This window comes from Poecilia reticulata, chromosome 3, assembly GCF_904066995.2.
Source record: "Poecilia reticulata chromosome 3, P_reticulata-male-v2, whole genome shotgun sequence".
NCBI classification, from domain to species: Eukaryota; Metazoa; Chordata; class Actinopteri; order Cyprinodontiformes; family Poeciliidae; genus Poecilia; species Poecilia reticulata.
Genome location: NC_088832.1, coordinates 860305 through 986349, shown reverse-complemented (window position 1 = coordinate 986349; position 126045 = coordinate 860305). Strand labels below are relative to the sequence as shown.

At 38.6% G+C, this 126045-nt stretch overlaps 6 protein-coding genes and 2 long non-coding RNA genes across 13 annotated transcripts; 2 read left to right on the top strand and 6 right to left on the bottom strand.

The window, feature by feature from the left end:
• Positions 1–5175: 5175 nt before the first annotated feature.
• On the bottom strand, positions 5176–11320 carry LOC108166173 (uncharacterized). The gene is made up of 3 exons (XR_001776439.2): positions 11140–11320; positions 10251–10339; positions 5176–9248 (listed from the first exon to the last, which is right to left on the bottom strand). It is a non-coding gene; the product is annotated as an uncharacterized LOC108166173 (long non-coding RNA).
• A 78-nt stretch (positions 11321–11398) lies between these two features.
• pkp3b (plakophilin 3b) lies at positions 11399–44792 on the top strand. The gene is made up of 13 exons (XM_008404935.3): positions 11399–11726; positions 27796–27884; positions 30298–30890; positions 31576–31699; positions 32129–32333; positions 32467–32626; positions 35300–35408; positions 38219–38383; positions 38565–38735; positions 39882–40035; positions 40146–40341; positions 40594–40681; positions 42347–44792. The coding sequence occupies exons 1-13, from the start codon at positions 11531–11533 to the stop codon at positions 42386–42388; spliced, it is 2292 nt and encodes a 763-aa protein (XP_008403157.2). The 5' UTR covers positions 11399–11530; the 3' UTR covers positions 42389–44792.
• Positions 44793–46006: 1214 nt separating this feature from the next.
• Positions 46007–68499, bottom strand: ano9b (anoctamin 9b). 4 transcript variants are annotated; one of them, XM_017303893.2, is made up of 24 exons: positions 68170–68499; positions 65921–65986; positions 64666–64785; positions 64437–64573; positions 61131–61180; positions 60911–60969; positions 60609–60688; positions 59391–59525; positions 59132–59225; positions 58060–58120; positions 57900–57982; positions 55165–55269; positions 53527–53691; positions 51334–51370; positions 51121–51232; positions 50799–50853; positions 50615–50712; positions 50335–50531; positions 49911–50063; positions 49588–49732; positions 49395–49505; positions 49219–49309; positions 49001–49113; positions 46007–46441 (listed from the first exon to the last, which is right to left on the bottom strand). In XM_017303893.2, exons 2-24 carry the CDS (start codon positions 65978–65980, stop codon positions 46402–46404), a joined length of 2301 nt encoding a protein of 766 aa, XP_017159382.2. In that variant the 5' UTR covers positions 65981–65986; positions 68170–68499; the 3' UTR covers positions 46007–46401. The 4 variants fall into 4 exon arrangements, with proteins under 4 accessions (XP_017159382.2, XP_008403158.2, XP_017159383.2 ...); XM_008404936.3 differs by having other exon boundaries at positions 68249–68499; XM_017303894.2 differs by lacking the exons at positions 64437–64573; positions 64666–64785.
• A 4556-nt stretch (positions 68500–73055) lies between these two features.
• On the bottom strand, positions 73056–75035 carry tssc4 (tumor suppressing subtransferable candidate 4). Its single transcript, XM_008404937.2, has 2 exons — positions 74882–75035; positions 73056–74262 (listed from the first exon to the last, which is right to left on the bottom strand). Exon 2 carries the CDS (start codon positions 74229–74231, stop codon positions 73389–73391), a length of 843 nt encoding a protein of 280 aa, XP_008403159.1. The 5' UTR covers positions 74232–74262; positions 74882–75035; the 3' UTR covers positions 73056–73388.
• Positions 75036–75184: 149 nt separating this feature from the next.
• Positions 75185–83181, top strand: shcbp1 (SHC SH2-domain binding protein 1). The gene is made up of 13 exons (XM_008404938.2): positions 75185–75477; positions 77053–77238; positions 77313–77428; positions 77516–77724; positions 77795–77890; positions 78363–78593; positions 78674–78851; positions 79865–79985; positions 80654–80785; positions 81197–81315; positions 81455–81541; positions 82315–82453; positions 82544–83181. Exons 1-13 carry the CDS (start codon positions 75333–75335, stop codon positions 82840–82842), a joined length of 2058 nt encoding a protein of 685 aa, XP_008403160.1. The 5' UTR covers positions 75185–75332; the 3' UTR covers positions 82843–83181.
• Positions 83182–83995: 814 nt separating this feature from the next.
• Positions 83996–109814, bottom strand: adamts17 (ADAM metallopeptidase with thrombospondin type 1 motif, 17). 2 transcript variants are annotated; one of them, XM_081604904.1, is made up of 24 exons: positions 109454–109814; positions 106618–106979; positions 104762–104933; positions 102259–102431; positions 101899–101982; positions 101456–101613; positions 100351–100394; positions 99642–99747; positions 94232–94372; positions 93927–94077; positions 93020–93121; positions 92747–92892; positions 92391–92560; positions 91924–92051; positions 91141–91261; positions 90598–90678; positions 90263–90420; positions 89595–89754; positions 88901–88966; positions 87976–88111; positions 86833–87037; positions 86329–86481; positions 85232–85376; positions 83996–85083 (listed from the first exon to the last, which is right to left on the bottom strand). In XM_081604904.1, exons 1-24 carry the CDS (start codon positions 109509–109511, stop codon positions 85064–85066), a joined length of 3240 nt encoding a protein of 1079 aa, XP_081461030.1. In that variant the 5' UTR covers positions 109512–109814; the 3' UTR covers positions 83996–85063. The 2 variants fall into 2 exon arrangements, with proteins under 2 accessions (XP_081461030.1, XP_008403161.2); XM_008404939.2 differs by lacking the exon at positions 88901–88966 and having other exon boundaries at positions 109454–109810.
• Positions 95701–99628, bottom strand: LOC145551032 (uncharacterized). The gene is made up of 4 exons (XR_014086788.1): positions 96523–99628; positions 96208–96315; positions 95995–96099; positions 95701–95902 (listed from the first exon to the last, which is right to left on the bottom strand). It is a non-coding gene; the product is annotated as an uncharacterized LOC145551032 (long non-coding RNA).
• An 812-nt stretch (positions 109815–110626) lies between the features above and the next one.
• On the bottom strand, positions 110627–124027 carry cers3a (ceramide synthase 3a). Of its 2 annotated transcripts, none has more exons than XM_008404946.2 (11): positions 123720–124027; positions 123382–123561; positions 121776–121893; positions 120865–120983; positions 119600–119657; positions 118909–118959; positions 118305–118397; positions 117877–118005; positions 116015–116121; positions 112699–112717; positions 110627–111721 (listed from the first exon to the last, which is right to left on the bottom strand). In XM_008404946.2, the coding sequence occupies exons 1-11, from the start codon at positions 123749–123751 to the stop codon at positions 111521–111523; spliced, it is 1107 nt and encodes a 368-aa protein (XP_008403168.1). In that variant the 5' UTR covers positions 123752–124027; the 3' UTR covers positions 110627–111520. The 2 variants fall into 2 exon arrangements, with proteins under 2 accessions (XP_008403168.1, XP_008403163.1); XM_008404941.2 differs by having other exon boundaries at positions 112699–112852; positions 123720–124018.
• Positions 124028–126045: the final 2018 nt, after the last annotated feature.

The following is a 126045-nucleotide window of genomic DNA, read 5'->3' as shown; positions in this document are numbered from 1 at the left end:
TGTAATACATCTTTAATGTATCCTAGTAGAGAAGGTTGTAGAGAACAATGTATGCCTTTTTTCTCTTTGTATCGCGATATCTTTGTCTGGTACATCAAACAAAGTCTGGTGAGGGGGAGAGAGGTGTTCAGTGGCGGGGTCAGCTTTTCCCCCAGATTATTAAAATTAACTAAAAAGAATAAAGTACAGCATTTATTTGGCTTTTAATGAGGACACACTGCGTTTCTCCAAGTTGATATACTTTCTATTTGACAAAGAATGCTCACTGCCAAAAGTCTGGCCCTCTTTTTGCCCTTGTGGACTTTGTTTTACCCGGATTTAAAGGGATTAAATGTATTTTCCAAGTAAGTCATTTACTGGTCTGGTCTTTGTTTCAAAGCATGCTGCACTGTGATATGGACAAGTCTTTATCAGTGAGTGATACATGAACCTGTAGATAGAATATAACTCTTCTGACAGAAAATAGAAATAATTATCAATTATGATCACAAATGTAAAGAGTTTTACTGAATTAATGCTTATTTTTTAACAAACTGTTTTAAAAACCCATGTGTGTCACCCAACTAGGCCCAGGATTATATTTAACATGACGGTGTTAGGGTATTTTTGATGCATTACATGACAGTATGTTATGAGACAGATAATCTGTGAAAAGATTGATCTCCTCCCTGAGCTACCATTACCATCTGAAGAAATGCAGCAAAACAACCAACCAGAACCAAGAGGAGGGTTTGACACTGTCAATCAACCTCATGTACTCGATGCTCAATGTGCTAATGGAAGAGAAGCAACTTACCGTTACAGGAAAACTGTTTATTCAGTCACCAGTAGTCATGCTAACAAGCATAAGTATTCAGGACAGGTTATGCTAGCTGCAGCATTGCAGAGAGAACAGGGGGCGTGCAGGAGAGGGGAGAGCAGCGCCACATAGATAGTGTTTGACAGCACTATGACCCTCCTCCTGGCTCTGATTGGTTTCTAGTTTCCTGATTTTTTTTTTTTTTTCAGAGATTTGTTTCATACCACACTCACAACATGGTGACAGTTTCAACAAATATGTTAAAAAAAAGAATAAAATTTACATACTGAAACTTTAAGAATCTTTTACTGTGTGGCCTATAATAAAACCTTTAGTTCTCCACCACGCCCGAGGTTTATTCAGTTTTTGAATAAATTTCAATTTAAAGTTTTCACTTTTCCTTGTTTTAATATTTGATCATTTTGTTATGTCCAGAGCCAGCGGCAGCAGCCTCTACATTCTCTGCTTTAACACACTTGAATCATTTCATTGGATCAGCAGGGTTCTGTGGAACTTGACCTGCTGAGGATGAAATCAGTCACTTGATTCAGGTGTGAACACAAACAGTTTCAAACATTGCCATTAGGGGGAGCAATATACAAAGAATTTATTTTTTACAGACGGCAGACAGCGTGTGTGAACACACAGCTTGTGAGTGCATGTTCTTCATTCTGTTTGGGTGCTTTCATCTGGGACAGCAGTCTGTGCTCCAGGTTACCATTTACAAAGAGTCAGATGAGTTTCTCAAAATGTGATCATAAAAACTCATACAGGGCTGTTAATTTGTTCTGAAGTGCAGAAATTAGCAACACAAAAAAATGACAGCATGAGTGTCTTTGTCTGGTTATTCACAATTTGGTCAACAGGAAATGCTAAGATTCCACAAACGGAGCCCTCCTACATTAAAACCTTCCTGCATGCCTTAGATGACCAGGAGCAGCAAGATGAGTGAGGGCAGCAGAAGAACAAGTCACAGTTCAGTGAAACACAGTTCAGCAAGAAAATCAGAAGAGGGGAAAAAGTGTTCCATCACAAGCAGAAAACTTTCCTATTAGTGTTTTGACCTACAGATCCATGATGAGTTTAGTGTTCAGCCGTATCAGTGACAGACAAGGAGACAGAGAGGAGAGTCTTCTCTGATTCATGTTGACCACATTTCGATTTTAGGTGACTTAAAGAAAAGGTCAACCCTTCCATCTCATGACTCTCCTCTACATTGTCCATCTAATTATCTAATATCACAGTCAGTACGTTGCTGTTTTACTGCAGCCCATCAGCAGTTGTAGTAAATATTTTTCTTTAAACAGATATATATTTCCCAGGTCTGAAATCTAATGACAACTGACAATACAATGTTAAGCGATTTTAGTTTGCACCTCAATCCAGCAGGACACAGATGTCAAACTCAAGGCCCACGGGCCAAATCTGGTCCACCATAGCTATTTCTGTGGCCCTCTAAGCCTCAAAGGGCCACAGAAATACAACTTCATTATAACTTAAATATTATTTTATCAGTCAAATTAAATTTACTTTTAATTTGTTTAGTCCTTTAGGACCAAAATACATCAAAATGAAAAGATGTTAAATATTATTAAGGAGTACAGATTGAATGCAGAGAACGCTATGATATTAACAATTTGTTAATGAACAGTTTTATTCATATATTCTGCCGTTTTGAGCACCTTCATGATCTTGATTTGGTCCAGAATGAAAACGAGTTTGAGACCCCTGCAGTAGGGGGACAGTTTGGGACATTTTAGGACAGGGTGAGACAGTTAAGACAGTTTTGGGACAGTTTAGGAGAGTTGGGGAAAGTTATTTTATGGAACATAAATGGCAAGGATTTGAAGATGATAAGGTTAAAATGCTTAGAATTATTCAAAAGGCAGTAAAGATTATGAAAAAACCTCTAGAAAATCGTAGAAGTTGCTTTTAAAGAGTCACAGAATGTCAGCCTGCTTGGAAAGAAAGTGTGGATTCCTGTTTTGAACAGAGTTGGAAATGCACAATGAGGACCTGTATGCTGCTTTTAGTCCACATCACACCACCAGAGCTCCAGCCTACGTCTCATACATAAACCCTTTTTTAAGTAAAGATCAAAACATTCTGTGGAGCTTCAGTGTTACATCCTGTGTCAGGAATGCCTTTGAAGCTGCACACCTTAAAAACACTTTGAGGTAGACATGTTACACACATAAACTCAAATCAGAGAAGAACCAGAAGACAAGCAAGCTTTCAATGTTGAAATTCCATTATTTTTTAAATTCATTTCATAAGAAGCATAAAAATGGGCAGAAAAACTTTTTTTCCCCCAATGTAGATTTCTTTATTGTAAGGATTCACACACTAGAAGATGCTCAGAAACAATCAGAAATATACTAAGTCAAATTAAAATGAAGAGATTGGCCATAATCTGTGGACGTTGTGACAGATATTGGTTCAGTTTCAAACAGGATCCTGTTGAGATGCTACCAATAAGATTTTAGTTTGCATCCCAATGAGCGCATTACACTTTCAAGTTTATGTAAACTTTATAAATATTGTGATATTAAAGGAGTAAAAAGTACTTCTGTCAAACTTTGTTCTGTTCTTATGTGAGTTTCTGAGTCAGATGTTTAACCTCGTTCTACCTGAGAACCAGATGATGGGCAATGTTGCATCATTTTATGCAACGTTTCTAAACCCCTAAATCCCAATGTGAAAACTGAAACAGCTTCGGAGATTCATACCACATTGTGAAACTCCACCAAAAACCGCAAGATAATGATTCCACCATGTGGGGATGAGCGTCTGCCATTACTGATAGAAACCAAAGTTCATTCTGCTGTTTTCAGCCATTTGACCCAACTCTGATAGAGTCAGCCCAAGACAGCGTAAACATCCTTTAGGTCATCAACTTTGGATTCACCAGCCAAAAGTTGAATTGTTTGGATTGCCTCAGCGCTCCTCTCTCTCTCTGTGTCTCTGCGCTGCTGCTTTATCTCGACACAGAGTTTCTTGCTGTCTGTTTGTGTGATTAACAGTCGACAGTATTGGACCCAGATGCTCTGAATTCCACTCCTCCTTCCTAATGAAAACCATCCCTGCTCACTCAGCAGTGAAAAGGACAAACACAATGCTGTGCTACATTTTAACTGGTCAATTTAGTTTTTCCCATGCAAATTATTGTTGATTGTTGAACCTGTGCAGTTGAAAAGATAATCTGTTATTAATAATCTCTAATACGTATGAATTATTAGAGTGTAGGATTGTCTGTGCTCGTCTCCCAAAGGATCTAATAATTCCACAGCTGTTTTCACACATGTACTTTACAATTTTCTACTTTATGAAACACAACAGAGGAATGCAGAGTCCGTAGAATGACCAGGAGACCATTGACAGCACAGCCAGTACCTGGCCAACCACCAAAATTGACAGCCAATCAGAGAGGCCGCTGAAAGATCTGCAGATGTCCAGAGCTCAGGTCGACAGGACAACTGTTCGGTTTGCACTACGTGTGTCTGACCTCTGTGGAGGAGACTCAAGAGGAAAGCTGCTGTTTGCAGTTTGTCGCAGCGTCGATGTAGTAAAATGAGAGCAAAGCAGAACTTTTTGGTCCTCATTTAGAAACGGGATCTGAAGCTTCACTTCATCTAACTAATCGTAAAAGACGTTCTGCCAAGTGCTTGTAATGCATCACACCACATGAACACTTCTTTTATAACCAGTAGTGCTAGTTGGAGACATGCCATCTAGCAAATCCAAGCATTTGTTTACCAGTCATTGGTGCAAATCCAGTCTTCATTTAAAATAAGAGGTCAGTTGCTCACTGGTCTGCTGCATCTGCTGTCACGTTGCTACAACATTTTGGTCTGCACTGTTATGTTGCCGTTTTTCCAAAAACTTTCCTCGTCTTCATTCCATTTGCCTCGCAATAAAAAGTCAAACCACACATCAAAATTTATTTGCAAGTATTGAACATAAATCAGAATGTCTTCATGTTCCTGTCATGAGATTTTCAGTGATCCTCTGTTGCTCAAAAAATGAATGCAAAAATACATTTTTAATAAAGCAGTTTTTATTTATTTATTTGCTTGTGTACAAACCTCCAATGAGTAAAATCATTTTTTGTTTTGTTTTGTTTTTAGTAACTAGATATGTTTTAGGAGGTTGGTGACCTCGGGGGGTTTTCTGGGTTTTTCCTCAGGTGTGAAAAGTATTTTCCCCCCCAACATATTTCTTCTGATTTTGCTTTCTTGTAAAAACTATTTTTAATTAAAGATAAATCAACCTTAGCTAATATAGAGCACAGCCTTTAAATGTTTTCATTTTGGGCTTGTGTAATATTGAATTGAATGAACATGTTAATAATGAATCATAAATAAACTGCACTGAACTGTGATTGACCTCATTTATTGAGTCAGTTTAACATGTCACACCCAGGGCTGATTATGGAGAGATCATCTTTAGAGTCAAGAAATGACTTAAGGTGAGCCTGGCTACATGAAGTAGGCTACTAATCTAAAAAAGCAAAACATCTGGCACAAAACCAACAGTATGTCAGAAAAAGATATAGATCAAATCAATTCAAGTTTATCTGTAGCACATTTCAGCAACAGGGCGATTCAAAGAGCTTTACACTATAAAAACAACACAGTAATCTATTATAAAATTAGCAAAAACAAATATATTTTGTAATATTCCATCATCAAAAATATCAAATATACACCAAATATATTTATCAATGTTCCACTTAATAGGAATCGAAGGTAAGTCTAAGTACCTGAGTTTTAATATTTTATTTAAAGGTACTCAGTATTTCAGCTGTTTTGCAGTTTTCTTGAAGTCTGTTTCAGAGTTTGTTTCTGTGCTGAATGTTGCTTCTACATATTTGGTTCTGGTTCTGGAACCAAACATGGAGAACCTTTCTCCAAACAGGAGCTCTGAATGGTTCTCCCCTCTCTGGTGGACGTTTACACCTCCTGCTGCCAAGCCCCTCACCAAGGACAGCACCACCCTGCTGCCCTCAGGGAGGCGGCATCAAAACAAAAACAGACTCAAAAACAGTTAACATCCTCAACACTCACATGAACTAATTATGGTTACATGTGTATGCATGTATATACATCTAGCTGATTATTATTGTAAATAATGTAAATATCGCTTGTCTTCTTTTGCTTTATATTGCACATATTTCAGACATTGTTTGTACTGTTAACCTCATTGTACATGAGACAAACAGTAAATTCAATTCAGAATATTGGTATCCGTATTGGAAGTGGAAGCAGTGGATCACTGCATCCTTAGGGCGATGTTGACAGTTTTCACATTGGACCAGATTGGTTCTGACAACTTTTCCCAATAAATGAAATAATTTTCATTTATTGGGAAAAGTTGTTTTAGTCTGATAGAAAACTGTGTTAAATATTCTGAAACATTTAAGTGTGACATAGAAAATAAAAACAAAGGGGGGTATGTGGGGATGTGTGTGTGCGGGGGAGGGGAGGTCCTGGAGTGCGGTCAGTGACTCTGCAGTGAGTGAACATACATGGTCAATCCTGTTTTGTGTCATTGTGCCTGTGATAGGTTGCTGACCTCTGGAGGGTGGAGTTATCAACTCTTTCTCAAAAACCCCTGCCCCTCCCTCCACCTCTCCCCCGCAGCCCTAAAGAGGATTAAAAGGACACATAAATTAGAGAGCAAGAGAAGAAAATTATACATATTCACTACTGAGTTTACAAGGAAGAAGAGGTTGTGACCTCTGTGAGGGAACAGGGCTGTAAATGAAACTCTCTCCTCATTACACCCAAACCCTGAGTGTGGGGTTTGTGTGTAAACCTCTTGGCTTTGGCTGCCGACTCAGAGACAGGCTGCAGAAATTCCTCCCAGAGGCCTCTGCTCCTGACATATTAGCTCTCCTCCAGCGCAGCTTCCCAGACCTCCCCTCCTCCTCTCATGTCAGCTTTGGGTGAAGTTATTTCCACATTCCTGGACCCTGAAACAATTGGTCAGCGAACAGGAAAAGTGTGCTGATTTCACAATCATCCTCCACTCTCATTCATCATTATCTGACATGTGAGTAACAAAAAGGAGGAAAAACAGTAGGATAAAGTTGAGACAATGGAGAACAGCATTCTAATGTGTCCTCATATTTACGGGAACATGAAAAAGTGCTTCAGAAACGTTCATTCATCTTTTTTCATCACTCTGAGGGTTTTAACCTGAAGTCAAGGACTTTTTTAACATGAGCAGAGCTGTGAGCTAAGCTGGTTTGCTAAACCCCTCCTGATTTGACACTCCACCCAGGCTTCCTCTCTTGGCTTCAAATGTTGTTTAGAATTGGCCAGGAATCTCTCTTTTTCTTAATTTTCCAACCACTTGCATCACATGCATTAGGGATCATAATGTTATGACTTACAGATGCATTGTGTAAACAGATAGAGCTAAAAATCAAGTGTGAAGCATTAATGCCATTCAGTCATCATTGAGATTAATTGTTGAAGTGTGAGATGTTTTCAAAACTACAGAAAACAGTTTTCCATGTAGGAGTCCAGCCTGGCCAAAACAAACCACGAGCTGGAACCACCATGCTGGTCTCCAAACGGGACGTTATTTATGGTTTACTAGTTAAGGAAAAGAAATGAGCTGTAACATGAAAACTGGACTTCCCACTACAGTGGGCCTGGAATGCAACATGATCTGAAGTGAATGTTGAGGGAGATTAAAATGGCGAGTCTGGGTTTTTTCTCCTCTGAATAAGCTGCACATGTTTCATAAGGTCACAAGATCACAATAAATCTGGCCCAGTTTTTGGGAGATCAGTGATCGGCTGATACTTACATGTGAAGCCAATCTTATCCATTGATATTATCCACTGATCTTATTTACCTACAAGGTCTAAAAATCACCCCCAGCCCTCTTCTGCTCTGCTGTGAGACAGTTTTGACTAAGAGGCCGACACCGCCAGGTCATGTCTGCATGTACCTTGTCAACCCACCGTTGCCAACTGAGCGATTTTCTTGCTGTATTTAGCAACATTTCAGACAAAAAGGTCAGCATTGGCTAACCTCGGAGTCGGCAGGTCAGGCTTCTTAAAGTTGATCGGCCAGACTTTTGCAATCTGTGCAAACTTCATTATTTATGTACAATTTGATTTCTTGCTTGTTTATCAGTGACATTGGACATTCAGATGCTTCCAGCCTCGCTTCTGGCCATGAGATATGGATCGTGATAAAAAGGAGTGAGATACAAGCTGCTGGAATCAGCCTTCTTGAGTCGAGGCGAGCGTTCCCATCACCTGACAGATCAGGGTCATTTCTGTCAGACTAAAAGTAACCTGAAAAAATGAACAACCTTTATGTTGTGTTGGACGTTGAAGTACATCCCAGAGTACAACCCAAGTACTCTGGGCAGAGGTGTCAAGTGGATTTGGAGGTTTAATAAAAATAAAGAGCAAAAAAAGAAAATCACAGGGAACGCAGGGAGCCAGAATAGAACAAAAAAAGGAGCCAGGAACAGAAAACCAGCAAAGATATCTAGGAACACAACGGGTGATCACAGGAGGAACCAGCAAAGAGTGACTGAGAATGAGTAACATGCATACTGGTGAGGTTGGTTATGAAACAAGGAACAGCTGATGATTAGAAACAAGTTTCAGGTGTGAGGAGGGAGAGACAGAGAATAATTAAGGAATATAATAAAACTAAAGTCACTAAAGGACTGGGCTAAGGTAAAACAGAGACAAAGATGATCTAATCAAAGTACAGAAACTAAGGTACACAGAAATAATGTGAAACTAGAATCAATAAATCAAACCCTCAAACAACTAACAACAACCTGGGACCTAACAAAGCAGGCATTAAACAAACTTTCCATTAAGGCTAAATTTTGGTTTTATTTATTTTTTACTACTGGCCTGATGTATTATTCTAATTTTAAATGTCATATTTTCATTAACTCTAAGTGGAAAATCATTGTAATTAAGAGAAATAAAGGCTTTCAGGCAGTGCAGAGACCACTATAGGGGCAGGTGCTCAAAAAAAAAAAATGGCCCATCTAACCGCATTCTAGGACAGAATATTAACAAAGCCACTCAGCTTTCAGAGTTTAATAAACAATGATAAATTACAAAATTGTGAGATATACAATCAAAGCTAAGGAAAAACTCTATAGAGCATATGACTATCCCTATGTAAGATATTTAGTCATTTCTTTCTGCAGGTCTATTTTGTTATAGGAAAGTATTGCAATATTCAAACCCGCAATTTAGCAAGATATGTAAATCAGAGCTGGACCACCAGACATATTTTGTCTTTACAGAATTACACTATTAAAAATATAAACAAGGGCACAATGCAACCTTTTAGTGGAGTGTAATCTATAAAACAGAGCTGCCTGTTTGCTGCACTTGCAGTGGAGATGAAGACGGTCCATTCAGGAAACCAGAGCTGCATCAAACTTTATTGTGGAACTGCAGAAAGAAGAAAAAAAAGAAAATATTGAATTGTTAATGCATGTCACCATGAGAAAAGCCTACTGAGTTTTGCTTAAAAAACTAAAACAAAAAAATTAAAATCACACATTTTTGTCTCATGAAGTGAAAAAATTATTTGCAAAACAAACTTATTTGCGCTTGTCAGAAATCTTTTCTTAATATTCTAAGTTTTTGTTTGTGACTCAAAGTTTTGCTTGTGATTCTCACATGACGTCTTGAGCAGGGCCCAAAATCACAATAAAAGATTTCTGATGTGTGCAAATAAAAGTTTATGTTTGGCAAATAATTTTTTAAGTTCACGAGACAAGAATGAGTTATTTAATTTAAAAAAAGTTTTTTAAACTAAACGTTTTTTTTTTGTTTTTTTTTTTAAAGGGAATCATTACAATTACAAAAGTTTTGATTACAATTTTATTGTATTTAACTGCATACTCTGCGAGCCAGACCCTAAACTTACTTAAAGTCTGGATTATAAATACGATGTACATTATGCAGCAAAGGAAATTAGAAGACATATATCCATGATGGAGGTGATCGGTTTTGGACGGGCGATGTGCCCCTATAGCAGGTGCCCAATACGTCGATCGCGATCGACCGGTTGATCGCGGAAAGGTTTTGAGTCGATCTCGGCAGCAGGTGACAAGCTGAACGCCGCCAGGACGCTGAGATCAGCACTTCCTCTTCTGATAGGCTTATCAAAATTATTCACTAAGATCCTAAACGTTTGTAGCTTCATTAAAAAAAGAATAATTATAAAAAGTCAAGAAAGCATGTTACAATTAATAATCTCAGTAATTATTGTTTCAACAAGGTGTTGCGCAATTCAGTGCGTTTCGGTTCCATTAACAAAACAAAAAAAAGCGACTCAAAGACCGACTGACGAGCAGAGCAGGAGTTTAAATTAGCTACTCAACCACCGCTGTGTTCAGAGAGGCTTATTATCTCAATCAGAAATAAATATCAAGCCTGGAAACCGACCTGATATTATAATGGAGAGGATGTTGTGTTTTTAATGTCATCTTTGCTTGACTTGCGGGGCGCAGGCGGTTGCCACGGCAACGGGTGTGCTTGAGAGAAAAAGAGAGAGAAAAGGTAGGAGTGGTTTTGAGTTGATGTCTTTTTACCTAGGATTGTTTTACCTTGTTTACCTTTGCTGTGGCTCATTACACCTGCTGTAGTTTCTGAACATCCAATAGACGGCAAACTTGGACTAATTACATCGTTCTTTGTGAGCATACGTCACAACATCAAATGGGACAAATATATTTCATTAAGTTTTAACAAATTCTACCTCGATAATTATGTGAAATTAAATTATATCCCGACTTCAGAAGATTTGCCTTTACCCTTAGTGGGCTCTTTGGTTCCTCCTATCAGTCTGTAGTTTCTCATATTGAGATCATCAAACCAAAGTTCAGATCCACCATGACTGACTGACACCTGCTGGCATCAGGTTTGCAACCAGCTTCTGACTGAGAAACCAGTAAGCTGCTCCCAGTGTCAGAATTTCACTGAGGAAGAAACTGGATTAAGTTTTCTGTCACTTTATTATTTCTGCTATAACTGATGTATATTCGCATATAAAATAAGTCAATAGAGTTTAATTTGCAATTTTTATGTCTTTGTGTCATGAGGTAGATCTCAGGCTGGTGAGAGAAAAAGTAGATCTTGCTCTCAAAAAGTTTGGGCACCCCCTGCCCTATAGCATAAGCGATACTGAAGAATGACTGCTATCATTAACGATACAGGGAAGAAGCTTTTTAGTTATCTAGCTTTACTAGCAAAGTTGTTAGCTAGCAGCTAGCTAATAGCACAACAACAGCATGATAAAAATACTGAATCGATAGATAGAACAGTTTTTCCTCACCTGTCTGTCTCCTCCCGCTCAGTAGTTCTTCAGAGAAAGACATCTTTCCTTCTACTCAATTTTCAAACGTATGGGGTTTAGTATTTTATTTGTTGTGAATAATGTATTTTACTGTTAAACAATAACACAAATCATCAGTCAACCATTCCAGTGTCGGGTTGTCCCTGACAGCAGGTGGGTTTGTCCCGGACCTCCTCCCCGCAGCTCCCGCCTCCAGATGTTCGGGCTGCTGACTGCTCTGCTCTCCTTTCGCAGCGGGCGGACTCTCCTTCAGACGCTGAGCCGCTGACGGGACTCGGGACCGTTGGAATATTTACTCCCCTGCTTTTCTCCCCTCTCTGCACGGGTGAAGTTGTTTAAGTCCCCGTTGTGAGTAAGTCTGGCTGCTGCGATGGCGGACGGCTGTTTTCTGACCGCGCTGCAACCGAACTCCTCCTGTACCGCCTACGTGCTGCCCTCGGACGGGCAGTCCGCCGACCCGCTGGCCAAAGTCCGGAGGGTCCAAGAGCAGGTCCGCATGCGACTGGCCGAGAGGAAATCCTCCTCGCTGCCCAGGCTGAGCAACTCACAGTTTGGGCCAGCAACAGGTGAGAGCAGGCGGCTGAAAAAGTTCCCGTCCCAGTGAGGGGAACCAGTCCGTTACTTGTGTAGAACTGAGGTTTGGTGTAACCTGGGTCCATCAGCCGCTCAGACACCCTGGAGTCCTTCTAGAACGGAATAGAAGAAATCACTTATTCAAATAATAAACATGAAAATAAAACTTAGCAAAATACAAGAACAAAACTGGAAAAGTATGGGAAATATAAAACCAAACTTTCTTTTTTTATTGGTTGAGTATAAGAGTTTTGATTTATTGTTGTTTCCATAAATGTCAGTTAATGTTCAAAAAAATACAACTGGTATCATCTCAAAAGTTACTTTTTCAATATTTTCTTCACTGTTCCCAGGTGAAAAAAAGTATACTTTAGTACACTAAATTTATACTTTTATCGATGTACTTAAACTGTACTATTTTGGAACAACTAATTTTGTGCTTAGTATTCTTTAGTAGTATTTAAATAGTATACTATATGTACTTTTTTGGAACAACTTCAAGTGTACTTAGAGTGTACTTAAAGAATACTTTTTAAATATAATATTTCAGAGCTTTATTATTATATTTTTATATAATTATTATATTTTGAGTGTAATAATTCTGTCTCAGGATTATATTAAAAATATTTATTTAATATACTTCAATATATTTTAAATATACTATTAATATATTAGTAATGTATTTAAATTACACTTGGCGAATGGCGAATTTGAACAGCGTCCGTTATCTTCCCTGCGTTCAAGGTTTTTTTTTTCTCTTTGTGGCGTTTTTAAATAAATGAAAGTGTGCAATACCGCCACCATCTGGTCTGGAGTATGAACTGGAGCTAATGCCGTTGATTATAAGGTTTTACGTCACACATCTGAAAATTGATTGGATACTTTATTTAAAAATTCCATCATGATTATCATTTTTTTATTGTATGCTATTTTAAGAAATAGTAAAAGATTATTAAGGCACTTAAAAATTCATACATATTCATTCATATTTTGTTCACTTAGTATACTTTTATTTAATATATTAAAGGTGTATTTTGGTACAATTATGTTTAAGTGTGTTTAAAGTTCTAATTTCGAAATTGGTACAAGTGTATTTTTAGTATACTTCGGATATACTCATAGGTAGTACACTTAATATTTAGTATACTTAAAGTGTACTTTCACAAATTTAAGTATGTTTGAAGTATACTAAAGTATACTTTTTTTCACCTGGGTTCCACAAGAACAATAAGTATCAATACATTTGAAAATATGATCCAGTATATTGTAACCGTGTGGAGTTTAGTGATATAAATCAGTAAGTCTGAGGCGCCTGAAGAAGTCTGTTTCAGATGGGAATGTTTGTCCAGAGCAGGATTTGAATGCTGTGACATACAGTCACAGTCAGACAGTTACATGAAAAAGACATAATAAAAGACATAATAAGTCATTTTTCCATCATCACTCTTGTTATCACAATAGTACCACAAAATATCTGGATGACATTCTAAGTCAACACCGCCCACTCCAGAATCCAGCTATGATACAGAAAGTTATATATATATATATATATATATATATATATATATATATATATATATATATATATATATATATATATATATATATATATCACAGCACTGGAACGGATCCAGTGCTGTGGTTGTGTTGGCCGCCGACCCATTGTGGTGGGCTACATCTTATCTATATATATACATATATAGATATAGATATATAGATATAGATATATAGATTATATAACTCTGATATATATATCAGAGTTATTCTCTGTTCTCTGGGGAACCGATCCAGTGCTGTGGTTGTGTTGGCCGCCGGCCCATTGTGGTGGGCTACATCTTATCTCCTGACACATTGCAAACTGTTGCTAATCTGCATTCAGCACACGCAGGCCAGCGGTAGCTAGGGAATTTTATTTGGTCTAAATTGAAAACAGATTCTATCCAAACGTTGTTGGGAAAAGTCCTGACTGAAACCTTTATAGGCTCCCACCCTTTGCTTTGTCGCTCTGCTCGTTTTTTTTCCTGCCACTTTGTGTATTCTGCAGTGACTGCTGATCCACACCACTTAAACCACTGAAATGTTCTTAAGCACAGCATGAACAAAATGTTAAGATGGAGACCCAGGAGAAAACAGAAAGCAAAACTGTGTGTCATTTATTTGTGTCTTGCAGGAAAAATAAAATATTCTGGTTTTCTTATTTTGGGAACAGTTTCAGCTGAACGCAAGGCAGAATTAGAACATTTCTTCATTTCTACAAAAGAGCCAAACAGGACAGGATTCAGGAGTTGTTGAGTTTTTACTTGAGAAAGTTTCTGCTCAGAGTTTCTCAAGGATCACTAAACACAAAGAAGAAAACCCAAAGCTGAACTTGTCACCTGGGTTACATGGACTTGGACTTGAAAACTTGGCTTTTATTGGATAATCTGTATACCAAGTAACAATACAGTCTTTGTGGAGTCAATCTGAGGCCCAGTAACATCTCAACAAAGAGACTACACAGTGTTGGCTGGAGATTTGATTCAACCAAGATCAGCCATTTTCATGAAACTGATGCAGATTTCTCTGTTCAGAGTTCAGAGAACACCACATGATGTTATATGTATTTGTTGACCTTTGGAACACCAGGGGTTTTATTTTCTGGTTTTTTCTTTCTTGTGGAAAGTCTAACAATGACTGCATAAACTTCCACTTTCCAATTTCTACTTTTTTCCCTAAATGTTAAAGTTGTTGTGTCCTTGATAGGACACCACTTCACCATTTCACCAGCTTTGCCTGTTGGTGCCTGATAGCCTCTCTCTTGTCTGTCAGTCTGTCCAGGGCAGCTGTGGCTACAATGTAGCTCACCGTCATCAGTGTGTGAGTGTGTGTGGGAGTGACTGGATGTAGGGGTCGTTTGGGGTCATCTGGACTTGATCAAGCGCTTCACAACTACAGGCCGTTTACCATTGAACCTCACAGGGGTCTTTTCTGAAGAAAACCAGAAATCAAGAAGGACAAAATGTCTCCACACTTTCCTGGGTCTGATAAAGCAGATGTTGACGGAACTGTGTGGCTGTTATTTACTAAAATTCCTTCCTCTGATCACCAACAGTGACATTTATACGACATGAACTCACATATCAAAGTGAAATGCAGTGCCAGGGGAAAGAAGAACTAATCCCAGGTGAATGTTGTGCTGTTCACTGGTATGATGTCCCCCATTACATCCTGTCCCCCTGTAACCTGTCTGTACTGTTTGACTCTAAGAAAATAACTTGAAGCCTTAAGGGCTTATTGGTTGCCATGGCATTAAAGCCAACAGAATAAAGAGCTTGGACGGCCGTAACCCACAGCTACAGTGTAATAAATAATGTAGTTGGAGGGAGAATCCTATTTCAGCATCAGCGCCCAGATCCCCACATGCAGCCGTACCAGGCTGCATGCTGGCTCTGCTGACGGCTGCTTTCCCAGTCCAGACTGGGAGGTTGGGAAGGAAAATGACCATCAAGTCCTGAACAAGTCTACAAACAGCAAAAAAACTGGGTCATATTTGTCAGTACAAATGTTTTATCTTAACTGTAAACAGAAAATACACACTGATTTTATCAGATGCGTGGTCTGGTTTTCCGGGTTCTGAAATTGTTCAAGCTAACTTCAAAAGCACAAGGTGACAGTGCTGCCAACTGCACCATTGTGCAGCCCTGCTATAGAGTATTTTGCATGAAACAAAAATGAAGTCAAAATGGAAAACAAAGTGGAGTTGATGAAAAATGTCAATAAGTATTTAAGGCTGTAAAATATTAAAGGGGTGTGCTTCATTCTGACTGTATTTTGATGCTTCATCTGTTTACCTTGCAACAATTTGGCAATAAGTTGTTTTGAGCAAGGCTGCTGAAGATTCCTTCAGCAGCCTGAAGGCATTGAGATATTCTAACCACTTTAGGTGACAGAATACAGGCTGTAGGTTAACTCCAATTCAAATTTCTGTGACTGATAAATAAAGAAATAAGCCAGGATTAAAATGTTGGCATTTCATTGTGTTTGAAACATCCATGTTCTTGTAGGCTAAAATGATTTGGCTGGTGAAGCAGCTTCCTTCTCCTTGGATATCTCCAGAGATCTAGTAGATTGACACTGTGATGTTATAGATCTCATTTGTAATAAATTCAGAGGGAGAAATCCCAGAGCAGCTGATAATGTCAGCTGAACTCACTGCTCAGGCTTCTACTGCACTTAAAAAAGCAAATATGATTATTTTGGAGTGATTTTTCAGCTGATAATATTGCTCCAGTCTTTACCAGTAATAGTGCATCCTGTTCAGGTTGCCATGGGAATAAACAGTTCTTTCCTGCTCAGAACAATGCTGTCCTAACGGTGATGTTTACAGACCAAAAGGCTGCTGAGACCCTTAAAGGGAGGCAGAAAGACCAATAAAATCCATATAGTTACTGTGGATTTTGGTGGAAGTTTTGTGTTTTAAACTTTTTTTATTTCCATACTTTGTGAAAAACACAAGCATAGAAAATGTTCAAGATGTGCAGCATCGTAAAATACACTTTATTCTTGTTTTTGCTCCTCTTTAGTTAACAAAATCTACGCTTTTTTAAAGTTCCATCTATTCTTAGCCGGGGTATGTAACTTAAAACATAACATTTCTTTTATATATTTGCTAAATCTATCACCATGTTGTGACTGTATAATATGAGTCTACAGATAACCTCCTGTAGCCCCTCCCTGAGGTACTAATGCCATCTGAAGAAATGCAAAAACAACCAATCAGAGCCAGAAGGCGGGTCTTAGTGCTGTCAGTGACTCTTGTGTGCTCGCTGTTCAATGCGCTGAGGGTGGAGACACAACTTACAGTTCCATGTAAACTGTTTATCTACCAAAAACAGTGGTTATGGTGACAGCATTTAGCTGTCAGGAAGAAGCTGAAGCAGAGCAGAGATCAGCAGGTGGAGGGGTGAGCAACATGTTCACAAGGAGGATTGACAGCACTAAAGCCCTCCTCCTGGCTTTGATGGATGTTTCTGACTGAGAGGTGTGTTTCTGTAGTCAGCACTGGGAGCACTGGGACAAGGCAGATTTGTTCACAGATTGATTTTTTTTTACAGATCTTCTGTCTCATGCTATACTGTCACAACATGGTGACAGTTTTAACAAAAATGTAAAAAACATATTTTAGGTTTGCATGTCTGCATGCTTCCATCAGTAATCAGAATATTTTATGGTCTGGTAAATTTAGTAGAGCATTTCCACCACCAGCTGGACTCTTATTGGACCAACCCCAATGCCTAATGTGGGATCACAGAAGTGTAGTGACAAATATGATGCTCATGCTTGTTGCTAGCAGTGATGCTTTCCTGAGTCCCAATCAGTGGACTGTGTTGTGTGACACAGTAGTTCCACCCTCAGTAGCTCCACCCTCAGTAGCTCCACCCTAACCGTTGTCTATAGAGATCTACAACTGAACAGGGCTCAGAAATGTTGCAGCACTGGTCAGTTTTCCAGGAGGGCTCCAATGCTGGAGAGCAAATAAAGAACCTTGACATTAAAACACAGGGCACTGAGGTCAGGCAGCTCCTTCACTGTGAATTCATCATAATTCACTGCTGACTAAAAGTCATTTTTTACTTATTTCTTAAAAATAAATAACCCACCAGTAACACCTGAGCATACAACATCAGTAATGCATTTTACTACATGTGTACTATATAAAAACATGAAAGCAGAGGAATAGACAAAGCTGAAGCTTATTCTGAAGTGAGAACGCCGCCCTGCCTGACCACCTTTGTTTGCTGAACATTCCTTTCCAATCTCCTCCAGACAATATGCTGTCAGGATCTATTTTAGACCTTCCTCTTGTTCCACCAGTAGTCTTCATTCATGCCTTGATTAGAATGGCAAAACATGACAGGAAGAGAGGGAGAATCTAAAATGTTATAGCAGTTATTTGAGTTTTCTTTTCTTCCAAAAGAAGCTGGTTTTACTTTATTGGTGCTTAAAAAGATTTAGATGTAAAACTCCAAGTTTCTTTAATTCTTAGGTATGAGAAATCCAAACTAATCGCACAGAACTACACCAATATGAAACATCTATTATAATAGAAACCAACACAGTTTATAAGCTGTGGTATTAGGAAAATCATGAGTGTCATTGGTTTTAAAAGTTCTGCTCTTGACACCATGATGCTGGTTGGAATAAGTAAAACAACATCACTTCTTCACACACAAGCAATATAAGTTAAATGATATTCTGCAATAATCTATATAGAAATCGATTTTCGGGCCGATTTTCATGAAAAAGTGCATGATCGGTGATCGGCGATCATTGGCTCTTGTTGCCGATACCGATCACCTGCATCTCATTTCACAGCCTGTCTGTGCAGCTGGTCTCCTCTTTCCTTCACACTGCGCAAACGCGCAGCAACAAATCCTAAGCGATGTGGAACTATAACGCACTGAGTGAATGGGGACGTTTGCGTGTTGCGGCGGAAAATTGAAGCACGTCAAAATGCATCAACACAACGAAGCTAATACGACATAAAAACAATGGCATACTTGATGGAGTTTGGCTACATCGAGGCTCACTGCAGTAAAAAAGACATATGGAGGATCAGATAGCAGGTAAAGCAGCGCACAGCTACAAACACTCACCCGGATTAACATGACAGTCAGAAAGCTAAACAAATAACCCGCAAAATTATTTAAGTCTTCGAGCTGCTATGTAAGACGCTGGTTCTGTTCTCGCTGTTGAACCGCTGCTACGCGCTACAGGTAGCAATATTTCACAGACGGAGCACCGCTTCTGCTCCACCTGGTAGTGACTCTCACACCAAACCTCTGCTTAAAGCTGCAACATCTAACCTAAAAAAATACATTTTACATACGTATTAAAACTTTCGCTGTCCTAACATGAGACAGATAATCTCTAAAAAAATAATCAATCTCCTCCCTGCTCTGCATAATTACTCCGCTCAGTCAGAAACAGCCACTCAGAACTAGCACTAATCACCTAGCCGCCATGCTATCAGGAAGTTTTCATTCAGTAACTCTGGATTGTTTATTGTAATGGAACCTGTATTTGCCTTTGAATGTTAAGTTTTATACTTGAAATTTTTTGGCAATGTTGAGAGGTTTTATTTTGGCTCTTTGCATTATTCAGCCTCTTCAGAGCCTTCATATGTTATCAGTCTGTTAAAGATAGTATTATTGATAGCAGCACAATTTGCACAATGCCTGTTTTCTTTAGTTTTCTTCTTGAAAAAAGTTATTAAAAACAAGTTTTGTCTAAATTAAGGTGAATTCATGGTTCCTTTTTCCACACAATGTAATCAGTAGTGTTTATGATAAAAAAAAAATAATAATAATTATGTGATCATTATCGGTGATCGGCCCTCATGGGTGATCAGTATCGGTATCGGCAGGAAAAAACCTGATCGGCACAGAAAGAGGTGATCTCAACATCTAAATTGCTTTAAAAGAAATGTTTAAATAAATTAAGAAACCACACACACTCAAATAATAAAATTGGGAATAAATGACCAGATAGTCATTACTGAGTAATTTAAAGGTTTGCCCTGCTTAACTCTCAGAGCTTCACTTTGTTGAGCTCCTGTCTGTTACAGTAAGAGTGAGATTAACTAAAAGTACCGCATGAGGCCTTCAGAACGTCTCGAGTCGGGTAAGGACTCAACAAAAGTTGAAATACTGTAAGTTTCCTACAAGTGAAACTATTTTAAAACAGCCGCCAACCTGCTCAGGTCTGGACGTTCAAGCTTATTCAGTTCTAGTGCAGAACACAAGATGCTAAAAGACATTTCTAAAACCTACTGCTGGTTCCTGCCTCTGCTGATGTCGAAGTTCATATCTGTACAATCACAAAGAGACAAGCACAAGTTTACATGTGAAAGCAGACCAGCGTTTGCCAGAGAGAAAAGCTGGACTTTGAAATAATGTTATTCAGACAGATGAGTGAAAAGTGGAATGATTTCTAGGCTGGAGCAGATGTTTGGCATAAACCAAAAAAGAATTCCAGTTTAAGATCTTTATACTGGTTGTGGCCGTGTGAACTCGCCATCATAAAATCCACCATGGATTCTACCGTGTGTCAGAGGGATCATACAAAACTGGAGCCTGAAACATGACAATGAGCCAGAACACACCAGGACTGGCTGAGAATGAGTAAATTAAAGACCTGGAATGGAGTCAGTTCCCTCAGACATCTCTCAGGTGAAATGGAGACATATGAGAAACCTTCCTTAGACCAACATAGACTGGAATCTTTGAAGTCATTACAACCAAAGGTGATAGCACAAGCTAATAGGCCAGGGTAACTTTTTCCTCAAGTAGAAAATACATTTATGTTTGCTGTCATTTTCTTAATAAATCAAACATGTTGAATCGTATGTATTTGCCTGTAAATAAATCCCTCTACATCCTAGATATAATTGATACAAAACATTAGACATTGATATAAGTGAGATGTTTATTTGGTTGTACTAATTTAGTGTGCATTCTGTGTGAATTCATACTAAACAGGCTGGACTTCCAGTCCGTCTGTCCAGGAGGTCCAGTTTGTTTGGAGAGCATAGAAGTGAAATCTGGTCTGGGTTTGGTTGAAGTGAACTGTGGTGCAGTTTGAATGCATGTGAATGCCAGGTGGACCGGAGAACGCACCAAAAGTAGGAAGCGAACTAAAACACAGTGCATTCTGGGTATATACAAACAAAACAAATTCGCATGTCTAGAGCTAGCTAGTGGGAGAAACGGTTTGTGATCTTTCACCAAAGACAAAAGAGAAATCCTACAGCCACTAAAATCTGATGCCAGATTTCTTCTTTACTTTTGATAAAGAAGGAAGTTGCCCTCAGTTTTTTCTTCAGAGGTTTTTGTGCTGTTTCCTTCTGTGGTTTTCGGTGCAGCGCCACCACAGGTGAGGCTAGGAACAGGTTGCTCAAAGTGTTAGTTTGGTTTGACAGAGTCTGGTGTGAAATCAAACTGCAGCAGCTGGAAATGCTGTAACTTTTCCAGCTGTTGCAGTTGCAGCAACTGAAACTGCCCATGCTGCAGTTTTGGGTCCCTTTGTCACATCGTTGCAGAAAAAATCCTGATAGATGGAAAAGAGGTGAAAGCTGTCCTTAAATGCTTAATAATGACTGATATACAAAAGTCACACTTCATTATCTACACATCACAAAGAGGACAACAAGCTAGAAGAAAGTTAGTTTGTATTCTTAAAAATATATCCCTAGTTTTCTTTCTCTTTATGTAAAATGATCTGACTGCACTCTCTTGTTGACTCCCTCAGAACCTGTGTGCGATTTGTGTCATTAACTTGTTTGTGTAGTTATTCATATTTCTGCTCATGCTGTATTTCTATGTTGGTGGTATCAGTTAGTTGTGATGTGGTGATGCTGATGTTCAGGCATGCAGCCCAGGGCCCCACCCAGCAGTATTTCCTCCCTCCTTCCTCCCATCCTGCAGTACTTGTATTCTGTGTGCGCATGTGTACATGTGCGCATGTGTATGTGTGCGTGTGTGTGTGTGTGTGTGCCTTGTGGTCTTTCCAGTCAACACTGTATTGTCCTTCATGTGGTTGCAGTGAGCTGTATGGAGAAGCGTCATGCTTTCTGTGTCCAGGGTGACATTAAAATGGGAGCTGGAATTGCTCCATGCACTTCTGTTTACATGATGTCATCTTCCACACACACCCACAACCTGGGTCACACTGAACATGCTGTCTGTGTGGCACAGTCGAAAACACTGACACGTTGAATCCTAAGAGCTTATAGTGGATGCTTCACCAATCCGAAGATGTTTTGTGTGTAAAGATGACTTACTCGGTTTGTTCTTCCATGGAGATTCCTGTAGGATTGTGAAGTTCAGGCGTGCTGCTGAGTGTCTATTTGTGAAGTCATGCTCTTATTCTCCCTCCTGTACCCAGTGGAGCTCTATGTTCATTATTCTTGAGTGAATTGCTCAGCTGGTGTCTGGCTGGGTTTATAGCCCAGTGGCTGGTTAGTGCTTCAGAACTAATCAGCCATTAACTCTGGATGGTTTTTTCCTTACACTGGAGCTGGGTGAAACTCTCAATCTGTAGGTGTTTGGACTTCTAGTTTTGTTTTCTTTTTTTTTCCAGATTTTGATTATTTCTTTATTGTTTACTTGCTTAGTGCAATTTTATTTTTTTCATCACGTTTGTTCATCAGTTGTGTCTCTCAGTGTTTCCTTCTTTTTAATTTGGCTCTCAGCTTTGTTTTTTCTCCTCTCTTTACCTGCCATTCTTTCTCCCAGCTGTTTTTTTCATTTCCTCATTTCCTTTGCCTCCTCTCCTCTGCTGTTCCCAGTCACCTGTAATTAGCTCTTCTGCTTCCTTTCTCACTTCCTCTCCTCAGTACTTAAACCCCTAGTTCAGTGGTTCTTAATCTTTTTTGAGGCACCGAACCCACCAGTTTCATATGCGCATTAAACGAACCCTTCTGTAGTGATAAATAAAATATGATCCCCCCCCGCCCTCCCCCTAAATTCAAGACATAGGGGTGACCCAACTAGAGTCTAGTGTGCGATTTGTGTCATTAACTTGTTTGTGTAGTTATTCCGGCAGGATATCTGATTACTGGTAAGGCATAGCTGTTTATTGCACGGATCTTGTTCTTGCCATTGAGCTGGCTTCTCAGGACTTGCCTTATTCGTTGGAGGTATTTGGCTGTGGCTCCTTTCCTTGTGACCTCATCGAGGTTGCCATTTGCTTGTGGTATTCCCAGGTACTTCTAGCTGTGCTCTATGTCTGCTATTGTTCCTTCTGGGAGTGAGACCCCTTCTGTGTGGGCGAGCTTCCCTCTCTTTGTAACCATCCGACCACACTTCTCTAGTCCGAATGACATCCCAATGTATATATATATATATATATATATATATATATATATATATATATATATATATATATATATATATATATATATATATATATATATATATATATATATATATATATGTATGTATGTATGTATGTATGTTTCGCGACAGCGGCAAGAGCAACTCTTCCTCTTGACAGTAAATTGCACTGTTGCACCCTGAGCCTGACTCACAGATACATTTTGTGTATCTGTGATGCCAATTGGGATGCCAATACATTGGGATGTCAATGTATTGGGATACATTGACATCCCAATGTATATATATATATATATATACATTGGGATGTCATTCGGACTAGAGAAGTGTGGCCCCGATGACCCGAGCTCAGAGGATGAAACAGACCACCCGCGGAGGGTGAGAAGGGAATTTTTTTTTTTAATATATATATATATATATATATATATATATATATATATATATATATATATATATATATATATATATATATATATATATATATATATATATATATATATATATATATATATATTTTTTTATATATATATATATATATATATATATATATATATATATATATATATATATATATATATATATATATATATATATATATATATATATATATATATATATATATATATATATTAAAAAAAAAAATTCCCTTCTCACCCTCCGCGGGTGGTCTGTTTCATCCTCTGAGCTCGGGTCCTCTATCAGAGGCCTGGGAGCTTGAGGGTTCTGCGCAGTATCTTGGCTGTGCCTAGAACTGCACATTTCTGGACTGAGATGTCTGATGTTGTTCCTGGGATCTGTTTGAGCCACTGCTCCAGTTTGGGGGTGACTGCCCCGAGGGCCCCGATGACTACAGGCACCACTGTGGTCTTCACCTTCCAGGTCTTTTCCAGTTCCTCCCTGAGGCCCTGGTATTTCTCCAATTTCTCATGCTCCTTTTTCCTGATGTTGTAGTCACTTGGTATTGCTACATCCACCACAACGGCTTTCCTCTGTTCTTTATCCACCACCACAATGTCCGGTTGGTTCGCCATTACCATCTTGTCTGTCTGGATCTGGAAGTCCCACAGGATCTTAGCTCGGTCATTCTCCACCATTTTTGGGGGCGTTCCCCACTTTGATCTTGGGGCTTCCAGTCCATATTCTGCACAGATGTTCCTGTACACTATGCCCGCCACTTGGTTATGTCGTTCCATGTATGCTTTCCCTGCCAGCATCTTGCACCCTGCTATTATGTGCTGGACTGTCTCAGGGGCCTCCTTGCACAACCTACACCTTGGGTCTTGTCTGGTGTGGTAGATCTGAGCCTCTATTGCTCTGGTGTTTATATATATATATATATATATATATATATATATATATATATATATATATATATATATATATATATATATATATATATATATATGTTTTTAAGCCGACGAGTTCTAGCTTCAGAGTGATTCAGAAGCTAAGATTGAGTCCAAAATCAGTGAGATTCATCCGTGGTGCAGTGAATCTGTCTCTCTTTAAAGATATCTCATTTCTTCCTCACATCGTGTCCTTATGAAACTTTCAAAACAAAAACGGAAAATTTGGGATGTATCTTACTAGTGAAAGAATTACATATAAATAATAGTCTTTACCACCTGGTAAATGTTATAACACATAATATAAGTTTTATAATATGTGTTACTGTCAGTCTCTTACCTTATTTGGAAATGGGAACATTGCACTCCGGAAGTGAAGGGGGCGCTATTTCCTATATTATCCGCGTTCTTCCGTTTAAATTTTCTTTTGAAATCTGTGATATAGCTTCATCTGTAGGAAGGAGTTTCACTCTCAGCATGTATTTTAAAATTTATCTTTTTTATTTACTTCAGCGCAGCTCACAGATTTTAACAAATTCCGTAGCTTTCGGTGTACTTCTAAATCTGCTTCTTAGTCGCATCTTTTCGGGCCTGCATTGCTACTGCCTCTAGTGGCATGGGGGTGGTAACACAACTAATATAATTATGTCACTAAACGAGAATACCACAAAATCTTTATTATTTACTATTAATTTCGCCATTACTGACAACGTGAAAGACAAATTATCTTCTAAAATATCATATTTTTCTTCAGGATGTAAAGCTAATTAGGTGACATAAACAACAGCTTTATACATTATAAATAATATCTATGTATCCCCATCACTTATAGGAGGAAGAAAAGAAATAAGACATGAAAAACAACATTATCAACAACAATAAAAATACCATATACAAAATATACATAAGAAATTTAATTGAGCAAAAGTCAATAACAAACAAATTAATTAGGTTCACAGACGAATAACCATGGTTGTTAAACAAGCAATAATCCACATTTTTGTTTTGTTGGTAGAGTCCTATACATAGGAAAAAATATTATAAAATTATTTAGTCTTCCAAGGTGGAAATTTTTCTTTGACTCTAAAACAATAAAATAAAACTAATTAATAGAATCATCATATCAACAATTTGTGCATGAAGTAAACACTTAGCATGCTACAGGTTAATGTTATTATTTAATTTGGCTAAGAATAATTATTGCACTGTCAATGAATGACATCTAATAGATGTTCTATATTTACCAGAGGATCACAGTAACGCCCTTCATGAGCTCAAACTGATAAAAAAAGAGGATGGATGCTCTATACAGTTTAGACAGAGTTGTTTTTGGTTTCACCGCTGTTTACCTACTATTTTTCCTGCTATTCCAAGTATTCTTAAAAGATTGTCTGTTAGTCTGCAGCTCATGTGACCAAACCAGCCGAGGAGATGAAAAGCTAAAGAACTCAACAGTTAAAACTTGAGATGACTTAAAACTTAAGTTAAATTTTTAAGTTTTAACATTTTATCTCATTGTTAGAATGTTAACATTACTTAACCTGGAGGTAACATTACTAATGTTACCTCCAGGGGTGAAAGTAGTTTTAAATTCTTGGGGGTACTATGACAAAAACAAATAGGACCAAAAAACATTTTATATATATATATATATATATATATATATATGTATTTTTGCAAAGTGATAAAAGCTGCGTACCTGTTGCTACAAAATAAAGCCGTATTTCCTTCAGCCCACTGGCTGCAATGTTGACACCTTGAGATGCCATGAGACCTAAATTCTGAACATTTAGCTTTTAAACTGGTTGTATTGATCATGTGTCCAGACAGAGGGATAATCAGTAGCCCGGCATCATGACTTGTTTGTTCTGAAGATCCTGCAGCTTCCACTTCTCTTCCTAACATGGCGCCTCCTCATCCTGACTCTCATACTGATAGGAGGAACCACAGAGCTCTGTTAGGTTAAAAGCTCATCTTCTGAAGTTGGGATATTTTTCCTCCAACAGGCTCCAGAGGAATCACCTCATACCAGATGTTGGACTGGATTTTATTTCAATGTCATTTGTGAATATTAAAGCCTCATTTTCAACAGTGGAGCTATAAAGGTTGAAAAAGGTCATTATTTTGGAGAAAGTCTCATCAACATCAATATTTCCACTAAAGACGCAAAAAAAATTTGTTTGATAAAGGAAAAGCCTCTCAGACTCTGAGCCCGACAGGACCAAACTATTTTTTTTATATTAGACAATTTAATTTCACATAATTATTATGGAAGGCATTTGTTTGTTAAATACTTAATGAAACATATTTACCATGTTTGATGTTTGTTGTAAATGACAAATTCTCACAAAGAACGAGGTAATTAGTCCAAATTTGTCGTTTTATTGAACGTTCAGAAACTACAGCAGCTGTGATGCGCCCAGTGGCTCAACTACACATTATGTAGGTGGATGCGAAAACATAAATCGGTGCTGATTGGCTAAGCTAGCGGTTCTCAACGTGGGTGGTACCGCCCCCCAGGGGGTGTTCAGAGGACGGCAGGGGGCGCTGGCGGACATTTTTACAAAAGGGGGGCGCTGGGATGCCTTTGGGGGGCGTTTAGTCGAAGGTAAACTTTACACCATAAATGCCCAAGAATGCCAGTTTAGACTTTGAGCAACTTGGTAAAACTGTATTGTGTAACATTAAACCATGCTTGGATGCAACTGTATCGATGGCAGCTCTCCTTCAATTCAGTGTATGTAACTTCTGTTAACTTCTTGGGGCAGCTCCGTTGTCCTGCTACTGGTAACTAAAATCAAGATACCCTCACTGTGTATCCCTCTGAAAAATGAACCAATGGGGTATATGCCACGGACTTCCGTTATAGCACTTCCGCATTTTTTTTTGCCACATAGAATGGTTCCGGTCCACAGGCAACAGTATGTTAACAGTGGCTCCTCAGTCGCTGCAGGACTATTAATGATGCCTATATAATTATTCAGACGTCCTGAAACGCTCCAACAACAAAGGAGAAAATAAAGAAATTCCTCCATGGGTGATACCATGATAGAGAGCGTTCATTTTATAGCGTTAACACCGGTGCTGTAAGTGGTCCGGTATGAAACTGGGGTGATAGAACAACACAGCACTTTTAAATTTCAATAATCAGAATGCAGAAATTGTTTCCGTTGTTTTAAAAGGTTTATGTCAGTCTGCCTTTTCCCCATCGATACGCCCTGCACCTTAGGGGGTAAAAAAAAAAGATTTTCACATTGTGCAAAACTCTGAAACAGGAGAAGCGTGACATAAAACGGAGCGAAAACTAGATGTGAATTATGGCATAAAAACAGAGAATCCGACGCTGAACAGTGAAAAGATCAACACATGATGTGAAAAACATCATGTGTTGATTAATAAAAAAAAGTCCCGACCCAAGTCCCGAGCCGGGTCCCAAGCTGAGTCCCGAACCGAGTCCCGAACTGGGTACCGAGTCCCGAGTCCCGACCAAAGTCCCGACCCGAGTCCCGACCCAAGTCCCGAACCGGGTCCCGAACCAAGTCCCGACCCAAGTTCCATTAATAATTATTTGGGGGCGCTCAAAGTGCATTGAAAAAAGTGCAAGTTCATCAGTCATTTAATTCAGAAATGTAGAAAAAAGAAGCAAACAATCAGCACCATTCTGTGGATGTGAGCAGATGGACTCATTTAAATACAGTTCAGTACCATCCTGCTTTTTGACGGAATTGGCTGATGGAATTGTTGTAAACAATGCCTCAGTTTTCCTAACGATCTATGATGTTATGTTTTAATGTGACATATTTAACATAAATAATATGTGTTTTGCTCTTTCCTTTCTGTAGACTGCATTCTCCCTGAAGTAAAAAGTTTTCCCCAGGCTCATGGCTTCAGTTCCAGGTCCATGATAAGCACACCCACTCGTCCCATGGCTGTGAGTACGAAGCTTCACATACCAACATGCCAAAAACATTAAGTCTATTTATTGTTAAAATTTATTAATAAAAATTCTAAATGATGCATTTAACATGCAACTATTTTAAAATATCTTGAAAGAAATCAAGGTATGACATTATGTCACACTGTGAATACAAACGTTAACAAATTCTTTTGGGATTTTATGTGACACTCCAGCACAAAGTCATGCATAACTGGGAGTAGTTTTTAAAATGCTCTTCATTATTCTGTTTGTTCACTAAAACTGAAACATTAGTTGTACCGACTTCACCAACCAACACAGAGGAAGGTCAAAGGTTAAGTTGTAGAGACGTTTCAATCAGGATTTGGTTGGAATAACAATACCAACGCTTTGAACATCTCAGAGAATTGTTTAATCCATCAATCCATAGTGGAAACTGGAACAACTGCAAACCCACCATGACATGGTTTTCTAACTAAACAGACAAGCTGGGAGAGAATTAACCAAAAATGTATAAAAAGGCTCCCGACCCCACTGAGGGACAAGGGTGTAAGAAAATGGATGGATGGATATATAAAAAGGCTTAAATAGTTAAATAAAAAATTTGTGTAACATTCTTTTATCCAAATAATCAATTACTAAGAACAAGGATCCAGTCATCTTGTGGTTTATTCAGATGCAACTTTGCAAAACTAATTTGTTTCCATTTTCAAGAGGCTTTTTTCTACCAGCCCTCCCAGACAAATCATACTTGTTCAGTGTTTTTCTAACAGACGCTCTGAGGTCTAACAGCTGACTGAGTGATGTAAAACAGTCAGCATAGTGATTAGGCTTAGGACTGATGTTCAGACTGGAGTTGAATCTGTCCTCACCGATGCAGACATGCGGTCATTCCAGTGCAGTGATGCTGACCAACACAAATCCCTGCAAACCATCAGAAGATAGTACTTTCCCTCAAGCCATAGAATCCCACAGAGTTTTATCTTAACTGTTTTCATTTTCTGCGCACACTTTTCCTCCCACACACTTTCAAAAAAAAGAACAATGAGCAGGTATTGCGTAGGAGTTTCCTGCAGTTTCCAACAGGGTCAGGAGAAGCATGGAAGCTGCACTCTGCACAGCTGGGAACAATGTAAAGACAAAGACTAAATCCAAACAGGATGCCTGACTCTGCCTTTAACTGACCTGTCTAACAATACAGACGCCACAGTCAGCTTCCTGCTGATCAGCAACCAGTCTGTAATGAAAACTAACCATGCTGGTTTGTAGTTCACTACTATAAAAACTTGTTGAGTTTTTATCAAAAATATCAATCAATCAAGTTGATTTGTGGAGCAGAGGCAGTTCAAAGTGCTTTACATCATGAAAACATACAAACAAGCATCATAAACACATCATGCAGTCAACAATTGTGCAATTAGTAACAGACGTTGCATTTTGTCAATTGTTTTAATTATCAATACTCATGAAGTATGTTGATGATCAATGCTCCATTAATTAATTAATTATGAAATGAAATGAATGAGACATACAGCGTTGTTCAACCCTCCAAGGGTTTTTTTTTTGTTTTTTACATGAAAAATGCTTCTATGGTTCAAAAACAAATAAACAGCTGGGTTTTTATCATCGGTTTAAAGGAACTCAGTGTTTCAGCAGTTTTGCAGTTTTCTGGAAGTTTGTTACAGTTTTGTGGAGAGTAGAAGCTGAATGCTGCTTCTCCATGTTTGGTTCTGGATGCAGAGCAGAACCAGAAGTCCTGAGAGATCTGAAAGGTTAATGCGACACAGCAGATCTATAATTTATTTTGGTTCTAAGCCGTTCAGCGATGTCTGTTCTCTCAGTGAAGGACTGTAGGACTGGGAGATGTTCTCTTTCTTCCTGGTTTTAGTCAGAACTCCAGCAGCAGTGTTCTGGATCAGCTGCAGATGGAGGATTGATGTTTTAGGCAGACCTGAGAAGACAAAGTTCCATGAATCAATGTGAATAAAGATAAACACATGGAGGAGTTTCTCTAGATCTTGCTGAGACATCAGTCCTTTAATCCTGGAAATGTTCAGGTGATAGAAGGCTGATTTTGTAACTGTATTTGTTTTTTCTTTGAAGGTTCAGGTCAGAGGTCATCACTACATCCAGGTTTCTGATCTTTAGTTTCCAACTGTAATAACTGAACCTGTGCATTCTAGAGGAACTAGATTGTTCCTCTTTAGGTTCAAAGATAAAAACTTCAGTTTTGTTTCTTTTCAGCTGGAGAAAGTTATGACACAGTCACACATTTATCTGTTCAGTGATTAGATGGTTCAGAGTCACCTGGTGACCTCGTAATATAGAACAGTGTACCATTTGTGTACTTTTGATAACAAATCTTATTTCCTGTTTCTGTGAGAAAAGTCTCTTAAGATCTGCTTTCCTCTGACCAACCACCTTGCAGGTATCTGCAGTGTCGTCTCAGGCCTCTGGGATGTCTGGCAGCTCTCAGGTCAGGCATACAGAAAGCGCCTCCATCCAGACCAGCTTCCACACCTCTCACATTCAAAGTCGAAGCCAACGCTCCAAGTCCCTGTGCCAGGACGACCACAGAGCGCTACCTCTAGCCCGTCCGCTCCACCCAGAGTCTTCCTCTGTGCCCTTCAGCGTTCCTCCACCTGGAAGCTTGAGGCGGTCCCTGAGCGGGGTCCTGGCCCAGGAGAGAGGGCCCTGGCAGGAGGAGGAGCTGCCCTACCAGTACACCTATAAAGGTCCATCCCATCGCATCATCAACAGAATCACCAACAGACAGCAGTACTACCAGCAGCACAACTCTGCGTTGGGGCCGGAGGGCTGGCTGGGGAACGGCCGGGGCTTCACCAGTGCAGGGGACAGCCTGACAGGGCAGTGGCAGCATCATGCCTCCAGGACCAACCAGGCCACGGCCCAGTACGCCCAGCTGCACCGGGCCGCCTCGCTGCGCTCTCTGAGGAGCGTCGGCAAGGGAGCAGACATCATGGATGCCGCCTCCATACACAGCAACGATCCTCTGGCAGAGTGAGAACACTTTATTCATTTTTTATCTGTCTGCTTCTGATCCACGGACAAATGTGTCTGTTTATAAAAACTTTCCGCACAAGATTGTCTGTCAGGTATCAGTCAGAAGAAGATCTCATACTGACCTGCCTGGTTCCTGCACAATAACTCTGTCAGACTGAAGTGGCTGAAAAAGGAAACAAAATAGCTCTAAAAGTCTTAAGAATTGGACATGTCCAACACGTCGTCATGACAGCATGTAAATACAAAGAAAAATAAATCATAAATGACCAACTTTAAGTTCAATCTTACATTCAGTCATGTAATTTTTCAACACTTTCCCAAGAAAGTTGTTTAGGTGATTATTTAGATGATTAAAACTGGTGATAATAATAAAGACTGAGTCTGTGAGGGACAGACAGGGACAGAGAACAGGTCTCCTGTTTACCTATGGATGTGGAAGAAAATCATTGACTGTAGAGGACAACTAGTACAAAGTGCAAAAATCACAGCCAAGTGAAATATTTACTGTCCCACATTTCTAACCAGATTAGGTCCGCAGAGATCCTCTCTAACTGTCTGAGCTGCCGCTGGCTTATTAAAACAGTTTCATATGAAATAAATCTGCATTAATATAGTCTTTCTTTTTCTCTTGTGTGTGTGTGCGTGTGCGTGTGCATGTGCGCGTGGGTGTGTGTGTGTGTAGGATGCAGAGCATTGACATGCCCACAGCTGTCAGATATCTTTCTGAATCAAATACTTCTCTGCAAGTTTTGGGAGCTGCTTATATACAACACCAATGTTACCATAGCAACGATGCCAAGAATCAGGTACTTTAAGTTTGATGGTTTGTGGTTATATTTGACTATATTTGTTGTGGACATGAACTGATAGATGTCTTTGTATTTTTCCCTAAAAGAGAGACACACACTCACACGCACGCACACCCCCACACACAAACGCATGCACACACACGCAAGCACACACGCACACACACCCACCCACTGTATGTTTTGTTTTCTTGTTATTCCAAAGTGTCCAGTTTTCCCAAAAACTGCTGCATGAACTTTAGATTACTCTGAGAATGTTATTGTTACTTTGTGGGTTTAATCAGAATTAGAACAGAAGGTAAAATATTTTTTTCTCATAGGTTTGTGTACAGGAGAATGGGGATGTCAGTCATTTCCAAACTCAAGCTTAGTTTTGATAGATTTGATAAAAACGCAAAGTGTGTAAGAGGTTCTCTGTGTGTGTCCGAGTTCCGTGCTTTGGGTGGTGTTCCGGCGCTGGTGCAGCTTTTCTCCAGTGACCATTTAGAGGTGCAGCGCTATGCTACAGCGGCTACACGAAATCTTATATATGAGAATGCTGACAACAAGGCGGCCCTGATAGAGGCAGGAGGTCTGACGGCTCTGGTCAACATCCTGAGCCAACACGACGAGGAGCTGTGGAAGACCATCACAGGTAGGAATGTAACATCCCAACATCGGAGGAAGCTTGTTATGTGAGCAAATATGCACCACAGTATAAGTCTGTGTGAAAAAAAGAAATGTATGTGTGTGTGTCACTAGTTATTCTGGTCTTTTCTGTGTGTTAGGTGTCCTTTGGAATCTGTCCTCCAGAGACAACCTGAAGGATAGGCTGGCTGTGGAAGCGCTGCCACTTCTGACTGAGAAAATTCTGGTTCCACTTTGCAAAAGCCTCCCTCTGAACCTGTCTGAGAGAGAGATCTTCAACAATACCACTGGCTGCCTCAGGTGAGAACCAGACCAAGATCCCCTGGATAAACTGGAGCGACATGACAGACAAACACAAAGTGACTGACAGGAAGCTGGTGATGTTGCAGATCCAACCAGACAGCAGGAGTCTGAGACACACAGTCTGCAGCCCAGTGTCAACAACAACACTGCTGATATTAGCAAACATTACTTCCAGAGCAAAACCTCCCTTCCTGTTAATCTCAGGAGATTAACAGGAAGCAAAGATCAAATGAAACTGTACAACAGATTAACCAAATTGATGATACAAAATAATCCACTACTTTATTATCTCTTTATTAGTGCCTTTGAGCTTTTTTAACATTTTTTTTTGTCTTTTTGACTTTAAGGTGCATATCTAAACCATGAGATCATCTGTTTCCCAGCAGCCAGCAGGGCGAGTGTCTAATTCCAACTACTGTAAAAATCCAAAATAATTATTCTCTGTGTGTGTTTTTTTTCCACACTGATTATTTTTAGAGTTGATGGATTTTTGTTGTTGTGTCGAATAAGAAAAGGAGTGGAAATACCTAAGCTACTCTTATGTAAGCTATTTTTTTACTCCTTCATTTACTTCTGCACACTCCCTGAAACAAGAAATAAATCCTTGTTTGTTAATTCTACTGGAAATTTTCACTACAAATCTTGCTTTGAAAATGATAAACCACAAAGATTTGTTGAGGGAGTTCTTTTACTGGAACAAAAAACATATGTTAAAAACAATTTTATTCAAATTTCAGTTAGCCAATCACATTTGTCACAGCAGAGGTCAGCAAGTCAAACATCATCTGCATAATACAAGCAAAAATTACAATTTGGAAGAAACCCTCCAGTGTTTAGTTTTTTTTCTCTAACAACCTAATTCATATTATATGAGTCATTATGGTCTGATTGAGATCTGATCAATACCAACAAAGCGCCAGGCCTCTTAGTAATCACTTAAATTCTTGAAATTCACCAAAGATATGTATTATGGGCTGAATAATTATATCCCATTTGTGGGGCCACGATAGGTACAGAAGGGATCCTTGTGATCCACTACCACCTGGTGACAAATGGAAACATTTAAGCTGCAGTGTGTAACTTTAATGAAAACTTTTTTTTTACATATTTGTTAAAACTGTTACTATGGTGTGACAGTTTGATGTGAGACAGATAATCTGTGAAAACATTGAGCTTCTTTGCCAATTAGAAATGACCAATTAGACAGGAGGTGGGCCTTAGCGCTGTTAATCACAATCGTGTATCACTGAACGTTCTCTTTCTCTGTCCCCTCCTTGCTTTCTGCTATGCTGCAGCTAGCATAGCATGTTGTGAATGCTAAGTCTAGTTAGCATCACCACAGATGATGTTGAATAAACAGTTTTCCTGTGACTGTAAGTTGTTTCTTCTGCCTTCAACACATTCAGCAGCATGTACATACGTTTGATTGGCACTAAACAGGATCTTGGATCAAGAGGATCCAAGATCCCAGGAGGTAGACCCTCCTCCGCTACCGATCGGCATTTCTCCAGATGGTAATGGTAGCTCAGGGAGGAGGTGGAGGAGAGCGACGTTTTCACAGATTATCTTCCTCATAACAAACTGTCAAAACATTTTAACAAATATATAAAAAACATATTCTTCATGAAAGTTACATACTGCAGCTTTAAGTGTCACATTTATATAATTTTAAATATTAATCCATGCATAGATGGAATTGCTCCCTGCCTGCATCCTCCGTTTTACTTTTACAAAGTGGTCACTGAGAGAGCGCCACCTTTCTGCAGACAGCTTCCGCAGTGGAGGAGTTTTTAGTCATTTGACCGTTTTTATAATTATTTAGTAACTAACCGAACAAATTCACATAATTCATCACTGCGTCAGATTCATGTCGCTTGCGGATACAAAAGGCAGGTTATGGAAGACGATTAGTTGAAGCAAAATATCAATATTACTGTCTGAGCGCAGTTCTGCATAAAACCCGCCCACAAACTTCTGCCCAACCACACTCTCCTCTCAGCTCCGTACCAAAGGGAACAGTACCTCAGCCAGGCTGCTGCCTTTTTACACATATTTGCTCAGGTCAATAATTTGATGGAATCTGCTGGGTTTCCTTAGACAGAAATTTTTTAACTACTTAGAATAACTAATTGCGTACACTTTACTGTTTGATAACTAAGATCAGTTAGAATGTATGGATGTGATTGAATTATAATGATTTTTTTGTAAAGATAGGACTCTTGTTGTGAAATGGCATCAAATAAATAAACTGAAATGAATTAAATGTAATATTTGCGGTATTCCCAAAGCGATCAATGTTCATTTTACAAAGCTTGCACACGGTGAAGCTCCTGTCAGGCTCGTTCTTCCCAGGTATCGATAAAAACCAAAATGAGTCCAAATGTTTGCTGTTTGAATCTCTCTTTGATTTTTGTAATTTCCTCTGATGTACGTCACCACATTCTGATGTCACTGCACATTTTAAATCGACAATAGATCATCTTATGTGAATTGATGTTTCTGTCCCACCTCTAGTGATTAGACATGCCTTTATGCTTAGAAAATTTAGACCAGAACTGAGATGAACCAGGTTGAATTTTATAATAATCAGATCAAAGTGACCTCTGCGGTGACATGTTTCCTGCCGGGTATGAATGTGTCTGTGTGTTTACCTCGTGTCTGTTTGTTTAGGAACTTGAGCTCAGTAAATGAGAGAACGAGACGGAAGATGAGAAGCATGCAGGGTCTGGTGGACTCTCTGGTGTGCTACATTCAGCTGGAAGAAAGAGGAGATGATAAGGTAACCCTGATCTCACTAACAAGCTGTAAATAATGCAGTAGTACATACAAAGAGGTCTGATTTCAGAACCATTGGACATCGTTACTGCAGACTGCCTAAAGTACCAGCAGCTTTGAGCATGTAAAAACCCAACAGACATAGAATGATGGCCTCTGATTAACAAAGATGGTGTCATTACATTGGCTCCTGGTGGCCATTATTTGAGATTTTACTGGTTTTCACTAACCCAGTGGTAGTAATTCTATGTGCTGCTGCCAGCCTTGGCCAGATTGTACTTGCATAAAAGATTTTTAATCTTAATGGAATATTTCTGGTGAAATTAAGGTTTATAATAACAATACTTTGGTTTATTAGAACCGGGCCACAAACCAGTGAACTTGGCCAGGTAAATTATTTCTTACAAGGTCTGTCAGTTACCATGGAACCAGGATGCATGGTTCCTAGCTCCAGAAATTTTGCATCCTATTAAGGAAATAGAATTAAAAAATGGAAGAGTTATTAAGATTTAACCTAATTTTAAAGGAAAAATTAATGAACCGCTGACAATTTATGTGTCTGTTTTTATCATGTGACTTCTAATGCACTTCTTTAGGCTCTCTGTGTCAAAAGTCAGAATTTTCTAAACATCTTTTCACCTGCATTTCACTGGGAGCGACTGGTTTGATGGGTTTTTCAGAATAGCACAACAGAAAACGTTTGATTGTATTGCACTTTTTTTTTACACTTGTTTCCCTTTGCAGGGCAAACATCCTCCAAGCTGTGTTTAGGCTCAGCTCCCACATGACTTTCCCACCTCATTACATTGTGCATTACATTGTGTTCCCCATACTCTGACTCATAACATACAAGGAATGCACTGGTCCTTGTATGCTCATGTGTGGGCTGATCATGACTTTTAATTGGTTCTGTAATGTCTGTGGGTGTTTTTTCTTCTTTTACTGTTAAATCTGACCCTTGGCTCAGTGGTTTTTCTCTAAATTGTGGGAAATTCTGTGCAACGACAATCTTGTCTTTAGCTTCTTTACTTCCACTCTTGTTTCACTCAAGCCCAATATATGAGGCACTGCAGGTTCAACTTAGTGACACAAAAAAATCACGCCATAAACACACACCTTCAAGTTATTTTTTCATTCATTTTCTGGTTGTAACTACGGCAGGCACAAAAGGACAATAAGCACAGGGAGCAGCCAATATAAAGCAGCATTTTTGAACCCTAATCCTGCCCTCCATGTTTTAGATTTTTCCCTGCTTCAAGCACACATGATTTCAATTTATTATGATTATCAGGCTCCAAAAACATGACTGTAAGGTTAATTGACCTCTCCAAATTGTCCCTAGGTGTGAGTGGGTGTGTGCATGGTTGTTTGTCTCTGTGTGTCTCTGTGTTGCCTTGTGACAGACTGGTGACCTGTCCAGGGTGTACCCTGCCTCTCGCCCGGAATGTTAGCTGGAGAGGCACCAGCACCTCCTGACCCCACTAAGGGACAAGGGTGTAAAAAAAATGGATGGATGGATGGATGGATATCAGGCTTTGTTGAACTGCAGTCACCTGAATCAGGCTCTTAAATCAGGAAACATCTGAAACATGCCTCAAGAATCAGGGCTCTATATGAGAACACTCATATAGAGCAACACAACACTCATCTGAAAGTGATTCAGAAAAATGGGAAAAAAATAGAGACTCACACATGATAATAATAATCCGCCTTTGACGCTGTTCTGCTCTGGAGGGTGAATGACAAAGATCTTGACAAAGAACATGTTGACATTTTTTCCTTATTTTTTTAGCAACATATTAGAGTTGAGTTCTTGTTTTACTTTGCAACTTTAAAGTTGATGTAGTGTTTTAAAATCTGTGTTAAGCATTTATTTCCTTAGAGCCAATAACATTTTTTGCTTTGCTTTCATCAAATCAGTGAATTTGACAATAAATGAAATATTTGTCTTGGTCTATGTCAGGGGTGTCAAACTCCAGTCCTCGAGGGCCGGTGTCCTGCAACTTTTAGAAGTGCCTCTGCTGCACCACACCTGAATAGAATAATTAGGTCATTAGCAAGGCTCTGGAGAACTGAGGAGGTAATTAAGCCATTTGATTCAGGTGTTTTGTACCTGTGGCACATCTAAAAACTGCTGGACAGCGGCCCTTCAGGACTGGAGTTTGACACCCCTGGTCTATGTGCATGTCTCATTGAAGACTTGCTTTTCTAATGGATCTGATGTGAAGGGGTCAGAAAAGGGAGTAAAGACATGTAGCAAAGGAACCGGGGACAGGAGCTGAACTCAGGGTGACAGTCTCTGGGTTCTAGCCTGTCTATAGCCACTGCATCATGTGACGACCCATACTATGTGTTAATTGTTAGTAAATTAGAAGTTATGTGTTGTTGTTGTGATTTTACTCCACAGTGATCCTGCTGTAATTTCTGGAGTTTTTCCTATTTTCTCATCCTTTTCAGAAACTAGTGGTTCCTGTTTATGGAAAAGCTCTCTGTCTTTCCAACACGACTCATGTCGGTGGTGTTTTATTTTCCTGCTTTCTAAATGTGGTTCCAAATATCAGCTGAAACATTTGATGCCACTTTAAATATCAACTACAATGTCACTTAGTATGTGTTTGTTGCTCTAGAGTCTAGAGCCTCCACATATAGATATTTTAGTCTCAAAAAGCCATGTGTTCCACAGCTTCAAATAAAAAGAAGTTGCACATAAAATTAATTATGCTTTCAAGTCAACGCATTATGTGAACCATTACTAAAAATTTAAAAAGCAGTCGTCTAGCCTGAAGTTGAATCTTGTGTTTTCTTCCTGCTTAGGGTTTGGAAAACTCCTTGTGTGTGATGAGGAATCTATCGTACCAGCTGTACGTGGAGCTTCCTCCGTCAGTCCGCCTCCACCTGGAGGGCCCATCCAGAGCTTCAGCCTCCAGAACTGATGAGATGATTGGCTGCTTCACTGTGCAGAGCAAAAAGAACAATGAGGTCTTTGTCACTGGATGCTAAGACTTCTAAGATTTTTACAGAGGGGAATGCCCCTCAAGAAATGTCTTGACCACTCAGGGTGTCAGGAACCAGGGCAGTGTGGTTCCAACAGGCCCACTGGCAATCATGTGCTCTGTGGATGAAGATTGTCCAAAGTGACTTAATGATGTTTTCTTTACAGCTTCAACATAGGAATATTCCAAGACTCTCACACCCCAAGGACTCTGAGTGGCTGTGGCACCCAAAGGGAGTGGCCCTCTACAAGCACGTCCTGCAGAACAGTGAAGGCAGCTCAGCTATAGTGGAAGCTGTTGTTGGAGCCCTGCAGAACATCACATCTGGAGAAGGACGGGTAGGCTTACAATGACAAACAACAATTCTATTCACTTTATGTCTGTAGCGCCAATACACAGCAAATGTCGTCTTTAGAAAAAAAAACGCCATTTCAGTTCAATTCCGATTGATGCTGGTTATCAAGCAGTACATTTGGCTCAGCTAATTATTTAAATTAGTTTAACAAGCTTTCTAACTAAGAAAACACAGCAGATTGCATAAAGTCATTAATCCCATTAGCTATAAAATTGCACAAATTGACATCACAAATATTCTGTAAATTCTCTTATAATAGAAACACCAATTTTGAAAAAATAAATTGCGATAGAATGAGGTGGTTTTTCAGCCATATCAAAACAAATGTATTTTACAAAACTCTATTGACAAAGCTTTCTTTGCATCACGAGTCACATGATCAACAGCCGAATGTTACTACTGGTTAAAATGATGAAGACGAGGACAGGAAGTAGAAGTAGGACAATTGTTTGTTTTTGTTTTTTCAGACAATGTCCAGCTGGCTCCACCAGAGCTCTCGGCATCACAGTTCATAAATAGTTGTTTTTCAACATGTTGAATCCATTACTCTTCCGTAAACTTACTGACTACATTTTCCCAAAATACCACATATGTAGCCGCCCCCAAGTAGGCGGGGCTTGTCGTGCCAACACCTGAAAAGAGACGCCAACGTCTCCTTTGATTGGCTGATAAGTTCAAGTACCATGACTGTTTACATCTGTTGTTGCCATGATTTATAATGTCTTATTGCGGGGAAAAGTTCAGTCATGTGGTTTTAATTTATTTTTTACTTAGTGGAAACTCTGCAGTTGTAAAATTGTGTTTTTTGACATCAGCTGAATATAGACAAAGATTTACACATTTGTAATGGAAACAACTTCTGACTTGCACCATTCGCTCCTCCTGGACGCAGCGGCAGCAGACAAGTCGTTGACTTTACAGCAGTCCCTCATACCAAGTATCCAAATAAAGAACAAGTGAACATTTATATACCAAAATAATCTCACTTAAATATTTACTTCTTGAACTGGTTTGATTCTTTTCATATAAAATGTCTTTGGAGGAGAAATGAAGCGTAAATGAAGCAGGTTGGAGGAGTGAAGTGTTGTGTGTGTGTGTGCGTGTGTGTGTGTGTGTGTGTGTGTGTCAGTGGCCAGCGGTGCTGAGCGGCGTGGTGAGTGAGCAGGAGAGGATGGTCCCCATGCTGCTGGATCTGCTGGACAGCAGCAGTGAGATGCTCCTCAGGCCGCTGACTGGCCTCCTCAGGAACCTGACCAGGCACGCTGCAGACAAAGACCACATGGGTGAGTGGCCGGCAATGAGCAATGAAACTCCATCAAAAAAAGCATCATTATGTTGCATATCATTTCTTGAAATAAACATAAAACTCTTTGACCGGCTCTTCTGTTGACAGCTAAGATCATGGTGAGCGCTCTGGTGTCCAGGCTGCCTGCTGACGGCCTGGAGAAGACCCCGTCCAGTGAGGTGGTGGTCAACATGTGCGGGGCCCTGAACCATCTGGTCACCTGCAGTTCTTTAGCTGCCCGAGATATCGCCTACTTCAACGGTCTTCCTAAGCTGATGGGCATAAAGACGTCACATGATAACAGGTAGGACTGACAGCTGCTGCAGATCAAGGTCAAAGGTCAGCTGTAGTTAATTCCTCCAATTCTAACAAAATCTTTCCTCATTGGCTGCCTCTGTTTCCTGTTTATAAACTGCTGGTCATCGTATGGCTACTGACCCCACAGAGAGTTGTCTTAATATAATTATGTCATTTATGAATGTTTACTGGTGACGGTCTGACCTGTGTGCCCCCTTCCTCACTGCCTCACTGTGACCCGCCTGCCGTCTCTGTTTAGCTCCGGGAGCCTCCGGGCTGCCAGGGCGGCCTCCACCGTGCTCTGCAACATGTTCCAGTACAACAAGCTGCACAGAGATTACAAACTGGTGAGTCCAACATCAGCCCTGTTTGGGAAGTACAGTCTGGATTCTCAGTGATTGCAGAGCTCAGTTGTGAAATTTACTCCAGTTTTTCCTGTTTCAGTTATAAACAAAAGCAGAAGTAGTTTAATCTGGTCTACTGATAGAGTTACTGTCTTGATGGTTTGGATGGAGTGGCAGCCACAGATTTTACACCCCCTCATTAAGACACTCATTGGAGGTAGAAAGCACCAATAAAAGTAGCAGTTTTAAACAGTCCATCAAGTTAAGTTAGTGCACCTCTTTATATCCCTGACTCACTACAATATAAATTGTTTTTGTTTTTTCAGTTTTATAATTTTTTTCTCAACTTTTTTAAAATAGTTTTTTTCTGATCTGCTACTGATATAATCTTATCAGTTTATCAGTTTTATTTGTACCTATATTAACTTTTTTCAGTCTGAAGTGAAACAGATTTTGGGAAAAATGTGTCCATGACTTTTTATGTCAATGTTTGGTTTAAAGTGTAATTATGAAGGCGTATGGATGTGTTGCTTGTTTGTGTATCATTCTATGCTTTTTATTCTTTTTTGATGGAGTGTTTTGGGTGGGAATTAATTTCATTTAGTCAGTAAAGCACTTTGCTATCAGGCAGATGAGTTTGTGTTTCTCTTGTTAAACATAGTTTTCTCTGCTGCTGCATTGTTGGAGCAGAACTTCAGGCCAAACTTAGCTGATGTGTGTGTGTGTGTGTGTGTGTGTGTGTGTGTGTGTGTGTGTGCGTGCGCGTGTGTGTGCGTGTGTGTGTGCGTGTATGTGTGTGTGTGTGTGGGTGTTGGCCAGTTGCTTCCACCAGATGGTTTTCTGCTTCACGTCGTCTCATATCGGTTTCTCTTTTTTTTCTGCTTGACCTCAGCTTCCCATTGGTTCATCTTCTTCCTCCCTACTCTTGTTGTGAAGGCCTCTGGACACTGCAAACATTTCTGTGAACTGTTTTGTTACTAAATGGTTACCTTTGTTCTGGCAAATGTCTGATTGGCTCTCAGTTTGTCATGAAGTTGGAGATCAGGATTGAGCCATCTCAGCAGAAAACAGGACTTTTCCCTTTTAAAAAAAAAAAAATCAGGAGATTTATGAACAAAATACAAATATCCTTCACATCATCCCTAATTTCAACATTCCTGTTTTGATGTCCCAGCAGTATGTGTGTGCGTTGGACTCAGCATGAGTAGAGAATCCTTCTAGGGTCTGTCTGTTTGTCTCTGAGGTGGCGTTGGCAGTCAGTAAGCTCTGATTTTCTCCTGTATAATCAGCCCGCCAACAAACTCATAATCATTCCAAACTGAACTTTACACAGCAAACAAAACCTACATCAGCCGAGCCGAATGCTCCCTCATGTGGCTTCTGACTCACATAAACGAAATGATTTAAAGCCATAAAAAAAGAGTTAGATGTAAATTGACTCCATTCCAGCCATTTTGTGGAATCTGCTGGATCACTGGTGGATTTTCTGGATGGTGAAATAATGTTTTTCTAGTTTTATCTTTTTTCATTGGTGTTGTTGTGGATATAACAGCCTGAGTGTTCAGCAAACATTTGGTAACTTTAATCTCTGCATCATTTAGGAGGAACTCTGTGGCTCCATCAAATTTATTATTTTAAGTATTTGCTTTATTTCTTTGTGTTCGACAGAGAGGATTTACCCGACAGAACTTCGTTGATTCCAACTTCTAGTGTCTGTTTCCTCCCAGCGTGAATTCTGCAGTGAGGAGAAGGAGGCGAACGGACCAACCAGAACCAAACACAGGAGCCGTTATTCCTCCGTTTGGAACCGTTTGACTGATTAATGCTTGTGTTGTGTTTTTAACAGTCACATGCAGCTGGTTTATTTTAGACTGATTCTGACATAACATATGGTTTATCCCTGACAGAATAGATTCAGACTTAATGTTGTTAAAACATACCGACTTCAGCGATCTGTTAGTGTGTGAATCAATTTGCCCGTTTAACTGTTGGTGTTGCACACACACTTTAAACCTAATTCTGATTCACCTCATTTCTTTTGAATGTTTCTTATTGTTGAGGCTACTGAAAACTTTACACGTTGTCACACTTCTCTTTGGAAGTTAACGTTCTGCTCAAGCTCCCATCAGAGAAGAAGAAACCTGCTGGATGCAGTAGTTTTTAAAAGGTTTATCAAAACTATTTATGAATATTTTTGCCCCTTTTTGAGGAGTACATTTTTGTCTTTTTTGAAGTAAGATAAGAGAAGATCTGCAGCTGGATTTGGCATGTATGTAGGTAGATATGTTCAAATTGGAGGGAATTGCTCCAGAACTCTGATGACTTGTATGTGTTGGACACTTTACTTGGTGTCTCTCAGTCCATCCTACACGTTCTGTTTTTACCGGTTTGGGTGAAAACACACACACACACACACGCACGCACGCACACACACACACACCCGCGCACACACACACACCCGCGCACACACACACACACACACATGCTGTTTTTCTACAAAGCAGCTCATGTAGTTTTTCAGATCAGAATTAAGTTGTGAGTTATAGACACAAATGTTCTTATGTAAGAGAAAATGTGCTTAAAGTGTAAAATGCAGTAGTTATGTGATTCCAAAGCAAAGCTGTCTAAAACTTCATAGTTGCACTATTTCCTCATAGCAGTGTAAAAAATGAGGTAAGAGCCAATGAGGTTCCTCCCTTTGGATTCCCGTGTCAACGAGGAATGCTGAGGAGACGTAACATCCCGCCGAGCACTCAGTGCGTCATGTCATTTTCAGTCTAACCTCTGGGGGTCACTGTTTCATTTAGTTTGGGATTTAGCTCCTGATGTCAATGACCGTTAGATGATATAAATGAATGACGTTTTTAAAGAAACATATTGAAGTTAACAGTCATGGTTAGACCAGTGCTTGTCAAAGGTTTTAATAAGATAAAGTTCCACCAAGTTGACAAAATTTCCTAAACACAACAGGACTTGGACTATTTTCTGTTTTTTGTGTTTTGTAATTACAAACATAACAAACTACATGATTGGTTCATGGAGTCAGTGTACTTATGCATTCTGTTGTGTTGAAGTTTTAAAGCTGAAAAGTGCATTAACAGAGTAGAGGTTTCTAATTCTGACCTCAAGATCCAACATGGCTGCCTTGTATAAAACCTAATATCTGCAGTAAAAAGAAATGTTTATTTGTATTATGATGCCCCCTTTTGTGAATATGTTGCTAAAGTTTGAAAGTAAATCACATAGAAATGTTAGCTACCACTGTTAGTTACTGCTGTTAGTTACTAATAATACTGTTGCTCAGCATTTTCAGAAACCTTGTTCCCAAGAAAGCCCTCGGCTCGTTGCTGGTAAGGAAATCTGCAAAGTAACAATAACTGGGTTGGGTTTTGGACTCTGACAGTTGGTGCTTGTTAGCTCTACATTACAGTTCATGTGTTTGCATTTACTACATTTCCTCTGAGTCAAATAGTACTGTCCTGTGGTGGGATTAGATTACAGGGACAACTGATCAGTTCTGATCAATAATTACATTACAGACACCAATATACCAGTAAAAGTTCCTACTCCAGATTAAGAACTAAAAAATCCATCCAAGAGCAGAAAGAAAAAAAAAAAACAGCTGCAGGCTCTGATTTGGAAACATTGAAATGAGTCGCTACTCATTTCTATCATGTGACTCATAGTAAAAGCAAAAGCAAATTTCACTTTAAGTATTCAGTGTTTTTAGGTAGTTCTAACATTAAACACGTTGAGGCCTCCAACTTCTATGTAACTTTGTCACATTTCAAACTGTTTGTGTTATCACTAATAATTCAGCAAAGAAATGCGTGTGAATGTGTCGCTACATGTACTATGAGTGAGTGGTTTGTGTTCAATAGAACTCTCTCTGTGCTGAATAAACAAACTGAAAAGTAAAATAACACAAAGTACCTTTACATAATTGAATTATTAATCCTGTTTGACATCATCTCACCTGATATGACTGTAGCTGATGTCTGTCACCTGTTCAGCACTTCAGCTGTTCCTGTTAAACTGGTTTGATCATGTAGCAATTTCCAATGTAATGAAACAGTAAAAATATAATAATTTTAATAAAGGTTGATGAATTGTTTATGGGTTTTTACTGCTTTTATCTGTGTTTGAATAGAAATGGCTTACTGCACATTTACCTATTTGTTTTATTTTTGTTTGATAACCATTTGATCTGCTTACCGTTAAACCTCTGCACATGCATTTTTTGTTTTCAGTCAGGTACTAGTAGTGACGTTTTTTGTGAATATTAGAAAAAAAACGACGAAAGAATTTCCTTAAAACGGCAGAAACCTGCTCTTTTCAAAAACAGACCAATGCTCTTCCAAGATAACATAAAAGGGATTCAAATGGAAAAAAAGGAAAAGAGAACAGAGACTTTGTGAGAAGTTTTTAATCTTAATGCAAGCCTTAGTTGAATTCCTTTCCACTCATCGTAGTGTCATATTCCTGTCGTCCAGGAGGATCCTCTGACCCTTGGATGATCCACATGATGCTCAGAGACTCACTGACCTCAGCTTGTTGTGCCAGGAGGGACTGAATCATGAGCAGTATCCTGAGGAGACCCCGGCTGCCCACAGCCTTCAGGATCTACAGTAAACTGCAGTAGATTGATTTGCAACATTTAATTTCCCTTTGACTGCGACAGACTGGGGACCTGTCCAGGGTGACCCTGCCTCTCGCACGGAACGTTTGCTGGCGATAGACACCAGCACTCTTCCTAACCCCACTAGGGACAAGGGTGTACAGAAAATGGATGGATGTAATTTCCTTTTGATATTTTAAATTTAATTGAATTGAAAAGCAACAATTATTGGAGAGCTAGCTTCACACAGCCAGAGATCAGCAGAAACTCTGGATGTTGATCAATGAACTACTTATCTGTGCAGAGGCTGTTACTATGGTGATGTATTCAGAATTGGATTTCATTTTCCCTCCGGAACAAAAAAACCCAGATTTCCTAAACACTGTTACTATTGTTAGAAAACCTGTTTCAGGTGTCTGTTTTCTCCAAAATGGGATAATTTATTTTAGAGTGAAGGAAGTGATGCAATCTAGTTTCTGAATTCACTGCAGCCTTCTTCCAGCCCAACTACATGGAGATTCCTAGCTTTAGTCTAAACATCTACCATTCATTCATTCAGTATTTGGATATATTCACATATTGTCATTAATTTGTCAGCTAAAAAAGGAGTGACTATACACCTAACATGAGAAGAGCCTGAGAGCAGAGTTCAGTTATGTGGAGGACATGTTTAATTGCTGGACACCAACCAAAGAAGAGATGACTCCACATTTATCTTCTCGGCGGTTTAATTTACTTGCTTGTTTAGACAGAAACCTTGAAATGAAAATGTGCAGCAGCCTGGTTCACTGCAAATCTATTTTAATATCAGTTAGCTGTTATCTGCTTTTCCCTACAATAAGAGCAACAATGAAACAAGTTCAGGAATGAATCAGCTAAATGTTTCACAGTGCATCATTCAGCAGTAAATGACTGACATAAAATAACACATTTAGTTACATTTCAAATAAAACCAAACCTGCTGCTACTTTCAACAATATTCTTGAACAAATATGTCACATTATTTTGAGTTACAACAGCAGGCACAGATTATTAAAAAGCATAAATTCATTTTTTTTTCCATTTCAGCGCCTTTCAGTGGAAGCAGATCAGAGGTCAGCTAAGGTCACACTTCGGTTGATATGGGACGTCGAAGTTTCCTGTCTCTGAAAAGAAAACAGACAAAACATACAGAATAAAATTAAAATCTGGATGAACTGCTTTCATACATGTGAAATTTTGTATAAATTTTGTTTGGTAACACTTTATTTGAAGGGGGTGAATAAGACTGACATGACACTGTCATAAACATGACATAACACCTGTCATGAACATGAATAAGTCTTCATAAATATTTATGACTGTTGTCATAAAGCGTCATTCGGTAAATTATGACACTTTTAATACAAAGTTGACATTATTCAAAATGTCTTTGTTATGACAACTTGACATTAACCAAGAAATCATTACTGATATAAATTTGTTATAAAAGTATTACTGATTGCGCTTTAAAAATTAGGTAACTTTATGTTATCAAAGGTAAAGTTTAAACAGTAATGATTTCTTGGTTAATGTCAAGTTGTCATAACAAAGACATTTTGAATAATGTCAACTTTGCATTAAAAGTCATAATTTACCGAATGACGCTTTATGACAACAGTCATAAATATTCATGAAGACTTACTGATGTTCATGACAGGTGTTATATCATGTTTATGACAGTGTCATGTCAGTCTTATTCACCCCCGTCAAATAAAGTGTTACCATTTGTTTTTTTCTCTATTTAAAACAAAAACTCAATTCAGATACCACAAATAAGAAGGAATTATCATGGCAAATGAATTTTTATCAAGTTTGCAGCTTTAGAATTTTGTTGATAGGAGACACTCTGTTATAAGCATATTATCGTTAAGTTGTAAATAATTACATTTTCCTATCTTTAAAAGTTTCTAGCACTTGAAACTTTTCAACTTTGGCTTAATGTTTGTGTTCTTTCTGAACCACAAAAACTGGAGCACCGCCCACATTATTACAGACTAACCCCACCCATCCTATCGTCCCTCATGAACTAGAAACCTCGATATCCTGATGATCTTTGCTCGAAGCAGAGACTGACCTCCACCCCACAGACAGCAGTACACCTTCTTCAGGTTGAGAACCAGGGCCCACATGAGCAGGATCTGACTCTCATTATGGCTGTTTTATTCTCCCCTGTGAACCGTTGAAATGCCTCATTGCCTTAGGAAGCCATCATAAAAACACATCAACTGCAGAAAGTCGAGATGAGACTTGGAGGTTCCCCAAATAGACACCATCCTTTCTATGACTACATCTCCTCAGCAATGCAGTGAGGGTAAAGATGTGGTTCTCTGTTCCAGAGCCGGGATGCTGCCTCTTCAATCCAAGGTTTGAGGGAACCGTCTCTCCAACATCCTTTGCTAAGCATTCCCAGGGAGGGTGAGAAGTGTGATAGCTTGATAAGTGGAACATACTCTTCAGCCTAATATATAAAGACCACCATATCAGACTGGTACTACACCAGCGTTGTCATGCTACCCATTATGACTTTGAAGACATCATAATCTTCACAGGCACATTGCCCTCAGCAGCCACACCCAGTGTCCTGACGCTTTTCCACTTCAACCAGTGATGGAATCAAGTCTTCATGCTCCACCTCCACTAGGGGGGATACCATGTACTGCTCCTTCAACCACCTTACAGTATCCTTATTAATTTCTTGTCTCCAAGTTTCCTTTGGATTTGGGGTAGATCTCTCTCTGCAAAAATTATGGCTTTTATTCAGGCCATTGAACGCCACCACTCATCAAATGCCATCACCCATAAAAACTTGAATTCAATGACATGAATAAATGTTATTTTTTATGTTGAGAAGGAAGTCTACAAAAGCATGGTGTTGATAGGATTTGGTCATATTTTACAGCATCCTAAGCCATAAACCAGCGTATTTTGTGTGACTTTTTAACCAGACACATGGTAAAAATGGTGATTTGTGGCACTAGTGACTTTTGATAGAAGAGGTGTGGCTTTTATTGTCGATATGTAGGTTGGTGCAGTATTTTGTGAAAATACGCCCTCATAGAGGAATCATATAAATGCTTTCACAGGCAAACCTGCTCTGCAAGAGCACCTTCCCATTCATCCAGTTTGAGTGAAAGGTGGGGCGAGATCCCTGCAGAAATTCTGAGGTGGACGACCAGGTAGCAGAACATACAGGCACACCCTCATGCCTCAATTCATCATCTATGAACATAACTTAAGAGAGAACCGAAAGTAGAGATGGAAGCAGCTCACGATCTGAACTGGCGTTATTTAGATTGGCTAATAAAATGAATTGGAAAATGGTAGGGAAACACTGCTGTCTGTATTATAGCAGTACTACTTGTCTGGTAATGTGTCTTGAGAACACATTAATTATAAACTGACACCACAGTAATACACTGAAATGGAGCCAGCAGGTAAAAGTGAATTACATCACATTATGATCACAAAGGTACAACACAGGTTAGAGTGGCATCCTGTAATCCGACTTCACTGAACTCCAGTCAACCACACCAAACTCAAAGTCAAACAATGTGTGGCAAAATGCTGGAGCGGAAAAAACTACATTAACAACAACATGGACTTTTCACAAGAGGGTGAATTCAAAATGTGTTTTAGTGAGTTTTTCCTCTTAAGATGACTTATGTTTATTCCATTTGACTCACTTCAATTCACTCTTGAGTCGGTCCATTTTATCATGCAAGCGACCATTCTTAACCCTGACAGGATTTTCTGGGACGAACCAGGCTGCGATAAACTTGCACACCACCACTACATGCTGCAGGCAGATAACACACACAAGACAAAATGATGTAAGACAATCAAATTCAGTTCTTTTTCTAATTTTAATTTTAAAAATGTTTGCAATATTCCAGGAACAAACCTCAAAGAGAATGATGAACGCAAAGCGTATAGCCAGGACAAGCCAAAACTGAGAGGTCAGAGAGTAGTCTTGATTCCTGTAGTCTCTGTAGCTGTAAACAACAGTTGAACCTGGTTGACCCATCTATGAAGGAACACTACATGTGTGAACACAAACCAGTCATTTAGTTCTCTCACCTGCACTGAGTGACGTTAGCATAATCATTTGTTTTCAGCATATATTCATCTTTGATGTTGGTCTTCATGAAGGCTACAGACAGAGTGTCATTAATGTAGCCTTGCATACAGCTGCAAATAAGAAAAACATGAGGACAGAACATATCTCAGTGCTAAGATGATGTCAGAGCTTTAAGCTGGAGACGTGACTGACTGTGTCGAATAGATGCCTTTGGCACATGGGCCATAATGGTAATGGTAAACCAGACGAGGAATAAAGTCAGATGAGATGCCAATGACCAAGCCATTAATGATCACAGCAAATACACCAACAGCTTCCAACACTTCCGTCCATATTCCTGCAGACAGCAAAATAATCCTCAAATACAGCAGTTACATACAAACTCCTGTTTCTGTGTTGTATCTATTGCACTAAGTGGCAAAAAGTGCTCTTTGTGTGGCTCTTTTCTAAAAAATAGGCTTTCTGGGTTTAAAACAACATAAAAGACCATGAAATGCTTGTTTTCCATGCCTTACCAATGTCACTGGTCTTTCTGGGAATAAGGCGCCGCTCGTAGCGGACCATTTTGATGGCATCCAGGCGAATCTCAATGATGTTATTCATAAGAGCCAGAAGGGGCGCCAGAGGGAATGCAGCCACAAATGTGGTGGTGAAGCTGAACTGGATCACTGAGGAGCACAGAGAGAGAGCAGTGGGCAACATGCAAACAAAACAGCAATCTGCAGTTCTAAAGGCTGAAAATAAAAACTACGCCATGTCAGTCCTTGTTATTTTAATTTATTAATTAGCTCTTTCCTCCATGTGTGACTTTGAGCAGCATTTAATGTTATGCTAATTTCAAACGGCAGCGTGAGAGAAACAAGTGTAAATCCCTCTCGTGATTCTTTCCCCCTCATTTTCATAGCTGTAATATTTGTAGTTACAGTGAAATAGACCTACCCATTTCCAGAAACTCATTAAACAGGCTGAAGGCATCCGTGTTACCCAGGTGATAGTTTCTCAGCCAGTCCCGTCTTTTGCAAACATCACATGCTTCAACACGACCCTGCTTTTCACGACAAAACTTCCTGTAACATTTGCCACACTGTCTCTTCAGCCGCCTTGCAGTTTTTCTTCTCAAAAAGTTCATGGCCCAGCTGCAAGAGGATTAGATCCACTGTTGTTTCCTGTAGGTTACCTGAATGCAACATGCAAAGTCAAAACAAAACATCTCACTTACGGCACAAGGATCTCCAAGACGTTGTTGAGAGTCTGTTTGAGCAGCATAATCACTGCCATTTGGATAAAGAGGTCTGTTAAACAACCACTGGGATGGCACTGAAAGACAAACGACACGTTAGGGTTTACTATTTACCATGTTGTTGCAGTATGACAGCTCTACGGAAACCATGAAGTGATCTCACCTCCTCCAGTCTAAACCCAGCCAGACGCACATAGTTTGTAGGATGGCCGTTTATCCTGACACAAACCAAGAAACTTTTATTATACCCACTTGTTGGTAAACTGAAACCATTTGGTTTATTCAAAACATATCACTGTGCTTTGATCAGAATCAAAAACTACACATGTGATTTGATTGGCTGATTTTTAGACATGTAGACATGGCCAAAATCTGGTGAGGTTTAAACCGAGAATCAAAATAGAGGAGAAAGGTGATTTAAGTGACTTTGAATGAACAACACAAAGCTATGTGTTGTGTTTGGACTACATGCTTTGGATACATACCTGCCCAGGAAAAAAGCCACATAGAAGAGAGAGGAGAAGAGGGTGAAGAACTGAAAGGTAAACATTTTAACTGTGAAGCTTCTCTCTTTGGCAGCGAGTGAGTTCAGCTCCTCTGAGTAATGCAGACAGAAGAAAGCATTCAGAAACAGATGATCTGGTTTAAAACTCAATGAAAGAAATGCTCCATCCTGACCAGGACTCATATGCTCTCACCTAGATCGCAGAGTTTTAGGGACACCCATCTGTTCACCTGCAAACCAAATTACAGTTAGATTGACATGAGAGATGGTAGAATAATGATGTTGTTGAGCACGATCAGGACAATGCACAAGAACAAATAAGTCATTTTTTTGAAGCTTTTAAAACAAATGTACTCCTGTTCTGTTCATTGATATTAATTTTAAAGCATCTCAGCTAACCATGAAACATGTAAACTCACCGGCCACTTTATTAGATACACTTGCTCATTAACACAAATGTTGAATCAGCCAATCACATGGCAGCAACTCAATGCTCTTAGACATGTAGACATGGCCAAGATCTGGTGAGGTTTAAACCGAGAATCAGAATAGAGAAGAAAGGTGATTTAAGTAACTTTGAATGCACCGTTCTGCCAGACGGGCTGGATCTGAGTATTTCAGAAACTGCTGATCTACTGGGATTTTCGTGCACAACCATCTCTAGAGTTTACAGAGAATGGTCCAAAAAAGATACAATATATCCAGTAAGTGGCAGATCTGTGGGCGCAAATGCCTTGTTGATGCCAGAGGTCAGAGGAGACTAACCAGACTGGTTCCAGCTGATAGAACCAATCTGGCAACAGTAACTCAAATAACCACTCGTTACAACCGAGGTCTGCAGAAGAGCATCTCTGAATGCACAACACGTCAAACCTTGAGGCGGATGGGCTACAGCAGCAGAAGACCACACCATGTACCAGTCCTGTCAGCTGAGAACAGGAAACTGAGGCTACAATTCCCACAGGCTCACCAAAATTGGACAATAGAAGATTAGAAAAATGTTCCCCGGTCTGATGAGTCTCGATTTCTGCTGCGACATTCGGATGGATTTGGCGTCAACAACATGCCAGCATGGATCCATCCTGCCTTGTATAAACAGTTCAGACTGGTGGTGGTGGTGCAATGGTGTGGGGGATATTTTCCTGGCACACTTTGGGCCCATTAGTACCAACTGAGCATCGTGTCAACACCACAGCCTACCTGAGTATTGTTGCTGACCATGTCCATCCCTTTATGACCACAGTGTACCCATCTTCTGATGGGTACTTCCAGCAGGATTAACATATCCATATCATAAAGCGCGAATCATCTCAGACTAGTTTCCTGAACACAGTTTCCTGGTTTCTCTGTACTTAAATGGCCTCCACAGTCACCAGATCTCAATCAAATAGAGCACATTTGGGATGTAGTGGAATGGAAGATTCTTATCATGAATGTGCAGCCTACATATCTGCAGCAACTGTGTGATGTTATTATGTCAATATGGACCAGACTCTGAGGAATGTTTCCAGTACCTCGTTGAATCTATGCCACAAAGAACCAAGGCAGTTCTGAAGGCAAAAATGGGTCCAACCCAGTACTATTAAGGTCTATCTAATAAAGTGGTCGGTCAGTGTATGTAACTCAGTAGGAAATATTGAATGCTATTTCCCCATTCATTTTGTTAAATGTGAGTGGGGAATTAATGTTAAAAGACATTAAAAGGGGCCTTACCTGGGTATGCTGCACTCAAATTTAGAGTAGTTTTATGTTATTTGTGCTTCTTTGTTTATGCAATTCATTGTTGTGTGAAGTTGCATATTTTAGTCACAAAATGGTAGTGTTAGAAGGCTGAAAAGCCTTCCTCAAGATATGATAACATTAACTTGCCTCAGGCTCTTTATATGGCTCAGGAAGCAAGACAGACACAGGAGAAAAACATAAATAATCACTAATTTAAAAAAAAAAAGTCAGTCGCTTTCTTTTTCTTTTTGACCTTGGATCAACTTATGTTGTTAAATTCAATTCAATAAAGTATATTGAATGGAATTTTTCTTCATTTGTTTCTTATTTTTGAGTCATGGACACTGACCAAAGTTGAGGCAGATGAGGCCAGCAGTGCTTTAGTTGTTGCTCTGGGGTTTTCTGTGACCTCCTGGTGAGTCCAGATCTGGTTTTGGAGTAATTTTGGGAGACTGGCCACTCCAGCAAAGGTTCAACTCAATTCTGATCTTTAGTCACCTGTTTGTTAACAATAGCTTCTTACTGTGTTTATCTTGAGTTAAAAAGTCTTTGAAGTGATTTTGTAACCCTTTGCAAGGGTCAATAACTTTTTTTTTACCTTTTCCTGCATGTTTTTCAATCAGGACACATGTTATTTTTAAAATCAGAATTTGAATAAACATACCCGGGTCATGATCTGAATGGTGACATAGTGCAGCACTGCTCCCAGCAGCATAGCTAACATGTTGGCTTTTTCTTCAAGAAAATCCGACTCGCTTCTCGAAAACCAGGAGGCAGTCATCACTCGAAACACCACAAGAGCATGAGTAATACCGATGATCACCATCAACTGCAACACACAAACACGCGCACACACACACACACACGCACGCACGCAGACACACACACACACAATTAATGGAATCACAAACACATGTAGCCCTTTTTCTTCAAACAAGTATAACACTACATCTCTCAAAACTGCTCTTTGAGTGTTGATAATGAATGAAAATAAGGTAAACAAAAAATATAAATAGCTTTCTGCTGCGATAGCTTTATGCTGCGATAGCTTTATTCATTAGTGTCTTCTAAAAAAAAAAGACATTTTAATTAGGAAGAGCTGCAAGTTAGAGATTAAGCTGGATAGATGGATAGATGAGTCTGTCTTGTGAAGTGCTGTTTGTTATTAGCTTTTGCTGCATAAAAAAGGTGACCAGAACTGAAATGAAACCTTAAAACCCAACAGTCACATGTAATGACTGGCTCTAAAGGAATTTACTGTCTTCAGTTAGAACAAAAACAGAAACCTGTGATATTAGTCAAGTTTAAACACTTAGCTCTGGAACACAAATGGAGTAAACAAAATTTGATTTCAAATTGTTGATCATTGCTCAGTTTGGTAATCTGCAGTTTTCACTTTCTGAGGTCACAGAAGTGAAAGTTTGTGCAAGTATAACAAAGCTCCACCCCAAGAATTCCAGAACAACCAGAACTAGTTGCTGGGGAAAAAAAAAAAGTTTTCCACAGAATTCTGACTAGTGTGTTGTTCCAGCAGTTGAAATGAGTTTTAATTGGCCAGAAACATCTTGACTGTCAAGAAAACCCTTCATCAACCATAAAATACAGCAAATAAGCTGTCAAAGGTTAAAATGCAAATAAAGTTAGAAAATAGAGCTCAATAAAAAGGAGGTGAAAAACAGCAAATCTAGCCTTTTTCCAAAATATTTTATATAAATGTATATTTTTTAATGAATTTGGAAAGCCTGTAATTTAATTTGTAAGCAATCAATTGCTTTTTATATGATTCCCAAAGAAGCAAATACTTAAAATTATTTTAATTTGCTTTAAAATAGTTGTTAGTGATGTCTTGAATGAGCAGCAAACATGAACAGTAGCTGTGAAACTGAGCTGTCACTGTTCTGTGTCAATCTCCTCCCAGTGATGTTTCAATCTTTAGACACATTTCTGACACCAACGCCTCCTACACCAGAATCACATGACAGATGCTTTTAGTTTCAGTTATCTGTGACAACATTGCACCATGGCAGTGTTGTCATCATTCCAGGTAATAAATTGATACTGGTAAAGACCAGTTTCCCAACACATATTACATTGTGGGAACCCACTGTTCTTTGTGGGGACCGCAGCCTGCTGAGAAGTCTTAGTGGTAGGAGTTAGGTTTAGGGCTAAGGTGTGGATTGAGTTGAGGTTAGAGTTAGGGTCAGGCTATAGAAAATAATGGAAGTCAATGAACCTATTGATAGAGAAGATAGAGAAACATAACCTCTGTCTGTCTGTGTGTGTGCGTGTGTGTGTGTCTTACCATGGCTGTAAATAAGATGAGGACCAGAGTACTTTGAAAGTATGAGTGTTTGAAATCTTTGGGCTCACACTCTATATCATTGACTATTTCCATGATCAGTTCTTCCTGTTGATACACAGACAAAAACACACACACTTGAAATTTCATGTTGGTTTGATTCAACACAAACAGAGACTTCCACTGTAAAAACAGATTCTGTAGTATATTAATCACTTTTTACATGACTTGCTTATATACTGACAGCTACATCCAAAGTGTTAAAGATTGGTAAATACAAATATAACCATATACAATATAAAATTTATAAGTGTGATATTGTATGTGATTTAAATATGACTAAATATAAAATAAACATATAAAATAAATACATACATACCGTACATAAAATAATAAGAATGCACATTAAAATACATCAATCTATAAATAAATTAATCCAGAGAAAACATAGATTAAGGACAGTCAGAGTATCTGTTGACCAGTAAAATCTTCAGGATAGTTATTCCCAAATGTGATCCAACTGTGATGAAGGACTAATTTTTTTGCCTCTGAAGTCACAGCTCAGATCTGTGAATGATTTCATAATTTAGCTGAGTGCATTCTAGTTGCAAGTTAGATAACTGGTAGTATTGTACAGGTCCTTCTCAAAAAATGTGCATATTGTGATAAAGTCCATTATTTTCCATAATGTAATGATAAAAATTAAACTGTCATATATTTCAGATTCATTGCACACCAACTAAAATATTTCAGGTCTTTTATTGTTTCAATACTGATGATTTTGGCAAACAGCTCATGAAAACCCAAAATCCCTGTCTCAAAAAATTAGCATATCATGAAAAGATTCTCTGAACGAGCAGTTAACCTCATCATCTGAATCAACAAAGTAACTCTAAACACCTGCAAAAGATTCCTGAGGCTTTTAAAATCTCCCAGCCTGGTTCATTACTCAAAACCACAATCATGGGTAAGTCTGCTGACCTGACTGCTGTCCAGAAGGCCATCATTGACACCCTCAAGCAAGAGAGTAAGACACGGAAAGAAATTTCTGAACGAATAGGCTGTTCCCAGAGAGCTGTATCAAGGCAGCTCAGTGGGAAGGAAAAAATGTGGCAGAAAATGCTGCACAACGAGAAGAGGTGACCGGACCCTGAGGAAGATTGTGGAGAAGGACCGATTCCAGACCTTGGGGGACCTGTGGAACCAGTGGACTGAGTCTGGAGTAGAAACACCCAGAGCCACCGTGCACAGGCGTGTGCAGGAAATGGGCTACAGGTGCTGCATTCCCCAGGTCAATCCACTTTTGAACCAGAAACAGCAGCAGAAGCGCCTGACCTGGGCTACAGAGAAGCACCACTGGACTGTTGCTCAGTGGTCCAAAGTACTTTTTTCAGATGAAAGCAAATTTTGCATGTCATTCGGAAATCAAGGTGCCAGAGTCTGGAGGAAGACTGTGGAGAGAAGGAAATGTCAAAATGCCAGAAGTCCAGTGTCAAGTAGCCACAGTCAGTGATGGTCTGGGGAGCCATGTCAGCTGCTGGTGTTGGTCCACTGTGTTTTATCAAGGGCAGGGTCAATGCAGCAGCTATAAGGAGGTTTTGGAGCACTTCATGCTTCCATCTGCTGAAAAGCTTTATGGAGATGAAGATTTCATTTTTCAGCACGACCTGACACCAGCTCACAGTGCCAAAACCACTGGTAAATGGTTTACTGATCGTGGTATTGCTGTGCTCAATTGGCCTGCCAACTCTCCTGACCTGAACCCCATAGAGAATCTGTGGGATATTGTGAAGAGAAAGTTGAGAGACCAAGACCCAACACTCAGGATGCTTCGATAGCTTAAGGCTATCGAAGCATCCTGGGCCTCCATAACACCTCAGCAGGGCCACAGGCTGATTGCCTCCATGCCACGTCACATTGAAGGCTGTAAAAGGATTCCTGACCAAGTATTGAGTGCATAACTGAACATAATTATTTGAAGGTTGACTTTTTTGGTATTAAAACACATTTCTTTTATTGGTCGGATGAAATATGCAATTATTTTGCGACAGGGATTTGGGGTTTTCATGAGCTGTATGAAAAAAACACCAGTATTAAAACAATAAAAGACCTGAAATATTTCAGTTGGTGTGCAATGAATCTAAAATATATGACAGTTTAATTTTTATCATTACATTATGGAAAATAATGAACTTTATCACAATATGCAAATTTTTTGAGAAGGACCGGTATTTCTCTCCGTATTATACCTTCAGACATAAAAAGGGACATGTTCATTAACAGATACTCTACAGTGGGCAATATGTGGCCAATATCTAAATGTTTATGTAACAGAAATGATAACACATATATTACACCAGCAACTTGTATTATTTTTAATGGGAAACATTCAACTTTGGGAACTCTGACTTCCAAATATAAACAAAACACATCATGAGTTTCCAGTATTAAACACCAGCCAATATGATGGAATTAAACTGGAGAAACTTAGAGCTTGAAGTAAATGAATCAGTGATCTCCATTAAGACAGCTATCAAAACCATCAAAATAACAGAACAGAATACAATAGAACAAATATCGGTTCTGTTGTGTTCATGATTTATGTTTATTCTACTTGAATGGTATATTCAGAAAGATATTGCTCAGGGAAAAGTCCTGTCAATTATTACCTAAATATTAATAACAAACACAGTAAAGGGCATCATATTGTTGGGACTTATGTTGAAGAAAAACTGTACCTCTTCTTCACTCCAGTCATAGACCTTCCATTCTGAGACATATCTGGCTCTGTGTCTCTTCCAAAACTCCAGGAAAGCTGTGGCTGAAACAAAGAAGGAAAGTGTCAAAATCACCCAGAACACCAGCAAAGCAGCAACAGTGATTACATCAGAGACTTACCCCAGATTGCCATGAACATAGCAAATGCAACAGTTCCCTCATTGTCAAATAAATGGCTGACCTGTGGCGGGAAGAAGAAGAAAAAACACATAAACATGACTTTTTTATTTCTAACACAAATTGACCAGCATGCTTTAACATTTGCATGTGCAGTTCTGAATTGGTCCACATTATTAAATGCTGTAACCAGGTAAGTTTAAACTGGATATGTTTGGATAGCATTGTAATATACTAAAAACAAGTAAGAAAAATTAAGTTCAACTTCAGCGTACATCAACACTGCTCTGAACTTCCTGTTAGGGTCAGAAGACAAAATATTTCTTGTCCCTCATTACCTAGGACTACATTACTTTTTGGGAGGTATGGAAGGGGGCTTAGGCCAGTTAGGATTCTAAAAATTATTTCAACTTCCAAAATGCTTTTTTACTGTCTTCAAATTTAGCAATTTACTTACATTTGCTTCTCATCTTGTAATACATTTCATGGTTCTGTGATGGTCACTTCAAATCATCAACTTTACTGTCCTTAAAGTACTTTGTAATCAACATGGCATTATACTCAGTCACTTGAACCCAAACTTTAGCTGCCTAGCGAATGTCTTGACAGAAAGAATGTTATATTACATTCTTTCCTCAATGTCCACACATCATGATGCTGTCACCTCCATGCTTCACAGTTTCAATAGTGTTCTTAGTCTTTCATGGTCAATTTGCATATTGCTGCTGTTGGACAGAAATGTTCTCAAAAAAATTGACTTTTCAGGAAATGGCAAAAAAACACATTGCTTTATAAGGTCAATTCATTCCACATTTCCCTTTTGTTCGAAGTAACATGTTCTTTTTGATACTGTTCAGCAGAAATACACCAGTCATGTCAAAAAACAAAAATAAATTAAGATTAAGACAAATCAAACAACTCTTTTTCCAATATGTTGAATTTCCATCAAAAAAAAGACATTGTTATGTCTGCACACATTTACTAATTTATTATTTAGTTCTTCCAAAACTTTCTAGTTTCTTTGCTGGCATTTCTGCCATTTCCTAACTGATGGCCAGTAATTTGTCATGCTCACCTTAGCATAAGTGCATGTTTCTGAGAGCTGTCTTGGTTCACACACCCTGTCACAGCTCGGACACATGGTGACATTAGAGTCACACACCTCCTTACTTTGGACAAGCACACATACAAAAATGGAAGCATTAATATAATAAACATTTATTATTTTATTTTTTTATGTAAAGTTTGTTTTATGTGAAACTCTTCAAAAGCTGCTCTGTGAAATGTATATAGTTCAGAGCAGAAGTTTAATTCTATGCATGTTCCTGACTTACATTAGAGGGCTGGTGTTGAAAAAGGCCAGACCATAAAGGAAGATGACTACACCTAGAGCAGCAGCTGGAATCAGCAGTATGGTGTACCAGTTCAACCACAGGTAGTACAGCGCCACCTTCTCCCCAAAGTAACATCTGCATCAACAGAGCAAACATGATCAAGGCACATTGAACTCATCACATTTAGAGGCACAGGAAACCATTAGAGGTGTTTTGAGTTAATAAGCTGATTAGGGGTTGTACACCATGAGTATACAAATATTAACTGTTTTCCCAATAGTTCGGTCTTCTGAGTTTCCCACTATTGTCTTTTTATTCTTTTGGTATTTTAGTGCTAACCTAAAAACTCTAGTTTATTCAACTCTTGGGGGGTATGACCAAATTAAGAAAAAGTTAACACAACTCACTATTGTAGATTTATTTTACACAATCTCACACATTTAGGTTCAAACTCTAAAACTCGCTAAATTCATTTAAAGAGTAGAACATAGTAGACATAACTAAATGTGGCTCAAATGTTTTACAGTGTAGGGTAATTTCTTGCTTGTTGGTAGCAAGCATGTTTAATAAAACAGATTTAGTATAGTTATATAGTTATTCTTGACTTAGTCTAAAACCAGATGTAGACATCAAAAGGATTCTATTAAATGGCATTTCTAAAGTAAAAATGCAGATTGACTGAACTAAAGATGTTATTTTTAGTTGCATTTTACAGTTAATTGGTTAAATGAGTTTTACTGACTGTTGTGTGCTTTGATGTGTGTACGTATGGATGTAACAGGACATTCTTGAACATGAGACCTAATATTTCAGCAAGATTTACCTATACCAACAAAAGATTAAATAAAACTAAATCTGTTCAATGTTTCTGGACAATAAAATTTTAAATGTAATTTTAATTTAATTAATGAACTTTTAGTGAGAATGCAAACCATCTCTTTAAAGAAAAATTTTAGATAGAATAAAAATGTCATTTACAATTTAGAGATTGGTATCTGCTATCATCTGTTGTGTTAGTAATGCCTGCAGCTTAGACCATTAAAGCATCCAATACCCAGCAGAAAGTGTCTGGCTGAGCCTCCTAAGGACATACTTTGCAGTTAATTTTCTGTGGAATAAATATTGTTAAAAGTTTCAAAATAATGAGGCACAAAAGAATAAGAAAAGTACTGAATAATTTCAGTCACATGGCAGTTGTGACAAAGAGGAAGAACTGACTTGATTTCATCAAATGGTTGTGATGTAAAGAGAGCCGACCAGCGAGCCCACTTCTTTCGCAGATTCTTCTGCTCCTTTTTCTGAGTCATGACATATGAAAATAAATTAATTAAAAACATCAAGAAAGTCGTATCCACTACAGAAACACATTTTACTTCAAAGAAAGATAGATGAGTAAAGTAGTAAGTGGATGAAAGCTGAAGGCTTTGCAGTCACTCCTTTACATCACATTTGTATTTATACTTGCATTGGTTTTACTAAACCAAATTGGAAAAGAAGCAGTTAGTCAAAAGTTTGCTCACCTCATGAAGACAGAACATAGTTTCAAACACACCCTCCATTTTCAGCTTCTCCAGATTCTCTGAAAATATTAACAATGTGAAAAGATTTCCAATGTGTTGGTACACAACACTATGTATTAATAATGTATTACACATACGCAGAAACTTTTACATCTCAATCCATTCATCCATAAATATAAAAAAGAGGAAAAAAAGAAATAGCCATTTTAAAGCCACTCACCATTTGTTCTGATGTGAGTGTTATTGAGAATGAAATGTACAATTCGGATCCTGGGGAACACAGAAAAGAAAAGAGCTCAGCACAAAAAAAACTAGGTTATTTGAGCATTACTAGCAGCAAGGTCATTTCACCATTTATACACAAAATAACTTAAAGTGTTTCAAACAAATAAGAAAGACGGCCAAGAAGAAACAAGAAATATAAAACATACAGCAAAATTTAAGCCTTACATAAAGCATGAAAAATACACATGCTTAGGGAGTAACTAAACCCCAAATCAACTACTTCTTGCAGATATATGTTATAAGTCCTTAAGTGTGCTATGTTTATGATTTTGTGCAAATTGTGGAATTTTCATGAAAATTTGTTTAATTCTGCAATATTTTGGCCTAAAACTATCTTAGTGCTGTTCTCTTTGGGTTGAACGGCAGCTATAGTACAGTTGAATTCCTATTGGTTACAGCAGCCCAGCTTGGTTGATGTCTATGTCATGGCGCCACGTTCAGGTACAAAACAGTCTCACTCACTGCATTTAGAATTGCAAACGTGGTGAGCGTTGACCGTTTTTCAGATTTGCCCATGAGTGAATCATTAGCAATATGGACAAGGAGTGAATTGGGCCTCCCCTGCTCTGACTGCAGGCGGTTTTGCTGCAGGATGGGAGTGTGAGGCTGACAGCAAGGCTTTGGTAGGAAGGGGCTGTTGTATTAACTGTCAATCAGGACAGTTAATAGCCGTTTTCCCCATAACAAGTCTCCAACAACAGAAAGAATCACTAGATTTCTATCTAGTCGCTTTTTTGATTTAAAAAAAATTGCTAGGCGCCAAATATAGCAGCAAAGTTGATACGTTGGCAAAGGTGTTTTCCTTAGTCCTGACCACACCCTCGCTTACGCCTTTCCGCTCATTGTTTCAGCTAACATCATTGAACGTGACACTGTTTTTTGCAAGATGACAGTTCAGTGTTTTTGTTTTTAGAGTTATAAAAATCAAGTCTATCTTGTATGAAATTGTGCAAAGGTCTGAGATTGCAAACAACACATTGGATACAGATGTATCTAGTTTTTTTTATTTGTGCAGGCTGGATCATTGCATATTGACATTTTTGGTTTTAGTGAGGTAGGGCCAGTGTTCTCCAAGCCTCAGTCTGATCTCATGACATGCCTTACATCAGTGGTGTCCAAAGTCGGCCCCGGAGGGCCAGCATTCTGCATGGTCTAGTTCTCTACCTGGTTCAACACATATGGATCAAATGATGACTGAGCAGAAGACCTGATCAGAACTGTGACCTGATCAGAACATTGGAATTACAACCACCAGGCACCACCAGGACATGCAGGATGCCTGCCCTCAAGGACCGTCTTTGGGCACACTGCCTTAGACACCAGTCTGTGTTTTAATGGTGATGGTGTAACAACTGGCACTCTTGAGCATGTCTGGATGGAACCTTCATTTATTAGGGTTCTGCACAAGCTACAGATGCCTTGAAATGTAAAGGATTCATATTCTCCAAGAAATGAGAAACCCCTTGGTACCATGTCATCATCAGATCTGGCTCAGATGATCAATACATTCTTGACCTTGGGTTTCTGAGGTATGACATAATTCCATACTCATTCCTGGAAACGTCTTCAATTCCCGTTCTGTTAAAGCCACATTTTCTTTTCTCTTTTGGGATGCATGCTGGTTTGTATACTGTCAAGTGCTACATCTTCAGTTATTTCATGTCTCTCAACATTTTGATTGACCACAGTGATCATAGGTTCTTCATCATCTTCATCTCCACTGTCACTACTGCTACCATTGGCCAGTAAAGTATAAAAACTTTACTTCTTAATGGCAATAATTGACTTTTTTTCCTTACAAAATCTTGAAATTAAGAACTAAAATATAAGTAAATGTTTTTAGGCATTAAAAACATTTAGCGCCTAAATGTTTAGGTGCTAAACATTGCCTAATGCAAGCCAAAATGCTTGCTAAAAATGGTACATATTGTAGATCTATAGTCAAACTATTGATATCATTCCCTGTCAAAATATTGCCTCTGTTGCATGATGTCCACTTTTGTGGACAGGTGATCAGTTGTAATTTTCTCCAAATACAAAGCTGTTATTTTGAAAATACATCAGTAGTATTTGTCCTTAGGGGTTACTTGATGTCACAATATTTTTTTTACCTGCAAGAGTTTTCTACAGTAGACAGAAGGACTGGATATTCCTGAGTTGGTCTGCATGCTTTTTACGTCTGTCTGCCATATTGGATTTAACAAAACCTTTCTTGCACTTGGGGTGGATGGCCAGTATTTGGCAGTGTATTGTATGATCCCCTAGTGTCCACTTTAGTGGTCTGTGTGTATTTATAACATAGAACCCCATTTATACACAATAAAGTGGCTTTTATATTCCTGTCCACTGAAGTGACAGCTACGCATGAAAAAATCAAATCAATAATCAGTTTCTTTGACTTGGAGGTTTTCAAACAGAGGTTGGTGGTGGTGTACCAGAAAGACAGTCGCTCCACCTTCACTCTGTATGTGATCTCATCTCCTCTCCTCCAAAGATGAGCCCCACCACCATGTTGTTATAAGATCAGTAAATATTGGTTATCGACCATTTTCAATGGATTCTTATTTTGGACCATCAAAAAAGTCAAAAAAAAAATTTATTAAAAAGCAAGAGTCTCAACTTCAAAGGTTCTTTTTAGAAATGGATTTAGACAGAAGTGTGAGAACTTCTATTTTGCCACATGTTCAAAAATCTGCTGCTTTCAAAAGAAACACTTTCTTTTTCTGAGTTTGTGTGGCAATCACAGCAAAGCACAAATTAAAGTTCCATTCAACCGCCAGCATTGCTCAAGTTTCTCAGATGTGAGACATCATTCCTGGAATTTGTCAATTCTGTTTTCTTAGAACCCTTTCAAATTTAGATTCAGCAAACAGGTAAATCATGTTTTTTGTTTCAGTCGTCTTGGGATGGGTTCAGGATAGAATCATGACAGAACGGTGAGGTCTTCAGTAATATGGTAAAAAAAAAATTAAAAAAGCTAAATAGCCTAAATTTGCATAACATTTGATCAAGTTTGAAGATAACTGTGCCGAAAAGCTTTATTTCTGGTAATTAACAGTTAAGAAATAAACATTTCCTGCTTTGACTTGTAGTTTTTTAGTCACAATTATATCATGCTTACCTATAATCATAGGTGTTTGTTCAAAGCTGACAAAGCCATTTCCTAGAACTACCAACACAAGTTTTATAAATAGGTCTGCTGGTATAAAAATGGAGGTGTGTGAATGTGTGTTGAACACACCTGTTAGCCTGGTTAATTTTATTCTCATCTTTACACCAGTTGCAGGCGTCGGAGACTTTGATCAGGTACTGATAGTCCTCAAATATCTCATTGGGAGCACGCAGGCCCAGAAATATTTTATCTTCATGGTCAATGCTCTGCCAGACAACATAAAAATGCATATTGGTGGATGTTTTTCCCTTCATGGCAACTGATCACCATCTTGATGTTCTAATAATAATAAACTCACTGTGATTGTAATCTTTTTCTTTTTTAACTTATCCAGAAACTCTTCTTGCTTCTTGGACTTCTCTGTGTGAGGCTCCTGCTTGATGGCCACCAGTAAGAAGTCAAATGTAGTGTGGACAAACTGTTCAAACACAAACTATTACAACCCCATATACAACACAGAGAAACATGGTATCTTTATTTTGAAACACTGATGACAAAGAGAACAGCAAAAACACAGTGTAAAAGTATGTACAGAAGAAATATTCAATAATAGTTAAAATAGGAAAATGCTTAATTATAATCATAGGAAAAACACATTGTGAGCAAAGTTCATATGGATATTAAAGCAGGAGTATGCAACTTAAGAATTTTTTATATATTTATATATACAGTATATATTTGTTAAAACTGCACTGTCAATCACCCTCATGTACATGTTGCTCTTCATGATCTTTGTAGTTCACCAATGTTTTCTAACAGGGGTAATTTTGGGATGACACACATGACAACTGAATTTACTTATTATGAAGTTGGTTGGACTAGATTGTATTGAATGGTACTGAAGTAAAGGGGGCACACTGCAGATTCCATACTTTTTAGAATTTTATTTGTGAAAAACTTTCCAAACTGCATCACTTTCTGTCTATTCCCCAATTGTGTGCATTTCTGTACATAAAATGTATCTCAGGTCCTGAGCTGATGCAGAAGAAGCTGTTCTGTCTGCTGGGACCTGTCCTGCTCAGCCAGCACCAGGAATGAACCCAAAGATCAGAGCACACTCAACACCTTCCATGTATCAAACACTAAAGTCAGATCAGAGTTAAGGTTTTAGAAAAGCAGCCGGTGAAGACTTTGACACTTCCTATCTAAATGATGATTGTTATCTGCTAGTGAACATGCACTCGTCCACTGAGTCATTTGGGATCTGTCCAAGTAAGTTTGCTTTGGTTTTATGTAGAACCAAGCTGAAGAACATTAAACTGGCATTATGATGTTTGCTGCCAGAACAAACGCTTCACCTCAGAATCAATATCAGATCCAGTCAGAATTTGTCAGCCAAATGAGAAGCTGAGCAGCATAACCATGTTATCCTGCATGCAGACAGCAGATTAAGCTGCCTCTGTTAATAAGTGTTGTAATACAGGCTTATCAGTTCAGAACAGTAACAGAGTTTTTATGTGAGCATTTATCCTCTGTGTTTGCATGTTGTATATGAGGCTAATCTACAGTTAGCCTGTTAGCTTAGGCAAAGTTCTGCTGAAGTTGAGTCTTACCAAAGAAGGAAAGAAAGGCTCATCACTCTGGTCATCATTCTCTTTCTCCTGCAGCTCCATCTTGTCCTTTAAGAGAGACAAACACCTTTAATTTTGACCATAACTATAAAACAGCTATCCATCCATCCATCCATTTTATTTACACCTTTGTCCCTTAGTGGGGTCGGGAGGGTTGCTGGTGCCTATCTCCAGCTAACGTTCTGGGCGAGAGGCAGGGTACATAATGGAGAGGTTGCCAGTCTGTCGCAGTAATAAAACGGCTAATTGAGCTATATTCTGACTTTGGTGTACAACATTAATGGCTCATAAAACATAAAAGATACATTTAAATTCCGCTTTTTCCCAGTTTTCTTAATTAAGGCCATCAAATTAATTTAGTTCTCTTCAGTTCCACATGATCGATAGCAGCATTTCTTGCAGCTGAGCAAACCCCACAGTACATGTTTGGGGGTTTTAGAACCTTTTGTGAAACTATGGAAAAACATGTAGATTATACAAATGTTAAAAAATACAAAAGATTAAATTTACAAATGGACAATAACAGCATATCGGCTGATAATGTTTATGCTGGAATTGGGTTAATTGTGATTCAGTATGTAGAAAAGTCATGTTGCAATTAAAAGGTGTATGGTTCAATTCCTGCCATTTGTTAATGGGAAAACTGAGATTTGGGGTCCTGCACATTAGTTTCTGACAAATAATGCACCACTAAATCCACAGAGTTAAGTGCTTTGGCCTGGAGCACATTAAGACACACATACAATAAAAACAGAGTTTTTTCAAATCTGGTTTCTAGTAATATTATATTGAGTTTTCTTGTGGATGAATTTTTTTTTTTTTTTAATTTTCAGATATTCAGCTATGTCTGGACGAGGTCTAAAACAGCTAAACAAGGATGTTAGAGCAGATGATGTGCATCAGTTGGTTGGGGTTGGAAAATACCCTGCCTTCGTTTCCACCATGCAAGTCAACAACAGCATGGAGAACTATGTTATTCTGGTTGGATGAATCACATTTTCTTATAAGGACATATGAATGGGTTGGTCCATGTTAGTGACCTGGGGGAGCCCAGTAAGAAGTGTTCTGATCTCATGACATGTTGATATAATTTTTATAAGGTTTAATCTGTCAAAATAGCACAGCCACTTTTCTTATGGCTGTGCATCTGTTCTTAAAAAATGTTTATGTAAAAAATAAAAAAATAAAGATTGATTTTACAAACAGTATATTTAAAGGTGCTGATTTCCTCTCCACATTCTGCAATCTGCATTATTAAAATGTTTCGGATGAACATAATATAGGTTTTATTATTTTCTTATGTAGAGGTATTCCGTGCAAAGTACTTAGTATTATTATATTAATTGGAATAAGATGTCGCCATGGGGCAGCAAGACTTTGTGGTTGTGTGACAGAGCTGCCGCAGGGTGCAGGTTCAGGCTTGTCTGAGACCTTCCCACTGTTCTGACTCACTCCTGCTTTTATCAGAGTTTTTGTTTTCCACCTGTTCACCATCACATCGTTTCTACACCTTCACACCGTAGAGCCGGTATGGCAACAGAAAATGTACGTTTTTATACTGCATGAGTAAGAGTGGACCTTCAACATGGGTGTGGCTCTGATCCAGAGCAGATTGTGAAGCCTCTGTCACAGATCTTCATCACAGATCTTCATTTCAAAATTGAAGCTTATTTTGTGATAATTTATCCTCAAAACTAAAGCAGTCTGCTTTAGAAAAAAAGGGAAAAAATAAGTTAGTGAGAATCTGGGTGCAGCTATTTTTAGCGGGAAAAAAAACTATAAACAAGCTGTATATCTCTTATATGCGTCTTCAGTAAAGACACATATAACGGATCATTTAAGAAAGATACCAAACATGCTGTGTTTATAGGACTGAGTGCTGATGGCGATATAATTTTAAAAGCAAAAACTCTCACAAAAACATCTGAAAACATTTCTTTAACTTTACTGGGACAACAGTATCAATACATTAGAAGTAGGTAATTTTACAAATGAACGCATAGACAACAGGACATTTTCTCAAATTCTGTATTTGTTAAAATGTTAAAAATGACTATTTGTTCTCTGGCTGGTTAAAAACATACTTTATTTAAACCAACAATATAAAACCCACCTAACTTAAGCAGATTGATGTTTCTAAACACATGCAGTGCAAACTAAGTCCCAGTCGGTATAAAGAACAGTGGCAAAAAATCCGGACTGTAAACCACCTTGGTTGCTGAGTTACTTACAGCTCACTCTGGACAGGAGGCAGGACTGTGTGTGCCGTTGAACAAAAAGAAAGGTTGAATCTCAGGTGAATCTGTTTACCTCGGTATTCTTGAAGTACATGCTGTAACTTATTTAAGTTGAAGCTCAGCAGGTAAAATTGTTCTCCAGCATCAGCAGCAGCGGTACTTTCCGTTCCATGAACGTCTTTCCATGACCAACTCACACCCCGACTGCGAAGAAAAGAGAAACAACCTGGAAAGCCTCCAGGCTGTTTCTTCCCCTCACTTCCGCATACCTATAGCCAGGTAACTGCAGCTCCCTGAGCGCTTGTGAGGTGTGGAGGTGGGTCGTTCCTTACGTGCACGAGAGATAAGGTCACGTTTAGCTGAAAGCGGAACGGTAATGTCGTGATGTTTTGATAAAGGCCGGGGTTCAAAACAAATGACCTGAGAGGAATTTCAGGAGTTTCAAAAATAAGTTAGGCACATAGTATGAACATAGTAACAAGTGGGTGAACCGGTTCTTTGGTTTCGTTTCCTTTCCTTAACATTTGATTTTGACACATTGTATTGATGCAATCGTCACCTTAGTTGACAAAAAATTTAATAAAGTATGTTTTTCTGAAACCTTGTAATCTCTTTCATTTTTGATTTAATAATTGAGACAATTTCTGATGCTGGAGTGCCTCACCGGTCCCGAGTGTCACTGTTGCTTAGTGGATTGTAAAACTACTTGCACTGAACTAAATTAAAAAACTTAAATTGAAAACTATTTTACTGCTTTTCAGCTGTAGCTTTTTTGCTACAGTCTTATTGCTACATAAAAACAAAATACTACAAAAACAAACAAAAGATTGTAGTAAACAACGTGTCCGTCCAAAATTAAAGTCACCACATGGATTTAGCAAACCAAATACTGTAAGGGGGAACCTCCAATTAGATATAAATGCTTTTTTTTTTTTTTTTTGTCAAAATATCTCAATGCCTATTTCTGAAATAGGCATTATCACATGCCATGCTGCTGATACCTATACCTATTTCTGAAATAGGCATGTGCACATTGATCATTTTGTCTTAATTCAAAGAAAAAAAAAGTTTTCTGCATCAGTATACTCATGTTTTGTAAGAGTCAGACAGTTACAGACATGACATGAATTACTTTTCATATAAAAAACAGTTTACCACTGCTGTGTAGAGAAAGAGCTAGCAACCCTGTGTCTTATCAGCCACTCCTATAAAGCAGCCTCCATGAGCTTCAGGTTAACTGCTGCAAATAAGCCCGGATGTAGCTGTAAGCTCAAGATTTCAAAAACTTTGGAGGGAAAAGTAATTAGAGATATCAACAAGATCCCTGAGTCATTGCCAAGATGATTGCTGTTCAGCTGGCCTCTTGTGGATTTGATATGACAAGGAAGACATTGTGAGAGCTCTTCATCATGGAGGACTTGAAGGTTATCATCCAAGAAAAACTCCATTGCTGAAACAACAGCTCATCAGTGCTTGACTAAAGTTTGTCCATAAACATTTGAAACATGGCGATGTGTTCTGGAAAACTGTTCTTTGGTCTGATGAGACTAGTATCAAGCTCTTTGAGCACAAAGAGGGAGGGAGCAATCCATCCATCCATCCATTTTCTTGTCCCTCAGTGGGGTCGGGAGGGTTGCTGGTGCCCATCTCCAGCTCATGTTCCGGGTGAGAGGCGGGGTACACCCTGGACAGGTCGCCAGTCTGTAGCAGGGCGAGGGAGCAACCTTCACCTCTAAAACTAGTTAAACACAGAAAACCTTGTGGTGGGACAATCATGTTGTGTGACTGTTTTGCTGCTTCTGGAACTGGGAACCTCATTTGTGTTCATGGGTTTATAAAAATGGGTCGTGTGTTGGAATTTTAAAGAATTTTATAGTCTGCTGCAAGTCTCACTTTACCTGTTTTTTTTGTTGTTGTTTTGTTTGGTTGTTTTTTTTAGCAAGTTTATGACCCAAAGCACATCTTCAGGTTAGTCACAAACCTATTAGACATGAAAATCAGAGTGCAGATCTCAATCCAGTTAAGATGTGAGGGTTCAGGAAATTGCTAACGGGGTTTATTCTGTTCTAGCCTAAAAACGTCAATACTTATACTCTACAAACTAGATTATTCCACACTAAAAGCTGAATACTTGAAATCCAGTTTATAATTTGTGAAATTCTTATTTAACATTAATTATACTTCCAACAAAATGTTTTCTCAGAGTCAGAGAACTTTAACTTGTGTACATATGTTAATGCCTGATGTGAGGTTGTATTACAATAAATTCTATCAAGGCAACACATGCATTGAAAGTCTCTTCAATGCTAACGCTCTTATCCATGGTAATGAACAGCAGGGAAAGTAGGTAATCCAGTGGGTGATCATCCCCTGCATGCTAAAAACCAGCATGTTCAAAGCTAACTCAAGTGAGCAGTCTCCTCATAATTTACCAGTGCTGGCCCATCAGTTACCGGTGAAGTCTAACTTGGAGGGGGTTTTTTAATCATAGCATAATTAATAACTACCCAAATTGGTCATTTTCAATAACCAGAAAAATTACAAGGAAAAGATTTAAAAGGAACTATACATTAAATAAAAAGCCAGAAAGCCAGAGCACTGCAATGTGTAAATAAGCTTGGCTTCTTTATCACAACAAAGCAGGCTACATGTCTTTATGCAGACTACTATAGTTTTATAAATAGTTACAGTATAAAACAAATATGTCACTTTAAAAGCTCTTTCAGCAAATGTTTACACTGAGGCAGATCCTGGACTGTCAAGAGCAGAATATCCCTCCCTTTTACAGCTTTTGTAATAAACTCAACAAATAAGGAAAAGGGAAGTGATATGAATCCCAGTCATATGCAAACATTAGACAGAAACAGATACATTGTGGAACACAGCTGTTATTCTGACACTTAATTCTTCTTCAGCATATAGATGATGTACTTTATTATTGAAACCTTTGTCTGGATTTTTACATGGAAATATTAACTTTTCTCATAGATATTAAAAAATGAACAGGGGCATTAAACACACAAGTAAGGAAAATTTGAACAAAGTTCCCCTTCTATAGGAGATTCTTTGTAACAGAATAAAACTAAATTACCACAATAAGTTTCTTACACACTATTTTTCTCAACTTTGCCCAGATAGTAAATATTTACCCTCCTTTGTGGATTTTTTTTCCAGCTGCCCTGAAAACTGCAGTGATCAAACCACTTTTGAAGAAACCTAATGTAAACTGATCAATAATTACAAGATCAAACCCATTCTAAAAGATCTGGCATTGAATATTTAAAGTTTATGAAAAAAAAATGGCTTCGCTTGTACCGTCCGGTCACCTTTTAGACTCTTATGAAGCACTGAGACTTTACTATAGAATCAGCAGTGATTGATCTAGAACCTCATTCTTGGTATCACTCCATCTCAGTGCTGAATTTGAAACAGTCTTGACATACAAATGTATCTCTAGAAATTAGAATATATTGTTTTTTTGTTTGTTTTAGTAATTTAGTCACTAATTTCAGAAAGTGTTCCATTATTCAAACATTAAAATGTTTCAAGGCTTTCTTTCTTGTCATTTTGATGATTATAACTCATACATAACAAAAACCCTTAATTGAAAAAAAAAATATAACATTACATAACATTTAAATAAAAAAGGATATTTAAATAGAAATATCAGGCTGTCAGGCTATATTTGTTCAGTTGGTTGGGCCTGCAACAACCAAGTTAGACATGTGCATCACTTCTTTTTTTAAAGTACCTGTCATATTCATTAAATTAAAAAATGTTAATTTCAATTCATCTTGTTTGAGTAAAAGTACCTTTTAAAAAGAACAACAGGTATTAAACATATTTTTAATTAAGCCCACACTTCTGTAATAAAATGTTTTTGGTCTAATTTTTAAATGTGTTTTTATTATTAGCCATAAGTAAAATAAAACATCAACAGAAATAAATGCTGGAAAACAGTCTGTGTATAATTGATCTATATAATGTGTTTCACCTAGTGATGTATTTACTGAATTAAATGTCAGTAATAAAAAACTGACTCGATCATAACACGTTTCATCATATCAGCCTCAGTGGATGACTGAGGGATGAAGAACTATGACACTGATGCTTCCATCTTCTGCATGTTTGTCTCCTGATCCATTTTAAAATTAATCTTGTATTCATCCTCACTGATGCTGCACAGCCAAGTATGTCTGTCTTTCCACTCACATTTCTATCTCTGGAAGCGGTTTTAGTGGAGTATCAGGTGGACATTTAAAAGGCAGGTGTTGAGAGCAGCTCACCCTAGGTGTGAGGAATCTGCCCATCCATGAGAGGGAGTTCATTTAACAAATGCCTTGTAACAACAGTAATAACCAAACTTGTTTTCCCACTATTGCTGAAGAAAGAATCAGAGAACTCACTTATGACAATGTAATATAGAGGTACCCTGTCTAAGAAGGACTGTTAGCGCAACTTCATCTTGTAAAATTAAGACTTAAGACTCTAAGTCTTAATTTAGAGTATAAAATGAAGTAGTTCTTGAGTTGCCTAGTTACACTGATGATAAGCTGATAACTCTCAGTTAACTGAGCATTGAAGAAGCCTCTCAAACATTTTCACTGGAAGCATTCTGGGCAATCTGTGGGGGGAAAGCTCATATGCTGACAGGAGATGTGAATGATTTTTAAAACCTGTGAGGCAACATGACTGTAAACTACGTCTGGCAGCAGTTCTGGTGTTGATACCTGATACCTTACATTCTATGTGATCTTAACTGTAGTGCTAAAACACCATTCTACTAAATCTGGGCTCTATTTTAGATACTTACATTTTTTTATTCTCAAACTTGAACTGAGTTGTTGTACACTAAACAGATTTTCTTCTTAAAACACAACTTGAGGTGTATGAAACTTTTATTCTACTTTGAAAAAAAAAAACATTTTAAATCTTTTTTCTAAGTACTAGGACTAGGACAGGTCAAATCTGGTTGGAATTAATCTACACCAATTACAGATGCTTAAAACAATGAAGTTTCTTAACGCTTTACTTCATTTGTAAAAACAAGAAATGAGGATTCTTAGTTTTCCTCTAAATAATGTAAAATCCTCTCATGAATCCATCATGCATGTTCCACCCAAGAAATGAATGGATGAAATGGAAGTTCTGTGCAGAGGGAGTACTGCTGTCTGACAGGTCAGAAAGCCTTTAGTATTGCATCCATTCAGGGGTCAGTCCTCTTTTTCTCCAGAATTTCTTCTGTAGTTCTTTGCCGTGGTCTTCCTAAAGGAGGTGAAGTTAACTTTAGACTCGCCTAACTTCTCTTCCAGAGCCACAGGTTCACCCATGCTTTTCTCTTTATTTTTCTTTCCTTGTTTTGATTTTTCTGCCATATCTCCAACCTCCGCTTTTTCTCTGCCTTCATTATCCTCATCTTCCTCAGCCAGGTGACTCAGCTGTAACTCCTTCTCCTTTCCCTGCAGATCAGGTGGCAAATGCACAGCCACCTGCTCTTTCGAGAGCCGCTTTGGTCTTGAGAACATCATCCTCTCCTGGACGTCACACCGAGGATCACTTTTTGTCTCCTGATGCAGACCAGACAGGAACTGATGAGCTGCTCTCCTGTTATCTTGATCACTGCTCTCAGCCACATCCTCCAGGCTGTAGCGTGTCCAACGCTCGGGGTGCACCAGATAGTCTGGGACGCCTCTCTTCTTCTGTGGTATGGGAGAAGTGGAAGGAGGATGGCTCGTCTTCCTGCTTTCTGCTGAGTTCCCTTTGTTCCGCGGGGTGACAGAGCGCTTCTCTACACTGTCCAGGCAGTCAAAGATGCTGCGGCTGCGGAATGAGAAGCCTGAACTCGCTCCGCTCAGGCTGAAAGAACTCTGCGCTGCGGGAGCAGAAGGTGAAGCAGAGGTCATCACCTCCCCGTCTTCATCGCTGTGATCCAGCTCTGGGTCAAACGGAGCCTCTCTTGGTGCTTCTTCAGGCTCAGATTCATCGCTGGCTGAGAGCTCTAACACATCATCATCATCCTCGTGGTCTCTGATGTTTCTGTGATCAGACATCTTCATAACATCACTGAGACCCGACTGAACAAGAAACCTGATGGGGACAGGAGAGAGAGTTAAAACAGCTGATAAATAAAAACAGAAATAAAAACATGTACTGTACATTTTCCAACAGTGGTCCATTTTATGTCAACACCAAACTATTATGGGCCAAACATTGAACACCAAACATAGAACAAATATTAATTTCTAATCTCTCTAACATAGTTTCAAAACGTTAAATAAAATTTTAAATATAGATTTTTCTTATTTGTCCACAAATTAGTTGTTCTTAAAAGCAGTTTAGTTCTAACATATTTTTATATAATTGAAACGCTAAGAGGCAAAAAGATAAATTAGCAGAACCTACAGGCTATGTTTTTTTTCTCAACTCTGAAATGTCAGAATTTTCCATACAGTCAATATAGAATTGGCGCGATACATATCATTGCTACACTGTTTAATAATCACAGTTTAAGCAGCGACCGCATCCTGGACCAAAATAAACAACCGCTGTGTATAATACAGTTACAGCTTCAATTCAGTACATGGTGCGGGGAGAACAGCTAGCATATTAATGCTAACACATTTAGCAATTTATTCCCACCATTTGGACCCACAGAATGCAAACCTTGATTCTTACATGACAATAAAATTATTTTGCAACATTTTACCTGACTGCTGGCTGTAGGATCAGTAGCCAAAGAGGCTAACATTCACAGTCAGTGCGCTACATCAAACCAGGAAGAAAAATAGATCCACCAGAAGCACGTGACTTCAAACTTTTGACACCGGAGATTAACTTCCGGGTGTATTTTTGTTGTTATAAAATATTTTAATAGTATTATGTTTTTCTTGGTATAACAAAAAAAACATATATATTTTTCTTTTTGTGTGTATGTTCTACGTTTTTAAAATGGAGAAGAAATGTGTATGCATATGTGCATTGTGCGCATGCTCGGTGTTATGAGTTACGATTGGCTCGGGTTCCGGATTGGCAGAGAGAACTCTGACCGGGATATTTTGAAAGCAGCAGGGTGGATGCTACTGGTAGTTTCGTGTTTGTAAATCAGGAAATACTTGAACACCTTTAAGAACTGCATTAGACGGGTTTTTAGCGCATCCATGGAGCAGGAAAACCAGGAAACGGCGTGTATAGTCAGTGACATGTCGGACATGGTGGTGGTTGATTTGCACTCTGCCGTTAAAGCTGAAGAAACAGAGGAAAGTCTTCCTGGAGCGGGGCACAGCCAGTTGGATATAACCCAAGGTCTGTGGAAAGCTTTCACTGTTTTTTTCAGACAATAAAGTGGTTAAATTCACTTAGGTACAATCCTCTGCTGTATAAATGACTAAAGGCGAGTAGTGCTAAGCTAATAGCAGCTAGATAGATTGGGTCATGTTACCTGGCATCATAACTGAGTCAACGTAACTTATCGTGTCTTGACGGTTAAATTAGTCTTTGTGTGTTTTTATGTTTGTATCTTTGAGACTTTACCTGATTTACTTGGCATTATACTGACACTCAAAATGCCTCTGTCACAAGGACAAACTGTACTGTTCCCTGTGGCCCTGGTGCTTTATGTTATAAACTCTGAATCTGCCTCCAATATGAATCAGAAAACAGCTGTGTCCACTGTTTTAAGAAAAAGCATTAGCTTATCTTGAATGGCCAATGTTTAAAGTGGGTTGTCACAGAGAGCAGAGGAATTATTTTCACACATTTAAGATCCATCGGCGGAAATCGGATTAATAGTAAAACCTGAGCGACTCATAGTGTTGACAGCTTTGAGAAGTAATATATGAAAAGGAAAAAGTACAATAAAAATATAGAAAAGGAAGATAAATAAAACAAAAGGAAAATATGAAATCTAGCAGTAGGATTTGCACATTACATGGGTTATTGCACGTCATGTGATCTATTCCACATTCAGTAATGTTGACTGTCAGGTTGTTTTTGTCCTCTTGTACATCTTATGCCCCCCTGCACCCCCCAGGCCCCACCATCATGCCATTTAGGACTAAGCAGTTTCTGAGTCTGTTTGTTCTGGATTTGGGGAGGAGCAAATCCAGTGTGACGGTGTATAGAGGTGCCTAGCAATGTCCACGATGACAAACAGTTCAACTGTCCTCTCCTCTAACACTGTAGGGTAAAAGTGACTATATTTGAGCTTTTTAGAATGTTATTCCCTCATCAAAAACAAACTTGGATTGCCACTTTGATTCTTTCATGCATGTTTGAGAAATCCGCTAATTTCCCCTGATAGCCATTTGTGGAAACAGGCACCACCTGTTTCCACAAAGCTCCTTCATGGAGCTGCAGTCTCCAATCCCAGTTTCCGACCCCCTCTGTGAGGGGTGGGGGGTGCTCCTCCAGACTAGCAGCAGCAGCAATTAGCAAACACATGGTGGAACTGCACATCTTCTGAGCTCATTATATTGGCTACAAAGCTTCCTAAGAACACCTGTAATCATCTCATTTGAGGAGCATTGTTGCAATGATGAGCTGAAGGGCAGTGCTGGAAAGAGTAGAGGTCAATTTCAAGCCAGCAAATTGCAAAGTCTAAATTATTTAAGTCATATTGATATGAGTGTGAAACATGAACTTAGAATCTTATCTCAATGTTTTGTGGTAGCATAGTGATGATCATAAAGATTAAAGATGTATATGGATGGTTGATTGATGTTAAGTTGCTTATGTGAATTGACTTTTGAGAGAAGGGAATGAAGAGTATTTTTCTTCAAAATACTCTTCATTCTGTTTTCATGTGACATGCTCATTTTAAGTTATAAATAAACAAATGAATTAAATGAAAATGAAATGAATGTGATTCGCCCTCCACAGCCCTGAGTCTAAATGAGGACAGTGGAGAGGACAGTGGCACAGATCATTTCAGCAGTGAGAAATCGGGGACTCGGCTGCAGAGATGTGAGCAACACAGAGGTGGAAGCTCCAGTCTGCCCGACACCTTCCAGACCGGCAGCCTGCTGTTCTACGAGAGGTTTAAGGCATATCAGGACTACATGCTGGGTAACTCTGACACCACCACAGTCTAGTCGCCATGTTTCTTAGTTATTTAATGCCACATGTTTGTTGGTGTGCAGGAGACTGTAAACCCTCAGAGGTGAAGGCATTCACAGCAGACTACCTGGACAAGGCGATGGAGCCGTGTGACTGGTTGGCTCTGTGGAGCACTGATGTCTTTGATGTGGTGGTGGAGGTAGGAGTAGCTCATTTAGACAGCTAAATGAGCCATCTAAATGAGCTGCTAACAGTCATGTTGGTGGGATTCTGTTGGTGAGTTCAGGTGGGAGATCTGGACCTGAACGACCTCAAGGCGTGTGTGAAGCTGGTGCTGCCTCTGCAGTATGAAATCAGAAGCTGCGAGATCACAGAGGAATCTTTTAATTCTCTGCTGGAGGCGACTCAGCACAAAGTTCCCCTGCTGGAGCTGCAGGTGCTCTACAATGAGTCAGGGGACTTTGACCAGACGGCGCTCACTCTTGAGCACTTAAGGTAGGGTGCTCTGAATTGGACCTGACTGATGTACTGCAGAACAATTCTAAGAGTCTTCTCATGTTTGCAGGTTTTTCTACAAACACATCTGGAGGCAGTGGGATGAAGAGGATGAGAACGATGACTTTGACTACTTTGTTCGTTGTGTGGAGCCTCGTCTCAGACTGTAAGCAGAACTTGAACTTCTGGAATGTGAAGGTTGATGCTCAGACTGGACAATTGACTGAAAAACATATCCCGATATAAGCATTCCATATAAGTCAACATGGATAATTAGTTTTATTTTTTTAATATTTGAAATATACCCCCAAACTGGTGATGTGATCTTTCCTGTTTTAGCCACAGTTTTCAGTTTTATGAGGCACCATGGCAAAACAAGAAACTGCTACCATGTATGTTGATCAACAGGTTGTTGCCAGGTAACCAAGGAGTGAGTGAGTTAGTAAGTTGATGCCACCAACTTTGCTTAGCTGGTCATTCCTAGCTTTTCTTCTGCTCAGAATGCTGTGTGGTTTTGGATTGGAGTTCAGTGAAATTATGAAAACTTCTATCAGACATATTGATATTGATCACATATACTGTATATTTTGTTATTGATTTGTTGTCCAGCCCTAGTTGATGCTGATGTCCTCTTGCAGCTACTATGACATCCTGGAAGACAGAGTCCCAGCTGGCCTGGTGGCAGAGTACCAGTCCCTGCTGCAGAGCTGCTCCCAGTGCTTCCAGCAGTTTTCAGAGCTGCGTGGCGGACTGAGCGCCGATTCAGACTCAGAGATAGACAATGTGTCCATGGTGGAGGGCCTGAAGCTCTACGACCAGCTGGAAACATTTAAACGCAAACTGCAGATCATCGAGAACCCCCTGCTGAGGTGTGTCCCTCACTGTCCCTGGCTGTCTCTCTTTCTCACTCGTACACAACAAACCCTGACCTCCTTCTGCACCTGTTCAGGTATGTGTTGGCCTACAAAGGCAGCTCCAGGCGGCAGTGTGTGCAGAGTCGTGGACTTAGAGCGTCCGGTGTGAAGGTGGTTCACGTGGTAACGGCCAGCTGCAACACCATCCAGCTGCAGTCTCTCCTCACTGCACGCCTCCTGCCGCTCAGCTCCTCTGATGACACAGAGATCCAGGTGAGAGCACACACATGCTGACAGCACAGCAGGGTCAGCTGCTGTGGTTGAAACACTGGAAGTTTAGAAAGGTTGACCCAGCTCACTTCTGATTGGACCATTTAAATCAACTTCTTCACTCATTCTGCTGTAGATTAGCTGTGGTTGGGATTAGACCTGCAGCTAACAATTATTTTAGCAGTTGATTTTAATGATTAATCAGATTTAATTAAATCTCATTCCGCAGATTTTTAAATTTAACCACTTAAGTAATTTTATACAATAATAGGAATACAATAACCCTTAAATGTCACTCGAAAACACTTACCTGCAAGTCTTTAGGTCCATGTAGACAGTAGTTTCCTTATTACATGTAAGGAATTTTAAAAATGGCAGTTAAATAACTAATTTAATTAATTTTAAATAAAACAGGAAACATTTCATTGCCTAAAATCCAATAACAGCTTTTCTTCTAACATCAACATGAGAAAAGCTCTGTCCTTTCTGCTGGACTGAACGTCAGTATAGTGTGGCTGATCTGGTGAGAGTTTTTGGATTAACGGATTAATAATTATATTGCAAAAGATGCTTAACAGATTTTTTTCAGATGCTAAAACTTCCACTTAATGAGTTTTGGCTTAAGGTTTGAAGAAGATTTGGCTTAATTACAGAGTATCTTCTTTCTTTAGCTAACGTCCTTTTTAAGATGATTATTTCAGTGGTCGATTCATCATCATTAATCTGATGAATCATTTTAGCCCTCTCTGAGGTCATTATTTTGATGAGTTGGTCCCACGTTTTAGCTTTTGAGCAAATCAGCCCACTTTTGAATGTAGAATGCTTTGTTTACAGATTAGTTTATGGCCAATAGAAAGGCCAAAGCAAAGCCCATATCATCAACCCTCCATCTCTGTGCTAAACAGTTTGTGCTGATATCCTCATATCAGCACAAATATCATTGTGCACACACGCACACAAATACACATGAAGGCAGTCTATCCGCTTCAGGAGGATGAACCGTTTGATGTTTGCAGTTCCATAGAGATCCAGTGTCAGCCGTGGATTCCTGTCATCAGGGTGACATGGTCATCATTCTTCCAGGAACTTACAGAGTCAGCAGCTCCATTTTCATACCAGACTCCATCACTGTTGAAGGTAAGAAAACGCATTGTGTGGTTGGAAAAGCACTTTTTAGACGATTGTTTCCTTAAGAAGATCCAGCTCCTTGTTGATGTGAACACTGATGTTCTGAGAAATGCTGTTAGGAAATTTAAATATAACACTGAACAATAACGCTTGATGTAGCTTAGAATAGAGTTAGAACGAATAGATCTGCCCTCATGGATTGGGCACATTTTCAACACTACCTGATTTAGAATTTTTCAATATTGGGATTGATACAGATATGATATTGGATCATATATATTGTTTTAGAACCCAACCCACAGCATTCTCCCTGTCCTGCTGCTGTGTTTGTTGGTCCTCATGTTGCTGTCTGTTCAATAATGTTCTGTATCAAACCTCACAGGTTTGTTAGACACACATGTGGCCGTTAAAAATTAGAGGTGATTTCTGAAGACTGTTGGTTTCACAAGATATTATGTATTGGCATCAGTGTAAAGGGATTAGAGGACATAAATGAACTGTATCTTTCAGTTTGCTTCCACTGTGTTGTTGGAATGTGACCAAATGTGAAGAGGTTCCACTGGTTGGCATTAAATGTGTGAACTTGCAGCAGGAAGACCGCTGCCAGAGTCTCCTGAGACATGTTGAACATTCAGAGGAATGCTGGGTGTTAACAGATCTCTTGGTTTGTGTACCAGGCTTTGGATTCCCTGATGAAGTTGTGATTGAAAACCAACACAAAGGCGACTCATTTGTGGAGTCCACAGGAGCCGATGTCAGAGTGTCCAACATCAAGTTCATCCAGCATGATGCTGTTGAAGGCATTCTGTGTGAGTAGGTCATATTCAAGCTACCACTTCATTCAGTCCAGTTTGTTTAAGATTATAGATAATCTTGGAACCTCTCCAGCAGATGACCTGATTAATTTGCCAGCTAATAGATATTAGCTAATCCACCTAACATTAGCTGATTACTCGTCCAGTGTAAATAGTAGCACTGCAAATAAAAAATATGCAATATCTTTCATATTACAAGCATTAAACTATTTCTATTATTTGGATTTTAATAATGCTTAGTAATCTGTCAGCATTGTTCTTCAATTAGCCTGATTGATCATTTTCTGCAGAACAAACATCAAAACTAAAAAAATGGATTTTCCATCAGCAGTAATCTGACGTGTCATTTACCCGGACCCCTGTGATGTTTAAAGTGCTGAATCTTCCTTGTCGATTGATGACCAGGTGTACGTCAGGGCACTCTGAACATGGAGAACTGTGTGCTGCAGTGTGACACTACCGGCGTGATTGTGCAGACATCTGCCCGCTTCACCATGAACATGTGTGACCTGTATGGCTCCAAGGTTCGGACAGCACACACCAATCACACAGGAAGGCCCCCTGCTCCTACTTGTTAAACAGAAAGCTTCCATGTCACAAACTCTGTCTTTTGCTGTTTGATGATTGGCTGATCTTGATGATGTCAGTCATGTGTCTGTGCAGGGGGCAGGTGTTGAGATTTATCCTGGCAGCATTTCCAGTCTGGTCAGTAATGGCATCCATCACTGTAAGGACGGAGTCCTGATCAAGGTGAGGCGCCACGACTCCTGCCGACTTTCAGCCTAAAAAAAAAATTATAAAAAAAAAATCCTGCAACCTGTTGAAATGTGCTGTTAATAGTTTTTACAGCTTGTGTTGACCAAAGTGTGTGTGTGTGTGTGTGTGTGTGTGTGTGTGTGTGTGTGTGTGTGTGTGTGTGTGTGCGTGCGTGTGTGTCAGCACGCACACACACATTATTAATAAGAAATTATTAATAATTTCTTATTAATAATGGTTGATTATTAATAAGAAAAAGAAATTGGCACATTCGGCAGATTTTTTGTTTAACCATTTAAGTATTTTATGCAGTATTAGAAATGCATTAAAATATGCATCTAAACAATCTTTTATAAAAAAAATAATAAAGAATACATATCTCCTAAAATGTAGCAGCAGATTTTCATTACTGAACATTTCATTTGTAGCAAAGGATGCATCTGCAGCTAAAGCTAAAATCCTTCTAACCTTAAATGTCTAACAGATGTAAGGTTTATATTTTTTGGATTAACTCATTAATGAATAGCAAAAGGTGCTCTTGAGTCCTGGGTACAACAGATAGTTATTTCAGTTTTAGGTCAGGTAATATTGCTGCATTTTCCAGAAGGTGGCACTATTTCACGTGATCGCTTATTTCTGAGGCGTTTGTTATTCTACGTCAGGCTGATAGGTTTTCTTTTTGTAACACTGAATCTCTGCTTTCTAATGTAAATTTTTCTTTTCAAAAGTATGATCCATATAATGTGTGTGCGTGTGTGTACATGCAGGACTTTGCCAATGAGCTGGATGGGATGCCATCCATCACCATGGAAAACAATGTCATTCACAACAATGAGGACTATGGTGTGATTCTGGTTAAACCGGGTACTGGAGAGGAGCAGAGGGTCCAGTCCTGTGAGGGTGAAGGTCAGCAGCTCTCATTGTGCCTGATGCTCTGATGGTTGTCTTGGTAGAATCAGTAGTTAGCTCATCTGTAGTTCTTCTGTTTGTCCCCAGAAGACCCAGCGGTGCAAAGCGCTGACGACCAGCAGGAGCAGGAGGCTCCTCCAGAGCTGCCAGCAGCAAAGTCAGACTCTGCTGCCTCCCAGCTGGAGTTGGCGGGGACCAACAGCAGCGACGGCGATGCTGCTGCCATCAGCAGGAAGTGGCAGTTCGGTCGTCAGTTGAGTAGAAGCAAGGAAGTGTCCTGCAGCCGAGCGGTCCAGGATCTGATGGAGCACCAGATCTTTGTTTCTGTTCAGGAGAATCAGTTCAAATGGAATGGAAAAGGCGACTTTGGAATCTTTTTCTACTGACTTTATCTCTGGCTGATTAAGTCTAGGAAGTTTATTTGCTGTTTAGTTCTTATTCCCGTTTATTGGCGTTACTGCATTGATCACAGTTGGTTATATTCTGATTTGAAAAGACCACGGGAAAATTGTTTTCTTGGAGGTATTGCTACAATGTGTTCTCAGTACTAATTTTGTTTGACTTTGCACAAATCTTTTAATCTAAATTAATCCTTTCGGGCTCCTTATCAGCATGAGGATATGCTGATGAAGCTTAATGGATTATTATTTTCAAATCAACTTGTCATGTTGATGGTAGTTATGGTATTTTGACCTTTAATAAATAAAAACTATTTAGAAAAGGAACTTTTTGTGCTAAGTAGCTACGTACTGATGGCTTCAGAAACTTTTATGGTGAAAAGTATTCACACAGTTTGAATATATACACACACTAACATAACACGGTAAGCCCACAAAGGTCAGTGTATTTTATTGGGATTTTATGTTGTTTAAGTAAATAACACACTGGAATGATGCTGGAAGGACAGAGTGTGAACACATGCTTGAAGGTTCAGCTTCCTGTCCATTCTGAGCAACAACATCTCTACAGCATAATGGTGTGGGCTTCACAATGATGTACAGAGTAATGATTTACATGTGGGCCAGAAGAATATTTAGGACTGACGCACATGTCAAATGTTTTCTGAGTAAAGGAAACCTTGATTATAGAAATTTTACTTTGAAAGGCATACACATTTTCAAACTTAAATCTACCCTCCTCTCATGCTTTGAGGCCCGACTCTTTGTAGGATCAGTAAAATGTCTGACTTAAAAAAAATATGTGATCAAATGATTTTTTTCTCTTATGGTTCTATGTCACAGAGCAACACAGGACAAACAACCACACATCTCTCTAAAGTAGAATTTAGAGAAATCAATCCGTCATGTTTTTGTTGGTTTGTACCTGGAGAGATCCCACAAATACACAGGAAGAACATGCAGAAAGACCCCAGGCTGGGATTCAAACTCAGGACCTTCTTGCTGCAAGGCAACAGTGCTACCACCAGCACCACTGTGCAGCCTGAGATGGAGTATACATCTAGAAATATCAGATGTAGTTGATGTTTATTTTCCGGAGATGTCAAATATTCTCACTATTCCCGTAATAAAGAAAATGTAATAAAATTGTAAAGGTTTTCTTTTATAGGACTGAAAAATATAATTAGGTTTTGGTTACAGAAATTTAGACCAATACATGGGGAAAAAAATATATTTTTTTAGAAAAAGAAGACAGACAAGATTACAGGCAGCAAATAGTTGTTAGCTGAAACTATTAGATAAAAAAACAAACTGAAATGGGATTTCAAAATACTTTTCATTTTTTCATACACATTGACATGCAGCTTTACTTAGATTCACAATCATGATGAAAACATGTTTTCATGCTCCAATCATGAAACATGCTCCAATCTGATGTTCTGCTGGACAGAACAAGCAATTTAAAAACAAAGTAAAATGTATTTGATTATGCTAAACATTACTTAAGCTTAAACTATATGCATTAAGTAATTTGTACATTTTAAGATAAAATCACTTTAAGTGTTTGTAATAAAGGTATACAGGGTTACAGCAGCATTAGCAAAGAAACGTCTTCACTGTCACACAACATGGTTTCATATAATGTTTACGACAAAGTTTGGGTTTTAGTTCCGTATCATGTATTTTTATAGCACCAGTATTTAGACCCAAAACTACCACACAAACCCGTGCATTAAACACAGAACATAAAATCAATCAGGACCTCGTGGTCAGGTGGATCAAGTATTTCTGTTATCGTTTAAATTAAACATAAATGCAGCTTGAGCAAAAGCACCAAAAGTTACAGTTTCTACAGTTTTGATTTCCAAATTTCTTAAATTCTAAGATTTATTTGTCCATAACAATGTAGGATCTGTGCTTTACATTGTAGTTTAATGTTGGAAACTCAGACATTAACCTATAATCAAAAATAAAGAATCAAAGATATGATCAAATATAATGTGCAATTCATCTTAAAGAAAAGCTTCTCTCCTGATGAAGGGGGAAGGATCAACGTCTGGCACAGATCCTCTTCGCTCCACAACTGAAAGAACCCAACTTGACTTGAAAATATCCATTTAACCAGCTGCTGTGAAGGTGATGTATTCTCCGTCAGCGGGGGGCTTCAGAGCAGAGGAGCTATCCAATCAGCATGAGGGTTAATCTTTCTTCAGGCATCAGCTGGTTTTGCTGTAAAAATACAACAAAATTGGCAAACTTGTTGCTACAGTAACAAATCTGTACTCCAAACTGAACTAACTGAAGGAATTGGAAAACGTTGCCGTTTAATTTGCAGCATCTGTTCGACATAACATAACAGAAGCAGATTTTACATCACCTCTGTTAAAGCAGGATTCACGGTAACAGGATCGGTAAATTGGTGGTCTGAGCATTAGTGGGCAGTTGTCGCCATGACGACCGGTGTCTTTATGCATACACTGGACCACTCGTGACTGTAGACCCTTTCCGCATGTGGATGAGCACTGAAATGGCCAGAGAGTCATCCATTATGTTACATTCATTTTATGTTTAACTGTTGCTGAAAAGCGAAGCTTACATAGAACAAAATAAAATTAGATGTTGCTTCAACATTTCTACATAATGTTCTTTTCTCATGATGCATCTGTTTTATGAAATGCAGCAGCAATATAACATGATGCCCCATAATATGATGCAGCCACCCCCGTATCGTTCAGGTCAGATGTTGTTCTCATGTTTACTTGCGTTCCTGTTTTTCCTCAGTTCCACTTTAGTTCTATCAAACAACAAAACATGTCTCCAAATATGAAGGTCTCTGTGGACATTTGCAAACTGCAATCTGTTTTTCTTGTGCTTCATTTGCAGTAATGGCCTCCTGCTCTCTGTGGCCTTTCAGCCCATGTTGCTACAGAACACGTCTCTCTGTGGGTAATGTCTCTGTCTCACTGGCTTCAGCAGCATCTTCACAAGGTCTTTGACTTCTGATCTGGGGTCAGTTATGAATTCTACACTAAAGCAGGTTCATCTCTGGGACACAGAGTTCTACTTCTTCCAGAACGCTACGATGGCTGGCCTTTCCTATCACGACTAGAACTGAACAGGTGTACTCCACACCTGTGAGCAGCTGGATGACCACGGCACGTTTAAATGTTTACTGCACCATGGATAGATAAGTATCTAACAGCCATAAAAACAAAGTGGTTCAGTGTAATAGTGATGCAAGTTCAGACATTTAACTTGGAAAATCTGCTTAAGAAAATCTAAGGCAAAGCGAGGAATAAAGATTGTTTTTAAGTTGCCAGCATTCTCCCAGACAACAAGAATACCACAGATCTTTGTTGATAAAAGACCAAATGTTGCTCATGAGAAATGATTAATACCAGTGTTTACTGATCCAGCTGCTCATCATTAACTCAACTTTAACCATACACTAAATATGTTGACTGACATTCATACCTTGGACCAGTCTCCAAACCTCCATTCAAAGCATTCTACGTCTTCCTCACAGGGTTCTTGTTGACTGGGCTTGGAATCAGGTTCACATCCTCCATCTGGGCTTCTACACCGCACTGTCCGCGTGCGAACACCCCGACCGCAGGCTGATGAACACTGGAAATGGTAAGGAAAATATTATCAAAGCATAAAGGACATACAACATTTATATATTCATAAAGTTCCAACAGCAATATACTAAACTATGTGACACTCAACCAGCATTCAGCCTTCAGGAGGCGTTTCTACTAGGAGACATAAAGACCTTACACCAATAGAAGGTTCACAGTCTGCTCAGACCTTCCAAATCCACCCTAGACGGCTATGAACTGTTTAAACATAGATTATTTAGTATTTTTAACAAATATTGAACTTAGCTCATTAAACCTGCTGTAACAATCTAGTGTAAATTCTGCATTAAGTAGCACCAAAGAGTTCCTCCTCTCCCCCCACAGAGTGTTGGACTACCTGTGACCAGTCTGAGGCCTCCCATGCTGGAAGGCAGAAGTTTCCCTCACAGTCCTGTTGCCCCACAGGTTTGCCCCCGTGGCAATCCCTGTCCTTGGCGTGGATGAGTGAGCCATTTAGTGAGGAATAAACACAAGACACCTGTCTCTGCTGGAGACCGTTACCACAGGAGATGGAGCAGGGCCCCCACTCACCTGCCACCCACCTGTGGAGAATATCTCAGCTTTTATTCTTTCACTTCACATTTTGAGTAACTGAGTCTATGACACATATGATGTAACTTCTCATCAGGTTTTCTATGCAATCTCAGTAATCTTGTAAATACGGGAAAACGTCAGTGACTAACAGGTTCAGTTTAAAACTGAATGATGTTCCTGTTATTACTGACTGATCAAGGCAACTCTAATCTAATTGGTTTTTATCTTTGGTTTAAAGAAACTCTTTGTTTTCTAGAAGTTTGCTCCAGATTAGAGGAGCAGAAAAACTCAATTCAATTCAATTTCCTTCTATAGAACCACTTTACAACAAACACCGTCTCAACTCAAGGCACTTAAAAAATTCAATTCATTCAGACATACATTCAGTTAATCCTATTTATCATCAAGTACAGTTTATTATTACAGGTAGATTCAAAGTTTCTATGAAAACCCAGCTGTTTGAGTCAACCACTGACTTCTAATAATATCATTAATAATAAATTATTAATTATAATAATTGCATCAAATGTCAAACATTGATAGAAAACAGAATGACTTCAGAATGTAAATATCTCTACTGTAAATGTTTGGCTGCAGATGTTTAAAACTGTCTAGTCCAGTGGTGCCCAAAGTGGGTCTTGAAGGGCCGGCATCCTGCATGTTTTAGTTCTCTTCCTGTAGTAACAACCTCCTCAGCATGTCAGTATTCTTCTTAGGTCATCTAATGAGCCATTATTGGATGCAGGTGGTTAAACCAGGGGGAACTAAAACATACAGGGTGCTGGGCGGCCCTCCAAGACCCACTTTGGGCACCACTGGTCTAAGATGTCTAAATGTGTGTGTGTGTGTGTGTGTGTGTGTGTGTGTGTGTGTGTGTGTGTGTGTGTGTGTGTGTGTGTGTGTGTGTGTGTGTGCGTGTGTGTGTGTGTGTGTGTGGGACGCTGACCTGTACTGGCATGGCAGAGTGTTGCAGCGCTGCACCTTGGCCTGGGGCCGGGTCTCAGGGTGACAGTAGTTTTCACTGACAGCCTCCATGCTGTTGTTGACTGTCCTCATACAGGAGACCGCTGTGCTCCTCTCACCTGCATGAAACACAACCATGGGTCAGTTCTCCACTGGTTCTGCAGTCTACAAAGTACCAAGGAAGGTTTGTCTGGCCCAAAAAATGAATACTGAGTATAGGACTGAATCACTAACAAATTATGACGAACAAAATGGAATACTGAAAAACAACTTTAGACTATTTGACTTATTAATAAAAACAAAAACAAATGAATATGGATAACAATGAAATCCCACTCAGCACAGCATCTGATTCCTGATGTCAGGTCAGAAGATGATAACCAGACCCAGACAAACCCCCCACTTAAACAAAGAGACATTAACAAATCTGTAGATGTGTCCAAGCCTCGCTTCAAGCTAGACAAATGATAATGTGATTCAGGATCTTCACTGTATGACGACGAAGTGAGTATATGTGAGAAAAAAGAAAACTGAAAGAGCGAGACAGAGCAAGGAAAACTGGGAGAGCAGATAAGAACACGCAGTTTGGTTCCAGCTCGTTGTTTGAACTCTGCCTTGGATGCAGTCACTGCAAACACATGGCAGCATTAAAGCTTTTATAAAAAATGCTTTTTACATATTTGTTCATTATGTCATTATGTCGTGACAGATAATTTATGGGGAGGGGGGGTGAGTTCCTCTGTCTTCTCCCAGTGTTCCCAGTACAGGATGCAGGTCTTAGCGCTGTCAATCACTCTCGTGTTCACCATCTGCCCCTTGTTTTCTGCTACTCTATAGCTGGTTCACCACAACATAGCCTGCCACAAATGCTAAAGCTAGTCAGCATAGCCACCTAAGACAGTGGATACCTTTGGGCGCCACTGGTCTCTGCTGGAGACCGTTACCACAGGAGACAGAGCAGGGCCCCCAATCAGCTGTGGAGAATATCTCAGCTTTTATTCTTTCATTTCACATTTTGAGTAACTGAGTCTATGACGCAACTTCACATCAAGTGAAGCCTCAACGTAGCCTGACAGAAACACACAAGCAAAAGGAGAAGTTGTTTCTCCTCCATTGGCACAGTGAGCAGCATTGCCTGACAGCTCTAAGCCCAGCCTCCTGGCTCTGATTGGTTGTTTTTGGTCGGCATTTCTTCAGACACCAATAGTAGCTCAGGGAGGAGGAGGAGCTCGAGCTTTTCACTGATTATCTGCCTCATACATTCACAACATGCTTACAGTTTTAACATATATGCAAACAAAAAACAAAAAAAACATATGTCTGTCAAGGTTATATACGTAATGCAGCAAAAAACAATAATAATCACACAGGCCAACCTTTCAGTGAGAAGCATTTTCAATCAATTATTTAACTGATCTATCTCAGCCCAGACATTTTACTGAGGTCCTGATGGAATATGGATTCAAAAAAGGAGTGCTAAATTGCATGAGCAAAAAAAAAACAAAAAAAACACCAAAGAAAACATGCGTATTGCAACTGTGAAAGAACCTGAAGGAGAATGAATACCTTGGCATGGCTGTGTGAATAATGTTGAACTCTTACCTCCTCCACACTGAACAGAACAGTTCTGCCAGCTACTGTGAGCCCAGACATAGAGGTACTCTGGTTCGGTCTGTTTCTCATTGCTCCGGTCCTGGCTCGTGTTCACAGGTATGGTGTACTCATAGTGGATCCCATAGCTCTGATCGTGAAAGAGCAGGACCTATGATCACAACGAAAGAAACTGAAGAAGGCTCAGCAAGCCTTAATGGGCCAGTGACATTTATTCTCCTCATATTGTCCTTTGCTGCTAACCTTGAAGCCTATTTCACTCGTGGATATGATTTTTTTATTATTATAATACTGATTCATGTAATGTCAATTTATTTCAGCCAGCTGTTGATCAATAGTTAGATACATCCATTGATCATCTATACCCGCTTATCCCTAGAGTTATGGTGTGTGGGGGGTAACCGCCTGTCCATTACAAGACAACACAGGAAAAACAACTGTATATACCCATACCTAATGCTCAGCTCACCTACATGACTCCCTCTATCAGTTTTTTGACTGAGGGAGGGAGAACCCACTCTTACCCACCTTTAAACTTAAGTTTCATATTTAGTGAGAGGCTATTGCTTCAACAAATCTTCTTTGACTAAATATAAACACAGAGAGTACAATTTTGTCTCTAGGCATGTGTAACCCACCCGCTCACTGGCCCACCTTACCATTAGGTGTAAGGGAGTTTTAGTTGGCCCTTTAGCAGAAATCTTCTCCCACAGTCCTCTTCTAACGTATCGCACCATGGTCCCAGCCAGCTCAAAGTCTCCCGGAAGCTCAATCTTCCAGTCGCTGTTGATGGATCTCTTGCTGGAGTCCTTAAGAGCTATAGGAAAATTATAGATTGAGTTTTCTGAATAACATATATTTAACATTTACACACAAAGAAGTCAGTATTTGTTATTCATTCCATCCATAAGACAAGGGAAAAGATGTTTTACCTATCTGTTTAAGTACAGATTTAAAAGATATATTTGTGGTGAGTGATCCAAGACATGATTACCCAGAAAGCTATGTAAAGGTTTGTCCTCCATGACTTTTATCCTCCATGCTCCTGCAGGAATCACCACAGCCTCAACGTAGCCTCACAGAAACACACAAGCAAAAGAAGAAATATAAATTAACTGAAGTGAATTATTGTGTAGTTTAAACACAGATATTGATTTGTTAGTTTTGAGAAAGGAAGAAAATGGTCATCTCTTTACACTTTTGCCACATGCTGCTCAGTATATGGGACTGCTGCAAAGTCAGCAGCTGCATTTCTATTAACCATAACATTTTGCAAATTGAAATTACAAAAATAAATTTGCTTCTTGGAAACACACCAATTTAAAAAAAAATCATGTTTTTGCTAAAAGGTTTTTGTGATAGTATGAGATGGTTTTTCAGCCGTATCAAAATAGCTGTCAGGTGTGTGAAAAGTAATTTGTCAAAACAAGAGCTGGCTTTTCAGATTAAAAAAAGGTCAAAGATGGAAAGTATTGTGTGAAGTTGACCCCGTTTTAAATGCATGATAGAGGTCTGATACTAAAACTGACACGCCTACCCATTCCCTTGGTGTAGTTGAAGTCTCCTTTCACAATTTTACAGGAGTCCCCATGTCCATTGCAAACACCACATGTATCTTCCTTTGCTGAGGAGCCAATGATGCCGTCACAGCCAATTTTCTGTTCATAGGGGGAAAAACCAACAGTCACAAGGGAGAAGTTAGAGTCTCTACAAGTTCATGTGTGAATAACCAGAGACAACGTATTTGCGGCTAAACCGTATTCACACAGTCTTCACAAAAAATTAACAGTTGTCATAATTTAGGGTTAATTTAAGACATAATTACATAATTTATCTCTGTTTTTCCTGAACTATACCAAGCCCTTCTCTCCCCCAACATGGTTTGTCTCTTACCTGACTGGGTTTAGTTTTAGTCACATCTGTTAGTTCAAGATCTAAACGTTCCACTGAACACTGGGACTAAAAATCCGTTTATTCCTGGTACAGGTGGCTATGACTGACTGAGTGCAACTTCAGAGAAGATAGTGAAATCTCCAGTAGAACGGTTCTGGTGCCTAACTGTTGTATTTTTGATGTAGCTGGTTTGTAAATTAGCTAAAAATCTGTTTGTTATCTCATTTATAATCACAGAAAGTTTAACTTGTGGCTTCAAGTAGTGTGGGTTGAACAGGCACCTACAATGACACTGGATAATTACTCCAACCGTTTGAAACTCTGGCACTTTATTCATGCAAAGCATCATGGGATATGAGAATATGTTGGATACCTTACCCATGTCCTCATCAGCAGCACAAACTAGAGCTGTCATGTTGATGCGTACCTTACAGCTCCCTTTAATGCAGAGATCTGACTCATAAGGCCCACAGGAAGTGCCATCAATAACTTTGTCAGCCATCAGGACCGGGACATCATGACCCACCGGGCTGCAGAACAACATACATGGCTTATCTGCTCATCCACACACAAAGACACACACAGCTCAATTTTAGCAGGATAAATGAAAGATGAACATACAAATAATAATGTTAAACTACATTACTATGAATAGCTATAAAAAGATAACAGCAGCAGATGAAAACTGACAGTCTCTGTTATGCTACACATTCTTGCTTTTTTTTTGGACTAAGCTTAATTAAGCTTAATTCAGTAGATCAGGACTTTGTAAAAAAAAAAATGATTTAAATACATTTTTAAAACTTCTGACAGAAAAAGCTTTAAACTATAAACCCTTCCTTCCTGCAGTGCACACTAACCATGATGACGTTTGTTTTTGTGTTTGTTTCTCACCATCATTAATGAACGCAGTCAGCACTCTGCCCTTTCTTTTACTAGCATGTTGGTCATAGGAAAGACACTGCAGATCTCTGAAACTCGGGGCCCCTTTGGGACATGGCTGGCCTTGACACGCCTTGTGCTCCACACTGGCTTCTGGACAGTGCTGTCCATCAGGACCGGGCCTAGAGACAGAAGGAGTCAAAGTTATCAATTATATTTAGTTGCTGTCTCCATCCTTTTAATCTCCTGCAGTATGGGTTTTTAATACTGGGAATAATACCAGGTTTTAGTTCGTTTGACTCTTTTTAGCTGGTGACTGCAATATAATGTATAGCAGAAAATAAACACATATGCACACAGAAACATACGGCGGGTTGTCACACTTCCTCTGCCTGAACTGGACCCCAGTACCACAGGTCCGACTGCACATGCTCCACTGGCTCCAGGGACTCCAGTCTCCATCCACATGTTGGGGGATGGGAGCCTTACTGACACATTGTCCCCCTCTGCACCACTATCAAGGAAACATTCATATTTCACAACTGTGTTGAAGTCAGAAATGTCAAAACATTGCACATCCTCTGAGAAAAGGTTCTGTGAAATGATGAGAGGAACATTTGGTGGATTTCTGAGGATCTTACCTTGTCTGTTCCACACTCTGTTCCTTCCAGAGGAGGATCGAGTTTTGTCTTACATGAAGGATCTCCATCTACTAAACACCACAGGCCAGCACACATAAGATGCTGAAGAACCATCAGAGACACACAATAGACAGCGGGGATGTTGTGTTAGAGCCAGTGGAGTCAAAATTGGCAGACATTGCTTCTGATTCATTTTTATTTCATTTTCAATGTAATTTTTTAAAAGGGGCAATATTATATGCTTTTTGTAAAACAATGAAGTAACTATGTTACCTTCAGTTGTTATGAAAATGCTGCATATATCAAAAATGATTTAAAAGACAATGAATATGATGCCTTAAAATTGGACCTCTGTCTCTTTAAAAAGCTCCTCTTTCCAACACTCTGCCTTCAACATGTCATTATGCTGTTTACAACTGTTCAGCAGACTCTCAGTTCCTCCAGGTGTTTGCTAATTGCTGCAGCCGCTAGTCTGGGGGAGCTGAGTGGGGAACGGGTGGGGGCGGGAGCTCGGCTGGGGAGTGAAGCTCCAAGGCGGAGCTTTGAGTGTAGGCGGGGCTTTGTGCGAGCAAACGTTAAGGCACCCTGAATGGTTGCCATGGGAGATTCAAGGATTCTTCCGACTTTCTTGAATGAATCAAAATAACACTGCATAAATGTGTTTGATAAGGGAATAATGTTATAACATGATATAAAGCTCATGATATATCATTTGAACTTAAATGACCCCAACTGGGTCACACAAATATGGGGAGGGGAGTGGCTGAATCTTGCTGCAAGGCATTAGTGTTACTAAGAGACCACCACACAGATCCCCTCCCACCCCCCTCACACACACACATTTTTATTGCTAAATGTCAACTGACATACAGTTGTAAATGATGGCGGAATCAGTTGCATGTAGTACCTCCATGTCAGGGCAGGAAGTGGAATTGATTCCGAACAGGATCTGGCATTGCTCGTCCACACTGTAGTACATCCCTGGAAGCTTGGAAGACAGGTGCATCCTGTAGGGCCTACTAGGGTCTGTGTAGTGTAAGCACATGCTGGCTCCAGATCTGTTTCAGTGAAAGCAATACTCATGTGAGGAATAGAGTCCAAAATATATGTTTGCAAATCTATCCTTGTTTTATTTTGAGTGGTGGTTTTGAGTTGTGCACTAGCTTGTAAGGTCCTGAAGCAAACAATCACTAGTGAGAGACACTTTCTGACCTGAGGAAGTTCTGCAGGTCGCTGCTGCTGCAGGAGGACCATGACAGGTTGTTTGGGTTTCTGCCTTTCACCCATTCACCAGACATGATGTGGGAGTGGCTGGTGCAGTTAGCATGGTCGTCATCATGGCTCATCCCCATGCTGAGGGGGGATCATCAATGCATCACAAAGTGGTTAAAGAGGAACAATCCCAAATACCTGAAATTCTCTTTTTATGAGATATAGCTTTAATACACTTACCCCACTTACCTTTCTGTCTATTTACTTCAGACTAAATTTTCACCCTTCATATTATTCAGTGTTATTCAGTTTTATTTCTTCATCATTTTCTCTTTTCCTGTTTTTATCCAGTTTGCCTTTTTCTTAAAAGCCCAGCAGTCTTCTAATTTCCCTCTAATTGAATTTATTATTCACTGTGACACTTCAGAATGTGTCAGCATCACTTCAACAGATGTGGCCTTTGTAATGAAAACAATCTTCTGTGTCTGTTCGGGATTGAATAGGAAACATTATGTATGTTGAAAATGTATTTAATTTCAACCACATAACAACCTAACTTTGACTTTCTCCTAAACCCCACAGGGGTAGTGTCTCTGAGGATGTGTTTCTATTTTGATGTTTTTCTTCTTACATAATGACCCTGTGGAAAATCTTGTGGCTTCTCTACTCATGCATTACCTTCAGTTTATTTTTAAAATAACCTGGAAGAAGGTTTACTTTTTTACTGACTGGGTGAGCTTCTAAAATACTGAAACGTTGTAGAACATAGCTAACAAACGTCTTGATTTGTCTTGTAACACGTGAAAAAATGTGTGAAACTCCATGTTAAACTGAAAGCTGTTACCCTGACCGGCCTTTCCTTCTGATGTCTCCATGCAGAAACACGCTTCACACAGATTATACTGTATACTCCCAGGTGAAAAAAAAGTATACTTCAGTATACTAAATTTTAACATACTTTAGTATACTTTTATCGATGTACTTAAACTGTACTAATTTAGAACAACTAATTTTGTGCTTAGTATTCTTTAGTAGTATTTAAATAGTATTAAATTACAACTAATAGTATATTTTAGTATACTATACGTACTTTTTTGGAACAACTTCAAGTGTACTTAGTGTACTTAAAGTATACTTTTTAAATATAATATTTCAGAGCTTTATTATTATAGTTTGATATAATTATTATATTTTGAGTGTAATAATTCTTTCTCAGAATTATATTAAAATTATATATTTAATATACTTCAAATATATTTTAAATATACTATTAATATACTACTAATGTATTTAAATTACCCTTAATTTTTATTTTTGATTTCCTGCTACTGATAATAAACTGCAATTTTAATTACTCGTGAAAGTCTTTATTCCTACGTACCTATTTTGTAAATGACATGCATAACTACACTATAATACTTACATTGTTTTAGGCTACAATTACATGAAAAGATTAATTACAGAAGATGTTCAAGGTAATTCAAATATTTTGTTTTATTACCGACATTTTAAAATTGTCCAATTTTACTCACAACTTAATGAACTTTACATAAATTATCAGTTTACACATCAAAAGTGAACACAATGAACATGAAAATTTAAGTGTGACAATAAAACATGAAAGTGAGGATCAACGACAGAACATTCCCGTTCACTGCACCTTACAGAAACCTACAAAAAAGAACAATAGAGCAATTAAACAGAGAAAGCATTTGTATTTTAAAGAAGACAGAAAAAATGGCAAATAAAAAAATAATACTTACAATTTTAAGATGTTGTGGACTCGCCATGTATGTGACATCATAAGAACTGATGATGATTGTGACCGGATGCCTGGGGTGGAAAACATTTCTGGGTGTCTTCTTTGCCTGTTTATGTTAGAAGTAGAAAAAAATAGTCAGCAATGTCATAGAGTCAGTTGATGTTGGCATTAACTATGAAGCTGTTTTAAGTGTGGACTTAAGAAGACAAACTACCTTAAAATCTTTCCATCCATGATCTGAACACACTGATCCTTGCAGGGTGGTGAGGGGGGCTGCTGGTGCCCATCTCCAGTAGCCATCAAATGAGAGGCAAGGTTCACCCTGGACAGGTCACCAGTCCATCACAGGGCCATGAAAGTCAACAACAAATAAAAAAAGAAAGATAAATGTTAGATTAACAAGAAGAGAAAAATTATTTCCAGTTACCTTTAAATCAAATCATGTTTATTAAGCACTTAGTGTTGGTAACATAGCAGTTTTTGTTGTTGAAAATGTAGCTATCTCCTCATTGAATAAAAACAAACTTACATCATGAAGACAATGTGAAGGTTCATCTTCAGAGCTGGTTGGTGATCTGGTGGAGTCAGAGCTTCTTCTGAGACAGAAAGTCTTTAGTTTCCTAACACCTGATTTTTCTGGCTTCCTCTTTCATCTTCATTTGCTTAGACTGCAAACATATGTTGAAGATAAAAACATTGATGAACGAGTTAGAACAACAACCTCACAATATCAAAGTCTCTCTGTCTTATGGAGCTTAATTAAAACCAGGTTAGTTTATGAATTATAAACTAACCTGAAGTATGATAATGAAGTATAAGTCGCAACAAACAGCCTCCATGCAGTTACAACATGAAGCTGAATGATTGCTATAGTAATAATCATACAAGTCACAATAAAATTGATAAAATAATTATTTAAGAAACCAACGTAAGTTATATATCTTTACTGCACTGTTTCTAATTAAATGAAGATAATTAATAAGCAAACTTACCACCAGCTAGCAACACTTAGCAGCCTTCATCCCTCCGGGCTCCTTTTGTGACACACATTTCATTTCCATCGGTTGTTGTCCCGTTGGGTTGTCGTCTAACTCGGACTAGGACGACACCAGCTTGAATTTACCAAAATTAGTAACTATTGTCAAGGCTTCTCTCCTCACCGGTATTTCATTTGGAATAATAAGGACATCCTATATAAGAAGAAAACTATATTTTTTGATTCCTGGTTTACTCATAACATTTTTCTGGTTGACCAATTGTTTAACAGTGATGGCTTATTGAGTTATGAAGAATTTCTCTCCAAGTTTAATTTTCCTGTCTCTCCTGAAGAATATGCAAAAGTTTTTGGTGCCATTTCTACAAAAATCTGTATGTTATTCAAGCAGAAGCCGAGAGTCGGTTATTATTCTCCCATTTTAACTCCCATTCATTCTCCTGTTGGCAAAACATGTCTTAAACTTCTTCCTCGTAACAATAATAAATCGATGAGATCCCTGTTTCAGAGAGAAGTTACCTCTGCTCCTGTAGTTGTACCATATTGGAATCGTTTTCACATTAATTTATCCTAGAAATTGACCTGGCTGCTCCCAAATTACTTTCTTCTCACTAACAAGGTAAAAGAAGTGTCTTTTAAACTCATACAACCAATCTACCCCATTAAAGTCTATCTACAGAAGTTCAACTCTAACATTGATGTAAACTGTTCCTTCTGTGACATTTGCCCAGAATCAGTCACTCATTTGTTCTGGTTGTGTCCTTACTCTAAAGTATTTTGGCAACATTTTTGTAACTTTGTTGACTCAAAAATATCAGCAGGTTTTCATTTATATTGGAAAAATATCTTGTTTAGATTTCAACAAAATGAAAAAATGAATTTGAAAAGTTTCTTTATCAATTTATTACTTCTTAAAGCTAAATTTCACCTACATAAATGTAAATTTTTGAGGAAAAAAACAGACTTTTGAGTTTTTTTGATTGAACTTAAACATTATATATTTACAATTCAACCTTCAACTAATCAAAAAGCAAAAACAACAATATGGACTTGCAATCAACTTGGAATTTTGGATTATTTCTTATGTAAATTCACTGTGACATCTGGCACATATACCACAATTTGTACTATTTTCTTTATGCAAGATTACTTTGACTAATTTTCTTGTCACTATTGTACTTTATGTTCCCCCTGGCAATTATATTTGTTTTGTTTTTGTTTGTTTTTTCTAATATGTACACAGCACAGTTCTATATTGTTGTTTACAAGAAATAAAGTAAAAAAAAAAAGTAACTATTGTCAAGACCCTCTCTACTTTTAAGGCAATATTTTGCGAGTAAAAATGGTGAATTTGAACTGTTATCTTCCCTGCGTTCAAGTTTTTTTTCTCTTTGTGGCGTTTTTTAAATAAATGAAAGTGTGGAATACCGCCACCATCTGGTCTGGAGTGTGAACTGGAGCTAATGCCGTTGATTATAAGGTTTTACATCACACATCTGAAAATTGATTGGATACTTTCTTAAAAATTACATTATGACTATCCTTTTTTTATTGTATGCAATTTTAATAAATAGTAAAAGATTATTAAGGCACTTAAAATGCATACATATTCATTCATAATTTGTTCCTTATACTTTTATTTAATATATTAAAAGTGTATTTTGGTACAATTATGTTTAAGTGTGTTTAAAGTACTAATTTCGAAATTGGTACATGTTAGGTAAATTGTATTATTATCAACTATTTGTTATACTTTTATAATGTTCTTACATTATGTACTCTTATTTGTTTAGTCATATCTTTTAAGAAATGTTTCTGTATTGTTAATTATTCTGATTTCCTTTCTCAGAGGGCCTCTCTGAAGAAGAGCAGTGGCAGCAGCTCTTCACAGAACGCCCTGCTTTTGACCTCTTAGATAGCTGTAAAACTATTGCCGTGAAGATGTACAACTTGCTCTGTTTGACCCTGTGTCAGGTACTGGAGAATCTAGGTTAAGATAGATTGTGTTGTTAGTTAGTGACAATCATTGGCGCTGTAACTTGTGATGAAGTGTTTTTCCCCCCTCCCTTTAGAGTTACAGCGCTCTCTGTGATTAGGGATCCTAAAGACAATAACAAGAGAGGGGCAGGCAAATGTGCTTTCAGAGCGGTAGGAGATTTGTAACTGAAAGCACATCTCTGTCTGTTCTCCTCGCGAGTATTCAGAATCAAACTTTCTCTTGTCTTTCCTGTGTTATTTAATCTGTGTTAATAGGTGTCAACTCTGACAGTACAAGTGTATTTTTAGTATACTTCAGATATACTTATAGGTAGTACACTTAATAATTAGTATACTTAAAGTGTACTTTCACAAATTTAAGTGTGTTTGAAGTATAGCCTACTAAAGTATACTTTTTTTCACCTGGGCTATCACACATTGATTTCAACTTTGGGACATAATCACATACTATAAGACATGCCGTGTTCAGAAAGAGATATTAAAAAGGTATTTTATATTTTAGTCTTTACTTCCAGCATACTGAACTCATACGTTTTTCCTGAAGTTCATCTTTTATTTACGCTGCAGCATTATGACATTTTGTCAGCATTGCTACAAACAAATAACAAAAAGACTTTTCATTCAAAAAGCATGACATGAATCTGGGCACCACCTACTTGTGACCGAGCTCATGAGCAATGGTGAAGGCCAGATTAAGTCCATTGTCCTCTGCTAATACACACTTCCTCTTTGCACTACAAGCACCGCCCAGATAAGCCATACCTGAAACACAAAGGAATTATCAAGTGTGAAAGCATCTTAGTCAACATGTTGCAGGGTCATAACGTCGGGTCATCAATTATAAACCTTTTTATTGAGCGGATCACAAATGGGAACAAAATGAACCACATAAAGAATGCAAATGATTAAATCGCATTCTGGAAAGCTATCCTTACTTTGTGAAACAGTTAGGATGCCCTATGAGAGTCTGAGTGTTTTTCTGTCATATATGGACATATAAGTATTTAACATTGAGTCGTACAATATCGACAAATTCAAGAAATATAAATAACAAAAACAGAGGAAAGTATCTTTTAAATTTTTCAGAAAAATTTACACAAAAAAAATATTAATATATTTTGTGTGTGTTTCATTTTATGTAATCTCTGTGCTCAATTTTAGTTTAGACCCTGAAAATACTTAGTGACTATGTGAGTAACATAATCACATAGACACTATGTGATTATATAAATTGTTATTACTAAAAAGAGACATAAGTTTGTTTCAGTGTATTTTATTTACTGGGAATGGCGTTGAAATTTTCTTTATTTTAAGAATTCCATATGAGAATTGACCTTGAGAGAAGAGGAGGTAAAACATGCTCACCGACTGTATCACAGGGTTCATCTTTATGAACACAGAAATCAGTCCTGAGAGACCAAACAAAGAAATTACAACACTGAGTTATTAAAAACAACAAGTTAAGGTTTAAGACAAAGTAAACAAGGATTTGTGAAAAGCTGTAAAGTTGCAAATTGCTTTATACTAATAGTGTTGATAAATCTCAGTACTCAACTTCTGCCAGAGGCAGAATGGTTCAGGAACAAGATAATCAAAATTACCTTAAAAATGCCTGAATATTTTTAGCTGAGCTGTTGCGCAATTTTAATTAAGCAAAAAATCTTTTTTAAAATAAATTGATAAAACGACATCCCGCTTTTCCTCTAAATTACCTTTTTGCCCTATTATAAATCACCAGCACAGAGAACCAGTTTCTTCCATCAGTTTATCTAACATCTTTCAATCAGTGTCTCACATGTTGCTGGCCCAACAGACAGTTGCAAAAAAAAAACTGGAAAAAAAAATTCATTTTTTTCCACAAACTGAGAGAACATTTGTAAATTGGACTATGAATAATTTAGTGTTACTGTTTTTGTTGATTATCAAATTAAAATTCACTTGTTAAAGTCCCATCACTATTTTTCATACTTCCTGTATCAACACTAGTTGCAGCCATCGGCCATTACTAGAATCAAGAACATCAGCAAGTTCTTGAAAAGTTGCAGTTTCAATACCACAGACATTTCCCATGATTCCTAGAGCTTGATCATTTAAACAAGTTTCCAGTGGTGCTGCCCCTCCACCATGTTGCTGAGCACTGGCAGTCAGCTGGCTGAAAAGGAGCTATCACTCTTCTCCCCCACATGTAGATTTTAATTATTATTACAATCAAAGCCATCCATTGCATAAGAACTAGAGTTCATCCTCATCCCTTTTAAAATAGCACTGACTGAAAAACAACAGCTGGTAAGTTCAAACCATCTGGAGGTTTGATCTTCATTTTGTGAGAATCTACCAGATGTGTTGAACAAATGGAAACATTGCCATCTGTTGGTGTCTGTCTCTGTTTCTGGCTGCTGCATCAAGACTTAATACAACAGAAAGGAGACTTCTAGTGATCTATCTTTTGGAGTAGGTGTAGACTGCATACCTGGTGACCAGAACAGCCGTGTCCACTGGAGGGACGTCGTACCGTCCACCTGTAATGTGGTTGGTACCGAGGTACCGAGGAACTGAGAACTCCCGATGTTGCCACTGACAAAAGCTCTCTAGAGACCTCTGTCCATGGTGGCTTATCTTTAGTTTTTCCTGATGACATAACAGGTACAAGAAATATAAATAACAAAAACAGATATAAATATAAATATATGTAACAATAAATAACAATCTTATTTATTCCTGACATATCCATAGCTTCAGTCATAGTATAGCTTCAAAGAAAAACAGAAAACTGGAAGCAATAACATTAGAAGCTAAAATTATTATTAGCACTTACCCCCTTGTAGTGTTTTTCTACAAATGTCCATAACCATGATCACACACCAAAGTACTAAGGATGTTAAAGTTGTAAAAGGAGATGGAAGCAAAACTTACCGGTCTGTTGTGAAGCAAAACCAGTTTATTGACTTTTATGTTGACCTTAACTCCCAGACTCTTGTGTTGGAACATGCTGTCAACCTGATAACAGTGAGGGAGAAAGCTGAATGTTTTACTTCTTTATAGCTGTGCTGTAAGGCTGAACATGTTTGAACATTATTTGATGTAATTTCCATCATCAGGAAAGCTGACTTTCTGGTAGGAGGATAAACTACTTTTCTCAGTTTATAATAAAAATTATTGTGTTTTCTGCCTAACCTGAGCTTAAATGTGTATTGGATCAACCTTTTGACTGAAATGCCGTAACTTTCCGTTAAATATTCTGATTTGACTCAAAGTCCTTCCTGGAATTCTCACCATATTCATGATAGTAAGCAGGAATCTTTGTGCCACTTCAGCACCGTGGTACTGCACCATGTTGAAGTCTGCCACTACCACGGTCTCCAAAGTGTATGTTTTGTGTAAGTTCATGGTGTTCCTCTTGGTGCGATCTTCTTCACCCAGTTTCGATTTCTTCTTCTTTTTCTGCCCTGCAACAAGCAGGGAGAAATACAAAGATTAGACACAATATGTGAGACAAAAACTGCTCACCAAAACATCCGAAGCACTGAATCTGGGATTTGTTTTCAATCAATGACAAACTTTTAGTTTGCAATCATGTTGAGATTTCTTCAGATGCAGACAATACTGTGCTGATTCATGGCCATTCACATCTTTATGGACCTTATTTTAAGGAATGGTTTACAGTCATGTGTGTGGAACATCAGACATCATTCCACAAGCGTTGCTCACTATGTGGGGAGCATAAAATTGTTGAAAATGTTTGGGTATGCTGAAGAATCTAGAGTTTCTTTCACTGGAAGTAAGAAGCTGAGCCCCACTTGTGAAATCAGCCTGACACCATGATTCCCCCTGGACCAAATGTCACTTTTAGCAAAACACATTCAGGCAGCTGCCTTCTCTTGGAAAATCCAGACCTGTCCATTGGAAAACTCGATAGAGAAGCTTGACTCCCTAATCCAGATCAAATGTTCCATCGGCGTTTAGTCGCTGGAACATTTGATGGGACATGCCATGATGCTTGGCATTGTAAAGCCACACCGATGCTTTATATTGAACTCGGTGATGCAAGGCTTGGATGCAGATGGAAACCATGGAAACCAGCTTTATAAGACTCTCTACAATGGTGTGTAAGTCACACACTGCAAAAACAATAAATCTTACCAAGTATTTTGGTCTAATTTCTAGTGCAAATATCCTAGTAAACTTCAAATAAGACAAACTAATGTACACATAACTTTTTAGCAAGATATAGAGGCTTGTTTTAAGTAAACAATTTCTTAATTGTCATGAAAATGTACTTGTTCCATTGGCAGATTATTTCACTTATAACAAGACATTTTATTTAATTTATTTGTCAATGTAACTAGTACTTTTTTATCACTATTAAGGAATTATTTACTTAATAGTAAATATTAAAAAGTTATATTGAAAAAGTTATTTTAATTTAGTTTGTCTTATTTGAAGTTTACTGAGATATTTGCACTAGAAATTATACTAAAAATACTTGGTAAGATTTTGTCTTTTTGCAGTGCGTTTTGAAGGACTGCAGCCACTAATTCTGTAAAAAGTAATTAACCTCTAACCTCACATCTACTCAACCCATGAGTGATTTTATATGGACTTCTGGTTATGTTAATACGACCAACAGTTGACTGAGAAGCTTTTAGTTGTTATGAAATTTCACCACTAAAAGTAGACTCATGTCAACGCATCATTCAATGAGATGGAAAGTTTGGAGGACACAGTTTGCATGCCTTAGGACTGTATTTTATACACCTGTGGGTGTATAAAAGAATAATGATTTGGATGTATAAACCACCACTTTTGGTGATATGCTGTATGTAGAAAATCAGATAAAGCATATCATAATCCAAAAAGCTCTCGATTTGGGGTTCTTGTTAGTAATCATTGGAAAGGCAGGAGGCAGACATTTTTAAAGATAACATGTTAGGAGAGAATTTGTTCAAAATTAAAAAGAAAATACAGACTGTGTAACTACTTGTCCTGTTGTTTTTCCCATTAATGTACAGCTCTGTAACAACTCATGAAAAATACAGATGAAAACAATTCACTTCCTGAGTACTAAAGTTGATTTCTATTTGTATTCTAACACTACATGTTTTTTTTTTTTTGGCAAAAATGCTATAAAAATTATCATTGTTGCTGTTAAGTAACAAACAAGGACATATCAGCCAGCATCATGGAACTGTAAAAAAGAGACAGGAGGAGAAAGAAATGAAAACGGAAGAAGAAGGACAAGGAGGAGAGTAGAGCAGGACCCAGTAAAATAGTGCCAGGTGAATGTGCAGTGTGTGGGACTGGGTTAGCATGGCGCCTTTCATTAACCTCTTAAAATCAAAGGTTTGTGCTCCAAACTTTTGCTTTGTGACATCTGAAAACAATCTAAAGCAGTTGGACTCAAACTCCAGTCCTGAGGTTTGGTGACATTTAAACGTCTCTCTGCTTCAACAAACCTGGCTCCAGTATGAAGAGCTCTGTGTAGAGCCTGGCTGCATGCTAGTGAGACAGTTTTTCCCATTTATTTCCAGGTCATACCTAAAAGTTGCAGGATTCTGGCTCTCCAGGGACACAGCTGATCTAAAAATGATTAATGCCCCTTCCTGATGTAATAGGTCTGTATTCCTAATATTTGGTTAGATTTTTATTAGCTGCTTATTTGATACAGTTTTGACTGATTGTTGGTGGCTATGGAGTCAGGTAAAAGGCCTGTGTAAACCCGGCTCCTGGGCTGAACGTCAGCCCCAGTCGGCTCCTTCAGCGTCTGGGTGTCTCTTACCTTCTGCAGTCCCACAGTGGATGGGCTGGCTGGCACATTGACCAGTGGAGCTCTTCGGTGAGCACCGGTGTCGGACCAGCTGGTGCTTAATTCCGGAGAAAGACTGCGATGGATCATATTCACCCACAGGCTGGATGAACAGGCTGTCCTCCCCAATCTGAATTAGCCCAGTCTGTGCAGAAACATGCATCAAATGAAAGGTCTGCAATGTGGAGATGCTTCTGAGGAAAAAAGCCCTGGAGCTGTCGGTGCACCTTCTTGTTTCTGTCCTTTAATGTAGCAATATTTGAACTTTTTTTTTCCAAAGAAAGTGGAGTAGTTGTTAGCACATGTGCCTCATAGCAAGGAGGTCCTGGATTCAGATCCCAGTGAGGTTCTCCTCTGAGTACTCCAGCTTCCTCCCACCATCACAACGCATGCATGTTAGTGTAAGTGGCTGTTCTAAATTCTCCCTGGGTGTCAGAATACGTTGGTCTGGTCCTGTGAAGCCCTGATGGAGTGAACACTTGTTAACGGTGTACCCCACCTGGCCTCTCAGCGACCCAGCAAGGGTTAACTGTACAGTTTATTAAATGGGTAGGGAAAAAATGACACATATTCATACTTTGTGCATTTATGTCTCAACAAAGCTGTAAGTTGAGCTTCAAAATGTAAAATGAAGAAACAAAATGAGACAGGAGCAAAAACGGGCTGGGGATTTAGGCTTTACAGTCAAACAGGCTTTTCATCAGCTGATTAAAAGTTTAAGATCATTACCAATGGATAACAAAATACAAACCAGAGCTAAAACATCTTTAGTGGGACCTCCATGTCATTGAAAGTGATTTTGAACATCACTGGGCCTGTCCGTCCGCTTTGAATTAAAACTTTTTCATCTGACAAATTTCCCTTCCTTTTGTTCCTGTACAAAATCTGTAGCAGAGACCTGATCCTGATTCAACCAAAACGCTTCTCCACAGCACATTGACTGCAACTAGAAATTATGTCCATAAATATTATATTGCAAAAATTACTGTTTTCCCATCTCAGCAGGAGTAAATACTTGCAGAAAGACTCGCTCATACATTTAAATAATCTACTATGTTCATAGATAGAAAGTCTGTCTGCATTTGCCATCAGGGGTCACCATGACAATGTGAATGACTAACACAAAATGACCTGAGACAAATTTCTGGATTGATTTCACCTTTTTAATAATATATTCTTAAAAATATAATCAGCTGATGAACACTAAGTTTTTCAATAATTTGCCTATCCAGTCTCTGGTTCGTTTGAGTGTGAGATTACACATAAACCCACACATGTCTGCAGTGACATCCAATCCAACAATGATCTGATTTCCAATTAAGACTGGAAATCATCAATTACATTCTAGATATGACTGACTCCTCCAGATTTACGGGAAACAGCAGCTTTTCTATTTTGGCTCCATCGTTGTTAAATGAAGACATTGAGGAGTTCTCTGTGTGGCCCTGCTCACTTTAGGTTAGATTTAGGACAAGTTAATCCCACAATTCTCCAAGCCCAGAGTTTTAGATTCATAGTTAGACTTTGCTTATTTCATAAAATTAGACAATCTTAAAAGATAGTGAAACTTAGCTGGAATGCTCCAAATGTTAATATTTCATCCAGTCAGAGGAAACAAACATGTTGGTAAAATAAAAGATTACTTTAAACCCAAATCTGACAGAGATATGAAAAATTTGATGTTTAACTATATATATATATAGAGAGAGAAACATATACGCATTACAGGTTAGCCTGTAACCACATCATCTGATTTAAGATGGAATTCATTGATTAATTTGAACATCATGACACCTTATTAGCTATCTGAAAACAAAAGATAGATTTACCAAACCGCCACAGGAGCTTAGTGATGCCAGAGAGTCTGTATGGTTGATGATAAAGCCAGAGTAAAAACAAAGCTGCTTCATGGAAAGATGTCTGACTACTACACTTTGGTTTCTGAGCCTCTCCTCTATTACAAAATCTCTTGAAAGAATTTTGCGGTCTCGTGTTAAATTAAGATACAGACTCCTTCCAAAAGCTGACAGCGACACAATAACGTTCTCTGCCTCAGAATGTTCTTTACTCGAGAAATCCAAGGGCCACTGATGATGGCGCCGCAGCCTGTAGGCGGGATCCTCAGACAGATACGTCTCCTGGCTGGATAGCAGCCTGGGAATCACCTCAGCTGTTTCCACATCAGTTTGAGCTGTGGGCAGAAACAACGTCCAGTTAAACACTGCAGCTACATATAGGCTAGCTGGTAGCTTTGCCTCAGAATGCCCAGCTGAGGATTATCTCAGATAGGCATTCTGTAACAAGTAGACATTAAATTCATTGTTAGCATTTAAATACATAAAAGTCTTCTCTCTTTCTCTTTTCTGTAACCCTCCACACCCTCACCTGCTTTGGTTTTTAAACTGTTCTCCTGAAATCAGGTCCTAAATGACCTTCCAGCCATTTGCAGCAAACAGTGATATGCGATATATTCAATAATTTAAAAAAAATTATATATATAAATTGCGACAGACTGGCGACCTGTCCAGGGTGTGCGCCGCCTCTCGCCCGAAACGTTAGCTGGAGATGGGCACCAGCAACCCTCCCGACCCCACTGAGGGACAAGGGTGCAAGAAAATGGATGGATGGATGGATATATATATAAATATAAATCATTTCTTAAAAAATAGTGGTGCTGTCAAAGTTAATGTATTAATTGCATGTAAACTCAAATTCATTTTAAAGTGGTTAATTTCTTTTGTGTAATTAACGCAAAGGCTTCTACAGATTTTGGACCTTAACTGTGGATCTTGTGATCCAAAGGTTGTAAGTTTGATTCCAGCTTCCTCCTTCCACATGTTGATATGCCCAAAACTACTGAGTGGGTGAATGTGACTCTAGTGTGAAGTGCTTTGAAAATGACTGGAAACACTATGTAAGTTTAGTCCATTTGAACGTTGTTTCTCTGTGAGGCTAATCTTTTTATTCTGTTATTTCATTGATTGTTTTTCTTTTTTCTTTTTAATGTGATTTGTATTTTAAGTCTGTAATAAAATCTATCTATCTATCTATCTATCTATCTATCTATCTATCTATCTATCTATCTATCTATCTATCTATCTATCTATCTATCTATCTATCTATCTATCTATCTATCTATCTATCTATCTATCTATCTATCTATCTATCTATCTATCTATCTATCTATCTATCTATCTATAACAGCTCCTTTCTGGGTGCAGCGCTCTGAGCAGCTGTTAGAGCCACACACAGCTGACAGGAAGAGAAACAGGGAAAACAAATTTGAATTATTTTACTGCTGTACACAAAAAAGCATTACTGTATATGCAGCTATTCACTACTGAAGCAACACTACACTTCCATAAACAAATAAAAAATGTGAAAATATGAAAGCAACAAAGACATGAGAAAGGATCCTCTGTTCAGCCTGTTTCATCTGTCCTGCTTCAAAACTGATTGACTTTGAACAGTTAAGTTAAAGTCTGTTTATCTAAAATAATATTTAGCTTAATGTGAAAAGGTTCTGCAGACTTTTGGTTTTAATAAGTTCCTTCTGATCTTCCACAGGAAAACAAAAGCTGTCATGGCTACATGGGTCAGATGCCTTTATAAAGTCTGACATTTTTCTTATTTTTAGGGGTTTGCATCAAATAAAAAGAAGACTGAATACAGCACAAAAACAAGTCTGATTCGATCTTTCTGCAGTCTGCCTTTGTCAATTTTACTCCATGATAGGAAAAACAATGTTATCTTGTATGTCCATGAGTTCTTCTGGCAATTTTTTTACAGAATCTTGATAATATTTTTCATATTCAGTGATCTTTCATACTCAGCAGCAGAGCAATATTTACAGTATTTGTGTCCCACTGGCATACACAATCTCCAGAAATGTGAAGAGGTGAAATTAATCCAAGATGATCTGGTAGCTTTGCCTCAGAATGCCCAGCTGAGGATTATCTCAGATAGGCATTCTGTAAGTAGACATTAAATTCATTCAGTGGGAAGTTATGTCCAAACTTTCGACAGGTTGTGTACAATGGTTTGCTTTTACACAAATATCTGACTTTTTTGTTTTATTTACAAAATGTGCTTAATTTATTGAGCAAATAAAAAAATAAATCATCCAACTTTTTTATGTTTTTTTATATAGGAGACAATGTTGTGCTGCATAGCAAAAAAAAAAGTTTTGTTCCTTCATGCCACAGTCTAGAGGACAGAGCCCCCAGAGTCTTCAAGCCTATCGACGTCCCTGCCTGACAGAGGGGGACAAAAAAAAAAAAAAAAAAAAAGGCTAGCTCGGATCCCAATGACGTTCAGGCCGGCTTCTTCAGAAACTTGTACAACCTAAACCCAGTGTGCGGCTGAAAGGTCCGAACAACGAATAAGAGCGTTTTGTTCAGCCATACAAACCAAAGCGATCCGGGCCGACGGTAGAGAGCTCTGTGTGTTTCAAACAAAAACCGGTGCTTCGCAAAAAAAAAAAAAGAAACGAAACGAAAAATCTGCAGCCCGACGTTTCCAGACTTCTGTAAACCGCAGCTTTTTGTTAGACTGCTGATCAAACCCGCGTTTGGTCTAACGGGACAACCGAAAGAGAATCACTTTGTTTTATAGCAGATTGACTTTTTCACGCACACACACACAAAAATACAGGTCAGAACTTACCCGTCAGTCCGATGCAGAGCAGACAGAGGAGCAAAGGGGGGACATGTCTGTAGCGCATGATAACAACTCACAAAACGGGACTGATAGGTTTTTATTGTCCGGTACGTGTTTAACCGCTCACCGTAACCATCCAACGGGATAAGTTTTCCTGCGCTGAGGAAAACGGTTTAGTAAGCAGACTGGACCCGCCTCCAGCCAAGGAGCAGCCCCGGTTATGCCTCCTAATTCACTGCTCACTTTAAACCTGCAGTGGATGAGAAAAATAAATGTGCTAAACTGGCCTAGATTAAATCTCAGCATATTTGATGCTGGAGTAATCATCAGTAATCTGAGGCTGGCTAATGATTATTTAAAGGGGCAGTGTTATGTGTTTTCCAGGCACTTATTGTGTCATTTTAGTACAATCCAGTAACTACAGTTACCTTCAGTTGTTGTAACAGTGCTATGACTTAAAAAAAATTGACTTTGTAATTTAATGCCTTGAAATTGGGCATTAAACAAGATTTCTCAAACATGCATGAAAAAATCAAGGCAACACTCCGGGTATGCTTATGATGCAGGAATAACATAACATGATGTAAAGCTCCAAAAAGTTGGTTTTACATAATACTGTCCCATGACCTGAAAACTGCTGGTTAGAAATATCTATAGTTCCAGTCGCTCCAGTTCGTCGCTCTGAAGCTGACAGAAGTTCAAGACTGCTGGCTTCTCTGTCAACAGTCTTGTAGACTGTCTTTTTCATTGCAGGCCTTATGAACTTTCTTCGTCCTTTATTTCTGTTTCTTGCCCTCCTCCTGAAGCCCCTCCACTAACCCTAGTTGGAATGTTTTTTCTTTATATATTTTTTTTTTTCAAATATAAAAAAACTGTTTTTTTTCTCTTGAAACTTGTCATTCATGCTTTTCTCCTTTACTGGTATCTGAAAATACTTATTCTTTTTGCCCATATGGTGGCACTGTTGTCATTTCTATAAGAAATTATTATACTTCTTAGATTGACATCAAACTAAAGTGATAAAGCAAAACTGTCAAATAATGTATAGTCGAATTAATTATTCTATGTGTGATTGCTGATTCTTGTGTTTCATGAGTTTTAGTTGCACATAAAATGAGGAATAACACCAGTAAAAGATTTAGCCTGAAAGTATGTCAAGAACATAAAGGCTGCTTAAAATATTGTCTGATGATTTCCTTGTTTTATTTAAAAAAAATAGTATGACAGATGAGACTGATGAACTGGTGACCTGTCCAAGGTGGCCATGTCTCTTGACCTCTGGAGATGGGCACCAGCACCCCTCACCACACCACTAGGGATACGCATGTAAGATGATGGATGGATGGATGGATGACAGATGAGAGAAAACCACAGCTGTTACTCCACATGAACCACCAAAACAAACCATTATACATGCACTTTTTGATTGTAGGTTTTAAAAAGTAATTATTTCATTTTTAAACAGTCACTGAGAAAACTGTAAAATGTGACCATTAGTATAGAATGCAGTCTTTCCATACATCCTGGGTATTTTGTTCTTTGCCATTTTGTACATTTGCAGTTTCAGTGGTTTCATATCTAATTTTATGTTCTGACAATCCAGAATCCACTGGCTTAACCAGGGTTCAGAAACACAGTCAGTAGAAATGAGATAAAGTCTTCATGAGATCATGGTGTTAAATTCATGAACATATTTAGCACCCAGAAAAACAAACTGATGCACAATGATGAAGTACATGTGTACTAAACAGAATTAGGAAGACCAAATGGGACATAACCAGGCAAATTGACCTGCTCCACATTAGTAACTCAGCATCACAAAACTCATGGAAATGTTCCAGTTATTGTTGCAGGTCAGCTGGTTATGTATTCATGAGTTATGAAACTTAACCAAAATAAAAAGAAACAACAGAACACAAGGGAAAAATCTCTGTTTCCCACATTGCTCATTATGCCAATTAAGTAAGGCTTTTTTTAACTTCAGTATCTGTAAAAATGATAAACATACAATCAATTGTGATTTGTTTTTCCACATCAGCTCTACTCTTTTTGTCACATCTCCATGTTTGCTGGTTACACTGAGCCCAGCTCATGACATAGTCTTGATAAGCAGGTGTTCTCTGGTGGAGACAAACCGAAGCATCCGTTCTTCTCACTGGCTGCATCTCTTGACAGTCCATTGAAGGGCTTGTATTGTTGAACATCTCCATCCTCTGTTTGGCTGCTCTCTTGTTCTTCCTCCTCCTCATTGTCACTTCTCTCATCTCTTGTTAGCTGTGACACAGAAAAGTTTAAGGGAAAAAAAATTAAACTTTCAAAGTTAGAAACACTGTTCCTCAAGGTGCGAGACCAATGGCTAAAGTTAAATGAGGGGAATGGTTTACCTGAAGAAGAAATTGCCCCAGATTTACTGAAGGGAAATACAACTATGATTCTATTGGTATGTTTTTTATCTTAAACAAATAGGGAAAATATACACTTATAATGAACTTATTATATACCATACGTATATATAGGTCAGTCAGTCAGGTATGTATAGGTCAGTCAAACACTAAGCTTCTTGTAGACCTAGATCCATAAATCTCCTGACACTTTATGACTCCATTCTGTAAGGATTCACAAAGCTACTGTTAGGTTATTTATAATCCTTTTATAACTAGGCACAGAAAACTCATACATTTGGTTTTATTATTGCACCAATAATAAAAAAAGATTAAATTTTAGTAACACAAAACAAGCAAAAATTAAATAAATAAATAACAGAGTTAATAAATTCCGTACCATGGGCTCGTAAATAAACCATCTTTGGTGAACACAATATGCTACCATACTATCATTTTGGTGTAATATCTTCACAGTGAGCCTCGGTTTTCCACAAATCTTGATAGTTACAAATCATTTGCAGTTAAATTGCAAAGTTTATTTTTGTATTTTTTTCCCCAAAAATTAAATGGAAGGTCTGACATTGCCAGTGCAATGGTCAATGGACAGTGGCACCTTCGCCTTTAGATGAAACCCTGCAGTACTGCTTTTCAGTTACACAACCTTTATATGATGTGGCTCTTGTCCAAATCCTTTGGGTTTTAGGTGCTGTGCAGTAGACTTTGATAACTGTTGACCATATGTAGTCCAAAGCTGCATTTATGCACTTCTGTGTTCCATCAACCGTATCAGCAGAGATAAATTTTGAGTTGACGCAATGCGCCAACACACACATACGCACACTTTCACAGAAACTGTGAACAACTTACTGTGCCAAACAGAAACTTCCTGATCATGCGGAAAATGAGGTAGGCCCAAAATATGTGAAGGAAGAGAAGAACCACAAGCATCACATTGAAGAAGTAGTAGCCAAAATAGGCTGGGTAGTGATGAACCGGGTAGACCCAGGTACAGTGGATCAACCTGAAGAACAACAACAACTGGTGTGAGTGTTTTCTCCCAGTGTGAACAGTTAGAAAACAGAACACATGAACTGGATCAGCATTAATCTCTTATTTATCCTGTACTTATTAACATTCTGATATTTTTTGGTGAGTCTGTAAGGTCTATAAAGCCACTCAGCATTTTATTCATCTAATTTTGGTTTGACATGTTTTTGTATGGACCTCTGAGTTGTGTTATGCTGTTTGCAGTGGTGGGAAGTAACAAAGGACAAGTACTTCGTTACTGTACTTAAGTACAATTTTTATGCATCTTTACTTTACTTAAGTAGATTTAATAATGGGTACTTTCTACTTTTACTCCACTACATTTTACAGTAAGTATCTGTACTTTTTACTTCACTACATTTCTACAAAACTGTCGCGTTACTCGTTACATCCAAGTCGCGTTGAGCTTTGGACCTTACCACAGGGGCAGCCTTTCATTGGCTAATGCCTATTTTACGTCACAGCGCAGCTATCACGTGCCTTACCATCTCACAAACTCATGCTAATGTACATTGTGGACTACCAGACCGACAGAAAGTTTTTGCGTCAGGACTCGAAAAAAAATGGTTCTCCGTCAGTGGGGTACCTGTACAGGCAATGTCAGATATCCTGATTGTGTTTGTGGAACTAAAATTCACAGATTTCCAAAATCTGAAACGGAAAGCCTTGCTTGGATTAAAGCTTTTGCACGACCGCATTTGCTGCTCAACCGTTGTAGGATCAATAAGAACAAAGTGTCTGCTGGCGTAAGTATTATTGCTTTGCTTTCTTTGTGTTTAGTGAAGGAAAAAAAGAAAGTCAATAATAAACATCCATTATGAAAACCTTTTAGCCAAGTACAGCATAATGGCAGTACTGATACAACTTCTACATCCTGAAGCCTGTCTGTTACACAGTCTTACATTAGCTGAACAGATCAATATGCAATGTGTACCGTATCTGACATACATTAAAGATTTTATTTCACCTGAAAAGACTTTTTACTAAACTGTAATCGTGTTAGCCACGCTAACTTTTACTAAACTGTAATCGTGTTAGCCACGCTAGCACCGAGTACCGTGTATCAGGCCTAAGCACATTCGAACCCTCTAAACCATGAATGTCCAACTTACTCAGCCTTGCGAGAACAATAGGCATCAGTGATCTTGTCCACGGCTATATTTATGCTGAGGGTGTGAGAATCTGCCGTTTTTCCTCATCGACTGTGACTCGCACAATGTTGGAGGCAACGCGTGGCTAAAACACCTTGATGTGGTCCAAAAAAATGACATGAACTTGTTGGTTCCCTTGTCCATTGTCGTGGCTGATATTTTGTAAAAATCCGGCAGAAATGCTACACTAATGACTCCGAAATACTCTGCAGAGAACGAAAAATGCCATGTTTCGACATTGGAGCTAAGCTGTTAATGTGAGACATGTAGTCACGTGGGACTTTCGAGGGGCGTTTCTGGGCGGAGCTTGGTAAGGTCCATAATGTGACTTGCATGTCTGTTGTCACCCATGCCTCCCCCTTTACTCGCACGCGGAGCTCCAAGACATGCACAGTGGTTTTTGGGAGAAGATGTCTGTCTAATCTTCAGTAATATAATAGCGCTGCATAAATCATAAGATATGGCGACATGTAAAATAAGCAGCACTTCGCTTTCACAGACGGTGGGGACTTCGTCCAACTTTTAGCATCGCTTCAAAGGAAAGCTTAAAGAAAGGTAAGCTATGTGGACGTGATGCTAGCAAAGCTAGCTGTACTGACTGAGACATGTTGCATCTGCCATGAAAAAAAAGTTGTCACTGACTTATTGTGTGAAGGTGGTGACCGAGGTGTCGCAAATATGGGACAACGCTGTGACCAAAGTCTGCATTGATATGATATTCGATTCTTCTGGACGGATCTTTACTGATTAAATTTATTTCAGCTTTAAGTATTTAATATCTAGGTGTTTTATAGGAATGTGGATCTTTAAGATCAATTTGAGAAGCAATTTTGATAGGCAAAACTTTATTTTTTTGTGTCATGTAGCGCGGGGTGCTGGTCTTGACTACAACTCTGCTATGTGGCTCCTCGGTTGCATGTCCTCCCCCACCCACCTTCTTTCCATCCCCTTTCTGTTGGATTTCTTTAAAAATAAATGCCACTAGTGGCAAAAAAAGTGAAGTTCATGCTATGTTAGGTCAGGAGACAAGATGTTTCCATCCCTGAAATTATGATGCATAGAATCACATATCTAAGTCTAAACTATGTTACAGAGAGTAAACATAATAAAAACATGCTTTATCTGTGGCATTGTTCATTAAAATGGCACATTTCTAATGTATTAAAATTAAATACGATCGGTTAACTTAATGATATTGTATTAGGGATTAGGTAATGCATTCAGCAAGTACTTTTACTTTTAATACTTAAGTATTTTTAAAAGCCAGTACTTATTTACTTTTACTTAAGTACAAATGTTAATGTGGTAGTTTTACTTTTACTTGAGTACATTTTTGTCTGTGTATTTGTACTTTTACTTAAGAACATTTTTGAGTACTTTCTCCACCACTGTATGTTTGTGTATAAAGAATAAAATACTTTAATTTGAAAAAAAAAGTTTACTTTTAAACATCCATCCATTTTCTGTACACCCTTGTCCCTTAGTGGGGCCGGGAAGGTTGCTGGTGCCAGCTAACGTTCTGGGCGAGAGGCGGTGTACACTCTGGACAGGTCGCCAGTCTGTCGCAGGGCAACACAGACAGACAGGACAACCATGCACACACACACTCAGACCTAGGGACAATTTAGAGAGACCAATTAACCTGACAGTCATGTTTTTGGACTGTGGGAGGAAGCCGGAGTACCCGGAGAAAACCCACGCATGCACAGGGAGAACATGCAAACTCCATGCAGAAAGACCGGGGCCGGAATCGAAGCCAGGACCTTCTTGCTGCAAGGCAACAGCTCTACCAACTGTGCTACTGTACAGCCCTTTTAAACATATAAAGCATAAAATAACATGAATCGTGATACACGTTCTGCACATGAACATATATTTTGATTTGAGCAAATCAAATTGAAAATGAAATATTATTCTACGTAATCATGCAAACATCATGTGCATCATTTTTGTAGTTGTACATTGGAACTCTTGGAAAAGCTTACCAAAAAGGAAAGATGATCAGTCGTGTTACCATAAACACAACGGCAAAAGCAACAAAAAGACCATGGCTGGTTTTCTCCCATTTTGCGTAGTTGAATAATTTGGCAGACTGAAAAAAAAAATTTGAAAAAAACAAAACAAGACATGAGTTTTAAACAATTAATACCAATGCATGTCTCATGTGTAGTTTAACGAACAGCAATGAAACTATTTATTGTCTAAAGCATTCTTTCTCAAACTATAGTTCCAGACCACTGGTGGTCCGTGGAACTGTGCGTAAACGACCGCTTATTTGCCGTGACATGAGCTAAACGTGTGACTCGACAGCTAGCTCACCAAAGGATTGTGTTAAAAGTATAATGGAAAACTGACTTAAAAACATTTTGCAGTTTCCAACATCTTATGTTCAATGTCTTATGTTAAAGATGTTCTTATACTGAACATCTTCAACATTTTATGTTGAAGCAATAAAATGCTTCCAAATGTTATTGCTTCAACATAAAAGCAATAAAATACTTGTATAGGTGTTGAATATGTTCAACGACTAAGTTGAATATAAAATGTTTAACATGTTCTTATGATGATGTTCAACATAAAATTATCAACAAAATCAAGCACATTTTTGCTATGAGTGAAGTATTTTTGTAATTCACTTCCTAAAAATATAAAAGAATGAACTGCTGACAAAAAAAGTTACACATTTTTCACTTTTTCCCTTTTAGGGAACTAGATCCATGTCGTGGATCTAGTTCTTCATATACTTATATATGAAGTATTTACTTCATATAATAAACCTTTACTGTGTTAAAGAAAATTGACAGTTATGAAAAGTGTAATACTGCTGATCGTCTTTTTGTATTGTATAGCAAAAAATACATGAGGAAAAATTAACTAAATTGAGTTGAATTGATGAATTGTTTCATCATGCAAAATAGATTTTAGATTTCAAATTCAAGTAAGCTGGTTTATTTTGGGGATTTTGTTATGGCAGGTCATTTTTGACCCGTAGGACAAGGGGAGTAAACAAAATGTTAAGATCTTGCAAGGGTTAAGAGACTAAAACTTTTATTTCAGGTTGCATCTTAGGTGGTCTGTGACTGTTTGTTAAATGTGGTCCTCAGCCTGAAAAAATTTGAGAAACACTGGTCTAAAGGAACCAGTAGTGAAAGACTGGCATGCAATACTGGCATCATGAGACAGTAAGCATAGTGTTATGTGCTTCTTTATCTGATGGATTCATTTGGTGTAGTAGTCTTCAGTTTCTCATTTTAGCAGGTATGTCTTGTTTTATTTGAAAATTCTGATTCCTTCTTACTTGTTTCTGTGCCGTTTTTCTAAAGCTGCTTTCAGATCATCTTTTGGTCCTGTAACCTAGTAAATTCACCTTAATTTGCAAAGTATATGCACACAAACAAGGGATTTGACTTCAGTTTGGTATGAATGTACAAACATGTAAGCATGTTTTACAAACAAAGAGAATGAGATTAAATTGGTGTAACTGTTGGATCTCCAGCCATGAAGGATTGAAACTACACAAGGCTGGTTTGGGATCTATTCATCCCATCATTTGGGATCTATTCATCCCAAACCAAATGCACTGCACAAACCCACTTTAGCTTGAGCTCCAACACCAGAACATGGAGGGGTTTCAGGAAGGAAACTGATGTCATGAAAGCTTAGATCAGGGCAGGAACCAAGACAAACTATATCCCTCAATAGCAAAGATACATAGGATTCTGTTAGTTCATCCAGGACCAATGTACTGTGCAAAGATTTCAAAGTGCATGAATACAGCACATTATGACTAAAATCTATGGCTTAACAATAATTGTGTCTGAAATTATGATCCGTATTTCTCACTGACCTCCAGTAAAATATCAGAAGCATCATGGACCAGCATGACCAGGGTTCCCATTCGGATGAAATTTGCACACCAGGAAAATGACAAAAGGACTAGAGTGGCCAAATGGTGGATGATCTGCTCCTTGAAGTCCTGAATTACAAACAAAATGATATCCTTCATTTAACACAAAAATACACAGAGGAAAGGATATCAATGAATAATAGAAATAAAGGTTCTCAGCAGAGAGTGCAGAGAACATTTTTAATTTTCTGCCAACGGAAGCTTTCATTTCAACCAGTACAGTATTTTTATCTCTAAATTTTAAAGCTTTCTAACTATCAGAAAAATGAAAACTTTCAGTATTTAACATGCAATTACACATAATTTACATAGAATTCTGAAACTGAGGAACAAAATTGACGTTTTGATCTTTCAGGTGCATGACTCGCCTTTCTCTTGACATCAAAAGCAACGCTGCAGAGAAGACAGCCATAAAAGCTCATCTCCAGGATGTAATACCAGTACTGAGAATCCAGCATGGACTGTGGACAGACATGGACAAAATGAAACAACAGGACACACTTATACATACAAAAGAATTAATCCTTATAAATGTGCTCTCCATTTCATTTCCATTCAGTATAACTTCTTCTCATCTTCGAAGGGTGGGTGGGGTTTGGGAGGAGTTTTCTGTGTGAGGTCACCATCAGAGGGAAACACAGACACAGAACATCTAACCATACATGCATACACTCAAACCAAGAGACCATTTAACCTAACAGTCATGTTTGTAAAAGAAGTGAGAGAACCCAGAGAGAACATATAACTATCCATGGATAGTTAGAACATATAAGTGACATGCAGAAAGAGCACAGGCTGGGATTCAAACCTGCAACATTCATGCTGCTACTAACTTTTTGTAAACCATATATGAAAGAATTACAGATGTTAACATAGATATCAATCTTGGTTTCATATTTGCTTAATTAAATTGTTTTGGGCATGTCAAAGTTCTGGTTGCTATCTGTAAAAACATTTATTAAATAAACAAACCTGCTTTGGATAACCTGTCCATACTTGTCTAGAGTCATACAGCCACTCTTTCTGTAAAATATAGACAAAGAAAATCATAATTAGTCAGTTAATGAAAATCTAATTGGCAGTAACTGCTGAAACTGAGTTGTCAGGGCAGTATTGTGTATTTTACAGCCACATAGTGCAAGACTGGCAAACTGTCATCTTCAGTTGTTATAAAAATGGTGAATTTAACAAATATGACTTAAAAGAAATTTAACTGTGTAATTTAACGCCTTGAAATTAGGCCTATGTCTCTTTAAAAACTCTGCCTTCAGGAAGTTATCACCACATTTCTCATCTAACGTTGACGTTTTTACCAGCTGAGAAGTCATTTGTATGATGAGCTCAGCAGATGTGCAGTTCCACCAGGTGTTTGCTAATTGCTGCTGGCTAGTCTGAAGGAGCTGAGTGGGAGAGAAGTGGGCAGGTTTGTTCTGTAAAGGCGGAAGCTCAAAATCTTGGAAGTTGCAGCTCTGAGGAGGAGCTGCGCCTCGAAGGTGGCGTTAGGGCCAAAGGGGTGTTTTGCACAACTGAGTAGTTGTCATGGAGATTAAAGTATTTATGCTTGCATTAAAGAGTCAAAGCAACACTTATGATGAAGGGTATCAGGGTTTCTCAAAAAAGTCATTTTACATAATACTGCCCCTTTAATGGGTTTCATACTTACATTATAAAGTGCTGCGATTCCTCCTATAAACGCAGACAGGTAAAAGACAAACCTCCAACTGCAGCAGCAGAAGAAACATTGCATGCACACAAATTACATAGCAAATTTATGAGTATTTAAAGAAATAATATCACAAACACAACTGCACACTTACAAAATCAAAGATGACACCACAGCAATGAGGTAACAGATAATTTTGGTACAATTGGCATAGACAGAACTATGAACTGTTGAGTGACTTAAATGTGTGCACCTCATGTATTATTTCAGAATCAGACAGCAAAGTATTTCTATTAAATAAATCCAGGTGCTATGGGATGAAGAACATTAATTTCTCTTCATTTTGGTGATTATTTCAAAATCTAAGATACACTTACTAATTAGAATATTCCATCAGAACAATAAAAAAAAGTATTTTTTAATTGCAGAGTTTTGGGCTTTTTGAAAAGTAGGTTGGTGTATTGTTGTACAGTATCTGCACCCAGTGCTCGGTCTGGGCTCCTTTTGCTAAATCAATGCAATATGGATGGAATCATGAAGGCCAAGTTGTTTTGTTCGTGGCCTTCAGCTTGCTCCATTGTCGTTTCTGGTGTCCCTCATCTTGCTCTTGTCCTGGTCGACACATTGGACCGGCAGATTACATTTCCCCTCTTCCTCCAATCCCTGGGAGCTTTATTTCAAAATGAACTAACATTTGTGATGCACGAGAAATTCAGAAACACAGAAAAATAATAATAAACACCGATTTCTAAGAAAATAATGATTTTCATAAAGTTTTGTGTTTGAATAGTACATCATACATTTTTTCAGTAACTTAGTTGGGTTGTTGCAGCAGATTTTATTGTATTAAATCTTCAGACAATGTCCTATTTCAGCTTGTAGACTCAATTTGTAGCATTTAATCAAAAATGCTCAGTCTGTGTGATTCTCAAAAGGGAAAAAGTGCAAATGATGTAGACCTTATGAAATTATCAGTTAAGTTTAAAGTTTAGACAACTTAAACCAGGCAATATAGTTTGGTCTAAACATTGATGAAATATTATAAATCTAAACTAGCTATATGTGGCATTTACTTTATGTCCATCAACAACTTTAACATGGGAATCAGATATTTTGCTCACTGGGCATGTCACAATGTTAGCTTTATTGAATCACTAACATTTATTTATATTTATTTAGCCGATTAATATTACCTCTTAAACAAGCATCCAGACATCCTCACACACACACACACACACACACACACACAGAAAATGAGTAGTGACCTGGCCTCTCTGAATTTCTTTAGGACTCCAGGATGGTCCTGTCTCCGTCTTCTTCGGAACCAGCGTTCAATTTGCCTGACAGGCAAACTGCTTTTCTTAGACAACCCATTAATGTCAGCCTGAAATTAAACACACACAAGCTGAATAAAAATGTTTAAAAGCAACATGTTCTCAATCATTTTTGTGTTAACAGTTTATATTTGGGAATCTGAAATATCTCAAAAAGACTTTAGTTTGAGTTTCCCGGAGTCTGGACCCATTTTAAGGGATTTTCTGTGACATCATTTATGTTTTCACAAATGTGTATTTGCATAGTTGCACTACAGCTCTTAAAAAAGTTGCAGCCTGTGGAAGCCCAGGGGCCTTAAGGGCCCGGCTAGAAGAAAGCTGTTGTACTGTAAACCTTCAGTGCTTTGAACAAAGCAACAAGGTTTCATTAGGACACCAGTTGCTAGACTGGTTGTCTTCCAGTTCAAAGTTAGGAATTCAGTCACCAACCCCACAGCCACAATGTTTATAGGCAGAACAATGACATGAGAGGGACTGTATCTCCATAGACAACATTGGATCTATACCCGGCAACCTGTAGGCATGACGTGGGCGTTCCTGTGAATGACTCAATCATTCACAAGTAGCATTGCAAGCTAACCTAATTTGTGTGAGGAAACTAGAGTACCCAGAAAAAAAACCAACACATTCACAAGGACATCATGCAAACTCACCAAGCCCTGCATGCTCACAGAATTAGTCAAAATGATTTTGAATGAGTTTTTTCATGTTAAAGTTTTGTTGGTCTTAAACGTTAACACAATTGCTGCTCTTCTATTTTAAACATAACACTATTTCTGACCGATATTCACAGATGAACTCTTTCAGATGCTGGCTGGTACATTTTTAATTTACCGTTTTACCTGAAGTGGATTTTTACTATGAGTGCTGTAGTAGTTCTCCAGGATTGGGTTGTGTTCTACTTTCAGATGGACTCGATGTCTGATTCCTGCAGCGACTGCGAGTGGTGTTGCTATCCACCTGCATCACATGAAACACACATTCAGAAGGAGCCGTGTCAGTGGAGAAGGATTTCAGCGTGCCGTTGTAACAGTGGCTCCACACAAGTGAAGAAGTATGTGGAAATACTCCTGATTCAGCGTTTCAGTTTTTAACTGCGTGTCTCCTGAAAGAGACGCAGCGATTGCCGTTATTATTTTCATGTATTTAGTTTCCTTTCCATTGAAAGTACTTTCTGGATCTGGATGCATTTCTGTTGTGTTGTTTCTGTCATATGAAGCCTGAGCCAATGGCTTTTGTTAAAAAGGAGACATTCCTTTTCACCGTCCTGACATGCTTGATCAGTAGTGTGTGTATCTTCAAAGACAATAACTTAGGCAACTTTCCCCATTGATTGGTATTGTAATTAAACTAGGCTTAATATGTTGATATTAAAAAGGGTATGATCAAATATTTTTTTAAAAACCTGACTACAATAAATTGAAGCGTGTGGTTATAACATGACAAAGTGAAAAGGTAAATAGGAATGAATTTGTGCTGTACTGTACTTTATTTACACATGCAGGCTTATTTTCTAAGAACCTACAGTAAGTTCTGAGATTTTAGCCCCGATCAAAATTCAGCACAGCCTCAACGGATGATTCTCAGCGTTTTTATTTTCTTTTTGATCTAGATCACCAAGAAAACTAAAAACATATAAACATTAAAGTACAAAACATGGGCTTACAATGCAAACAACAAAACAAAATACCAAAACGCACCTCGCGGCTTTCACTGGAGAAATGCAAATCATTTGCTTTTGTTTATGCAGACATTTGAATCTCGTTGACAGTTGTTTTCCAGCAATTCACAGTAAAACTGATTGCTGCCAGATTTTATAAGGCCTGCCCTGATTGGCTACGGCACCCGATAAAGCCCAAAATAAAACATGGAAAACTATATGCGCCATTAAATCAAAACTAAATATAAATCAATGAAAGCACACAAACATCTATAAACAATCTGCTCAATTTGAAAATTCACGTTAAATAATTTACAAAATTCACTGAATAATTTACACAATTTATTTTAAACAATTTACAATCCGTTACACTTAACTTTATACAGCTGAACTGTTTTTTAAAGGCCAACACCAAATCCTCAAGAACACAGAGATGATGCCTGTTCTTTACTCAAGGTGGGAAAAACAAGGACAAAGTTCTTTTTAGTCACTTTACAACAACTTAAGTACATCAGCTCTTTGGAAGTTTGTATCCCTCCCACTCTACCATACCTCATACCCACATTTCATATTTCTCAGAACCACGTAAGAGGAAAGTTTTGTCCGCATAAAATGTCAAAAACAGTTGAATGAAAAGAGTGATTCCTTTCTGTTCTTGCAAACTATCTATTGTCCTTAATAAATGTATAGAGTCTGTCAGTCTTTTAAAACTCAAGTTCTTGTTCATTATTTTAGAAAAAATGCATGCCATACATAACACATATTGTAATCTGCATTTGAACTCTTACCTTTCAAACAAGTATCTGACCAGTAAAAAGCTGAAGGCATAGGGGACTGTGACATAGAGATGTGAGGCTTTGGCATAGACCCGACCGTCCCTGTCTTCCAAGTCGGCCCAGGACAGTTCAGCAGGCAGCCACAGCTTGTCCCACCAGAACCACTGATACAGAGTCTCCAACATCTCCTTTCTAAGCAGGCAAAGCAAACAGGGTATGAAGATGAGACAACAAACAAAAGAACAGCTTCATTAGAAAATGTTATCATACAAGTTCCCTATGTACACACTAATTCACTCCTGAGGTAAACATATTGCTACTAAGCAATCGTGGCGTTTTGGAAAGGAAACCTGGAGAAAACACGTGGACAGGGTCCAGTCATTTCTTATTGTGTCTTATTTATTCCTATGGTCAAAGTTAGGGGTGTCAAACTCCAGTCCTCAAGGGCTGCCATCCTGCAGTTTTTAGATGTGCCACACCTACAAAACACTGGAATGAAATGGCTTAATTACCTCCTTCTTGTGTAGATATGTTCTCCAGAGCCTTGCTAATGACCTAATTATTCTATTCAGGTGTGGTGCAGCAGAGACACATCTAAAAGTTGCAGGGCAGTGGCCCTCCAGGACTGGAGTTTGACACCTGTGGTCTAAGTGGAATGCTAAAAATAAGGTTCCAGAGAGAACCTCCACTAAGGAGTGTGCATTTAAAGATGTGACAATTTCCCTGTACATACAGCCATATTTCCTAAACAAATATTGACCTAATCATCACTCCCTTGGTTTCAAATCCACGCCTTTTTAACAATCGTCCCTCCCTGTCATAGACTCATTCACCCACAGACAGAGAGAGAGAGCAGGGCGGGCAAAATAAACAAGGCAAATGCTGACAAAGAAAGCCCGGGTTGAAAGTAACCTGAAACAGGTGCAGATGATAAGGGTGAGCTCATGCTAACTGGGTACCTGTAGCCTTTAGCCTGGTTAAGGAGCCGAAGCTGAAATGTTCTCTGACTTATTTGTAGGATCCCAACAAAAAAATCAGGAATGTCAGTTTTCCCTTTCTGCTGTTTTTTTGAATAACAGCCAGTGTAACATGTGCATGGTTAATAATTAAACTTCCTGCATTTTCTTCATCAATGTCATACCGTGTACAGGGACATCAACAGGATTTCCAAAATTAAGACATTACGACAACAAAGAAATAATGAACCCAACGTTGATACGTTGGAAGTAGGGATTGTTCTGTAGGTTCCTGGTTTATCTCTATCATTGTGTCCTTGGGCAAGACTCTTCACCTGCTGATGGCGCCGCTGAGTGGCAGTGTGAATAACAGCCATTGACCATAACTTATTAGTTTTTCTGCTAAGTCTTGTTAACCATAAACCTCTGTGTTTTATTTTTTCTTAAAAATGTAAAATGTTTATAGATTAAGTACCTACTTTTTTTTTCCAAGTTATGGTTTATGAACTGCTTCAATTCTTTGAGCTTCCTGGCCTCCTTGTCATCACATTAATCTTTTGCTCCCTTCACAGAAAGATTCAAGTCCAAAACAGTAATATAACTTTGAGCAAGAGAAAACTCCTTGGTTTTCAAAAAGTAAATTTTCAACTTAAATCTGACAGGAATGTGAAGGTATTTGGACTTAAAATGTCAGGTTTGGAGGCAACTGATTACACTGGAGTTTATTTAGGGGTACCACAAAATAAAGGGGGCTAAACATAGATGCAGACCACACCCTTCAGATTTTCCTGTCTAAGAGGTAATAATAATAATTAATGATAAAGAAATAAAAAATAAGAATAATAAACTTTATTTAAATAACAGACAGTGCTCAAACATGTCAGAATCCGATGTGCTGTACCGTGTTATAGCATAAGATAATTCTCATCTGCTGGGCTTTGGCAGGTTACAAATAGAAATATAATACAATAACGCAACAAAGTTGAACACAGCAGGTTATGTTCTACTCTCACTACACACACACACCTATATAAAAACACACACACACTCATAAATGTATAAATTACTGCAATATTAATGGAGACCATAGCCAGGCAACCCACGTTATTGATTTTGCTTTGAGCTGACAAACAAAGCTGAGCACACAGTGAGGGAGTGTGTCACCGCTCCTACTGATTCATAACAAACCACTGAACCTGAAACTCAAGAGGAAGAAGCTGAAGCTTATTTCATGCCATTCATTTGTGACCCCTTTTATTTTTCGCTTGGTTCAAACTGTAGTTTATATACAATTAAAGCATAAGATATTTTGTTGCATAATAGTATTATTGTATATTTCTGCTTAAACCACACCTGTTATGAATGAAGCCAAAAATAATTAAGCGCAATAATTCCACTGTATCACAGCCAATATTATCTCCAGTGAATCAGGAGGAACTCCTGTCAGGAGTGATTTCAGCTCTGAGCTCACAGGACAAACCCAGACATCAACATCCTGTTTGTCTCAAACAAAAAGATCTTATTTATCCAAAGTGACCAATGACAGACTTTTTACAGCAATAGGACAAACTTCACAAAACTTTGGGACAGATAAATGAGTCGTCCAGCAACCTTCAGGGCTCAATGTTTCTACAACCAGAGCTACACATACTTAAAAAGTGCAAAAAGTCAAAACAGTGAGTGACGGTCAGATTAAAAATAACATATCAAGGTCAAAGTA

Coding starts and splice junctions, on each gene's coding strand:
- cers3a (XM_008404941.2), bottom strand. CDS start 123,751: ATGACTGGACCCTGTCCACGTGTTTTCTCCAG. Junction 121,894..123,381: donor GTCAGATACTTGTTTGAAAG/GTAAGAGTTCAA, acceptor CATGTGATGCAG/GTGGATAGCAACACCACTCG. Junction 111,722..112,698: donor GGAAGTTTCTGTTTGGCACA/GTAAGTTGTTCA, acceptor TCTGTGTCACAG/CTAACAAGAGATGAGAGAAG.
- ano9b (XM_008404936.3), bottom strand. CDS start 68,269: ATGTACTTCAAGAATACCGAG. Junction 57,983..58,059: donor TATGTTCATGGCAATCTGGG/GTAAGTCTCTGA, acceptor TCTTTGTTTCAG/CCACAGCTTTCCTGGAGTTT. Junction 50,713..50,798: donor CTGGGTTTAGACTGGAGGAG/GTGAGATCACTT, acceptor TTTGTCTTTCAG/TGCCATCCCAGTGGTTGTTT.
- adamts17 (XM_081604904.1), bottom strand. CDS start 109,511: ATGCGCTACAGACATGTCCCCCCTTTGCTCCTCTGTCTGCTCTGCATC. Junction 102,432..104,761: donor CCACTGTGGGACTGCAGAAG/GTAAGAGACACC, acceptor TGCTTGTTGCAG/GGCAGAAAAAGAAGAAGAAA. Junction 101,983..102,258: donor TGCTTACTATCATGAATATG/GTGAGAATTCCA, acceptor CACTGTTATCAG/GTTGACAGCATGTTCCAACA.
- tssc4 (XM_008404937.2), bottom strand. CDS start 74,231: ATGAAGATGTCTGATCACAGAAACATCAGAGACCACGAGGATGATGAT.
- pkp3b (XM_008404935.3), top strand. CDS start 11,531: ATGGCGGACGGCTGTTTTCTGACCGCGCTGCAACCGAACTCCTCCTGT. Junction 38,384..38,564: donor AGAGCAAAAAGAACAATGAG/GTCTTTGTCACT, acceptor TTTTCTTTACAG/CTTCAACATAGGAATATTCC. Junction 40,342..40,593: donor AAGACGTCACATGATAACAG/GTAGGACTGACA, acceptor GTCTCTGTTTAG/CTCCGGGAGCCTCCGGGCTG.
- shcbp1 (XM_008404938.2), top strand. CDS start 75,333: ATGGAGCAGGAAAACCAGGAAACGGCGTGTATAGTCAGTGACATGTCG. Junction 77,239..77,312: donor ATATCAGGACTACATGCTGG/GTAACTCTGACA, acceptor GTTGGTGTGCAG/GAGACTGTAAACCCTCAGAG. Junction 78,594..78,673: donor ATCGAGAACCCCCTGCTGAG/GTGTGTCCCTCA, acceptor GCACCTGTTCAG/GTATGTGTTGGCCTACAAAG.